This window comes from Gymnodraco acuticeps, unplaced genomic scaffold, assembly GCF_902827175.1.
Source record: "Gymnodraco acuticeps unplaced genomic scaffold, fGymAcu1.1, whole genome shotgun sequence".
In the NCBI taxonomy this organism is placed as follows: Eukaryota; Metazoa; Chordata; class Actinopteri; order Perciformes; family Bathydraconidae; genus Gymnodraco; species Gymnodraco acuticeps.
The window spans coordinates 1,200,889-1,344,050 of record NW_022989947.1 but is presented as its reverse complement, the minus strand read 5'-3'; the positions used below and the strand labels follow the sequence as shown (position 1 = coordinate 1,344,050).

At 42.2% G+C, this 143,162-nt stretch overlaps 8 protein-coding genes across 15 annotated transcripts; 6 read left to right on the top strand and 2 right to left on the bottom strand.

Moving 5' to 3' along the window:
- Positions 1 to 49,155: 49,155 nt before the first annotated feature.
- On the bottom strand, positions 49,156 to 52,552 carry cks1b (CDC28 protein kinase regulatory subunit 1B). The gene is made up of 4 exons (XM_034210495.1): positions 52,387 to 52,552; positions 52,093 to 52,160; positions 51,790 to 51,917; positions 49,156 to 50,801 (listed from the first exon to the last, which is right to left on the bottom strand). Exons 2-4 carry the CDS (start codon positions 52,149 to 52,151, stop codon positions 50,752 to 50,754), a joined length of 237 nt encoding a protein of 78 aa, XP_034066386.1. The 5' UTR covers positions 52,152 to 52,160; positions 52,387 to 52,552; the 3' UTR covers positions 49,156 to 50,751.
- Positions 52,553 to 54,087: 1,535 nt separating this feature from the next.
- pbxip1a (pre-B-cell leukemia homeobox interacting protein 1a) lies at positions 54,088 to 65,324 on the top strand. Of its 3 annotated transcripts, none has more exons than XM_034210400.1 (10): positions 54,088 to 54,239; positions 55,038 to 55,165; positions 55,880 to 55,964; positions 56,339 to 56,400; positions 58,548 to 59,244; positions 60,575 to 60,784; positions 61,582 to 61,625; positions 61,773 to 61,868; positions 62,005 to 62,185; positions 62,343 to 65,324. In XM_034210400.1, the coding sequence occupies exons 2-10, from the start codon at positions 55,094 to 55,096 to the stop codon at positions 63,377 to 63,379; spliced, it is 2,484 nt and encodes an 827-aa protein (XP_034066291.1). In that variant the 5' UTR covers positions 54,088 to 54,239; positions 55,038 to 55,093; the 3' UTR covers positions 63,380 to 65,324. The 3 variants fall into 3 exon arrangements, with proteins under 3 accessions (XP_034066291.1, XP_034066292.1, XP_034066290.1); XM_034210401.1 differs by having other exon boundaries at positions 58,548 to 59,239; positions 60,573 to 60,784; positions 62,343 to 63,379; XM_034210399.1 differs by having other exon boundaries at positions 54,187 to 54,473; positions 62,343 to 63,379.
- Positions 65,325 to 66,211: 887 nt separating this feature from the next.
- On the top strand, positions 66,212 to 67,964 carry s100a11 (S100 calcium binding protein A11). Its single transcript, XM_034210469.1, has 3 exons — positions 66,212 to 66,372; positions 66,452 to 66,598; positions 67,637 to 67,964. Exons 1-3 carry the CDS (start codon positions 66,262 to 66,264, stop codon positions 67,769 to 67,771), a joined length of 393 nt encoding a protein of 130 aa, XP_034066360.1. The 5' UTR covers positions 66,212 to 66,261; the 3' UTR covers positions 67,772 to 67,964.
- A 1,759-nt stretch (positions 67,965 to 69,723) lies between these two features.
- Positions 69,724 to 77,105, top strand: s100u (S100 calcium binding protein U). The gene is made up of 3 exons (XM_034210396.1): positions 69,724 to 69,933; positions 72,878 to 73,006; positions 73,344 to 77,105. Exons 2-3 carry the CDS (start codon positions 72,887 to 72,889, stop codon positions 73,863 to 73,865), a joined length of 642 nt encoding a protein of 213 aa, XP_034066287.1. The 5' UTR covers positions 69,724 to 69,933; positions 72,878 to 72,886; the 3' UTR covers positions 73,866 to 77,105.
- A 330-nt stretch (positions 77,106 to 77,435) lies between these two features.
- s100s (S100 calcium binding protein S) lies at positions 77,436 to 80,231 on the top strand. 3 transcript variants are annotated; one of them, XM_034210408.1, is made up of 4 exons: positions 77,436 to 77,521; positions 78,727 to 78,773; positions 79,110 to 79,263; positions 79,500 to 80,231. In XM_034210408.1, the coding sequence occupies exons 2-4, from the start codon at positions 78,760 to 78,762 to the stop codon at positions 79,689 to 79,691; spliced, it is 360 nt and encodes a 119-aa protein (XP_034066299.1). In that variant the 5' UTR covers positions 77,436 to 77,521; positions 78,727 to 78,759; the 3' UTR covers positions 79,692 to 80,231. The 3 variants fall into 3 exon arrangements, with proteins under 3 accessions (XP_034066299.1, XP_034066302.1, XP_034066300.1); XM_034210409.1 differs by having other exon boundaries at positions 77,472 to 77,521; positions 78,727 to 78,777; XM_034210411.1 differs by lacking the exon at positions 78,727 to 78,773 and having other exon boundaries at positions 77,457 to 77,521.
- A 3,993-nt stretch (positions 80,232 to 84,224) lies between these two features.
- LOC117542677 (SH2 domain-containing adapter protein E-like) lies at positions 84,225 to 92,799 on the bottom strand. Of its 2 annotated transcripts, XM_034210485.1 has the most exons (6): positions 91,549 to 92,772; positions 89,466 to 89,592; positions 87,866 to 88,102; positions 86,989 to 87,235; positions 86,619 to 86,738; positions 84,225 to 85,973 (listed from the first exon to the last, which is right to left on the bottom strand). In XM_034210485.1, exons 1-6 carry the CDS (start codon positions 92,056 to 92,058, stop codon positions 85,790 to 85,792), a joined length of 1,425 nt encoding a protein of 474 aa, XP_034066376.1. In that variant the 5' UTR covers positions 92,059 to 92,772; the 3' UTR covers positions 84,225 to 85,789. The 2 variants fall into 2 exon arrangements, with proteins under 2 accessions (XP_034066376.1, XP_034066377.1); XM_034210486.1 differs by lacking the exon at positions 86,619 to 86,738 and having other exon boundaries at positions 91,549 to 92,799.
- Positions 92,800 to 93,252: 453 nt separating this feature from the next.
- pygo2 (pygopus homolog 2 (Drosophila)) lies at positions 93,253 to 98,647 on the top strand. Of its 2 annotated transcripts, none has more exons than XM_034210446.1 (3): positions 93,253 to 93,458; positions 94,853 to 94,905; positions 95,332 to 98,647. In XM_034210446.1, the coding sequence occupies exons 2-3, from the start codon at positions 94,861 to 94,863 to the stop codon at positions 96,988 to 96,990; spliced, it is 1,704 nt and encodes a 567-aa protein (XP_034066337.1). In that variant the 5' UTR covers positions 93,253 to 93,458; positions 94,853 to 94,860; the 3' UTR covers positions 96,991 to 98,647. The 2 variants fall into 2 exon arrangements, with proteins under 2 accessions (XP_034066337.1, XP_034066336.1); XM_034210445.1 differs by having other exon boundaries at positions 93,253 to 94,270.
- Positions 98,648 to 99,928: 1,281 nt separating this feature from the next.
- On the top strand, positions 99,929 to 123,639 carry cgnb (cingulin b). Of its 2 annotated transcripts, XM_034210404.1 has the most exons (21): positions 99,929 to 100,082; positions 103,575 to 104,725; positions 104,802 to 104,890; positions 104,990 to 105,059; positions 108,765 to 108,826; positions 109,856 to 109,988; positions 110,063 to 110,275; positions 112,713 to 112,861; positions 113,303 to 113,329; positions 113,865 to 113,970; positions 114,921 to 115,121; positions 115,301 to 115,399; positions 116,076 to 116,333; positions 116,414 to 116,584; positions 117,232 to 117,393; positions 117,534 to 117,623; positions 117,723 to 117,806; positions 117,889 to 118,007; positions 118,171 to 118,279; positions 122,019 to 122,182; positions 122,379 to 123,639. In XM_034210404.1, the coding sequence occupies exons 2-21, from the start codon at positions 103,604 to 103,606 to the stop codon at positions 122,509 to 122,511; spliced, it is 3,561 nt and encodes a 1,186-aa protein (XP_034066295.1). In that variant the 5' UTR covers positions 99,929 to 100,082; positions 103,575 to 103,603; the 3' UTR covers positions 122,512 to 123,639. The 2 variants fall into 2 exon arrangements, with proteins under 2 accessions (XP_034066295.1, XP_034066296.1); XM_034210405.1 differs by lacking the exon at positions 113,303 to 113,329.
- The last annotated feature ends 19,523 nt before the right edge of the window (positions 123,640 to 143,162 follow it).

Sequence of the window (143,162 nt, the reverse complement as noted above, 5' to 3'; positions counted from 1 at the left end):
AGTGCTGGACATTTTTTTGGGAGGAGAGGGCCTTTTATCGGTTATTAAAGTTGAAAAGCAATGATTAAAATACATCCATTCCGGGCTTTGAACCAGCTGCGCGGAGGACATCGCCGCATTCGGGCCGCCGGCTCTACCCACTGGGCTATCTATTCCTTGAAATATTGAACTGTTTTTATATTACTGATAATTTTTGTTCAAAACTTCTCCACATTTCGAAGTGTTTCCCGAGCCAGAACGACCTATCTTTCTTCCTGGCTTGCTCAATAATGATATACTACAATTCAAATGCAATACCAACAACAACAACGCAAACTACGACAACAACCCACACATTGCGCATTGTTTAGAGCGGTCATAAAGTGTTGAAGCGCTCAAATTTGAAACTGTTTCAACCTGTCACCTGTCAGAATCGAGACGAGGCAGTGCATTGAATCGCGTGAATGGACCGCAAACCAGTCAAGTGATTAATTCAGGAAATGAAGCAGTTGCTGCTTCGGACGTCATATGTCACGTGATTTGAAGCAAGCTTCGAAGCACTGCTTCTATGGAATAGGAAGTCCAGGGTTGAAGCTCCGTTCGAAGCTTCAGTGTCAAACTGCCATCACTACAGATTGGTGTGTAGCGGCCTTTAAGGCCCTGACACACCTACCAGACTTTGGGAGTCAGAGGCCGTCAGAGGCAGTCGGGCATTCGTGACACCCTACTCAGGTTGGTGTTCCACACTGTCGTCTCTTTACGGCACATTTTCACACCTCCCGCGGCCAAAGAAATTCGGGACAAATAAATCACTGTGATTGGCTGTTCAGCTTAGCGAGTCAGTACATGAGAAGCGAAGCGGAAGTGAGGGACCAAAACAAACAATTAAGAAGGCACACACAGACAGTTAATCTTTTAAATTTTCATCTCACCCGGACGCAAGAGTTTATTTTGTATGTTTACTTGTTTTCGATCGACAAGAAAGAGTGAAAATGGAACCCAGACGCTATTTGTTGTTTGTTTATATCACGCAGCCTGTTATTCTTCTCTCATGTATAGTCTGTCTTCCGGTTGTTGCCTCTTTTGAATGATGAATACACACTACCGCTGACTGCTGGTAATGACAGTTATTGCCACTCGTCAACTGAAGTCTTTGCGGTGTGTTCGTAGGCGGGCGGCGTAGCGGACGCAGGCGATGTAGCGGACGTAAAAGTCGGGACGCCTTCGGTACACGTTCTTTGGTCTCAGGTTAGTGTGTAGCGGCCTTTAGCCTGCAACCTAACCTGCTCCGGAGCAGGGGCCTATACTACGAATCTAGTTCAACATATCCTGGATATGTTTTGAGTTATCCGGTTGACTTAATCCAAAACAAAGCCGCTCTCGCTAAACTGTCCTACAACGCTGGCTATCAACTCGTTCGCTAAGCCAGCCGTGTCCCAGAGCCATATAATAGAAGAGTTATGACATCTCCGTTCACTCCAATGGACCACTTTTTTACAGCAATGGCGGATCGTGGAGCCTCTCAATCGTTCCCCGGAAGTTAGCGCCAAGGCGAGCAGAGCTGTGGAGTTGCAGCATAATAGACCGTTCGTGACGGACTTTTAAAGGTAAGAAGAAGTTTAAAGATTTATATTGCGGATATTATCAGTACATCTGATTAAATTGAACATGTGTATTAAAGGATGTCAGTGGATTATCCCTAAATTAGTAGATTTAGGGAACGTTTACAGATAACAGATCAAGCTAGGATACCGAAGCAAGTTAGCAACACACGTTGAACAGCCTTTTAATTGTAAATTCCGTTCTCTTAATGTCTATTTGGTCCAACGTTGTTGAATTAGAGAAGAGGGGCTTCTAAACGGGATTGTATGCGGGGGTGGAGGGAGTTAAATATTAGATAAATATAACTTTGGTGCGTGTAAGAGTGAGTGTTTTTAGCAGAGCCATATTGTGTCCTTGTGATTATGTTGATTATTACCTGTGTGTATAATGTTGCAGCTCAGCTGATTTTGGATTGATGGCAAAGGGAGAGGAACTTAAGTGAGAGTGAACACACAAGGTAAGTTTAATACTACTGTTTTATATAAGTAAGCATACTAAACATGTATTATATCACTGTATTATATAAGTAATCTTGTTAGTAACCTACTGTATGGCAGGTGGAGGGGCAGTGATGTTACAGGTGGAGGAGCAAAACTGCAAGCTCACAAGACAGAGAAATCGAAGTTTGTTCTCCAGAGAAGAGGTTGATTTCACTTCAATTTTTTCATATTTTCTAAAGATGTGGAAATGGCACAAAAAAAAACTTGAGAGCTGTAACCAAGACAACTGTAACAACATGAGTAGACAGCCACCAAGGTTTTTCAAGTCCCTCTCTTACTCCATTTTGCCAACCCAAACTTCCAGGTACATGACGGGACACCTTGCTTCCTTTTGTTGTTTGCGCTCCTCTGGCAGGTGGAGGGCAGTGATCCCTTCCCTTCTTCCCTCAATCTTTGAGACTAATGTAAGTAGAAGACATGGCACTGTAAATGTTCGAACATTTAAAATATGATACCACTTAAAAATAAGAAATATTACTTTTGTTACTAAGAGTTCATACTTATTATACCTGTGTCACCTTTCACACTATCGCTGTGATCATGAGCTATGGGCTTTGTAGATACAGGTCCCGGGGTGAATCGTGGTGCAGGGGCCCTTCTCTTTTTGACCACAGGGCGATGCACGAAGATGGTGGGTATAGCCTCTGCTCTCAGCCTAGTCTTGCCCTTTTTTGTCTTGACAAACTGGTCTGCTTCAAAATGTGCCTGCGGAGTGACTTGAGGTTACTTCACACACAGAACAACTCAGTTTTGTCTGCCCACATACATATTCCATAGTGGTTGAATACACAGTATTAGGAAACACTTTATACTTACTGGACATGTTATACTCATTACGTACTGTATATACAATATGACCAAGAATGTGAGACAACTTTATAGAAATTCATATCACATATGTTACTGATGCCATTTGTCATACTTTGTTAAACTCACAAATAATAAAGTTCCATAACTTCAGTTGGGAACAAAGACCACACCTTATCTCCCCAAGGCAATTTCCCATCCAATAGGTGTGCTATATAGGTGTGTATAACCCTTTCTCCTGTCTGTTTATCCCTCTTTCAGCACAAGAACCAGAGGGGGATTCAATGGAGCCTGAATACCTGCACTGAGACCCTCACCCTGCACCCTGAGTCTCAACTCTCAGTGTTTTTCAAGCCTTTCCCTGTTTTTTGTATTAAACAAAACATTAAGCTTTCCCAATGGTGTGATTTTCGTTTTGTGAAAAAGTGCAAATGCAGTGTTTGTATATAAATCACATATTTTTTTGCTGTTGGTCGTGAAATTGCTCCTGCTTCCTCCGCTCTGTGTCAGTGGGGAAGCTGTACATTCGTACTCCTTTCTCTGAGCGATTGGAGCATCCCCAGGCAGCACAGCAAACCATGGTGGCGACTAGGAGGCAGCACAGCAAACCATGGTGGCGACTAGGAGGCAGCACAGCAAACCAGGACAACAAGGAGGAAAAGGCACAGACAAACTGCATGATATGCTATTCAATGTTTATTGAATTCCATGTATTTGCAATGGATGTTCCTAAAACAACACATTTAACATCATCATCATCATCATCATGCTGCTGCTGCTAGTCCTTTGATAGTCACCTGTCGGTCTCCTGTCCTTTCTGAAAGCCATAAAGATGACATTAGTCATTTAGATAACTTGTGTCCTCAATTACCATGGGATTACTGAAACTACCATGAATTTAAGAAAATGGTAGACATTAATCTAATCTGAATTTTAAAGCATTACTTTAGATCCCCTCCCTCTAAATATATCAATAAACATTAGAAAGTGATGCTCCTGACTACCATACAAGTTTAAGAAGATAATATTGGTTTTAAAGAATTCAAAGCTATAAATAAACAGCAACAGGCTCTTTAACCAAGGCACTGTTAGCCTAACATGTAAACTAGTTGTTCACACTAATCCTAATATTATCACTTAATATTAGCAAATTCTATTTTATTTTTTAAAACATATTGATGTAAATACATACACATATCGATTTGTTGTATAAATATTGCAAATCAAAACCTTTATTCACTAATAATTACCAAAAATCGTAGTTCTATCTCCTGTTATCAATGCATTCACATTGCCCGCCATGAACTTCCGGGGAACGATCCTCTTCTACATGAACCACGTGACGATAACCGTTTTTGGACTTCCGTTGTCGTAACTCTTCTATTATATGGCTCTGCCGTGTCCTATCTAGTTAGGTGCGCGTTCACATAAAAGGGGTGGTATCTGGAGCATTCGACCAATCACAAACATGGAGAAGCGTACTGACAGCGCAGCGTCATACTTCCTGAATAAAAAGTCAACTATAATATTAGACATATGAAGAAGTTAAACTTTAAACATCCATGACTCAAACACTTTATCCAGGATAAAAGCCATATAGCTGCACCTGCAAGGTGAATACAGCTGGCAAAAGAAAAAGTGTTTGAATGCGTACATTAACAGGTTTATGATATCACTGCCCGTCCAAGACACGAGTGGATCTGACTTTAATTACATTTGACTCGAGTGTTTCGTCAACTTAGTGTTGCTTAAAATAATACTTCTGCATACAGTATTTGACACTGTAAGCCAGGCCTATTCAAATGGCGGCCCGCGGGCCAGATGCGGCCCAGAACCAACTCCCGAGTGGCCCAGCCTCCCGTGGCCAAATGTCTACACTAGTACAGACCATGAACGCAACACCCGAGTGGCCCAGCCTCCCGTGGCCAAATTCCTACACTAGTACAGACCATGAACGCAACACTCCGCGTTGCCTAGAAACAACCAAACAACAACGACGCAGCGCATTTTTTGAAAGTAGCCTACATCTAGTGGTCCTATGATAGCAACTCTAAAATATGTCTCTCTCAACTCTGAAGCGTAAACTTGACGATGAAAACCGTCAGTGTAACCCTGCCCGGACCGACAAATACTTGTTTATTCAGCCGTCAAATCCAAACGCCAAGCCGATGTGTTTAATTAGCAATCAGTGCGTTGCGGTACTTAAAGATTACAATGTCCGGAGGCTCCACAATGACAAACACCCGACTTTCCGAACAAACTTCCTCGAAGGATCTCAGGAGAGGGCGGTAAAAGTGCAGAGTTTGATTTCATGTTACAACCGGAGCTCTACCACGATGGTGCGAACATTCACAGCCCAAGAAAGAGCTACAGCTGCTTCTCTCCGTGTTGCATGGATCTTGGCAAAAAATAAAAGGCCATTCACAGACTCTGAAACCATGAAAGAGTGTATGCTGGCCGTCGTGGATGAAGTGATACATGACGACAAAATTAAAACGTGTGTGACATCTGCTATTAAAAATGTCCCTTTGTCAGACACGTCAAACATCCGTAGGGTTGAAACTCTTGCTACAGATGTGTTTGAAACGCTGTTGGAAGAACTGAAGAAAGCCGATGTCATGTCCATTGCAGTAGATGAGTCCACAGACAAAAGTGATACCGCACAATTGTGCATATATGTCCGTTTTTTCGACGGCAAATGCTTCCGAGAGGAATTGCTTGGCTTACTGTCGTTAGAAGGACACACAACTGGCGACATAGTCTTTGAGAGAATTTCAGCCTTTTTCAAAGACAATGGTCTGGATATGGAGCGTGTGTGCATGCTTGTGACAGATGGGGCTCCATCCATGGCAGGGAAACTAAGTGGTTTAGCAGCACGTTGGTCCGCTGTAGCACCCCGGTTAACATCCTTACACTGCATTGTGCATCAGACGGTGTTGTGCGCAAAACTCGGTGGGGAGCTCAAAACTAGAATGAACAATGTGATGGCTACTATTAATTTTATACGCTGCACATCAAGCCTCCAACACCGCTTATTCCGCAAGCTGCTGTCAGAGATGTCAGCTGAGCACCACGACCTGCTTTTGCACAATGATGTCAGGTGGCTGTCCAAAGGCAAAGCACTGGAGCGTTTCTGTGATATCAGAGAAGAGATTATAACTTTTCTCCGCAGCAGCAAACAAAAGAAGGCAGAAGCAAACTTGCAACGCATACTGGACGACAGCTACATGGCAGATGTCTGCTTTCTGAGCGACATATTCAAACATCTGAATGACCTAAATGTGGGACTGCAAGGCAGAGACAAAACGGTCATTGATCTGGTGGAGCAGATGCGCGCATTCCAAGTCAAGCTGGACCTTTTCGCAACCGACTTGAGCACGGGTCGGATGCTGCATTTTCCGACGCTCCACATACACATCACATCCCCGGCACAAATCACGGATGTGATGACTGAGTTCATTGCGAGGTTGAAAGAGAACTTTGCCGGTCGATTGGATGGACTTGCTCTGCCCACAGAGGTGATGGGCTTTGTCAGAGACCCCTTCACTGTTGCAATAGAGGGGGACGTATCCACCAGAGCAAAGGAAGTGGTCCCCTCCATCGACGAGGGGACATTTATACTGGAACTTATTGACATGCAGTCATCCGTAACCATGGCGCATCAACGGGCCAGCGAAGTTTTGGAGTGACGTCAAAAAACAGCAGTTCCCTAACGTTCAGAAAGTAGCGATCTGTGTGCTCAGTATGTTTGGATCAACATACACATGTGAATCAAGCTTTTCACACATGAACTCAATAAAAAGTAGCACTGGCTGCTCCCTGACTGACAGCACTCTTCACCAATGTCTTAGGATTGCATTGACATCCTATGAGCCAAAAATCACTGCTCTTGTTCAAAACAAAAAATGTCACTTCTCCCATTGAGAAAGTCAGCGAGTAGACGTGTAGTATTCATTCATATGTTAGTTACCCTTATCCCTTGTTATGGGTTTGTGCACTGAAGGGTTTGACAGTTATTTTTGTATTCATTTAAATGCACTTTGTAATGTGTCTGGGTCAAATGTGACCAACACGTATGATTTTTTGTTAATACTTGAAAAGTGAAAAAATAGTATTGCTACAGTACTACCTCTTTGTGTTACATTGGAGCTCTTTAACTGTTTGTTAATGCACTGTTTGATGTGCATGTGTCATATGTATCCAATTTTATTTTGTATGTATGAAGACATTTATTAAGACTGCTATTATTGTATTCGGTTAAATGCACGTTGGATGTGCCTGGTTCAAAAAAATTAACCTGACTATTTTACTTCTAAAGCGAACAAATGTAATGCTACAACTGTGCACTTTTCGTTTTGTATGCACTTTGAGAATCCTCAGATTCTGTTAAATTAATGCTAATTTGTTGTGTTTTATGCACTTGTTGACGTGCCTTTGTTAGATGAAGGATGAATAAAAATTGCATGTTTTTCATCGCAGTAATATGTGTTGGTTTAAAATGTGTCATTACCCGCTTTTTACAGGCCGCTGAATGTCTGGCCCAGCTGAATTTAGTAGTTATAAAATCTGGCCCAACTGAATTTGTAATTGAATAGCCCTGGTCTAGGTGTTGCTAAGCTTCCTGTACTGAATATCATAGTCTATTGCCTTAATCAATATCTAGTCAACTCTAAAATACCACATATATGCAATGGCATGATAATATTATTGTGACAAGTGGGGTATTCACCTGGTGTTTCCAGAAATTAGACGTAGATGCAACCAAAATCGACGAAGGCCACTGTCGTTTTTCCATACATCTGCAGGCAGTCTGTAACAACCCACACAACTCTAGTTTACGCTGGTAACGATCCTAAAGCACACCCCTCAAGTCCAGAGATGTAATCCGAAGACATGCAGCGATTTCTTCGGTCGTTAATTCAGAAAAAAAACCTACTGCGCTCTGCCTGGCTAGTTAGCTAGCTGTTTATATTTGCACTTCCAGGATATTAGCACCTCCAGGAAAATGGCGCATTTATATATATTTATATGGCGCGTGTTGCATTGTGGGTAGCTCGTGACGTCACTGTGTGTGAAAGAATCCTGCTCTGGCGCAGGCTAGGCGTTATAAATGATCGCGCCCGCTAAAAAGTGAACCAGCTTCGTAGGACCGGAAATCCCTGAAGTTAGCTTGCCAAACGAAAATCTTGATTCGTAGTATAGGCCCCAGGTTTGCCGCTCAGCATAAGTTACCATGGAGATCTAGCCCGCTAAAAAGAGAACCAGCGTCGTAGGACCGGAAACCCCGAGTTTTCCCTGAAGTTAGCCCGCTAAACGAAAATCCGGTTTCGTAGTACAGGCCTCAGGATTAGACAACAAAAGCTCTTTGGCTAGGGTTTGGAATAGGATGTTGTTGAGTGGAATCTTGATAAGGTATACATGTCTCCTTATCAAGTCTATGTCTCTGTTGCTAGGAGAACATGTTCTATTCCAATTGTCGGTATTGTGGAAGGAAAATTGAAGGACCACAATGAACATTTTACTATACACAGTATAGATTGTGTGTGTATCAACATTTAGCAATTTGTCAAAAAGGACAGTTAACCTAATTATGTCGTAGAACAAAGCAGGATTATGCAGGTACAAAAACATTTATGCTACTGGAATTTAGTAGTAAATAAACATATTTTCTGGGAGGCCAGGTTATGGAAAGGACAATTGCCTTGATAGAAAACACATTATCAGAAATCCAGGCAGAGGCTGAAACCTGATGAGACATTTCCTCATCAGATCCAGGACAAATAAAACCGAAATTGCCTGCATACTACGAGGGGTAAGTGAGAAAATATGTTTTTGTAATTTGGGTGAACTGACCCTTTTTACGAAGATCTCATTAATACAGCTGTGCCACACTATGAATAATGATCTACATTATATGAAAGCTAGTGTGTATGTTTACTCCACCTGTAGCCTATACATTGCATGGTATTTGCATGTGTGTTACTCACATATTTCTCCTGCATGCATTGTTATCTCCTAACACACATTAATGAGCTGTTTTTTTCAGCAGTGGACCAATTAGTCTCAGTAATCTGGTCAATTTAGCTATTTCTCCTCAGGGTTTTCAACTGCCGGAAATCTCGCTGACGCTCTTCCATTGGATGCCTCAAAATTCGATGGTAAGGAAGCAGGGGGGGGGGGGGGGTTGCGTGGGAGTTGTCGGGGGTGGTGGTAGGAGAAGGGGGAGAGCTATCGGCCGTTCGATATCATAATGGTGCATTACAGCTCCGAAAGCTCCCCATGCGCTGCGGCTAGCTACTCCGTCCCGAGGTTAGAGAGAGTATTATTTAGCTTTGATAGAAGCATCTGTGTCTACCTCTCTCCCAGAGGCATTATAGTTTAATTGCAGGTGCAGCAGGTACTCAGGGTCAGCAGGGGTTATGCGTAATGCAAGGCAGCGTGGTTATAACCATTTATCACCGTCACTCGTTCCTCCATTAGCCTGAACCGAGCGTTGTTACATCGATCTTCGAGCCTCATTTACATCCAATAGGCTGCACAATTATCAGGGCTTTAATGAAGATTTTGAATCTGGATCTGGTGTGACATCGGCACAAAGATGTGTGGTCCATTGCCTTTCGCATCTCAGTCGTGACCCTTGCTCTGCTGCCCCGTCTCATTGTGACATTGGTGTGGCAAGCATTACTACAATCTAGGCTAATTAGCTGCTAGCTATAATTAAGGCACCTCTTGTGGCTCTTCACTATCTGATTGTTTTGCTGTGGTGTGCTGTGTTATTAACTTTGCAGGAGGAAGAAAAAAAACTCCCCGGCTCCTGTTTCTCTGATGATTGTCTCTTAAGTAAGACGCTCACTTAAATGCCTCTGGTGCATGCATGGGCAAACTAAGGCCCGCGGGCCATATACGGCCCGTTGGGCTTTTGAATCCGGCCCGCCGAATATTGGTACAAAATTGTCCAAATTATAGTAAAGACCGCATTAATTTTGCCTTTTTTCCTGCAATACCCGGCATTTCAGTTGATCCCACTAGATGGCGCACTCAATTTACCTTTGCTGGAGTCTGGTCTATTCTCTCAGCTGGCCCCACTCGGCAACCCGGCAAGGTCGGCGAATACAAGTTGTAACAAGCAGTAGCGCTGAGCAAAGTGACTAGAACGCGACCACACACTTATAAAAAACACTTATATAAAGTCAGGCAACACTAACCAGGCTTAGTGTGATTCTGTTTATTTTACCTTACTTTAATAACCATCCGTTCACTGTTATTGACCATTGTGAAGAGGCAGACGTTTTCCTTTTGTTTTGTATTATTGCAACTATCGGATGGAATAAATACATGGGCTACATGTGGCCATCACAAGTAAAATCATAACAAAAACTACGCCGGTAAAATATGCGTGTAGAAAACGGCTTATGCCACAATATGATAGCAACAAGTAGTCAATTTGATTAGCTTCGGTTGCTATGCTAACATCACCTGTAGAAGGCCAGAGAAACTTTCATAACAGCGTTGTGATGCCAAACAGCTTTCAGACTAAAACACATTCACTTATGGGGATGGGGGATATTTATCAGCTGCTTATGTGACAGTCAGACAATGAAAACTTTACAGCGGCCGCTGCCGCGAGTTAACGGGAGAATAAGCTCCGGTAGACGAGCAGCACCAGGCAGTAATCAATCAATCAATCAATGTGTATTTATATAGCCCAATATCACAAATGTTACATTTGTCCCAGTGGTCTTCACAGTGTGTAGAATATCAGTATGACAATACGACACCCTCTGTCCTTAGACCCTCACATCGTACAAGGAAAAACTTCTGGAGAAAACCCACAGTTTAAAGGGAAAAATGGGAGAAACCTCAGGGAGAGCAACAGAGGAGGGATCCCTCTCCCAGGACAGACAGACGTGCAATAGATGCCGTGTGTAAATTGAAAAGATAATACATTTGCAACATAGGTAGTCCAAATGTTTGGAAATGCATGTGTGTATAATAGGAAGATGAATCCACGAGGATATCCATCCAGGACCACAGCCACGACTCAAGATCCAGGGCTCGTGATCCAGGACACAGGACCGCAGGATCATCCATGTGTCTGGATCCCGGCGTATATAGACACCAAAAAGAAAGAAATTTGGGGAAGCTGGGTTAATTGGAACATGAGAGTACACAGGTATAGACAGAGAGAAGGAAGAAGTAAGATGTCCCCCGACAAACTAAGCCTATATCAGCAAAACTAGGGGCTGAATCTAATCAGCCCTAACTATAAGCTTTATCAAAAAGGAAGGTCTTAAGCGCACTCTTAAAAACGGATAGGGTGTCTGCCGCCCGAACACAAACTGGAAGCTGATTCCACAAATGTGGAGCTTGATAAGAAAAGGCTCTGGCTCCCATTGTACTTTTAGAGACTCTAGGAACAACCAACAACCCTGCATTCTTGGAACGCAATGCCCTAATAGGACAGTAGGGTATAATGAGTTATTTAAGGTAAGATGGCGCCTGCCCATTAAGGGCTTTGTAGGCGAGAAGAAGAATTTTAAATTCTATCCTGTGTTCTATAGGGAGCCAGTGTAAGGCAGCCAGAACAGGAGTAATGTGGTCCCTTTTCCTAACTCTGGTTAGTACACGAGCTGCAGCATTTTGAATCAGCTGAAGCGACTTGACTGACTTCTTGGTACACCCTGATAATAAGGAGTTACAATAATCCAGCCTTGAAGTAACAAATGCATGGACTAGTTTCTCTGCATCGTTTTGAGGCAAGATATACCTGATTTTTGAAATGTTACGTAGATGGAAGTGGGCTGTCCTTGAAATTGATTTTATGTGGGCGTTAAAGGATAAATCCTGATCAAATATAACACCAAGATTCCTTACAGTCTCACTGGAGGCCAAATTAATGCCATCCATAGTTAGTATATCTTTAGATCATTTGTTTCGTAGATTCTTCGGGCCAAGTACAATAACTTCAGTTTTGGTCGTGTTTAACATCAAAGAATTTAAGGTCATCCACGTTTTTAAGTCCTTAAGGCAGTCTTGAATTTTATTTAGATGATTAATTTCATCAGGCTTGATTGATAAATATAGTTGAGTATCATCCGCATAACAATGAAAGTTTACAGAATGATTCCTTATAATATTGCCTAACGGAAGCATATATAATGTGAACAAAATAGGTCCGAGCACTGAACCCTGTGGCACTCCATGGCTAACTTTGGTTTGCGTGGAAGATTCATCGTTAACACGTACAAACTGAGAGCGTTCAGATAGATAGGACCTAAACCAGCCTAAAGCAGTTCCCTGTATGCCAACTAAGTGCTCTAGTCTTTGCAATAGGATATCATGGTCGATAGTATCAAATGCAGCACTGAGATCGAGCAAAACAAGAATAGAGACAAGTCCCTTGTCTGAGGCTATTAGAATGTCATTTGTGACTTTAACCAGAGCTGTCTCTGTGCTATGATGTGTTCTAAAGCCAGACTGAAAATCTTCAAATAAATCATTGTTTTTTAAGTAATCACACAGCTGTTTTTGTAATGCAGCTGAACCACATTAATAAACAATACACCACGGCACTCTGGAGAAAGGTACAAGGTTGAAGAAGTAGTTATTTAATTTAATCTGGCATCGTATAATTAAAAACTACCCAACGCAGTCCTCTATTGATGTTGTTGTGAGCGGTGTTGCGGAGAAAATCAGCGGCGTAAAACGCTGTGTGGGTCATAAGAAGGCACGTAAACGGTTACGTCTTGACGCAAACGATGACGCAATGACGCAATAATTCACCTTTGAACCTGCATCTGTAACAATGAGTGGACCAAAGAAAAGAAAAGTCAACATTGAGTGCCGAGTGTATAATGAGGAGTGGACAGCTAAATATTATTTTACCGATCTGCTACTGGCCCGGCCCGTCTGTCAAATTTAAAACTCATAGTGGCCCCCGAGCCAAAAAGTTTGCCCACCCCTGCTCTGGTGTCTATGTTTTGTAACTCTTTATTATACTTGTTTCCTTGAGTTTTTTTTCCCCTGTGCACATATCAAGAAAATCGTTTAAAAGTGATAGCTTAATGTGGATTTTTTCCTTGTCTGAATAAAAAGGCACTAAGATATACATAATTTAATGATGTTAAGAATACTACCATTGATTGCTTTGACACATCATCTTTCACTCTGCTGCTATTTAGGTGAGCATAAATTACTCTTTTTATGAAAGTACATAGTGGCAAAATGAGAACTGAATTGAGATACACAGTGTTTGTCTTGGACTGAATACACTTATATCATATCGATCCTAAGGCCTTGTTTATGTCACATCTGACTGAGCATGGCCAATTCGGACCTGGCACTTTGATTGATCACCAATATGCTGTCACAAGTATGGATTAGGGCTATGGTTAGAATAATGCCTCCATGTTAAATGGGGTGGATGAAGAAGAAAGTGCTGAGCTAGTCTGATTTGTTTCTTGGACGGTCCCTTCTCCCACTGGAGTTGGTTTATTTTTCCTTTTCTGTCACAAACATTTCTTAAATCTCCTCATGTTCGCTCTCTCTTTCGATCTCTCTGGGCACATCTCTTCCTTTCCAAATTCTCTTCAATTAACGTTCCTTTTTCCTCTCCACGTCTCTCTCCTGGCCTCTGTCCCTCCCTTCCCACACAAACACATTCCTTCCTCTCCGTCTTTGCTCATTATCCCTTCTTCCCCAACTTCTTGACTTGTCATTTTTCCAAAGCCTCTCCCAGATCTCCTCTGTGCATCTGTGAATTGTCTCTCTCCGTAGCGGTGCCCCTGTACATCCACTCTCTTCACTCCATCCATCTCTGTCTCTCTCCTGCCTCACCCCACTCCCCTCATCCATCTCTCCTGCTCCCTTATTCATATCCTCTGAGCTTTCACTGCTCTCCTCTTTGTTGTGTGACACGGCAGCCAAGTTTCTCCTTGACCCTGTGCAGCAAAAGCACACTTTATTGTGAAATACGTCAAAATGTTAAGTGATGTACTTTTCCTATATACTCGTCAATGTTGCTCATTGCATTCTGCTATAAATATTTAGAGTCCAATTCATAATTTGCAACCCTAAATTTTTGATTGGTAGCGTCAACGCCAATGAGGTATGTCAGTGACACCCAACTTCACTCTGTCTCAGTTCACATATGATTCTCACTTGTAGCCAACTTGGCAACTTTCCTGGTAGATTGTGCGACTTTTGATACCGTACGCAACTTTATTTCTTAAAGACTGCAGTCATATTTAATGTCTTATACACGAGACTAGGAAAAAGAAAGAAGTATGCTCAAATATATTATGTTGGTATTCATACCCAATCTGCTTAATCTTAGTCAATGGCTGTGCCAAAAGCACACAGTCTCTTCCTCTACTATTGCACTGTGTGCAGGCAAGCAACAAAGGGTTTTTAGACTTTCCGTGCTGATGTAAGCTACTGTTGGCATTAATGTTTTACAACTATTACAGGTAGGAACTAAAATAACTCAATCATTATTACTTGAATTATTCCAATACATAATTTACCAAATACAATTGTACTAAAGAAAGATGTAATGAGTACAGTAACTTAGGTTTCAAATCTCTTTGGACAAACACACAACAGCCTGCTCATGTACATGTGCAGCCAAACAGACAAAAGTCCAGTCATTCCTCCTCCTCTCCTCCTTCTTGTGTATGTCTTCCCTCTCCCTCCCTCCCTCTCCACAGAGCAGGGCCAATTAGAGAACATCCCATGTTCCTTCTTGGCTCAACCAAGACTCTCTAGGGCCGCTAATTAAACACAAACCTTCCCCCTTTCTGTCTCTTTCTTCCCCTCTCTCTCCCTGCACTGTCACCTCTCTCCATTTGCCTCACTTCCTCTTGCTCTCACTCTCTCACCCTCCCTTCCTCCCAGCAACCTCTTTCCATCATTCTCCTCCTTTCTCACAACTCTCGCCAGGCTCTTCATCCCTCGCCCTCTTTGCCTATTTGTCATGGCGGAGGTTTGATATTCACATTGGGACAGTCTTCAGAGTCAATCTGTACAAAGCACCGGACTTGTTATTCTCTTCTGCGAGTGTTAACCATGCGCCCTGTGACCTCAGCCATGTACACTTTAGGAGGATGTCCAGATCTGACAGTGCTGCTCCTTTTTAACAACGTTCCTCCGCAGCTACTGTTGCCCACTGTCCGCAGCTGAGCCTCCCGACACTGACAACCAGTCCTGTTAATAGGCCAGTCATCGTTACTGCTGTACCGCTTTCTCTCTTTGTCTTTTCTCCCCTATCGCTTCCTGTCAGGGCACAGCATGAAGAAAATATACAGTGTGCAGCTTCATAGAAACGCTCACCTGGCTTGGCAACAGCTTAGTCAGTTCTCACGTACGTTTGGGCATAGAAAAACAGGAGACATCTGTTATTTTCATATAATGGGGTTTATCAAAGAACCTTGATTAGTCAAAGATGAGATCCAGCCGCAGTGTTTATTTCCAGCATGGCTATTTGTTCTTTTAATGGCTGCTATGCAAAGTCTCTAAAACCAGGGAGGTAGTTAACAATCTTTCTTGTGATCTCAGTTTTCCCCTCTTGTATCCATTCAACTTTGAAGAAAACTTCAGACGCCACAAATGGGTTGTTATTGCATCATTTTCATACCCTCTATCACAGGAAAGAACACCCTGTTGAGCACTATTTCTGTGTTGAATGCTCCCTCGATGGACTCAATAAAAGGAAAACATATCTCGCAAGCAAATCTTTCATTTCTAAAGCAAAATAGGAGCAACAAGAGATTCCTGCCAGCAGAAAGGGGAACAGCTGCAGATGCTCATGCTGATTCATGTGAGGCAAACTAGTTTCTTGTTTTGGACTGATGGAGGTAATTAATCGTGATTTTCAGGGATGGACTACCTCCAGAAAACATGAGATATTTGATTACGCTGATGAGGTGACGTGTTCCATTTCTGGTCATTCACACCGTTTAGCAGAAACTAAATTATTGTACACCAGCGGTGAAAGAAATTGGGATTTATCTGCTGAATAAAAAGTGGGGATGTTAAAAGAGATGTTTTGCTATTTTTTTATGAAATACTGGATAGTTTGGCAAGTCCACTTATGTAAAATAACAATCTGAAAATACATTTTTTTTCTCATAGCTCTTACAAATAGGTGCCATTTGAGAAATTGTTGCAAGTTACAGTTGCTTTGTTTTTAAGTTTTACAAGCCACCAAAACCTAGGCTTTGGTTGAAAGTATCTTTTTGCTAAGGAAGGTAAGTGAAATGAACCCAAAGTATTTAAATGGCAATCATGATAAGAGCAGTTAGAATTCAATAAATGGAAAGGTGTTTGATTGCTTTATTTCTTATCTCCTCTAGCAAAGGGTACACTGGACCATCCTTTACCAAAGGACAGAAGATAAATGCCTTACTAAGCAATGCATCATTTGGCCATCAATAATCTGCTGTTGCCGTTTCATTTTTTATATGGATTAATTGAGGACTTTCTTTCTGAGGAGATGTGATACATTTTGGACGGGAAAACATGAATTGTAAAGTATTGAGTTTAAGATATGTTATATAACTGGGTTATGAAGTCAAAAAAATGCAAACCAATAGGATCTGCCATTTTATAGTGTAATCAGATTATTTTAGCATGGCGGTTATATTTTCCTAAGAGTTTATAAATTATCCTCTACAACTTTTTTACTCATTATGTTTTGAAAACGAGGTCAAGAAAAAAATTGGTTAGGTAAAAAAAGATATTGTAGTGATCACTAATTAACTGGGTTACATAATTCACTCATGGAACTACGGGTTGGGGGTATTGTTTCCACACGGACACATATGATGTTGACTACTTATTGTGTGCCCCCCTTTCTTCTTCCTCTTGGCTTCCCGGTCTTCAAGCGACCACATGTGCTTTTCTCCTGCTTAATAAAGCCAACTTTGCACCTTCAATGCACCGCCTCCGACTCCCTTCTCTCGGCACTACACTGGTGACCCCGACATAAGTCTCGCAGAAGTTTCCGAGACTGGACCGAACATGGCTAGAAACGCCATTTTTCGCAAACTGCCGGAGATTTTTGGAGACGTCCATGGCTGCCTCGTGCACATGGATTGAGGCTCGGTGCGCCCTCCGCGGAATGGCCGAGGACGTCGCTCGCCATTCCCGCATCGTTTCGGCACTGGGAGACAGCAAGACTCCCGACCACATGGAGACGATACACGACTTGCTAGGTACGGAAGAGCCCGACTTCTTTTTCATGGAGCTGTTTCTTCGGGACATGCGGCTGCATGTCCAGGCTGCGCTCGCTAACACGGCTAGTGTTGAGCCCCGCGCTTTAGCCGAAGGAGCAGACCGGTTCTTCCTGGCACCTTCCCTGGTAGAAACACGCCGCCTAGCAGAGACTCCGGGGCCGACGACATCGAATAATGGCTACTGGCTTGCAGCTAACGGCCGTCGTCAATGGCTAACAGCTAACGGCTAACAGCTAACAACGACAGCTACCGGCTAACAACGGCTAACAGCTAACCATGACAGCTAACGGCTAGCAGCTACCGACGACTAACAGCTAACGGCTAGCAGCTACCGACGGCAACAGCTAACGACGTCAGCTAACGGCTAGCAGCTAACGACGACTGACAACTAACGGTTAGCAGCTAACGGCTCGCTGCTTCCATATGTTAACATCTGACTGTTAACCCTTTTTGGCGGTGCCGGAGAGGAGGTTCGACCAAGCCTGGTTGACCTTGTGTGGATCCTCTCACAATTTCGCCCACCTGTTTTTGATCGTGGACAGGACGACTCTTTTGAGCTTTTTCCGGTGCCTGAGAGGAGGTTCGATCAGACGGTCGACCTCGTGTGGACACTCGCTTTTTTGCACCACCTCGACGGCGGTTTCGGACGTCGCCCACGTTTTCATCGGCGCCTGGGTGGCGCACGTCTGGACCCCGTCTCGCCTCTCGGACGTCGCCCATGCTTTCATCTGCGCCTGGGTGGCACACTACTGGACCCTGCCTGGTCTCTCCTCTAACCGCGGCTCACGGTTCGCCTCGACGGCGGCTTCGGACATCGCCCACGCTGTCATTGGTGCCTGGGTGGCGCACTTCTGGACCCCGTCTCGCCTCTCCCCTGTCCACGGCTCCTTCCTCCCGGGGAGACTGCTCCTGCCTCCCGGGGATACCGCTCATTCTTCCCGAGGACTTCTTGCCCGCCGCTGCTGCACGCTCGCCTGCGCCCAGGCTGCGCTCCATCCTGCTGGGGACCACCGGGATATTCACGCCCGTCCCCACGTCGCAGCACAGCGACCCAGCTTTCTACGACTGGCGGATGTTGTCTTCATCCGCCACGACGCCTACCACGGCCCTCTGCGGCCCCCTTTCGACGGCCCGTTCCATGGCCCGCCCCCCTCCCCCCGGTGGGGATGCCTTCGCCCTCGTTGGGGCCCCTACCCTCTTCTGCGGCCTCCTTCTGACGGCCCGTTCCGTGGCCTGGCCCTGGCCTGCGGCCCCACCCTCCTCGGCCCCTGTGGTGCTTGCTTCCTTCCAGACGCAAGGATTGTGTCCATGGTTGAATTCTGGGGGGGCTTGTGTCGTGATCACTAATTAACTGGGTTACATAATCCATTCATGGAACTACGGGTTGGGGGTATTGTTTCCACACAGACACATATGATGTTGACTACTTATTGTGTGCCCCCCTTTCTTCTTCCTCTTGGCTTCCCGGTCTTCAAGCCGACCAAATGTGCTTTTCTCCTGCTTAATAAAGCCAACTTTGCACCTTCGATGCACCGCCTCCGACTCCCTTCTCTCGGCACTACAATATAATCTTTGTTTGGTCTACAGCCATGCCAGCAGCTCTGTGTGACTGTACTCAGGAAGGTAGGTCTTTAAAGTAGATGCTAATGTCAGTATAATACTTGCATGGCTAAAATGTTAGGTACTATTGATATAGGACACATTAAAACATAATATTTAAGAAACCGCAAGTACTATTTCTTAGAGATATGATCTTATATGGTGGCTGACTGCAGTTCAACACTATTCTTTAACACTGCATCATTAGTTATAAAAGTGTGCTGCCAGTGACGTCCAGTAAATAAACTCATCCCAGAGGGCTGGGGGTGCAGGGTGAGAGGCAGAGAGAGAGATTGTTCGTGGGCTCAATTTGTCAACAATTGATTGATAAGAGGTTTTGTTTTCCTGACGCCACCCAGATCACCCGACTTCCTCTCCCTCATTCAATCCCCAGTCCCTGAAGCCAAACTAATCCTAACTAAACTCCCAGGATTCCTCCCATCTCCCATCCCACCCCCCATTCTCTCACTCCCCCATGTTCTGTCATTCCTGAAGTGGCACTAATCCTCCCCCCTTCTCTCTTTTTCTTCTCCTCTTTCCTCCCCTCCGTGTTTTTATGATCTGTCGTTACCAGAGCAAAACTAATCTTCCCCTCTCCCTCTCTTCCCCGCGGTGGCTCTAGCCCTCCTTGCCCCCCTCCTCGTCGCCACTTTTCCTCCCTCCCTTCATACCGCTCTGGCTCCCACTTCTTCATCTGACACCCTCCTGTTATTCACCTCAGACCATAACTGTATTTACCTCTCTCCCCCCGCTCCCTCCCCACCTCGGTACATCTCTCCTACTCTCTACGGACAGAGTTATATTGACAGCAAAGCCTGCGGAAGAAAAGGCTCCGATGAAAGCAGCCGCCATGTATGTGATGTTCCTCCCGAAAACATCTTACACAAATAGACTTCATCTGACACTTTGTATCCAAGTGCTGTACTAGAAGGAAGAAGATGTACCGTGTAATAATGTTCTTCCACCTTTCAAAAAGAAGACAGTGGCAGTGGGGCGGGAATAAAAGCAGAGGCAAAGATTTCATACCTGCAGCCTCGCCTGATTCTGACGTCTCATTCGTGTACCGAGATACAGTCATGAGTCCTGACTCGTGTGTCTAACACTCAGACACACGGTCAGGCTGCCACACACACACTTAAGTATTGTGTCGAGGCCCTGCAATTTTCGCAATATCTCAAAGTCCATGGAGGGAGAGTGGACGCAGAGAGAACATAAGGCTGTCAGCTCATTCTTCACAGCTCAAATGCGTGTATCTGCCGTAGCTGCATAATTACAGAGTTATCAGAGCCTTTCTCAGGTCCTCAGCTACCGACAGCATATGAAAAGACCCAATTAAGCAATTATCTTTAAAAGGTAGAGTCTAATTCAGTCCTTTGAGTTCCAAAGACGCATTGAGAAGGCGACCATAGTGGCTGACAGTTAATTCAGAAAGTCGCGCTAAAAGCATTAAGGCTTAGATAAAAATAATTGAGAGGGCTTGTCATCATGTACCACTCGGAAAAATTGCAATAGCACCACCAAAATCCCAGACTCTTGTCATAAAAGATTATAGTTTTATATGCGTGCAGTGGAAATGGATGCCGCTTCATCATACATGTCCATTCTTCCTTTTGGATGTAATGACACCACAGCTCTTACTCCTGGAGTTCAATTCGCTTAACTCCAAGATATGCCTCTAATAGTACAGCATTGGACAAAGGATGAACTTTCTTTGCTCCACAATGGCTAACAACTCAATAAAGCACCCTTTCTGCTGCATGACACCTTTTAGTTTGGCTGTTAAACAGTGGCTAAATGCTGCTGTCATTTTTACAATTAGTTTCTCACACCTTCGCTCCTTTCACTCTCTGTCTTTGTCACTATCGCTGATGTGAGAAGACCTCCTCCTAAAACACTGTCCTTTCGCACTAATGATCCTCACAAATCACAATGGCGCTTTCACGATTATACGCTGTATAAATCAAAAAAGGAGAAATTATTGAAAATGTGCAAATTCTTTAATACCCATCTGCCATTACTGCTGTGTCCAATGATCATCATAATCATTTGCACATCCAGATCCACTTTTCCAGCCTGCATATTCTGGTGTTTGCACTGCTTATTGATCACTTGAGCCCAGTTGTCCATAAAGATGGTGTGTGAGGTCTTGTGAGGAGACAGTGTTGCTGCGGTGGTCTGCTTTATTTTGTCCAGATATTTCAGTGTGTCTCTACCGTTGTATCAATCTCAATTGTCTGCTTTATACTGTTTGTCAATGTGTCTACACTACTGGTTCAAAGTGAAGTGATGGATGACTAGCCAACGTCTCTTGAGGAAACAATATATGGTAAAGGAACTGACAATTGCAGTTTTGGCTTAGAATAACCTTCTGGTATTGTGCTGCAGTATACTCTGACATAAAAATAATATAATAACCATGTTTATATGGTTATACATCATATGGTGCTGAATGAAGAGATAGAGCTGGGCTGAATATCTTTTCATTTTGAAAACAGTCCTCTGGCTCGTTCAGACAATAATCAACACAATGATAGCCAGACATATTGCGATGCATTATTCATTTTTGTCTGTGTCTGATTACCCGCTACCATTTGACAACCATCACACTCAAATGTGTTTGGATTATAAGCAGTAAGGAGTGAAAGGGGGGAAATGGCTCATATATTGCCTATCTATCATGGGAAAAGGAGCACAAAGAGAAGGGAAGTAAACATTCACTGACTCACTGGGAGTATAGTTCATAAACACAAAGCTCCAGTTTGACACAGTGCCTATCCTGAGGGAGGATAAGTAGCCTCACGAGTGGTCAATATGCAAGACAGTGCTCCATAATCCACAAAGATAAATCCATGTTGCCCAGGATATTCATAATGTTTGAGTTGTGTGGGGTCATTTAACCATTTCCATTCATTACTGTCATTTTGAAAGGGTGTTGCCGTCAAAGGGGCCTGAATGGAAGGCTACTTAAGACTCGACATGCTGATCAATAGTTCAGTTTCCAGGTCCAGACGGCATCTCACACATCAAGGCGATGTGGAAGTCCTCTTCTCTGGCTGGATCAATACGCCATGCATACGCACAATCACACACAATCCATTTGCTCACAAGCAACATCCAATCAACAGGTGCAGTTTAATATGCCTAGTTTATGGTGAGTGGTTGAATCGGCCCAGATTGAGTTGTTGTTTTACATAAAGAAAGCAGTCAGACGTTGGACCGCCAGTGCCAGTGCAAGAAATATACTAATGTTTAAAAGACCCCTAAAGCATGTGCCAAGGTTGAAAATCAAGATAAAGCGCTAGGTCGATCCTAAAATTGATTTATAACCTGCTTCCCACAAAGAGCTCTGGAAAATACATGAGCGGCTGCCACAGCATTTAAGGTTGATTTAATTTTGAGCCTCACTCCATTTGAATAGAGTTTCAGGATGTAATCCAAAACTATGGTTGGATAATATTTCTGTCAGGTGCAAAGCTAACTACAGGGGAATGATGGAGAGGGATCTAAGAGACCCTGAAATGCTGTGCCGTGTGTTTATAGTGCAGCATAATACTGTAAGGAGAGGCAGCTTGACCCCTGCTGCTCATATCGACATACATTACCGATTTTTCTGCTGTATGACTCGGTGGGCTGCAGAAATCCTAAGGCCAGCTCATGAAAGAACTCTCACTGCCAATCTTAATATCCTTTTCAATAGAGCCAACTCATATAACAGCTCTTACACAAACACGCCGAAAAGTCCAATGACTCTACAAGGTTAGCTCAATACAGCTAACCGGCAACATGCCCCGGACTAAACATCTTAAAAATCGGTATCACCAGAGGTGCCAGAGTTGCTACTCAGAACAGATCAATGCCTGACCGGGCGACTCCATTAGAGGACCTTTTTATCAACAGGAGTGATTGGTGGAGGTGGGTGAGTTAGAGCTGGTGCAGGCGCTGACTCAGACTTTAACCTCTCGCAGAAGGTTCCAATAGAACTTAAGTGGATGAATTCAGTTTGAGATCTTGGTGAAACTCCTGCGTGTTGACTGACAACCAAGCGGCAAACTGTGGGGTAGAGCCGGGAAGCCAATACGGAAGTGCCACACACTGCAGTTCATATATTGGCCGATAGGCGATGGCTGCAGAAAGGAGTAATTTCCATAGACCCCCATGTTAAAATGCCCGATTTTACAGCAGAAAAAAACATGTTTCTACCCCTGGCTCCATACATTTTATTATCGATATAGTTAGATTCCACCTTCATGATTATGGATCTGTGAGTGAATTGTTTTCTAACGCGACCCTTTATATTTATATTAGGTCTTAAAGTTTGTGCATACATTAGGGCGTGGTCACTTTGATTGACAGATACGTGCCTCACTGTCAGCTAACAGCAACTTGTCCAATCTGCTAGGCTACAACCATAGAGGCTACAACGTTAGTTAGTTGTAGTTACTGTACTTGATCCTTTAGCTGTGTTCGTGGTGATCGTGCCTGTTAGGGAATATTGTTACAAATACCAGATCATTAAAATGTCGTGCTGTGCGCTTGAATGTACTAACAGATCTTCCAAGAAGTCTACTTTCAGCTTTTTTCGGTGAGTAAAATGATAATATTATACATGTTAACCCCGTTAGCAGGTGTTTGTGTGCTTGTTAGCTTAGCCTGTTATGTAGCTTATTAGTCAGCTAAGGACGTAACCCTTTATACATATATACAGTTTAGTTTATGATTCAGCCTTAGGTAAGACTTTTATACTATATGGCTATGACGCCCATAATGCTAAACGGGAGCAAATGTTAAAAGGGGTGCGCTGCCGGAGTCCACGCCGCCGAAGCTAACAGGGCTGCAGGGTGCTAGCTCGCTAGTGCGTCCCGGCGGCCGTAGCTAGCACCCTGGGGTTAGCTTCGGCCAGCGGCGGAGTCCGGCGTTATAACTGGAGATCAAGGAATGCATCGTAACGCGGACTTGGTTCGCCTGCAGCCCGCTGTAGTATTAGCTAAATAAATGATGTTGAGCAAGGCTTATTAAGCTGAACACCGCCACAATTATTCTGCTATGTATCGGTACTTATTTTATTTTATTAACGTGTGAATGACAAGCATTAAGAATAATACCAAATAGCTAATTATCTTGCAGATTGTCTCGTTTGATTATGAATGTAACGTTTATATAGTGGAACTACACTGTTTTATCAAAACCAAAGTGCCACGCAGTGACTTGGTATGCATGTATTTCAGCAGGAAATGTGCAACCTAGATGACATTTACCAACACAGACTATATAGAAATATTTGTAAAAGTTGTTCATGCGTTACTAAGTGAATATGGCATTAACCCTCCTGTTGTCTTCGGGTCAAATCTGACCGATTTACTACTTTCATCAATCATGTTTTACATTCGATTGATACTGAGAGCATGTTAGCTTAGCTTCTTAGCCTGAGCTAGGACTCGAACGTCACGCTCGTTGGCAGCAGGTCCCGCCCTGTCCCGCCTCGGCTCCGCCTCTTTGCCCTTATTTGGAGAAGGCGGAAGAAGGCGGGAGTTAGACTCTGACGACACCGTCGAGCCGTTAGTGGCCGACTCCGCCTACTAAGGGCTTCACCGCAACTCTGCAGAATCCTATGGGTGACGTCACGGACCCTACGTCCATTTATATATACAGTCTATGCTGACAACAAAGCCATCTTACGTTAGGTTAAAGGGATAGTGGAAATGGAACCTCAAATAGTTTCGTTTTAACTTATATACAAGCATAATTACGTACCAAAACAATCACACCTGATTAAAAAAATATAATAATTGCCTTACGCATGTTAGAAGCACTTTATTGCAGCTTCCCCGAAGTTTTTTAGAAACTAAATGTTCGACTCAGCCAAACCGGAAGTGACGAAAACTTAGGAAGACGATACGATAACAAACCATGGTGTCTATGCAGAATGAACGTGGAAGGGCAAATATACCAGACAAAGAAGAAGGATTGTATGAGGTATCCAGTGATGATAGCGAGTCAGAAACATCCTCTCGGCTTTCCTACGAAAATGTCGTTTTAGGAACTGAATCTGAATCCGGTTCAGTAAGCGACGATGGTGACAATATTGAGCCAGACGATGGACCATTACGTCCTTATTTGTTCGAGCCCGAGCCCGAGCCCGAGCCCGAGGTGATGGTTCACGGCATGGGCAATGGCGAGGATGACCAGGACCAGGCGCCAGATGATGCACCCCTACGCACAAATAATCTTGACTGGTAGGTCCCTAAGCATAGCTCACGCATCTTAAGATCACCTGTAGCCTTTACAAATATTAATCATTGTTAACCAGTTAAGCCCGAAGGTCCCCACAGTTTTTTTTCTCTCACATGTCTCAGGGCTTCTTAACATTTATGAAACTATTAATGTTTCATACCCTTTTAAAGGTAAGAAACTCCGCTAACTGACAATAAGAACAATTGTTAGCTAGAAAAAACACAAGAGTAATACCAAGCCTTTGAATTAGCATTGAGCGAAACAATGCTAACTAATGCTAACGCTTTTTTACACACAACACACGGTAGAAATGCCCTTATTACTATCTTAACTGCACAAACAAGATATACGATTTAAAGCTGAGACTCCACAGATGTAATGTCATCACTGTAAGACCTCGAATTCCTGGAGCTATCAGCCAGAAAAGAGAAAGTAAACAACATCCGGTTCCAAAAATATTACAATAATTACGTCTTACCTTTTTTGATTTGTGATCAAAAGTTGTGTTCAACGGAATAAAAACGCATCTCAAGGTTAATCCAATGTCGTTGTGTCACGTAGAATTTTTTACTGATAATCAATCATCATATTCTCGAAACAATCGTCAGTAAAATGATGGGAGCACACGACTGCCGAATTACTCGTCAGCTTCGGCTCCGTGAAGTTTGCCCGTGTTATCTGAACAAATTTCACCCACTGACGACGAATGGCTGGGTTTCTTGGAAACGCATGCGTCGATACGCCATTCTCTGCATTTGCTGTCGCACTACAGCCATACAAAACACATCTATTCACCATAATAAAGGTCGGCTATTCACATGCAAATGCTATTGAATGTCCGCCATTGTTTGTGCCCGTCTTCCTATGCTCTCGTCATCACCCGAAGATTCCCGACGATTCCCGAAGTATTTCGTTTCATTGAGAGGGCGCAGTAAAATTGAAAATAAAATGAAACTAGGAGCATGAAATTAAAATTGTTTATTATGCTTATTTTTAATAAAAATACATAAGTTAAACCCAAAATTCGCGGATTTCCACTATCCCTTTAAGCTACATTAAACCAACCGGAAACTGTTGTTGAAGAGCAATTGGGGGAAGTCACTTTGCTCGATTGTGTGAAAAACCAAACGATCTGGCTCTCCACATTTTTGACAATTATAGTAACCTTCTTTTCTCTCAATTTCTCTCTTACATTTTTTTTCCTGCAAACTATGAAGTAAATGCTGCGATAGTAGGAGTCAATATACAGTAGCTTCAGATAAAAGTAGAACTAATTAAGAATTCAGTACTAAATGCCATTGAGTTGGCTCAAAGGGTATTTTTGTCCCTTATTATTTTCACTCTTCTTTTTTTTATATTGCCACGGTTCAACAACATTATGGTGGTATTAATAACTGCTCTTTGACAGTTTAATTTAATGTATGTCCTCATTTAGTTTTAAAGCACTAATTATCTGTCAAATTGGAACGTTAAGACTGTATTTTAGGGTGATAGTTATTTATTTATCTTAAATGGCTTTTTAGCCAATGAGTAAGGTTGACATTTTAGCAATATTTAGTTGAATTACATTCAATAGATTCCAAGACTTACATTGATTTATAGCGTTCATGTTAGATAGTAAGAAACAATACTTTGTCATTAGATTTATTGAAACTCGTTTTATCATGTGACATTTGGACAGGAGTTTTCTAATACAGTGCAAGGACATTATAATCAGTTTGTTCCTTACAACATTAATGTATCAAAGATAGATAGTCTTTTCTTTTTTTTTCACATGCCATGTAAGAAAATCCCAGCAGGCATTTTCCCTATAACATAGTATTAAGACTTGGAGTTACTTTCCATTTATGTTTTGTCTTCTATAATGTACTCAGCAGGGTGGCTTTGCCTCTGGACAGATCCCACCAGGAGCTTAAGTGTAATATATGACATTTTCACCAGAATTGCCCTTCTGGCCTCAAGGTCTCATGCCTTTTGTGTTAGGCTGTGGAGATAATTTCATATTTTCCATTTTGCCTGACACTATCAGTCTGAGGCAAATCTGTAAATTACATTAACTAAATTATACATTTGTGAAATGTATTATTCAAAGATTAATTTATCATAGACAGTTTGTTGTTTCACAGAATATTAACCTTAGAATGGATTTCCATTTTTTTGTATACTTTGATAGATTAGTCTTATGAATAATTTCATGCCGTTCCAAAATTCATTTTTAGAATCCGATTCTCTGGACAGTCTAATGGAGCAATTTTGGGCTCTTTGTTCCATCAGCCGTCTTTCAAACAGCAGCTTTCTCTGCTCTCACACTTTGTATTAAACTTGGCTTCCTTTTAGAAGGTGTCCCGCTGTGCCGACTACACCCAGACATAAATACCCCTTCTCGCCAGAGCACTTTCCATCTCCTCGTCTGACCTTCTTTCTCTCCTCTCTCTCTCCCCCAATCTTACCCTCTCAGACTCCCCGTTTTTGTATTTCCTTTCTATTCACATCCCTCTCCTGCTCCTGTTAAGTGTTACCTTTTGCCTGGTTTGTCTCCGTCTCGTTATGTCTCACATCCTTTTTTCAGTGTGAAATGTCCCTCAGTCGTTTCTATCTGCTCCTTAACTGTGCCCTTCTTCACACCCCGTTATCCTCAATCACACTTTCCTATCAACGCTTTTCATTTGACATTAAATTATTCATATACCTGGCTCAACTAGATAACACTTCAGAGGTCTTTCAGGGTTTTATTTTTTGAATTGCGGTACAATGATAATTCCCAATACTAAAAGTTAACAGCGACACAGAACTAAACCAAGAATCTTTGTCAGTAAAAATTTCCAAAAAGTAACTCCTGGGATCTGGGACTGAACCCAGAACTATACTTAAAGGAGGATTTACAAGCCTATACTAAAACAAGTTTAAGTGAATATAAATCTAAAAAGTGAACAACTGTTAACTTCACTTTCATTGAATAGTACATTTCACCTCTAGCCATTCCCAGCAACATTGTTGGGTACGGTCAGAGGTTTGCTTGGTTGGAACCACCAATTATGTCAAAGAGCCATGCCGTACATTTCTATTTCACTGCAGCATGGTGAAAAGCTGGAGGTCAGCACACACACAAATGAAATGACTGTTTTGTAGCACCTACACACTATTACGTGTACTTTACCCACATATTGTTTAACCTGTTATAGTTGTATGTTCTTATAAATGTACTCAAATCAAATTCAAATCAAAGTAGGCAAGCTTAAATAAATGTCCATTTAATGTTAACTCCAGTAATGGCCCAACATCAGGCCACTGAGCCCTATGTTCATTCCAAGGATAAATTAAATCTCCTCAGAGGGCACTTTGAGACCTCTGCATACAACTGAATCATCCCTCTGAATGAATTATAAATGTACAATCAACTTCATCAAACATCGCACAAATTAAACAAGAAAAGAGGACAAAACGAAGACAAGTGCACAAAAAGGGCCAACTAGAAATGAAAAGTCTATGGACACCAATGAGGGTGCAACATGCATTATGAAGCCAAATAAACAAAATAGCAGCTTTAGTGTCAACAACAGAATGAAACATCACAAAGGCAGACCACACGAGGTAAACAAACAATAACTCCACAGGTGTAGCCACAAACACACATGTAAAGCAAAAAGGACTTGAACAGTTACACAATGTAGCGGCCTACAACACATGCTATGTTATCAGACAATCTATATTAATAAGTGTGCTATTGTTGCCAACTCACCTGTCTGAACCTTTAGTGCACGCAACGTCCTCCAATGTACTCCAGGTTCAACTTCTCTGCAAGAACACTCCATGGCCATTCCCAAACCAATTAATTAGCCTTTCATGTCCAAATAACACACCACAGAAGAGCAGTGCAATAATTGTGTTACTTTCTTCAGGACAAAAGTTGCCACTAAGTTGCGCTGTGTCTGTCCCTACTGTTAACCCACAGCATGGGATTTTCCAACCGCTCTGCTGCTTCACGGAGATCTCTCAGCAAGAGGTTGAGGACATCACCTGCAAGATGAAACCCTCCACCTGCACACTAGACCCTCTACACACAGCCCTTGTCAAATCGAACATCTCGGTTATAAGTCCCATGATCACCTACGTCATCAACAGCTCCCTCAAGGCTGGTCATGTTCCATTGGCTCTTAAAATTGCCGTCATCAGACCCTTTCTCAAAAAACCCACCCTAGACCCAGTTATCCTTGCCAACTACTGGCCCATCTCCAACCTCCCATTTCTAGCCAAGGTGCTGGAAAAAGTAGTTGCCGCCCAGCTTCAGGACCATCTACAATTAAACGGCCTCTTTGAAAAATTCCAGTCCGGTTTCCGTTCCGCCCACAGCACTGAAACAGCTCTGATCAGGGTCACAAACGACTTGTTGATGGCGGCTGATACTGGATCCCCATAGTCCTCATCCTCCTGGATCTGACAGCAGCATTCGACACTGTCGACCATAACATTCTCCTTCAGCGCCTCGAACACACCATCGGACTCCGCCCTAAGCTGGTTCCAGTCCTACCTGTCTGGAAGAACAGAGTACGTCTCCTTGGGAGGTGCGAGGTCCCAGACACACCCTGTCACCTGTGGTGTCCCTCAAGGGTCGGTCCTTGGGCCCACTCTGTTCACCCTGTACACTCTGCCCCTTGGCCGTGTCATCAGCAAGCATGGAATATCATTCCATTGCTACTCTGATGACACGCAGCTATATATAAAGACTGACTCTATCCCACATGCTTCCTCACTGTCACCATCATCGTCACCGCTCCCATCAACATCCCTTCACACCTGCATTGAGGAGATAAAGGCCTGGATGCGAGAAAACCAAACCAGGTCCAGTCATCCCCCATAACCCACATTACCTTTTCTGAACAAAACATACCCCTCTCCACAGCAGTTACCAACCTGGATGTAAGATTTGACAGACATCTAACTTTTGACATCCACATCAAACACCTGTGCGAAACCTCCTTCTACCACCTCAGGAACATTGCAAAACTCCATCCCACACTCTCCCTGTCAGATGCTGAACAACTGGTCCATGCCTTCGTCTCCTCAAGTCTCGATTACTGCAACGCTCTCCTCATCGGGACTCCTAGCGGGAGCCTTCAGAAGCTCCAATATATACAGAACAGTGCCGCTAGGATCCTGATGAGGGTGAGAAAATACAACCACATCACACCCGTTCTTCATTCCCTCCACTGGCTTCCTGTCTCATTCAGGATCGAATACAAGATCGCACTACTGACCCATCAATGCATCCACGGGAACGCTCCTCCATACTTGAAGGAACTTCTCACATCTCAAACCTCCACATGCAACTTCCGCTCCACAACTAACCATCGGCTTTGTCCCCCGAGGACCAAACTCTGCACAATGGGGGATCGGGTTTTCTGTGCAGCTGCTCCTCGTCTGTGGAATTCCCTCCCAGACCACCTGAGGACTCCACAGACCACTGACGCCTTCAAGAAAGGCTTAAAAACCTTTCTTTTAAAAAAAGCTTTTGATTAAACTTTTGTTTATTTTGTTTTTTTTTATTATGCCTCCTGTAGCACCTTGGGATTGCTGTGAGCAATGAAAGGTGCTTTATAAATCGAATGTATTATTATTATTATAACAGGTATAACTGAGCCAAACAGCCAAAAATCTCTCCCACATGTTACTGCTGGTAAAAGCTTCCAAACTAATCAAGAAGTCATGCTGCTGGAAGGCCCACATTTAGCATGTTAGCATGACTGGCCTTCAGTGGCATTTCTATATGTACAAAAGTGGTGGGGCACAAAAAACGTAGATGTCTATATATAAGCTTCTGCAGAGAGGTTCATGGCTGGCGAGGCACTGGCACTGACTCTCGTTTACAAATATTATATTTTTCAAAAGCTTTTTTTGTCTGATGCTTCAATTAATTTTAAACAGACAGTTCAACAGAAGGATACCCAAAAAATTTAATTTTATCATTTAAAGGAATGGTATGCTCATGACACTCATTTTTAAATAATTATCATCCGATAAAACAGACCAGTCTCTGCCAGTCTTTTTATTTTTTATTTTATCCGATGACATTATCAGTGATTTTAAACTGATTAATTACCGAAATAACATCAACACTGTGGGCGGCGCCATTTTACCGGACGTGACGTAAACCATGCGTTTGGTTTCGAGGACACGTTGATGTTCATGTTATTTACTGTAGTTATTCTCTTCAAATATGCCTCATTGTATCGCGAAACATTGCCACAATTCTGATAGGAACAATCCACGGAATGCTCGGTTCCATCTGTTGCCAAAAGGTAAGCGTAGGAAGTACGTTCGGAGGCAGTGGCTAGCGAAATGTGGCCGGCCCGAACCGAAAGATCCACAGGCGCATGTATGCAGCGAACATTTCAAGTTTCCGCACGACTACTCTGAGAGTATGATAAAACATAACATGGGATTTATTGAACAACCATTACTTAATGGAGATGCAGTACCATCGGTCTTTCTGGTGTCATCACCGACCAGGACACCAGTTCGGCCAGTTGAGAAATCGCCCTCTGCAAGTGTGAAGCGATGGAGGACCAGAAGTAGTGCTCGGAGTAAGAATAAGGTATGTTATAGCGCATTTCCATTGCAGCGGGTAGCCCCGTTTAAACGTCCTTTATCGTCCAGGCCAGGCCAGTTTTTGGTGGCCTTTCCATATAGCGTAGTACCGGCTAGTGGGTATTTTCCCCCAGTTTTTCCGGCCCCATAAAATCGTGGTTCTAGGGCCAGGGACAACGAGGCTGATTATGCTAAACTAGAGAGGGAATCGCTAGCAAGGGTGGTACTACATGCATACATATCTAGTAATCAAAATCATTGTATCTACTAAGTAGTACTAAGTAGGCTCGAACCTGTATGGCTGAATTCCCCCATCCAATCTCTTCATATTGCTCAAAACTTCTTCCTCGGCTGACGAGTCCGAACTCAAATACTATGCCATGTTTTCGTGTGTTTACAAAGTGAACGCATGGATGACGTCACGACCATCACGTGACTACTGAAAATGGGCAAAATGGCAGCGGCCTGACGGAATATACAGGTTTTGATAAAAAAGAGCTATAAAATCATTATTTACCGGGGAATATCGCTGATTTCTTCAGGGTATGGTTTAAACATAATGTTTCACTAAATACTGAAGTTTTTATTAATTATCTAATGAGTGGAGCATTCCTTTAAATATGTAATTGTTCTCTCTTAGTAAGATCCTATTTTCAATCAAATTGTGGTCTTACCTTGACTTGAAGATGAAGTCCTATCCTTCTGGACAAAAATCTCTATTACTTTTTTGTAAAAGTCCTCCTTATCTTCTTGTAGTTTCAAAAGTCTATCATAAATCTAAATGATGGATTTATGATTCGAAAATTATAAAAGTAGGGTAGACATGTGGCTATTATCCGGCTGAACAAAACGTACATTTATCTAACAGCTACGTTTCCCACAGATCTTATTTTGAGCTATTTTCTAAAATCCTATGGAGAAATCTCATTGCTTTCTTGTGGAGGGAAGCCATGCGCAGCTTACTTCCTGGTTTTAGGACGCGTCTCTCTCCTCCTCTTCACCTGCTCTTCACACACCACACTTTTCGCGGCACACGTACTTACAGCCAATCAGCTCTTAATTATGTGAGATGACGTATGGTGGGGATGGCAGCTCTAAGCCCCTATGGTCATTATTTTTTGCCACACACATTAAATAGGAAAATACTCTGAGCATGCGCAGTGTAGTTTTTACAGTCACCGTTCACTTAGACAGTGAGAGGGAGAGGCAGGATCGGGTTTTGTCCCACATGGCTCTAAACAGCTCAATAGGCACACACTGTAGACACTAATTAGAACAACACATACTAAAACAGCAATGTACAGACGAATCAGATGATTAAACATGATCTTAAAATATATTTAATATATATTTTAATTTATTTTTTGCATTTTGTTGTAATCATTATTTTAATACTTTCTGCTGACACTAGGTGGGGCTGTGCCCCTAATGACCAGTCGCCACTGCTGGCCTTACACCTGTTGTCACAAAATATCGCAGGTGTGTTGGATTTGAGTTCCATAACGTGCCGGCTAGGTAGTGCATATTCGAATCGTCGATTACACTAATTAAGGTAGATACAAACTTTGTTCTTATAATGCAACCACGCCCACCCACACAATTGGCGAATGAACCTACGCCCACATCTTCAACATGTATTGACATGGAGCTCCGTCCCTCTGCGGCCCCTGACAAACCAACATGATCGGACGATGTTGGTAGTTTTCTAATGAAAATAATCAGATTCATGAGCATAACGAGGGGTTACATATTGTACGTTATACGTATTGTGGAAAATAGTGAGGAAGGCTCTCCCAGCATTTTTTTTCACCCAGGGCTGGCCCACCATCATCTGTGTCACCTCTGCAAACCACAGCGCCCTGCGGCGATCTGGGGCCACTAGGATGACTGACAGACGTTCTCGTCTCACCCTCCCCAGGAGGGGGAGAATGAGGCGCAGCGGTGGAAAGGCGTAGAGCAGCTTTCTTGGCCATGGCTCGTGTGCAAACGCGTCCACCCCCAAGGGTGGATTGTCCTGCCAAGCCATGGAAAACAGGTCTGCCTCCGCTCTCCCGAACTGGGCCCAGATCTGCTTCACAACCTCCAGGTGAAGCACCCACTCGCCTGGCAGGGGCCCGCCTCTTGACATGAGGTTGGCCCCCCTGTTCTCCAGTCCCGGGATGTGGAGGGCTCTCAGAGACAACACAATCTCTGAAGCCCATAACCACAGTTTCTCCACTGTGGTCAACAAGGCGGCGGAGCGGACTCCGCCCTGCCTGTTGATGTATTGAAATGCTGGAGGACCAACACTACTGCCCGTAGCTCTAGAAGGTTGCTGTGCCGCGTCTCTGTCAGAGACCAGCGACCACCTATAGCTCTCTCTAGGCAGGTCCCCCCCATCCTGTCACGGATGCGTCTGTGAACACCGTGATGTAGGAGGTCACTCGCCCCAGTGGAGTTCGCCTCTGGAGATGCTCTGGGGACCCCCAGTATCGGAGGTTGCCCCCCACTGAGGGGGGAATGGTCACCAGACATTGTTTGTGCCTCTTGGGATCTAAACGAAGGCCGGCAAACCAGCTGCAGGCGGCGCATATGCAGCGACCCCAGCGGTACCACGAAGTGAGCAGCCGCCATGAGACCCTGAGTCTGCATGATGGTCAAAGCTGTCACGTTGCCCCCTGTCGCAGTCTGCAAACTGCCCGAAGCAGCCTGTCTGCTCTCTGACAGGGCGGCGCGTAGCCTGCCTGCATCGAGCAACATTCCAAATACTGCACCTGTTGGACCTCTTCAACTTTCTGTGCTCTGGAGCAATTTCAACATGAAAGTAAGCGTCCTTCAGCTCGATGGTTGTGAACCACTCGCCTGGCTGCACTAGTTCCCATAACTGTTTCATAGTCAACATATGGATTTTTTTTGCAGGCAATATGCTGATTCAGGCTGCGGAGATCTAGAATGGGTCTGAATTCCCCTGTCCTCTTGGGAACCAGGAGGTACATATAATAAAGCCCCAGCTCCCTGTGCTGAGGGTGTACAACAGTCACCGCCTGTTTTTGCAACAGGGTCTGAATCTCTGTTGAAAGGAAAACCTATCTCCTCCTGGGATGATAGATTTGCCTCTCTTAAGCCCCTGAATGGAGGAGGGACCCTGCAAAACTGGAGTGAGTACCCCAGTCTCAGTGTCCCGTCCAGCGCTTTGACAGCACTTCCTGCGGTTAACCACACTCACATGCGCGCCCACTGGCTGCCTCCTTTCCTGGAGTGGAGTTACAACTGGGGCGGCGAGTGGGGGATTATGTCTCATAATGGGTGCCCAATTAACGTCGTATGAAACGGATCTTGCCGATTTCAACGAGACATGGGGAAATGTGGAATTGTGGAGAGAGATGACTCTTACTCTGGGATAAATGCAATCGTTTTTACCGATTGCATTTTTCACACACACATCACTCTAGAACTAGGGTTACAATACGTAACCCACCGTTCTTGCAACAGGGCCTGAATTTCTGTTGAAAGGAGACCTATCTCCTCCCAGGATGATAGATTTGCCTCTCTCCTGCCCCTGAATGGAGGAGGGACGCTGCAAAGATGGAGTGAGTAACCCAGTCTCAGTGTCCTGCCCCTCTACTCTGTCAGTACACAGCTGGGCTTCCATTCCCCACAAAACTGTGTTCAGGGGACATGCAAGCAGCTGTAGAGCCACAGCTAAGAAGCTAAGAGAGATGACTCTTACTCTGGGATACATGCAATCATTTTTTTTACTGAATGCATTTTCCACACACACATAACTCTAGAACATAGTGCTACAATACGTAACCCACCGTTCTTCTGCGGAGGTCCCTGAACGCACCGCGGCCACTCTCCCGGGGGCCGCGCGCCTTCGTATTAAGGCTGTGTTTCACATTCAATGGTGAAAACGCATTAATCGGAGCTATTATACCAGGCAAGGTGTGTCTTCTGACAACAGCCCGCCGGCAATAGCGTCTCTTGAACCCGCACAGTGTTTTGACCGCACTTTCTGCGGTGTATTCCTCTCACGTGCTCGCGCCCACCTGCTGGCTCCTTTACTGGAGTTTACAGCGGGGGCGGGGAGTGTGGGACAGTGTTCTTTCCTCTGAGGATGAGCAAGAAGCAGCATACGCCAAGCTGCGACCACTCCTAACCCACGTGACCAAGGAAATCGATCCAAAGAGCCCTTCCGTAACACGGGGGCTCCCAGGAGATCAACACGGTCTTTTTGGAAAGTGCCATGCGACGTGATCCCCCAGGGACATCACACGGCAAGCAGCCACACCGTAGACCAGGGATCACCAACTACATTTGTCCAAGTGCCAACATTGATCCAATAGACACTTTCGCGGGCCAGCGATTTTTATATAGCCCAGGGGGAGGGGGGGTGTAGGCAGGGGCGCCGCCAGGGATTTTGGGCCCCATAAAAATATATCACATTGGGCCCCACCACCAGGCAAGGCAAGGCAAGGCAAGGCAAGTTTATTTATATAGCACTTTCCAACACAAGGCAATTCAAAGTGCTTTACAAAAAATGAAAGAGATTAAGAAAATGGCATTTAAAATCAGTCATTAAAAAGAAAAGCTAATAAAATAAACATTAAAAGAAAAAATACATGGATAAAAGTTACAGTGCAATTAAACATTAAAAGAAAAAGTACATGGATAAAAGTTACAGTGCAGTCTAAGATATGAATAGTTCAATTAAAAGCAGCGACAAAAAGAAAAGTCTTCAGCCTGGATTTAAAAGTAGTAAGAGTTGCAGCGGACCTGCAGGTTTCTGGGAGTTTGTTCCAGATATTTGGAGCATAATAACTGAACGCTGCTTTACCATGTTTAGTTCTGACTCTGGGGACAGAAAGCTGACCAGGCACAGGCCACTTTGTTTATAAATTACCTTGAGTGCCGTACCAAATGGTCTAGCGGTCTGAATACGGCCCGGGGGCCGGAGGTTCCCCACCCCTGCTTAAATATAATAACATTAGTATTAATATCATAACCAAAATGTCTGTGATTAACATTTTGTTTACAGACTGATCACTCAATGCTTCAAACTGTCCATCATCCTAAATAGACTAAAAGCAGTTTTTTTTTTATATAGATCATTAGCTATGTGGGAAAATACTGTGTTTGAAATGTATAATTTAAATTAGATGTTAGCTTTTTGTTATATATATATATCAGAGGTTGCGCTAGACTTTTTCACTGCCCGTCATTTTGACGGACAGGATCGTAAAACTTCTGTCAAAATCCAGAATTACCCGTCGGCCTTTACACAACTCTGACAAGGGGGGGAAGCATGCTCGTGAACTGTCAACGGGGGGGGGGGGGGGAGACAGTTCACATGCGCCGTGTTATGCATGGCTGCTGTACCTCGGGGGAGCGTGCACAGCGTCAAGCCAAAACTCACAGACATTTCAATGATTTGTACGGCACAGTTAGGTTTGGAAACGGTATGATTTCCTTTTTGGAGGGCATGCATAACACGGCATAACACCGGAGCCTCGCTGCGGGGAAACTTTGGCGCTGTTCTGAGTTTGTTCTAATCTGTCAAAATGACGGACTGCTTTCAGTTTTGTCCGTCATTGTTAAAAAAAAATCGTCATAGACGGAAAATATTCGGTTAACGCGACCTCTGATATATATATATATATATATATATATATATATATATATATATATATATATTCCAGTCTCCCTTCAGATATGTTAAGTGGCATGTCATTCAACACAATGCTGCTCACCTCCTTCAGTTGGGAGAAAAGCTGGTTCAGGTTCAGCCTTGGGGGGACAGGGCTGCTGAGCCTAAAGATGGATCTGTTGGACCTGGCACCAGGGGGAGGGACAACTGATTTAGTATGAATAGGCGCTAAAAATGTGCCTGCATTTATTAAAGGTAGGTAGGTACGAATGGAGAAACCAGCTCGAGTGCGCTAGAATTTGAAAGTACACAACCGAAAAAAATCTGCCCCTTCCTTCAGAGTTCCTGACAGAGCCCCTCCTCCAACACACACGAACGCGCACATGACCAATGAGGGCACGAGATAAATTTGTGCACAGATGGAAGGCTGACAGGCAGGTAGGCCATCCAGTTATTTTAGCCGGCTCAGATGATTGGTTGTGCTTTTTACAGCGTCACGGCTTCCACAGATGACATTTTTGTATGGATTTTTTGTCAAAGCATTTAATATATTGCCATCGGGATGTTAAGAGCATTCCATGGAATATAACAAAAAGTGTTTCTGAAGTGAATTACCTACCATACCTTTTAAATATCAGCTAAAAGAGCAGTGAAATTAAAGACCTCTGAATTTTATGTAAAGATATTAACAGTAGCCTACTTAATGTCAGCCCAGTAAACAAAAAAACATTAGCTAACAGACTAATTTCCACCACACCCACCTTTTCTTGTGAAAAACTGGGCGACCTTTAGTCCCTCTCTCTTGTCTTTCTCTCCTTTCTCTTCTTTTCTTAGAGCCTGACTTTGTTGGTCGTTGAAACAACACAACACACGTATGTAGGCTAAGTACTAGCATCCCTCCTCACATGCTTTCACTCTCTGCAAGTGCCGGTGCCGCACCGCGTTTGGAGGCAGGACCAAACCATTACATGTAAATAGAAGGGGGTGTACAGAGGCTTTGGGTAATTAACTTTTGGAAAAAAATAAGTTAAATGAATCGTAAGTTTAGTGAGTAATTTATCAATATAACGTTCTATTAATGTTAATTATTGAGGATTGATGAAAGGTTACTTACATTTTTTTTCTTAATGTTCTGAACATTTTGGGGCCCCCGTCAGTCATGGGCCCTTAGAATCATCCTAACTTTTCACCCCCTTACGGCGCCCCTGGGTGTAGGGTACTCGGGTACTGCGGAGAGAGGAGGTGTCGGGTACTCGAGGTACTGCTGAGCGGGGAGGTGTCGGGTACTCGAGGTACTGCGGAGCGATTACAGTTTAGCAGACTCATCACGCTAACGAAGGATCACTTCTAGCCTACTGTCCCGCAGCTCCTGCCTCCTGTGTCTCTGTTAAGCCCTCTGCTCTGGCTCCCCTGAGCTTAGACAAAAATAAGAAGGAAATAAAATAAAAGTATTTCTAGGACTATTTATATTTTGTTGCACGGTTGAAAATGTTTCGTATCTTGTATTTTGAGGTGATTTTGTTATATTCCATGGAATGCTCTTAACATCCCGATAGCAATGAATATATTAAATGCTTTGACAATAAATACATAAAAATCTGTGGAAGCCGTAGCGCTGTAAAAAGCACGACCAATAATTTTAGCCGGCCCGGCCCGGCTTCCATCTGTGCACAAACTTATCTCGTACTGATCGGCGTCCGCTATTTAAGCCAGGGCACAAAGGACAGGCCCGGGTCTCTAGAAGTGGCGACCATGATCTTCTTTCAAACGTTTCACTAGAGACTTCTCAATTCTTAAATGTCCCCTCCTCGACTCCTATCCTTGAGACTTAGTCCCGCCCACAGGAGATGCGAGCAGAGGACTGAGGAGGGGAACCGAGGAGCGGAAGCAGCAGGCGGTTAGAGAAATGAAAACTCCTCTCCTCTGAGCGGTCATTTTAAAGAGACCATTAATGATGACAGGAGGCACAGCAGTACTCTGTCTGATGGACAGATGTGTTCATGACGACTTATATATTTACTTTGAATTCATTGACAGTGCGGTATAATGAGACAATAACAGATGCGGACACACACACTAATGGAGAAAATGCTAAATCTGCTAGGGGGGGAAATGCTAAATCTGCTAGGGGGGGAAGATCCCCGGATTTTGTTCATGGAGACGTTCCTGTTCAACTGGCCTTCCCGGGTTCAGACAGCGCTAGCCAATACGTCCATTACGGAGCCCCGTGCCTTGGCTGAAGAGGCCGACCATTTTTTCCTGGCTACCCAGCAGTCCGGTGCAGAGGCGCTAGCTGTGACGCTTGGCGACCCCTCTACAGTTAAGAAGGCTTGGGATAGGCTGGACGTGACGGTACCAAGCCGGCGTGGGGACACAGGAGAGTGTCTTTACCACGCGCGGTTCGGGGCCAGGGCAAAGAAGTGTATTGCTCCCTGCAGTTACAAGCCTCGGGAAACGGAGGAGCCGGCGCTCAGTAGTGGCCCTGAGCGTTGGCGGCACGAGCAGGCTTCTCTTCGTCAGCGACAGAGTCTCAGGAAGCTTGTTTCTGTGTGACACAGGAGCTCAACGGAGTGTTGTTCCTGCGTCGAGGGAAGACGTCTCTCGTGGGGGACATGGACCGCGGCTGACGACGGCTAATGGCGGCCCCATTCGCACGTACGGCGTGAGGCCTATGTGTTTGTGCATTGGAGGACAGCGGTTCAACTGGGATTTTGTGACGGCAGACATTTATTTTCCCCTCCTCGGGACAGACTTTTTATGTGCTCACGGACTCCTGGTGGACGTTAAAAATAAATTCTTGGTTGATGCCTTGAAGTTTTCCTCCCTCGTGTGTACACTTGGCAAGGCGGCGGGCTGTCGGACTCGCTGTCGGGAGCGGACATTTTTCTCAGGTTGTTGGCTGAATTTCCAGACCTGACGCTACCCACCTTCTCCGCGCTCACCACCAAGCATGGGGTGGAACACCACGTCACCACCGAAGGTCCCCCAGTCTACGCCAGGGCCCGGCGGTTGAACCCTTCTAAGCTTGCAGTAGCGAGGGCGGAGTTTTCAACCATGGAACGCCTGGGTATCGTCCGCCGTTCTGATAGTCCTTGGGCCTCTCCTCTACACGTCGTTCCCAAGCCGAACGGCGGTTGGCGCCCGTGCGGGGATTACCGCCGCCTCAACGACGCCACGACACCTGACCGCTACCCGGTGCCGCACATTCAAGACTTTTCAGGACATCTGGCCGGTACGTTGGTGTTTTCTAAAGTGGACCTGGTGTGCGGATACCACCAAGTGCCCATGCATCCCCTGGACGTTCCTAAGACGGCAGTGATAACGCCGTTTGGACTTTTCGAGTTCCTGCGGATGCCTTTTGGGCTCAAGAACGCCGCTCAAACGTTCCAGCGCCTGATGGATTCGGTGCTGCGGGACCTGCCGTTTGTGTTCGTCTACCTGGACGAGATACTCGTCGCCAGCGCTTCGGTGGAAGAGCACCTGTCACACCTCCGAGCCCTTTTCACGAGGCTCAGCCAACACGGGTTGATAATCAATCCTGAAAAGTGCCAGTTCGGGGTGTTTGACATTGACTTCCTCGGACACCGCGTCACCAAAGGCGGTGCAGCACCCCTGCCGGCGAAGGTTGAGGCTGTTCCGCTCACAGCCTGGTCGCTCCGTGAGTTCTTGGGGATGGTGACTTTCTACCACCTTTTCATCGCCCGGGCTGCCCACATTATGCAGCCGCTGTATGAGGCTTTGAAGGGTACGACCCCCATCTAGGCGATCGACTGGACGGCGGAAGCTGAGGTTGCTTTTACGGAGGTCAAGACCGCGTTGGCTCAGGCGGCCCTCTTGGCGCACCCATCATCCACGGCTCCCATCTCCATTAGCACAGACGCATCGGACTACGGCGTTGGTGCTGTGCACGAGCAGTGGGTGGAAGGCGCTTGGCAGCCACTCGCCTTTTTCAGCCGTCAGCTGACGCCCAGGGAACGCAGATACAGCACCTTTGACCGAGAGCTCCTTGGACTCTGGCTGGCCGTGCGGCACTTCCGTTCTTTGCTGGAGGGCCGTGAATTGACCACAAGCCGCTCACGTTCGCCATGTCAAAAGTGGCAGAGCCTTGGTCTGCACGTCAGCAGCGGCAGCTGTCTTACATCTCGGAGTTCACCACAGACATTAAGCATGTGGCCGGCAAATCGAACCTGGTCACAGATTGCCTCTCCAGGGTCGTCATCGGGGCCGTCCAGGTGGGCCTGGCATATACCCGCATGGCGACAGACCAGGTCACGGACCCCGGCGTACAGGCCCTGAAGGAGGACAAATTGGGGCTGCGCTTGGAAGACGTGGTTTTCGGTGACGCAGGCGTTACTCTCCTGTGTGACGTCTCCACAGGCCTGCCGCGGCCTGTCGTTCCCCGCCAGTTGGAGGCGCTCCGTTTTTGAGGCGGTGCATGACCTGTCTCACCCCGGCAGTAAACCTTTGGTGCGCTTGGTGGCTGCAAAGTTCGTCTGGCGGGGACTAAAAAAGGACATGAGGACTTGGGCTGGTGAGTGCGTGGCTTGTCAGCACGCTAAGGTGCATCGCCACACGAAAGCCCCTTTGGAACGTTTCATGGTGCCGGAGAGGAGGTTTGACCACGTCAACATCGACCTAGTCGGTCCATTGCCCTCCGGGTTTTTCCTACCTCCTCACCATGGTGGACAGGACGACCCGTTGGCTGGAGGCGGTTCCTCTCGTGTCGACGTCGGCGGCTGACATAGCCCGGGCTTTCATTGCAACGTGGGTGTGTCGTTTTGGCACCCCGTCGGACATTTCCTCTAACCGGGGTTCGCAGTTCACGTCTGAGCTCTGGAACGCCGTGACGTGTGGTCTGGGGGTTAAGCTTCACAGGACAACGGCTACACAACAGCCTCTGTGAACGTTTCCACCGCTCCATGAAGGCAGCACTCAGAGCCGGCCTGAAGGACGGCAATTGGGTCAACAAGCTGCCTTGGGTAATGCTGGGCCCGTGGACCGCGCCCAAGGAAGATCTGCAGTGTTCCACGGCTGAGATGGTCTACGGTCAGCCGCTGAGGGTTCCAGGGGATTTCCTCCCTGACACATCGGTTCCCTGGTCGGCGTCGGCGCAGCGGGTTTGCCTGCAGGACGCCGCCGAGGCTTTTGCTCCGATTCCCACTGCTCAACATGGTAATCAGGTGTCCCGGGTTCCCGCGGATCTCCGCTCGGCAGAGCATGTCTTCATACGGCACGATGCGCACAGGGGTCCTCTACGGCCTCCTTACGATGGACCTTTCCGAGTTTTGGAGCACGGGGACAAACACCGTGTGGTCGACCTAGGTGGTAAGGCCGAGCACGTCTCTGTGGAGCGGGTGAAAGCGGCCCATTTGGGTCAGCCGGTGGTGCTGGCACAACCTCCGCGACGGGGGCGCCCTCCGGCCTCGATCCCTGTCACTGAGTTGAGACCCGTTGTTCCGGTCTCGCCTCTTCCGGAGCCTGCACAGGCAGAAGAAAAAAAAAGAGGCCGTTTTTCCGACTCCCGTGCTCAGGAGTCGTGGGGGTCTTCCTGTCGTTCCGCCCCACCACGCTGACTTTGTTTATGGGTGAATTCTGGGGGGGCTTGTGTGGTGACACATTATTAGTACATAATTCACTGTGTGATTAGTGTGTGTTGCAACCCGGACCCGTTAGTGAGGGTACCGGGGTTTGTTGTCATTCATGCTAGCTTATCATACAGAGCAGCATGTACTTTCCTCTTGTCGATTAATGGATAATAAAGTGTGGAAGTCCATTCTGAATACACCGCCACCGCCTCTGTTCATCGGCTCTACAACTCTTTGTTTGTAGTTATCTACTAAACTACAGCATACAAATACAGAGAGTAATGTAGGCCTGTTATACTGAGTGATATATATTTTACACACTGCTCTGCTTTCTGCACGGACCTCACAGCTGTTCTCACTGTAAACATTGCGTCGCAATGAAAGCAGTTAATAAAATAATATCCAGGGGATGCATGCAGAGCTGTCATTGGCTGAGATAAGTCCGGCCGTGCGTCAGGCCTCCACCGTTCCCGGAAATGCATCCGCGGAGGAGCCGGGAGGATGCATCAGTGTATCCTCGGTTATAGCTCCTCCAGAGAGCCTCCTCGATGCTCGATCCTCGGTCCTCGAAGTGCATTTAGAGAAATGAGATGTCCTTCAACATGGCGCGCTGAAATTCATTTCCGGGTCACTACCGGAGGACCGAGGAGTCGAGGAGGGGAAATTTAAGAATTGAGAAGCCTCTACTTTCTCTGCTTCAGTTGTTGCTTGCTCGCTGAAGAAAAAAGGATGACAGTCAGGAGGCGAGGCCGCCTTTTATACGGTGTGCTTGCGTGCACATTCAGGTAGGCCCGCCCCAGGGGCTGGCTACATTTATAGATATCTCAGTAGGTGAATGCTTGCATAGTATGGTTGAGAGGTAGTACCCATAGAGTCCAGTAGAGGGCGGATACTGTGTGAGATATAACCAGACCACACATTCTCACTCCCAACTCGGCCTATGTTGACGTTATGTCAGGGTCCCTGTCGTCACTTCCATTCTCACAGCGTTTATCAACCTTTTTCTTATACGTGTTTTGGATATTCTGCCGTGGTTCCATCCCATTTCAAAGTGCTGTTCGACGCTCGGCGTAACCCTCGGCGCACACTCAAACATCCAATCACAGAGCTTGAGGACTAATCACGGGGTTTGTCAAGCGAAGCGGAGAGAATACTTACTTCCGGGTGTAAAATTCTCTAAAGCAACTACTAAGAGCTGCTCCGACCCTCGGTCCTGACGGACTCCAACTTGAGTTTATTAATCAAACAAATAAACACAGGGATAATTGTGTCTTATTGTTGAGTAAATAACAGTGTGTGGTTTAGAAAAGAATATAAAATTAGAAGGAAAAAACTATGAAACAATACAGATTTCAGTATTCTGAGCACTTACTCTCCCCATAACTGACGGCAACAAAAGTCCTACATTATTCAATTAAAATTATTGTAAAAACAATAAGTTTGTCTTGATATTGAGTAAGAAAAAGGTTGATAAACGCTGTGAGAATGGATCTGCGGAGCGCATTTCGCCGCGATCCCAACTCGTCTATTACCAACGTTCAGGGAGCTCTATGCAAGTAAATGGGACTCCCTGATAGTTGAAACTCGACGCTAAAGGGCCCCCCCTTGCGTTGGAAAGTGACGACAGGGACCCTGACATAACGTCAACATAGGCCGAGTTGGGAGTGAGAATGTGTTGAACCAGAGTGCTCCAATGCTTAATGGCGAAATTCCAGTTGTTTATTCAGAAAAGAGAACAACAAGTAGGCCAAGGTACATCGAGGACAGATTTCTGACAAAATGACACGTCATTTAGCAAATGTTGCAACAACCACCACAACCACCCACCAGACAGATATCCCTCTGAAAATGTGGGTTCTTTGTTTGGTAAAACATTAAACAAAATCTACTTTGCATTTCTCATTTGCACAGCGGAATCTGGTTAAGAAAGAAAACAATAGATGAGACATTTTACATGATTAGGATTGGCTTTTGAAATGCTGTGTGACCATTTTTATTTTGTTAATTCAATTATGTTTAATTCATTTAAGTCATTAATCAAACAAAAATGCCAAATATCCAATAGTTCCAGCTTCCTCAGAGGCAATCATTTGCTGGTTTGATTTGAGTGGACAAAACAAGAGGGAAATGGTCTCTAAAATGTCCGAAAATTGTGAACTTGCCAAACAATTAATTATTTGTTCAAAAAAACTAATCTGATGCTTAACCGATAAGGAAATAATAGTTAGTTAGCCCTAATATCAACCTGTGTTTTTCCCAAACAATTTGTAATCATAATAATAATGTAATAAGTGAATCGTATTATACTATAACTGATAGATTTTCATTAAAGGTCATCAACTTGATAAACTGGGTCATTATTACAGGCTATTCTGCAAATACAGTTACAGATGTAGGTTATCCTTTACCTTTAAGATTCCAGCAGGACACCATTTTCAGCATGATTCATGTTGCAGTTGCTAAATCTTTTTTCCACCCAAAGGTGTCAAACATCTTATTCTACCCACAACACATCTCTGGATCTCAGCAGGAGGCTCAGATTGCTGACCATCACAGTCCATTACCTTGGCAACATTCATCCAGAAATTGTCAGAAATCTGTGATTCACAAAACATTTTCCTTCCTCCATTACCCCTGACTTCCAAAGTTGTGTAGTTACTACCCACGGTGTGTGATTGTCGCCATGGGCACGGTTTACACCCACCGTTGGGCTGTGAGCATCTGGGACACAGACATAATTATTTGTTTTTGTTAGATCACAGCAGTTTCACATTATAGAAATGGTTTGGCAAATACAATGTAGACAAATAGAAAGTATTGATGTAACCCTGGATCATATACATATTTTTGTTTCATGCAGCACAGACAAAAAAGCCAATTAAATGAATGTAGATTGTCCTCTCCTTTTACACGGTTGTGTTATACTGCCCTCTAAAGCCTCAAATGTAAAACTTGAAAAGTGGAATCACACAGAAGAGGCATTTTCATGTGCTGTTTTGGATATCCTTCTGTATTTAAATGGGGAATTTTCAGTTTTCTTTGATCGTTATTATATTTGGTCTTGCTTTGATTAGTAGTCTCTAGAAGCATTCAGCCTAAGGCAATCGGACATACTGGATAACAAGTAATATGTTTTCTTTGATAACCACATCCTCTCTCCACAAACGCAAATCATTGAAAAAGACAGTAACCCTTAAGGTTTGGACTGCCTGATTTGAAACACTTTTAAATTGCTCTCCCCTCGTGTACCATGAAGTGTTCAGATGTATAACACTACTTGACTTTGATACTGTTTGGAAGATAAGGAGCATCATATTCTAACGGTTTTAATTCATGTTTACTTCCCAATACATTGTAGGATTACCTGTTTGTACCCCGATATATTCCAACTGGGTATTTTTCCTTTGAAATGACCACAATGACCAAGAGTATTACAGTGATGCATTTAATACATGACGATAATAATACTTTTTAAACATTCTCACCCAGATTCAGATTAGCTGTTGTGAGTGCATGTTAGAAGTGCATCTATTAGTCGTTTGAATTACAAATTGCAAACTATTTTGATAATTTATTATTAAGCAATATTTTCTGGCAAAAAATGCAATTTTCAGTCCTATTTTTCTCTGATTTGTATCATATTAAACTGATTCTCTTTGAGTTTTGGACTAACAAAACAAGATATTTAAAGACATCATCTTGGACTTTGAGAAACTGGGATGGACATTTTCAAAAGATGTGTCAATGAATCCATGGGTGCTTTCTAATTTTTTTTCTCAATTGTAAATCTTCGCTATGTTGTTTGTATTGCGCCTAGTAAACTGAAAATAGTGGGTTTTGTTTGAGAGATTGTTATCTCTATTTAGGGCCCTATTCTTATTGGGGTTTTCCTTTTCCTGTAGTGTGTTCTAGGTTTTTGTGCATGTACACACACTCCCCCCTTGTCTGAAACGCCTCCTTTGTTTACTTGCTTAACACAATGACATCACTATGTAACACTCACATACGTGATTTGCTAAGGGCTGGGCCATCTACCAGCGGTTGATCATTCACAACAGAGCCGTCCAGCTAACCAATCAAAGCAGACTGGGCTCTGGTTTCAGACAGAGGGGTTGCATTCCAATAGTCCATTTAGCTTAGGAACCTTCCTAACGGAGTGAAATGACCCGGAATTACGTCACTGGCAGCCATGATAAGTGCCGTTCCAATTCTCCAAATGAAAGGAAAGGAGGTTTCAAACTTCCTTTATAACCTCCTTTAGTTTAGGAACCACTGGACCTCCCTAACCGAAAGGAGAGGAGAAAATGCTGCCCCACAATGCATTGCAGCCGCAGCATTTGCCGTGACACAACAGTCGGCCGTTCACGGAAACAACCGATTATGACCGAGAAATGATATCATGAAAGTTACGGTGCTTATTAAGCTTTTTAAAACTTAGGTGGTAAGTTGCCAAAGTGCTTTTTTCTGAACGTTCATCAGTATTATAATCAAAAAGAGAAATATGAACGTTAGTTTTTACTGAAATGATCAAATAAAGTCAACATTTCACAGTCTTTACTGAGCTGTGTGGAGTTTGTTCAACTTTTAAAAGATGTTTGAATGGTGATATACACAGAGATAGATGTTAAGGACTAACGTTTATAATAAATACATTTGTATTGATTTTAAGATATTTCCATACAATCATACGTATTGGGATCATTTGTATTAATGCGGACCGGAGGGAGAGGGTGAAGACGAGCATAAGTTTCACTTTCCTTTTTTATTTCAATTCCAACTTTGGTCATGAAGAATATGTTTCTCTGTTGTCCACGTTCATAAAGCATAAAGCAACAGCATCAGAGCACGGTGCAGAGTCTCTAGATGAGTTTACAGTAGTCCCTCGTTCTTATTAAACATCCATGTTGTAGTCCGCTGTATAGAAAACTGTAGTTTCCATAGTTTCCCCACAGCAGCAGACGCACATTTATGACATCCGCTGGCGCATCATAAACACGTCGGATAGTGAAAGTGCATTCGGATTCTCTAAAGTACCGCAGTCTCTTCTCCTAAGTCCTTTTGAATTCTCCTATCCACTATCCCTTAACCCCGTGACGTTTCACTCAGAGGTCAAGGAATAGGAGATAGGGTTAGAATTTAGGAGCTGATTTTTGGATTATCGGAACGCAACCAGGGTGAAAAGAGGTGCTGCAGAACAGTATGAGAACAATAAAGACTTTTTTGAACATTAAAGCAATGTCACAGTAGAGGCACAACATACAATTATAAAACCTGAAAATGAGCAGAATAGGGCCCCTTTAACTTCATCCTTTTTATAGATCAATTGATTGATAGAGGAAATAAGCAGCACAATAAGTAATACTGGGAGGGAAATGCTGGTTGCAACTCTATCAGTTATATAACACCCAACACTTTAATTAAAAAGAGTTGAATTCTGTTTAAAATTGATAGTCTCACTGTGTTTTTGTTATTGCCTTTTCATTCAAACTTTTGTAGAGCAATAAACCCCCTGTCATTTAAACCAAGTATAACTTTGAAATGTGTGGCAGATGCGGCGACTGCCTCTCTTTTTACACGTACGCCTCCATAACGACTCTCCAATTCAGTAAAACATGTTGTCCATTAAGCTCACAGACACACATTTACCGGTAGATGAGACCCATATTTCACTCGTAATGGGTGACACAGTAATTGTTAGATTGGCAATATTACGGGCAACTAATAAGAAAAACATGAGTCTGGCCATAGCACCTGCCAGACAACAGATGCAGTATCACTGAGCCACTGTGTACCATCATTTCACACGTCCATGAAGAGTGCTGCCTGGCATACAGCCCTGCATATGATCAGATCACAGCTATATCCCAGAAGCCTCATTACGTTGTCCTATGGTAGGTAAGGTGATGAGCCGCAGCCCCTGATTATAGTACACATGGTAATTATTCAGCATCATTTGGGCACACAAATTGTAATAGAGCTGTGAATGCATTTCTAGTGGTGTCATATCTATTAAAAAAAAAGAACACCATAGATTTGGTTTTGTAAACAGGGTTAACTCTTCATATACAGAATTAAAAACAATTACTAAAGGTTACATAGAGCACTGTGTGAAAAGCAAATACTCTCAATTAGTACAAAGCAATGAGGAAATAAACAAACCGCCTGAGGAAGTTTTCTGTGCCGGTTGGTGATGCTCATTTAGCTTTTATATATTCTATTTACAGTAAAGATACAGCATTAAATGATTCTATATTAAGAGAGTTTGTCCAATGAAAGCCTCCTGTGATACAGCCAATGAAACGATTTTTTAAGTGTGATCCATTTGCCCAAATATAATTTAAAGAAATTGTGCTGAAAGATGTAGGACAGTTGCAACATGTAATTCACCATTTCTTTTTTTAAAGCAATTTGTTTTGATGCATTTTCCTTTTATTTTACAGTTGTGATAGGAAACATAGTGAGGAGCAAGGAGGTGTCCAAGAATGTCATGCTACTGTCGGTAGATTTATGTTTGCACCAACTACTACATGAGGGCATAAAAACTTTTGTCCGGCATAATGTTTTTATGTAAATGTGAAATTAGAGAGAAAAAAAGAAAGAGTGGGAAGAAATGGCACAGTTAAATATTTACATTGTGATACAGCCACATTTTGTTTTTTTCACAATCCATGTTCAGTAATCCAATATTCTTGTGTTAGTTTCAAGATTACCAAACATGGGTACATCATCATTCAACACTGATTTCAGTCGTTTCATCAAAGACTAAATGCATCATACCTTTGATTTGATTGCATTTATTCTTTTATTAATTCTGAAGAAGTAGAACAGCTCTTTACCAACACATGTATTTATAAAATGATATTTGTCAAAGAGTACTGGACAAAAGCAGACCTTACAAAAAGGCACTTGTTCAAAGAAGTTTTTTAAGGCAAAGTTTAGGCCTCAGTGACAGCAGAGCAGCTCAGTGTGTGGTAGTAAGAAGGGAGGAGGATTACAAACATGTCAAGAGTGGGTGCATCCATTCAACACAAGCATGACAGTAAAATCAAGTTCCTTCAATCCACAACTCAAAGTTCCACAATCCAAAATAACTAATAGACTTGCTTTTACATGTCATACAATGATCGGGATGTATTCTATAAGAGCATTTTTGGGAAGTTTCAGTCATCAAACACCATTTCTTTTTTCTATTCCCCTTTATGTACTTTCATGTATCAAGTGGTACTGTTTAGTTGTCCAGTTGTTAACTATAAATACTTCCAAAATCCACACTTATAAGATTTTAAAAAAGTTTAGATTAATTTCAGAACAGACAACACAAATACTGAGCAGCTCTATGGTACCAAAGATCTTCTTCTTTTTTTTGTTAAGTAGGCCAAACTAATAATATGCTCTCATGGAAAACGGGATCAAAACTAGTTTTTAGACGACTCGCATGGATGCGGCTTTACATGCATATGACATAAAATGGTTAAATGCACATTTTCAGTGTCATTTAAACCAAGCAGCAACATGTCACTTACAACCGCAGTTTGGTGTTTACCCGAGTCGAAACTTAATTTAAGATCACATTTTCCTGTCGGGCTTGTGTTCCGACCCAGTATACACTCTGTTGGTATCACTAACAGTTTTTAACAAGTTTCACATCCCACATCTTATAACAATTCATGTTCTAAAAGGCTGGAATATCCAAGCGGGTTCAGCAAGTTGGACAGATAAGGTAAAGTCAAAAAGACCATGTAAGCTGATTTGAAGGTTTCTGGAGTCCCGCTGTTAACACATGAAGAAGTCTTTTCCCTAATTGAATTCCTTCAATGTGTTCTCCATTCAACAACCACTGTTCATAAATGTGATAGTCCTTCTCCAGGTCCAACGGCATCAGCCCAAATCGCAAGTCACCTACCACAAAGGAGCTTGGTAATCTTGACAGCATGATTTTGTTTTGATGAGACGATCTGTGGCAAACGGGGCTGATCTTCCAAAGGACCCAGAGATTCTCTCCCTTATGACTTTTGGCAAGTCAGAGGGCGCCGGAACAGCAAGATGTGCGGCTCTGGAAGAGGGGAGAACAAGGCACACAATATATAAGCAGAGATAATCACACTTATTGTGATGCTTTGAAGAAACTTGACTCCTCTAACCGAGATTCTATTATTTTTTTATAAAGGGTGCGGCTGGGTTGGACACTCGCCGTCCATATGCTTGTGGTAACTAAACAAAACATTAGACGGTAGCCTTTACAAACCCCTCAAATAGGTGAAACTTAACCCGTTTTAAAATCAAACACTCAGCATCTGTCATTTTTGCCTCAAGGACTTTAGATGATTTGAACCCCTCATTGGCGATTAGACTTCAACTTTCAATCAACACTACAGTAGTAGACACGTTTAGTTTAGCTATTTAGTGACATATCAGTTATCAACATTGTGTTACGAGCCTTATTAAGTTCATCTTGTGATCACATTTGTGTAAATATAGATTTAGCACATGACAGCTGTGGAACAGAGCTCAATTGCCCTGCAGTCAACATCTGGCACAAAGGCTGTCTTATACATTTACACTCAAATGTACACTCTTCAATTTTTTTTTCACAATTGATGACTAAACCGTCGAAGCTGCTCAAGTTACGGCACTGTACTTTGGTAAAGCTATTTGAAAGCCCCATCAATCCAACATCTTCAATCATAACTTGTATAATGTGTCAACAGCTTATACATATGTCACTAAGTCCTGAAGTTGCTGCTCATAATTGTGTAGCCTTGTATGTGTACTAACCTACTTACCTATTATTCCAATATAACTAATGTGTGCTTTCTTCTATATATTAATGTTAGCTTATTGTATGCCTTTATTTTTACCTGCTATGCCACTTTTGCTGTAACACTGTACATTTTGATCTGATTTATATTATTGGCATGATAAGAGGACCAAAATAACTTATCAGAAAGTGATCAAGACGAGAGATCTATTACTGCTTTCTTCACTTCTGGTACATTATGCGATCAGCTGAAGACATTACCCCTAGAAAGAGGATAACATACCTGGCTGGTGGATCATGTAATGCACCCATCCTTGGCTCTGCTGGACCCCAAGGTTCCTCCACTCGGTCTCCGACATCAAATGGGTCTTTGGTACACGCTTTGCAATGTCTTTGGGTAGCATGACGTGTCTGTAGATCACCAGCGGGGAAATTAACAGAAAATTAATGTTCATTGTTATGACATATCATGGAAAATAACTGACGATGGCTTCTGTACAATGCCACCTTGTTAAACGGTTATAAAATAGCGCTGACATGATGATGAAGTCACATTGAATGTTGGATAAACATGAGTCATGCACACCTGTACTCGTATTTTTCATCGTCATATTTATCAGAGTAGTAGATCTGTTTGTGAGACATGACGGGGACCTGGTGGAGAGATGTTCATCATTAGTCAACAGTGAGAATCAGAAATAGGACACATTAGACAAATGTTGAACAACGTGACAGCAAGCTCGCGTAGCTTAGCGAGTGTGGCTAACGTTGAGCTAACTTCGCTAAAGTTAGCCGAGAACAAGCGTTTTCTTTCAGAACTTTTAAAGAACTAGATGTTGCTGCTGTTGGGTGAGCACTATCAACCGGGATTCAGAATTACCTTATATTATTGCCAAATAATTCCTGACCCTTAAAAAAGTAAATTATTCCTGTGTTTCGCGTCCAAGAGAAGTAAGATGTTGACTCCTCTTTGTTTCCCTCTCGAATGTTTGCTAACCCGCTTTTTGCCGTTCAAATAGACATCCTATCTTCCCATTGGTCAATGCATCCACATTACTCTCTTGCCATTGGTCTGTTAAGTCTGTCGCAGGAAATCATCATCATCACTACAGAGTCTCCTTATTGGTCAGTATTCTCACATGAACCTATGACACGAACGCTATAATTTACAAAACAACCCAAACATGACCCAGATATTTCCACTGTGTCATCCCGTGTTATTTTTTAGTTTATTCTTGACTATGGATATATTGTAAGCGCTTTGTTCCTCTTTCTTACTCTTTAATACATTAATGATTTTAACACTTTGTGTATTTTTTTCAACTTCTAATCATTATTAACATTATGGAATAATCTTTTGATTATTTTATTTATTAATCAAATAATTAGTCTGCGTTTATTTAAATCAGGTATTGAGTAAACTTTACTTGTTTTCCTACTTATGTTACTTGTTACTTCTTAAGTTCTGGTTGTACTACATTTCATAAAGAAATACTGTATATACATATTTACATACTTATTAACATACTATTTGTTAACTTGCAGATGGTTTACAGATGTGACAGACATCGTTTGATCCCCTTCTGCTTTACCAAAATGTAATAGTATTAATAAAAACATTGAGATATAATTTGTACTTTTTTATTTAGGGGTTGTTTTCCACTTTCCTTTCCCCTGCTTTCCCCAAGGTAAATTACATATAAAGTAATCAATGTATTACTTCAGTACTGTAGTTAATTCAATCTTGAGTTACTTTGCTTTTTCTACTTTAGACTTCTCCTCTTCTGCATTTTACGTTGTCCTTTATTATTGTTGTTAATTTACTAGTTTCTTTGAATATTTAGATTATGAATACATAATGTAAATGAATGAATACATTCTAAAAATGTATATACTACAGGTTAAGCTATATAGCAGCACTAGCAGTATAATGATGTTAAAATATACCCCACTTTCACCAGCTGCATTATTCAAGTAATGGAAAAGTTATTGCATCACTGCTTCTTAATACGCACTACTTGATTTTATTGCAACATGGGCTTAATAACAAACTTTTAATTGTTGGACTTCAGATTTTGGAGCTATTATCACTTTTACTAAGTAACATTTTAAAGGCAGGACTTTAACTTATAACATTATGTGTTTTACACTGTGGAATGGTATTGCTACTTCTAGTTCTTCCTCCAGTGAAAACACAACATTTGTACAGACTTTAATTTAAGGAACAAAGAGGGCCAGATGATGAAATATGTGTCCATACTGCAGCAACAGGAGTAGAGGGGTGATCCTCTGGTAAGTCCCACAGTTCAAATATAGCTCTGCAGACGTGTCAGTGTACAGCTGGTCCTGGTAGCCCCCTCCTTCTGTATATATAGGCTATATGTGTGTACACGCATGCATCCTGAGGGTTAAGTTCACATGAAGTTGTATTATTAAGAAGGATCAGCTAGGTCTATCACCTGCCACTTTCACCTGCTATCGTCAATCATGCTGGGCTGTGCGTCGTTCTCCTGACACAACACTTCTATCTGATTGGGCCAGCCTTGGTTCAGGGGCGGGAGCTTTGCAGCCATTGCTGAAATCCTATTGGACGAATTGCGTCTTGGTTGACGTGACGCAGCTTGGAATTCCCAAAGTTCCCAAGTTCATGGGAAGAGAGGATCGTTGTTCGTACTAAAAAACAAAACGTTTTGAAGAGAAAAAGAGCAAGCGACTGAGGTGTAAACACATTGGGTAAACTTCTTCTTTGTGTTGAATTTGATAGAGTCGAGCAGGTGCTTGAAGCGCTAGCGAACAGCTGGGCCTGCCTGAGAGAGAACCAACGCGGAAGAGTGGGAATATTCAGCCTACCATCCTTTGTTTACCACATGAGTGATCCCTGAATTTGGTTGCAACAACACCTATAGCCCTTTAATGCTTATTTTTCACATGTGCTTAACAGAAGCGTAAGCACACACTGTGCTTTCGGTACGTGAGTATTAACCGTTTTTTGCTCGTGTCTGGATCCATGAAGTGCTCGTGTCTAGGGTTTGACCATTTTTGGTTATTTAACTGCCTCACCGATTGACCGGATGGATGTGAATGAATGGTGGGCTGAAAATAGCAGCGGTGGTTAAAAAGATCAGGAGATTGCTGTTATTTCTGACAGAACAATCTTTAAAAAAAACTGCGCAGCATTATATTATGGATGCCAACACACCATTACATAACTTGTATTAACGACAATCTGTTCTTCTTATCCCGTGGGTGCGGTAAATCAGATCTCAAACTGCAGCGTCGTTACTTCAGTGTGTCCTCGTACACTATTAGTTACATATTCACCATCAAAATATTGCAAACAAAATAGACATAGTATAGTCATTTTGTGTGCTTTTTTCGTGCATCATTGATTGTATCTATTGGCCTATCTATATTAAAGCTGTTTACCATGATGCATTCACATAATTACATCTAGCCTTAACTTATACATACATGTAGTGTATGCATCAGGCTTGTTCATTGAAGACTGGTTGTTTCTGTCGTCGTCTGCAGAAAGCCATACAGCTGAGTGTGCACGGTGCTGTGCCACGTTGAGCCTGCAGAGGGCGATGTCTGACCACAGCAACAGCACAGGCAGCAGCGGGTCCTCCACCAACAGCTGGACCCTCCTCTCCCCTGAGGTATGACGGAAGCAGCTCAGGAAACTGAAACTTGAAGCTGTTTGCCTGGATACAATTTGAAGGATAGCTATTTTCCTTGCTTGTGAATACACGTTCATTTAACACATGACATGTCTGCACTTGTATGCATCCTTCAGCTCTAAATGCAGTTATTTGTGCATGACCGTTATCAATATGTACACAATTGCCTGTTAAGTCAAAGCAACTTGAAAATAATTGTAATTCAACACCACTGCAATACATCCTACCTTTTTTTTAAAGGTTTTAGCATATATGAGCCTGCAGTATGAGGTGCTGTTGCATAATTTAGGTGATATTATCTTCACCACATTCATATCAATGAGATTAGACTTAATAGGAGAGCTAAGCATATAACACGATAGAAGTGTATCTCATTTAAAGTAAATGGATGTAAAATGTAAGTTAGACTATAATTTATGGCTGCTTTTGTCAAGCATTTCATTAAGGGAGAAAGGCGATTCAGCATCTACTTTATTGTTGCAAGTTAAACACATTGAACGATGCAATCTTATTGACAGACGAAAGAAAATAAACATTGATGTGTTTTCCAGACCAGGCGTATATGCATGCTCATACATGCCTGTGTAGGGAATGCCGTAAATGTCAAGGGGAGTGAAACCAAGGAGAGTACTATAGGTGTTAATGTAAATGCTTGAGGGAAGCCTGATCTCCCTGGATCCTCTGACTCCACAGGAAGCTGCTGTGGAGAATGTCGGGCCATTAGACGACGGCACTGAGAGCCTGGGTGATGCCCCGAGTCTCTCTGAGGATATGACAGGTACTGACGAGTCAAAATATGTGGCTATTGGCTAGGTACAATCATCAACATTTATGGCCAAAAATACCTATTCCATGGTTTGAATTGGACACAACAGTAGCATCAGTTGTATTATACATTCATGCCTAAGAACCACATACACTGTGGTCATTCTTTGTAGCAAATGCTAATCTACAACAATGTTCTGTGGAGGATTTTAAAAAGTGAAAATAGAATAAAAGATACATTATATCCACGAGATACAGTGTATTAAGAGAGGAAACAATATTTTTTTCTCTTTTAGCCATGATATAATATCACTGTTAAAAACATTAGAATTGTGTTTTATTGTCAACATTTCACATTTTCGATTTGTCATTGTGTGATTGTTGCAGGTGCTGCTGCAGCTTCTAGTGAAATCCCAATAGAAACAGTCCTGTCTGAAGAAGGCCATCAGGTTGGTACACAGTAAACTGCAATAATCCAGTCAAGACATACGATAGACAACCATCCTGGTTGGCTGCTGAAGCCTCATTCTGTAAACAATCTTCACTACCTGCTCTCTTGACATGCCCCACAACTGTGGATCTCTCTGCATATAAAAATAACCCAACACTGGGACATTCCCTTAGGATCTGAGTACAATTTAGGAAAAAATGTGGACTTGTATTAATGCCCCTTTCAGCACCTATTGATCAAAATTATTATTTTCCCCCATCACTGCAGGACCTTGCTTTTAAAATTTGGGAGACAAAAGGTATTAAATCTTTTGGAGATTTATATATTGATGGTACTTTTGCCTCATTCACCCAGCTGAAACAGAAATATAACCTTAATAACAACCAATTTTTTAGATATTTGCAGATTAGAAACTTTGCTCGAACTAATCTAGTTAATTTCCCTTATCTGCCGGATAAAACAATATTAGACCATATTTTGGATGTTAACCCACTCGGGAGGGGTGTGGTTGCTCAAATATATAAGATCATTTCTCAACGTGACTGCCCCTCCTTATCTATAATTAAAGGCCTATGGAAAGAGGACTTACAATTACAATTGGATGAGGACACATGGGATTCAATTCTAAACAAAGTTCACTCCTCCTCTATCTGCGCACGGCATGGACTCCTACAGTTTAAAATTCTTCATCGTCTACACTATACTAAAGCGAAATTAGCCAAGTTTTATCCTAATGTGAGCCCCATGTGTGCTAGGTGCAAGAATCAAGTAGGGAATCTTATTCACACTTTTTGGACTTGTCCCCGGCTTTGCAAGTAGCCTACTGGGAAGATGTTTTTAAAACTCTCTCAGAAGTGTTTGAAATTCCTCTCAATCTGTCTCCACTGGCAGCATTGTTTGGAGTTGTTGCTAGAGAAGCTCAACTTCCAAAATATAAATTAAATGCCATTGCTTTTGCATCGTTGATAGCTCGACGACTAATTCTTCTTAAATGGAAGGATGAATCACCACCCACCCATACTCACTGGATTAGAGACCTGTTGCAGTTTTTGCGTCTGGAGAAAATCCGGTCCACTCTGAAGGGATCTACTGATAGATTTTATAAGGCCTGGCAGCCATTGATCCCACACGTAGAGAAGTGCAGGCTGGACTTAACTCTTTATAGAAGATTGTGTATAGATTTGAGTGTTGCTGAATCTGGGCTACTACCATTTCTAAAGCAATATTGTACGTTTTGCATATATTTAGTCTTTTTGTTTGTCGTTTGCTTTGTATGTTTTTTTAATTTATTTAATTTTTGTATCATTTGTGAGAACGTGTACACTTATCTCATTTACTCTGTTTTTTGTTTTGTTTTTTCTTTCATGCTGGGGTAGGGGTATATTTGATCTGCTTTTTGGCAGTCTGGTTTAAATGTGCACTGTTGCATCTACAGTATGTATTTGACTGCTCAATGACATTCTGTATGATTTTTCTTTGTAAAAAAAAAAACTTTCAAAAATAAAGTGTTAAAAAAAAAAAAGACATACGATAGACAACTAACATCATCACTATCCCCCTACACCATATTTTGTTATTACCAGGTGTTGCTAATGCATTGTTGTGTGAAATGTCTTGTTTGATGTTGTGTTTTTCTCTCGTATGTATGGCCTTGCTTAAGGCCCACACATTAACAGTGTGACAATATTCGTTTCCAGCATAGGTGTAGTCGAGTTTGAAAGAAGCCTTTTCAGATCTATAACATCAACATTGTGGGCATTTCACAGTCAAGCCTCTATTTCTACAATTAACATTTGTAAGCATCCTTACATCGTGAAATGTATAGAGTAAGATGCTTTGAGCCACATCAGATGTTGTATTTCCAGAAAGGTGACTGGATAACTCCCTCAGTCTTACTATGCCCATTCCTACACCCAAAACAAATGCCCAGAGTGACATTCTCTTAAGAAAAACGTCACTCTGGGCACCATAGGCTGTTATTAAATGATAGAGAAGTACTGTAATCAATACACACTGTGTGTAAAATGTAGGCACTAAAACAAAATCATATCACTTTATCTTAAATAACACATAGATTTCTCAAAAATGATAAAGAAGTATTCAATGACAACTTTTCTCTTTTCTCCATACTTTTCTTATTTCTAGGTGTGTCAAGAGACCTCTCCAGAGCCCAGTGAAATCTTCATCCCTTCTAGCCCACCCCGGATGAGTCCTGTCCCCCCCAACCTTCTTGATACTCCAGACCTCGACCTGGAGAGTCAGCCTCCGGTTATCCATGATATTGTAACCAGCTCCCCCAGTGACAATGAGCACCTGGGAGCCACACCCTTTGTCACCAACATTGATATGGGGGCTCCACGTGATGTCTCTGCTTCTGAACTCCTGGCATCTGAGCCTGAGGATTACTGCGATGCGCCTCCAGTGACTGAGATTCCCGCCTTTACAGAAGAAGACCTTGACACACCTGCTGATATCGGGATGATTCCTGCCAGCCCTGCTGTTGAGGGTCCTGACTTCACTACTGAACCTGAGGTCAGCTTCCGCACTGAGACCCTCACAGCCACAGATCCTCCCTCTCATGTTGAAGATGATATGAGCTTTGTTCCTGATAGTCCAGAGCCACCAAGCTACGTCCCAGACACTGAGAGCCTGGTGACAGAAAGCCCCATCAGTGAAAGTCCTGCACCTGAGACCGTTGGTTCATTAGAGGCAGAGGAGAAGGAAGAAGAGAAGAAGAAGGTGGAGGAGGAGAAGGAGGCAGCTGTGGAAAAGGAAGATTTGGACACCACTGAGACAGTGACCCAGTATGAGAGAGAAGAAGAGGAAGAAGAAGAAGAAGAAGGTATGTTGTCAAAATATAGGGATATTTATGATGCTACAAAGGCAATAAAACTACAGGGCTATTTATTTAGCCTTTTAGTATTATCTAATACAGTCATAACAATTAACACACTCTTCATGCATTCAAAATCCTTTAAATGAAAGAATAAGGGACTGCAAATTAGATAACTATACACTTACAGTGATTCCTCTTAAATGTATATAAACGTTCCTCTACCTAGACTAAACGTCTGTGCCTTCCGGGGGCCACCCCTAGAGAGAGCCATGCTCATTAGGCTGTACTCCCACGGTCGACCTACCTGTCGAAATATCTTCATCAAAGTGTTTGCCAATCTGACATCACCGCGTCCACACCCTTTGCTGCTAGCTGGAAGTAAGCCAAATGCAATAGAGCACAACAAGTGAGACAAATTGTCCTTTATTTCTGAACACCTGATCTTTAAGTTAGCTTTTGTTAATGAACAGCTGAGTTCATCCGGAAGTTACATAAATATATCTGCTGATGTAATACATGAATATGCTTTGTGGTTATATGATTAAACAAACACAAACTAATTTATGCACAATGTTGACTCAAATAGTAAAGCATTAAAACAAGATTTGGACACGGGTCTCTTCACGATAGCGCCTCGATTTTAGGTGATGAAGAAGAACCTGTTTACGTTTTTTTTAATGTCTATCTATAAACAAAGTTCCAATTGATCATGTTACCATAAAACAACTGCCACACCATGAACATGAGGCTTTTACGGGCCCCTGGAGTGTTTGAGACCCCGCCCACAGCCTTGGGAAAAGTAAGTGGGTTACTTCTGTTTGTAATTGGCACGAGTAGATTGAAGCAGAAGAACTGGTTTACATATTTTTCATCTGTGTCTCTCTGGGATCTGGAAAGTGATTTATCAGCTTGACAGGGACGCGTACACCCTGCTGAGAAAATGGAGACACTTTGATGCGTGAAATTACTGTTTTTAAATTAGTGAGAAAAATGTCATCCATTCAGGCAGCACTGACTTTTTTTCTGACTTCTGTTACATAATGTTTACACAATGTTGTGTTTTACGGTTCGTGTATTCACTTAGATGTTGGTATTTTGTGCGAGGCAGTCTGCCAGAAGTTAATTATGATTTTGGTTCCAACGCTTTTAGAGCCGCAGATGTCGAGATGATTTGTTGAACTGACTCAGGGCCACATTTAAAAACATGTGGTTTAAGTTAAGTCTCGCTGTCAGCATCTCTCTCTAGAATATATCATAAAATCAGATGACCCTCTGCCATTTATTTTTCATGTTTAGGATGTCTTTTTTGATCTTGTTGTATTAATTCCTCTCGTAGATCCATCTAGTAGCTTTGATGATGGACTCAGAAGGAGGAACGTCCCGTCCTACGGGGCGCAGAGACCAAGAACATCAGATGAAGACGATGAAGATGAGGAAATGGAGTTCATGCTGGCCGAGAAAAAGGAGGAAAAGCCGTGGTTGTCCTTGAACAAGTGCATTGTGGGTTCTCTGATCCTGCTCTTCTTAGCTTCCCTCTTTCTGTCTGGTGAGTTCCTCCAATATTTAACTACGCCTGCTAGTTTGCTTCTGCTTTTCATGGTCTGATGCATTAAAGGCACTACTAAAACAATGCTATATTATTTTTTTATCTGATAAATATTATAAATATTTTATGATTTGTTCTCATATTTTCCTTTTACATAAGTGGTTTTATTGTAAATATTGTCTAAATGACATTATTACACAATGGCTTCATTGACTAAACCAGTTTAAACAAATGACATAAGCACTTTGCGCTCAGCTGTCAACAGTACATGCCTGTTATCTTGGTCAACTGTTATTTTTGTTGACCAAGCTTTACTATGTCAACCAGTGTCCTCTGACCTGAATAATGGTAGGTCCAGTACTAAATATCTGACAGCAGTGTCAGCGTTTGCGCTAGCTGGCTAACGCTCAGTAGCTTGTCCAAGCACTTATCTGGCTTGACACTTCATGCAGTCGCAGCAGAAAATGGCAAATAACATGCATACTGAATTATACAATAGCACTCATCATCACAGTTTAGAAGTCACTGGATGTTTAGGGTGCCTTAGTAGAGGGGAAGAGTAACTATTGCTGGTACTTTGCTTGGTTAAGCCAAAATATTTCATTTTCTTAATTGGAATTAAACTAATTCTGCCTGAATACAAAATGTGTTTCGCAACACAAGTATTGCCTCAGCATAGAGAATGCATTTCACAACAAGAGCATCTAATGCAGCTGTAAGACGGATTGGCTGCTGTGAGTCAACAAAAAGTCCTGTTGTAATACTTGTGTAAACAATGTGTTGTTTTCTTATGACAGGTGACTTTGACGCCTCTGAACTGAGTGATGTAGAACAAAGCCAGGTCTGTTACTACCACTCACTCAGTCTCAATGTCATAATCATGTCCTGTATGTGAAAATATGTGTCTTAAAACTTGAAAGACACATGGTAGTGATAGGATTATTTAAAACTATGTGTTTTATTCATTTGCCAATGATTTTCACTTCAGGACTGGCTTAGCGGTGATCCACAGGATATGAAAGAGCTATTGGATAAACTGACACAGGAAAAGCAGCATATGGCTCAGCTAGAAGCTCAGCTACAGGTCAGAATACCATCTGAATTCAAGCTAATCATGCTGTGTTAATGCACAGCAATAAATAGGCAGCATGTCGTCTATACATTTCAATGTTTATTGTTTAGTCGTGCAGAACCTCATGCTATTTTTCTTTATTTCTTAGTCTCAGAAAGAAGAACTTGACCTGGCACTGAAGGCAGTAGCAGTGAGCGGCGATGAGAAGGGTAAAGCAGATCTGGAAAAAGAAAATGTGAAGCTGAAGGACGAGCTGTCATCTCTGCCTGAGTTGAAGAAAGAGCTGGAGAGTCTGAGGTCCAGGGTGACTGAACTCAGCCAGCTCTCAGGTACATGTAGCAAACAGGAAGTGAATCGGATCAATATTAAATCAAATCTGATCTATTATGATACAAATCTACTATGAAAGTAATAACATTTAATTCCTCAGAGTGCTAATCTTTTTTTTCTGATATAATAACATTTTATATCTTGAATCTTTCACAGCTGATGAGGAAATGCTTCCCGCTACCTCGAGCTCAGCCCCTCAGCCCGGGGACAAAGAGGGTCAGAGTAACCAGAAAGAAGCTGCACCCGAGAGGAAGAAGGACACATATGATGGAGGAAGACTGAAGGAAGAACTCCACAGGCAGAAGGTTCTTCTTGAGGAGAGCAAGAAGAGACTGCAAGGGATGAAGAAAAACGGAGGCGACAGGAAACGAGTGAGGGATAGTTTGGAGGAGATCCGGAAGAGGCTTTCTGAACAGGTGGAGCGGTGGGGGAAGAAGAAGCCACAGGAGCCCAAATGGAAAGGAAACAAGGTCAAAAATAATGAGCAGTGGAAGAAAGATGAAAAGAAAGAGTGGAGAGGAGAGAAAGATAGGAAGAAAGAGGGAGGCTGGAGAGAGAAAGAAGAGAAGAAGCAAAACTCTCACAAAGAGGCGTGGAGGAAAAACCAGGCCGAGTGGGAGAGGAAGAAGGACGAGCGCAGGATGGACAGAGAGGAGAGGAGGAAGGAGAAACCGTGGCACAGCCATCATGGCAAGAGCTTCCACAACCACAACATCCACAACCACCAGCAGCCCCATCACTTCCACCAGCAGCCCCATCACTCCCATCAGCCTCACCAGCCTCAGCAGCACAAGCATAGCGACTTCTGGAGGGACCAGGAGCAGAAGCTCAGACGCAGCGTGCGCTCCCAGCCGGGCTGCACCTCGGTGGAGGACTGCGCCGGCAAGGAGGGGCTCTACCCGGTGGAGCTGCCCGAGTTCGAGGAGCTGCTGGAGGGGTACCTGAGCAAGCTGGAGGGGTCCTCGTCCGAGAGCAAAGACAAGATCAGGAAGCTGACGGCGGAGTTCTTCGAGGACGGAGTGTTCATCCACGACAGGGTTCTCTTCAGTGACTTTGCCGAAGACGTGGCAGACATCCTGGAGGACATGGTGGACATTTTGGAGGGCAAGGGGCAGAAGGACAACGACTCCCTGGAGGAGGAGATGGAGGAGTTTGAACGGGAGGCCCTGTGGAAGTTTGCCGCCACTGCTTGAATAGACAAAGAGGGGGAAAGTAATACAAAATGGCGCTAAGATACAGCACAGCCGGTGGTTTTATAGGACATTTCTTGCCTACATTCTCCTCTTCAGAGCTGTAATTGTAGTAGCTTCTGGTACAGAGTGGTCGTGCCCCTCATTAATGTGTCCCCCTGAGTCTTTAATTATAAGCTAGACTTGTTGTCTTTTTTGACTTAGTTGTTGTTACCTACCTCTGTCAGGTCATGCCTCCTAATGCAAAGTCCTTCAGTAATGTGTTGTGTGGATTTTCCTCTGCTGTATAGTGTTTTCTCAATACCTAGTGCATGTTGCAGTTCATCATGTAAATTCAAACTGATATAGTCAAATCATACAGAACAATGGGGCTTCAGGGCGATGGTAATTACAAAAAATAATTCTTTGAAGCAACGTCGCAGTGCTTTGAAATATTCTCACACTTCAAATGAGTTCAGAAAGGCTTGTTGAATACTTCTCTGTCATTGAACTGTGTGAAAACAGCGTGCCACTGCAGGTTTAAACAAATGCTGAGATTATTTATTGTTTTGCCTTAAGTCGTCTGTAGCTGTCTAATCCCAGAGGATGAGATCCCGGTTCGTTCAGTGATGAGAATCAGATCAGGTCAGACCAGTTTTTTGAGTGGATTTGAGCAAACACACACAGTGCAGTTTCAGAGCCCTGAGCGTTTAGTTTATACATTTGTCAGACGTTTCATCCCGCAACTCCCAACTGTCAGTCGATAGCAGATGTGCTGAGCAAGGAACCGGTTTGAGAAACGTCAGTTGTAAAAGAAAAAGCAATAGGTTAAAGTGATTGCCATAGCTACATTTATGACTGCCAAACCACCCTAGCACTTTTCAAAAACATTCACATTTACAGCAAAGTTTATTTTCTCTATTGTGTTTTTTTAAAGAACTCTCTTTAATATGTTTGTAATGTAGCCATGGGGACCTCCAACACAAGATCTATATACATATATACTGGGTATCCCAGAGCATCAGAGTCAAAAGGACAGACTTAATGTCCTGTAAATGAGATTGGCAACCAAAGCAATATATTTGTCATTGTCCCTTTATTCTGTTAACAGGTTGATGTTAACTGACATGCACACACCTGATATAGTCAAAGTTATTGAGTTCAAGCAAATGCCAAAATGAGGAAGCTGCTGCATTTTGTGAGCCAGACGTACAGTAACACAGAAAACAAAGTCCATCAAGTATTGCAGCACTGCTTTACAGTGTTGGCCAGTTTAAAGTGTTCCCTCTTTAGGTGCATGTGAAGTTAAAGTCGACAGATAGTGATTGTTGGTTCTCATTTTTCAGGAGCTTTGGAGTGTTTCATGTTTATTTATTCTGTCAGTACGCTGAAACTCTTTCCCTTCTTTTTAATAAGACTTTGTCCCAGGCCACACGCATTGAATGTGAATATTGTGAACTATTTCAGTTACTTCAGAGATTTAGTTTGCCAGCTACTGCTTACGTGCCTTTATTATATATCTTCGAGTGGTCATGGATTTCATTTGCTTCTGCAAGATAAGGAAGAAAAGTTTACACTGCTCCTAATGGGGCTGTTTATAAGGCAGAGAATGAATGTCAAAGGGTTTACACATGAAGTGTTAAACGTTCTCTGCTGTTTGCACAGAGGAACTTTTTATTTAGAAAGTTTTAAGACCAAAGGGATCGGAAGAAAACTTAATTTCATTAGAAGAATCCTTAGTTTAATGAAACACATTTATGAACGTTTAGAGCATTTTTTTTTTTTGTCATTCTGGGACGACGGTAGGGCTCTGTGCTTACTGCTATTGTGGGATCTGGCTCAGACGTGCATGTGAATGATCCCTGGACAAATTTATTGAAACATTTGATTAATTTGAATTTCATTCGTCATCATTTATGTCCTCTTTTAGGAAGTCGGTGTTAAGTTCAATAAATCTTGCACCATTAAATGTGTTACGTTTGTCTTTACTAAAAATGCTTTCGCTTATTTTCTACATGAAGTAAATCATAAAATACATCCACTGCTTTAGATGGATTGTATTTAGTTAAATGTACAGTGATACCCAGCACATGTGTGACTCACTGTCTGACAGAAAGTGGATGTGTTGGTATGACAGGCATCTTTTATCACAGCCATGATGCCCAACTAAAATATGCACATCTAGATTAAATACTTTGAGCGGGAGGTAACACGTTCACAGGCACCAACTCTCAGCCTGTAATGATACACAAACCAACCTGTGTGGCACTCACTGACCTGATATGCGGATGAATGAGAATGGTCCAGAACAAATCACTACGACGCTTCAGAGAGAGCTTGTCATTCTTTGAATTCTGAAACAAGTCGCCATGCCATCATTTCTGCATGCTTATGTTCTAACTAGGATTCCTTTATCCAGTTGCAACCTGATTCCAGAATAAAAGGTGACAAAGGCACATTAAACTACACATGGAGTAAACTACAACATATCTAAAAGATAATCTTGAGAAAGTTAAATTCCCCAAAATATTAGTAATCTCTCATTCTACATAATCTTTATGCTCCTTTAACATGTAAAGTGACCATTTCTTCCTTCTCCATGCACATTAACTACTTGGAAAGAGTGTGTTGTCCCTAATGCCCTATTTGAGTCATGTTTTGTATAAACTGATTACTGCTTACACATGCACGATTCAGTCACTTGATTAGAACGGCCTGACAGAGATCCTTGCTCTGCAAACCGACTAGAAACGGCTTTTGTGCTTCCATCAGTACAAATTTGCCCTTTTGTAGGACAGTGTCAGTTTTTAGCTGTGTGTGTGTGTGCAGTTTTGAGTGGAAATCAGGCCGAGATAAGGTCAGGCGCTGAATGGGGGAGAAGAGGGCTAGTTGAGTGTTTTCCGCTGATGTGTGCGGAGATGAAGCGTATATATATTCAGAGAGGTGATGGTCAGAGTGGAGGCACAGGGTTCTTGATACCAGCTGAAACACACCACTCAGGATCTCAAACACTAAAGGTGAGGCCGTTGCCATTGTTTTTTACAACAGTCGGACTTTGAAAGATGTTCGTTGAGGTTTCATTTCTTTACTTCTCAGGTCCCTGCACAAACCATCATGGAAGCTGCCATCTGCACCTTTGTCTCCCAGTTCAAGGCGTACGCTGGGAAAGATGGAGCCTCCAGCACTCTGAGCAGAGAGGAGTTCCACAACCTGGTGACTGCTCAGCTGCCCAACTATGTCAAGGTAAATTATAGAAGTGTATAGACCCTGATTTCTACCTGACTTACATATCCAAGAAACTATCATTTATGATGCAACATAACTGCAGACCTTTGAGATTTGACTGCAGTGTTATTCAGAATACTGTTAGTAGGCTACTGCTTATTGCTTTTCACAAAACGTCACATTTGTAATTGTACAATTTAATCAATCTGTATATGAGAATGTAATACACGTTTATATTTCATATAGTTATTGTGATTATTATTTGTTATGTTCCATTTTGGTGGCCCGTGTTTATGCTCAGAGGTGGAAGTAACTAAGTGTATCTACTAAAGTACAATTTTTAGCTACTTTGTACTTCTACTCCACTACAATTCAGAGGTAAATGGTGTACTTTTACTCCACCATTCATTTAATACTTTAGTATACTTTGCAGATTCGGATTAATGATGTGAAATATAATCAACACTTAAATCAGATTTGTGTTACACCTGGATTAAATTCACAAGCTACCCATCAGTATACAAAGTCATTCAAACTAGCTGCACCTTTACCAGCTTTGACAACACTTTAATGATCAATAATTATGATCAAAACATTTAATATATATTATTCTAAAATGGACCAAACTGCAGAATGAGTACTTTTACTTTTGGTATTAATACTTTTGTACTTTTACTTGATTAACAATTTGAATGCAGGACTTTTACTTGTAACAAATTATTTCTACACTCAAGTACAAGATCTGAGTACTTCTCCCACCTCTGTTTATAATGTTTGTAATGTTGAATCTCTGAAAGTGGAATTTTCCATTTTTTCCCATTTGTTTTTTGTACCACTGTTATCATCCAAGACATAGGACATTTAATCAAACCCATGCACAGAATCAAAAGGTTTTTTTCTTCCTGAAGGATTTCATCATCAGGAAACTATTTTGTGGCTGTAATTGAATTAGTACTCCAGTTATATTCATTAACCATTAGGTGGCAGGACAGTCTTGCAGAGAGGTTGCAGCTCAGAGTGATCTCGTATTGATCTCCTCTCTGTGATCCTCAACAGAACGCCAGCGACCCCGGGGCCATCGATCAGCTCATGGGCTCGCTGGATGAGAACAACGACGGGGAGCTGACTTTCCTCGAGTTCTGGCAGCTGATTGGAACACTGGCAAACAAGCAAGGAGGCTTCACCGAGTAGAGCTCGCCGTCTTCTGTCAAGATTGTGCACCACCAATCAACTCGATTGAAGTCGTCCCACTGTAAACTTTTACAGTGGCATTTCTTTTATCACTCCACCAGTGCCACATGTGTAACTCTTTAGTTAACCATTTGTTGAATGCAGGGAACTTTGAATTAAAGGCTTCATTGTCCTGAGCCCTCAGCCACCAACACTCACTGTCCTGTCATTCATTCACCACATTATATGATGTACCATGCACCCACATTTGAGCGGGAGTGTATTACAGCCTTGATTTAGGGGCCTGTAATCCTATATGCGTTACTGCTGCCACAAATAAACCATCCGCCCCATATCTTGTTCCATAGAGCTTCATAATGCCTACACAAAGCGGCCTTTCCAAGCGTTAAGCATAACCCATTGCCGGACCTTTACTGTCTCTCACTAAGGCCTCAGTGGACTGTGTAATTGGGATATGTGAACCACATACATCCCATTAAGTTTGTGACATGTTGAGCTTTGTAGTAAATGCATTGTCCTTGTTTAGCTGTTAATTATCTGTGTTACACCATCACTTTGTGCTCATTCTGATGTCTAGACAGAGTTATGTGTGCTGGATTGCTACCCAGCTGTTTTATAGTCTATAGGCCGGTTTTAATTCTGTAAAGGATAAGGTGCTGCTAAGTGATGTTAAAAACACAGATACGTTGGCAGATTAGAAAATGTGCCCTTTGAATCCAAATTAGATATGATAAGCTGCCAGTGTGGGAGGAGTGAAGGTGAGACAAAAAAAGTAAGGGCACTACCTGTGTGATTGTGTGTGCACTTTGTGTATACGGGGAAGTCTCCTTAGTGAGAAACCTGGAGGTTTTTCACCAAATAACCTGTGTCTGAAGGCTTGTATCTCAAGACTTCCCAAAAGCCGTTTCAAGAATCTGGCAAGACTGCTTTACCTCTTGCAACAGTTTTGCCACCCTCACTGGCTTTAATATTTCCAATGAAGATTCCGGTACCACTTTACAATAAGACTACCCTTATAAAGGGTTTACGAATAGTTTGTAATTCATTTATTAATTAGGTTGTGAACACTTTATAAATCATTAATAAGCTTTTATAAGACATGAGATAAACAGGGCAACTGTGACCGGTTGCTTGCCAGATAGTGAGCCCACATTTATCTGTACTGCTAAGTCTTATATTGGCTACTTAGCTTACTTCGTCTTCTTCATCAGCCAGCATCCTTGGTATCTGTTGCTCACTGAGTTGATTCTCGCTAAGTAGCCAATATAAGGCTTAGTCATCTTGCCAAATAGTGAGCCTGTGTTGATGTATGACAACTATGTTAGGACTGGTTTATAAATGGTTCTTAATGATTAATAAAGTGTTTACAACCTAATTCATAACCTAATTATAAACCCTTTATGAATCCTTTATAAGGGTAGTCTAATTGTAAAGTGGTACCAAGATTCCTTTAAGCTCTCAAATTTCCAAAGTGTCAGTTGGGAAAAACTTGAAGCTCCAACACAAGTTTAGCTGTCTTTTACAGTTGGAAACTATGGTTTTGTTCATGTTTGTTCATTTTGTGAGTGCAAAACACATACAGATGTGTGAAAAAAAAGAAAAACAGATGTGTAAAAAGACATCCTCCCTGGAAAGGATTGTAAGAGAGTGGATGATAGCTTTGTTTTAAAGTGTTTTTTTGTCTACATTGAACAAGTGAATACTTTAATAAGCAGTCGAGGCTTGTGCAGATGAAGTAATCCCTCCCGCCCTGTCTCCTAGTCCCAGCAGATGAAGCTGCTCCAAGCCACAAACCTGGATAGTTGGCGTGAAACTGTGCAAATCACGCATGACGTGAAACAGCTGGCCCATGAGTGATAATTCCAATAAAAACCAAGTATAAGTGTTTTGATACACTTTCACACCCTTTTCCTGAGCGTTAGAGCTGAGCTCTTCCACATTCCCACTTCTCCCTCTCACTCTTCCAGGTACACGCCCTTTGACTTGTCAGGGGGAAAAGTTTTAAGGACACAAAAAAAAAACTAAATCACGGAAGAGATTCTGCTGTCCTACTAGTTTGGCAAGTTCCCTAGGCTCAAAGCAGCATAGAAAGGCGGAGAAGAGGGCAGAAACTTACATTTGCGCACATTTATAGACTTCGCTTGTCCCGCAGACGTTATACGGTGAGTTGAATGCGTTTTACTGGATTATTTTAAGTTTCTCGTGCGTATACGCGTTGTATTTGTTCATGGAGTTTGCCACGTTTCGATAGACTCTTGCTAGAGCCATCCCATGAAACTTGGCCGCGGACTGACTGCAGGTCGGTTTCAATGACTCCTGCACTCAGAAATATTTGGGCTCACGTTACACCTTTTTAAGTGTAAATTATAAAAGTTGGTGCATGGTTAATCTGCTTTTATTGACGTGTACTTTCGGGTTTAGTGACGTGTTTGATAGCCATATGCGCTCTCTCCCTCTCTTTTCCTCGGAATGATATGGTATTTATATGTGGATCAGTACTCATTTTGTAGATCATTTGCAAGGAGAATATATAATAAAGAAGCTAAAGGTGGCAGAGTATTGAGAGTGTAGGCCCTGGTTCGCGCGTAAAAGCGCAGTTTTACGCAAAATCAACAGTTTACCCACAATATGCTTCTTATAAAGAGGCCCACGGGAGTGACAGCTTGGCATTCTGAGTGGAACTTTGTAGAGCTGTGTAGGTTGTGACTTCTTTAACCGCTTTAATTCAACATTGAAAGCAGTGTATGGTGTTAATGACGATGAGTCCTGGCAGTGTTGCGCAACGTCCCGCGTCCAATTGTCGCTATTTTCAAACCTATCTAAACTATGGATGAGAGACAGCCGCTGGACGTCTGCTCACCGCAATTTACGGCCACAACCTAACTTGTTCCTCTGTTAATATTTGATGCCACACGAGCGGTAGTATTGTCATTACTCTGCGCACATACCGTATCACGTTCGCCCATTTGGAAACACAACACTCAATCTACTTATAGAGTGAAACGGGAAACCCTATGGTTGTAGGCCTGTATATTTAATGATTTGCGCCGTTGCTGTTTTGGCCTTTTAAGACAAATAACAAGGATTAGTTTGTCTCTTGAGTGGGACAGGATGAAGCTCGATATGGGACCGGTGATGCAATTAATTTGTCAAAATTAGGGCACGTGTTGGGACATAAAGAAAGGTCCCTATGGGTAAATAATGAATGTGATGAGGAAATGTCAATCCTAAAGTAGAAAAAACGCCTTTGCTGTTTTTGTGTGTAAAGGACACACCGAAATCCGTTAAGGATCTTTGTGTGCTCAGGCTGAGGGTGTGTCAAAATATGGACTGCTCTCCATAATCACAAAAACTGACAATATACATGATATCTAGAGTTTTTGGCTAATGTACTTCTTTTAAAATCCTGGTATTATCACTATTATTTAATGACAGCTGCATTAGCAACCAGATAGGATATGCTTCATTTACTATACAAAATGTTTCTGCATTGGGCTCACATGGTGGCCAAATGGTTCAGACCAAAATCATGCATCATTAGGGTTAAAGAGTCACATTTTCGAGGAGGAAATTTGACCTTTGTAATAGTGTCAGAGCTCTTTGTCTCTTAGGGTATAATGATTGTAACAGGCCCCTTCCTTAATTTGCCACATATGCATGTAGTGACTGCTGTGGAGAAATGTCTTAGTTTGAGTGGGACATGCACTTCAGTAATTGAGAAATGAAGGTGTCTACAAATGACTGCTAATCTGCCACGAGCGACATGGCATCCTGTGGAGAAAAGGAGTGTTGTCTCACCAGCAGAAACTGTTGTTTGCTCTGCAGTATTTGAATACTGAAGCTGACAGACAAGTACGTTTGCCTGGAACACCCCTCCACCGCTTTGGGGCAAAACTAGCTCGGAGTTGGCCTGTAAATTCCTGTCTAAGTGATCTCCACAGACAGCAATGACTGGAATTCCTGAAAGGCTGTGTCACCTACTGGCATGTTTTACATTTTGAGCTATGTCTATAGATTATACATCTGTCAATGTCTAACTGATGATTGTGTCTCTATATAAATCATGTGAAACTATGAGGGGTTTTCTCCTGGTTATCAAGTTATCAAGTCTTTTGTCAAATGCGTTAGTGTGCACCAGTGTGAAGACTCAAGAAAAAACAAGGGCAGCAAAGTGAAAACAAGTATGAGGCAGTGACAAGCAAAGGGTAAGAGAGGCAAATACAGCTGGTGAGAGAGAAAGAAAGACAGAAAGAAAGAAAGAAAGAAAGAAGGAGAGAGAGAGCGGAGCAGACCGGGACTAAGTAATCCCTTAGGTAATCTGAAGCCCAGTCCCCTTGGTAGCTTCAGTAGATCAGGTGACCTATCAAAGATCAGAACTTCCATTGTGCATCACAGCTTGTCTCTCAATCAGACTCCCTCTCACCCTCTTAACTTATCTCACGTCACCGTCCCTCGTGCGGCTCCAGATTCAACACCTGAAACTAAGGCCTCATGGGGACGCGCGAAGAAGATCATCTGTTTCATTTTCCACTGGTTTTGCATTATCGTTACAATATTTTTTTAATCAAACCATAGTGGAAACCTTTGCAATCATCATCTATCCATCTATCTATCTATTACATTACATTACATGTTACTTGTTAGACGCTTTTATCCAAAGCGACTTACATGCCCAATACTGTGGACAATCCCCACAGGAGCAATTTGGGGTGAAGTGTCTTGCCCAGGGACACAACGACATGCTGACTGCAGTGGGGTTTGAACCTGTGACCCCCTCATCCCAACACCAAGGCTCTATCCACTGCGCCACACGCCTCCTCTATCTATCTATCTGTATCTATCTATCTATCTATCTATCTATCTATCTATCTATCTATCTATCTATCTATCTATCTATCTATCTATCTATCTATCTATCTATCTATCTATCTATCTATCTATCTATCTATCTATCTATCTAACTATCTATCTATCTATCTATCTACCTATCTATCTATCTACCTATCTATCTATCTATCTATCTATTTATCTATCTAACTAACTATCCATCCATCCATCTATCTATCTATCTAACACCAATATATTGACCTCTTCCTTCTCCCACAGAGAGGAATCATGGAGAATGCTATTAAGGACCTCGTGAAGGTCTTCCTGAAGTCAACCAAGGGAAAGGAGAGTCTAGGAAAGAATCAGTTCCAGAACCTCGTCAAGAACCAGCTCTCCAACGTCCTTTCGGTAAGGAAATCCTCATTGAACCTCTCTGAAATATGACCGACACTTGCATTATGTAACCACCTCATAGAAAACACAAAGCTGTCTTGCATAAACAGAGGCTAGTTTCAATCTGTTCACAATTGTAAGCATTGTGACAAGTGGTTGTGTAATATGGGTGAATGGGGTAAAGTGATCTGATATGATAGAATGATATTCATTAGCATTATAATGTAGATAGGGCCACTCTTAGAGGGTAATTTACTACTTCTGTATGCTGATTTCTCCACTGGGAGTCCAGGTATATTAGATAATCATCGTGCTTGATTGTCTCATGATTGTGTGTGCCTATTCTCTCCAGGATACAGAAAGCAAGGAGGCGGTCAACAACATGGCCCAGGGATTGGATGCCAACCAAGACGGCAAGGTTGGTTTTGAGGAGTACATGAAGCTGGTCGGCTACCTGGCTGTCTCGCTCAGTGAACAACGTGCAGCTGCCAAAGAGGAGCCTGCTCAAAATAATGCTTCCGAACAAGTGGCACAAAGTACCCCCGCCAAAGTGGAGAAGCCAGAGGCAAACGCAGAGGTAACGGAGGAAGCCAAGCCAGAAGCGAATGAAGAGGCAAAGGTAGAAGAAAATCTAGTTGGAAATGCAGAAGCTAAGGTAGAAGTAAAGTCAGAGGAGGAGACGCATCCTGAGCCAGCAAAGGAGGAGGAGAAACCAGCCGCAGCAGTTGTGGCAGCAGCATTAGAGGAGGCAACACCAACGGTGAATGTGGTTGTGAAAGAAGTGGTTGTGAAAGAAGAGGAGATCAAGGTGGAAACAGAAAAGGTGGAGGAAGCCGTCGAGAAGCTGGCTGAAGCTGTGGAGGAAGAAGATTGAGGAGGCGACCTCATAGGGGACAATCCATTCCTTCACAAAAATAAATCACACTACATTCTTACAATCAACACTACACTAATCACAGCATGATTTCCAAAATATGCCACTAAAGAGTTTTGTTGTTCAAATACAGACAACTTTGTAATACAAAATATTGGTAAAAGTTCGCAACCCTACCAACCTAGTTGAAGAAACCCCATTCCTCATTTATGATAAATATGTACATGACATTGCTTTGTACTATTTGTTACCACTATGTCTATATGTACAGCATGTGCATCCCACTAAAGCACATTTACCTCATTATGATCATATACTATGATAGCATGCAGAAGTACTCTATCATGCTATAGGCCTATCCCTGTGAAAAGTTTACTGCAAAATAAGATTTACCCTCAGCACCATACTGACACACAAAGTGCCACTGCAGTCAAGATGTCAAGTTTAAATACAGTCCTTTCCCCACTACTATCTTTAACTTGGACTTTTTCAAAACCTCTCTACACTGCTAACAAAGCCTTGGTCCTTGGTAAAACAAGCTACAGCCATTAGCCGGTTAGCTAATTTTAGCACAAAGACTGGAAATGCGGCAAGCACCTCTAAAGCTAACAAATTGACACGTTATCTCTGATCAGTTTAGAATGTGACTCTTGTACGGTAAAACATTTTATTAAGCGAGCTTCTGAAGTGCTGATAGATGGATTTTGTTACAAACGGAGCCAAGCTAAATGACTGTTTCCAGCCATAATGCTAGGCTAAACTGGCTGTAGCTTCAGCTTTACCATACAGATTAAAGTGAGGTGGTATCAATATTCTCAGCTAACTCTCAGCATGAACGCTAATAATTTCCCATAACATCAGATAATTATTTTAATTGTTGCATGGAAATCTGTCAATAACACCATTTTTACATTCTCATCTTTTAACTCGCAATGCTATGTAGCTGATTTGGCATGACAATAAACAAATTGTTTTGCTGAAGATTTGCATTAATTCAACCCATCTTTATTGTGTACTCAACCCTCATCTCCCTCTATCTCTATCTCACTCTAGTCTTCTTTATGGGCTATCTGTCGCTTCCTTTTGTTTTCTGTAACTCCCATAAAAGTTCACCCCAAGTGGATCCTACAGTATATTCCAATAACCCCAAGTCAGCTATGGATTACGGAATGTAAGATCAAGTTTGGTCCTAAATAATTGAGTCTCAAGAAAGAAATCCACACCAAAGGACCCTTACGGTCAAATGGGAGCCCCAAATGAGTCCCATGGGAGTGGGCTGTTGACTAGAGCAACCTAATCCACCTGGATTCGAACTGGTAGACAAGAACAAGATAACAAACACCTACAAGTAAGGAAACCCATAACAGGTGTCACTTTGTGTCAGTTTTTATCTCAAGTACTTGCCAACACAATTACAGCATTTTTATTTGTTATGTCAATGGTATTTGAATGGTAATTGACCCATAAATGTGCCGGTGCGTTATCTGGAGAGACCCTGGTATAGCACTCGATTGGAGTTACAGAAACCTGGCTCTCTTTGAATATGCTAATCGCTGCTTGCTGTTTTCTGCTTGTATTAGCTGCTAAATGTAACAGGCATGCCTGTTTGTCGGTCACACCCTCAAACAGATTAAGGACCCTGTTTGACCTGCAACTGGATCCTTGAGTCACAGGCATTGGGAAACCACTGGATTAGGCATTTGAAGGGTAGAACACCCTGGGACAGAAATAATGACATGAAAGTAATCCCGGGCTTCAGTGATCCTGCCTATCAGACGAGGTTGTGTCAGAGGGATACTTTTCTGAGGTGCTTTTTTAAAACCAAATAATAATACTGAGCCATCAATATAGATCTATGTGGTGTGCTCTTTTACAACAGCCTATACATAAGATGTTGCATGACATTGTATTGCAATTATTGTGGCCAAATATTTAAGTTTGACATGGCCTCTTTATATTTAACTTTTTAACCTTACTCTTTCTTGTTAGGACCACTATGGAGATCACTTGAAAACATACTTCTTTGTCACCTTATATGCAATTTATTAATTACAATTTAATGATTTGTAAATTGTCTAATCATAAATAATGCAGCCATGAGAAAAAGGTTTGTGTTGCAGGTCCATTATGATATATGTCTATCTGGCCTGCTGCGTAGTGCTCAAGGCACACACATTTTGGGCACACTACCAAATGTGCACCTTTTGCACAGTAACTGCACCTGGCACTTCAAACTGCTCAGCAGCTAAATGGGCAAGACAAATAAACCTAAGTCATGTGGTCACCCTGCCTCACTGCGACACTCCCATTGTAAATACTCTCTCATTCACACTCTGCTCAGCCTTTATGCTCGTAATATGCTGTGTTTCCTGCATGATCTTTTACTAACAAACTTATTGGAAATGTTTTGGCTATTGAGGCGTCATTATTCATTGTTTTATTACAATCTATATTTTTTTATATCAAAACATTTGTAATCATGGTACTTTCTGTGAAAAATAGAAACATATCACTCTCTTGCACCATCTACGGCTAGATTACAGCATACTGGCTAGCTTCAAACCTTTTTTGCTATTCCCCCATAGGCCAAGCTTGTTTTTGCATTTTTATGTTGCAATAGATACTTAGGTTTAGTGTAAACAGGCCTAATCATCTGGAACGTATTCTATTGTAGCTAATGCTTTCTTTTAACCATTTTGGAACAGCAGATTAGCGGAGTGCACTGTGAGTTTTCTTTCAAAGATTCTGAACTGTCTGAACTGGACGTTTTGTCTCCATCCCATAGTGTGAACCCCACCCAACTTTAACTCCATGTAGATTTAAAACTTGCTGAACCAAACACAGAAGATTTGCAGCAGGGAGTGTTTGCCGCCAGATTATTCATTGACACACAATAGCTCTCATTCATTCTTTGACACAGTAGATGGGCATACAAGCCTTAAGAATTCTCCCAGCAGATATAATAAGTGTACATACAAGTAAACGGATGTGATTTGGGTCAAATATGATTGTGATTATGGGACCATTCCCAGGATATTGTGCAGGGTTTCATCATTGTGTGTTGATGTACTCTTATTTCTTGCTAGAGGGTGTATGTGTTTAGCAGTTGGACTAATTTCAGTCCACTGACATGTCCAGTAAACTCCAATATGCTAGTATGCTATGCTGTATCATTTTTGCTAATTCTATGTAACATGTTTAATGGCTAATATTGAATAAAACTGTGACAATAATAATTAATTTGCGTGACCTTGTTTACTTGCATGAAAGCAGCAGTCATTGTGTGTGTGTGTGTGTGTGTGTGTGTGTGTGTGTGTGTGTGTGTGTGTGTGTGTGCGTGCGTGCGTGCGTGCGTGCGCGTGTGCGTGTGCGTGTGCGTGTGCGTGTGTGTGTGTGTGTGTGTGTGTGTGTGTGTGTGTGTGTGTGTGATGGAAAGCACCTGCAAAGGGAGAAAGGGAGAGAGATGGAGGGAGGATAGAGAAACAGAAGTAGAAAGTATGTAAGAGGTTGAAGGAGTTTGGAGGGGGAGGAGGGGGAGGAGGGAGAGATGCAGGTGATATTTAAGCCACTGGCAAACTCTCTCCACATCCATCTCTGCCTTGGCTCAGTCCCCTGCACCTCTTCAAAGACAAAGAAGGCCCACCATCAGCACTCAGGTAAGACAGACAGCTTGAATGGGTTTCTCCATCGTACTTTCTCCTATGTATCTAATGAAGGTTTACTCGTATAGTCAATGATACACATTTTATCAGCTTTGGAACAGTAAATATCTGTATAATCAGAAAACCTCTGAGCATAACGGCACTAGGCGCTAAAATAGGACTGCGGGAGTCATTTCACTTTTTTATCTTAAGTTATTGTTTGCTTTCTTTTGATGCTGTGCAAACTTTGAGAAGTGCACAACCGGGAATTCCTACACCAAAAAAGTTAAACCAATAGGGACTTCTTACCAAGCAGTGTGAAATTACTGTGCACTGGTATTTATACAAAATAATAGGTCAATGCCCTATTTTAACAATTTGCTTTTTTAGTGTCATTCGACATTGATTATGCCATACCATTAACCATGGCGTTACCATATGCATCTTCATTACATGCCTTACACAATATTGTGTTACTGATAGCATTTTGGTCTCCATGGTTTTCTTTTGTATTGTGTCAGTCAGTGAGACGGGTGACCCCTATACATTTTCCAGTAAGCCAGCTTTGGTGTCCACTCGCCTCCTCTTTTATCTCCGCCGCCTACAACTCTGAACTCGGCGGCACAATGTTCTGCAGAACGATAAGAGGCAATAACCGGAGACTGACAATAGCATCCCTGTCTACTTATGCAGTAGCTCATAATAAATCATGCTCAGGGATGGATTGACATATTGATTCTGTATTCTGTGTGGTAATATTAACCTTAAAATAACAGCCTATATCCTAATTTCTAGATTCCCCAGCTTTTTAACTTGACTAGCAAGTTGAATGTGACTGAGCGAGGGTGAAAGTAATTGAGTTCCATCAGCTGTAGCCACATATTAGATCACAGGCCTGCCCCTCAGGGTACTCGGTTTCTGAATGTGAGCACCAGACTAGTTTTGTGTTTCTCTCCTGGCTTCCATCTTGAATGATGAGGCTGTTACAGGATCAACAGATATGAAAACACTTTTCACGATACCACAGGTTTAATTGTTACATGCATTACCCATTCATTCACAAGAGCAATAATTCAAAAAGTAAACTTTCAAAACAGCTAAAATGTTCTTAAAACTATGTTTTAGGTTTCACAAATTGTTGTAAATACGTTGACATAGAAAAGTCTTAACCCTCTAACTCTGCATCATTGACAGTGACTAATCTGTGTCTGTCTGTGCAGTCTCTCCACAAATCCAGCTCAAGAAGCTCCAAGATGCCGGACACAATGTGTGTAAGATTGTTTCGAAAAGTTTTTCCAACGCTATCCTCCATCTTTCCATCCAAACCTCTGCAATGTAAAACCCAGTAAGGTCACGCAAACACAGTGACCACATTACTTAAATTAGGGTGAGTAATAGCCTCTGCTTACACACAGAGCGTTATTCGACCCATTGTGTAGAAATGGGAAAACCTCCTTCCTTCCATCCATCCATCTACCTGTCCAACTATCACTTTGACTCAGAGGTGGCTTCACCCTTGACTGCCATGTGACCGCACATGCAGTTTGGGCTGGAGCGGGCATTTTGTAGCAGATTCTGACCTTTGGCCCTGATATCTTTGCAGTATGTCCAAGGAGCCCAGTTCCAACCTGGAGAGTGCCATGCAGATGCTCATAAAGACCTTCCACAAGTACTCCGGGAAGGAGGGCGACAAGTTCACGCTGAGCAGGGGTGAACTGAAGGAGCTGCTACTAGAGGAGCTGGGGACTTACTTAGGGGTAAGGAAGTGTGTGAAGTAGAAAATACGTGCTTGTACACTACACATGAATGAAGTTTGCAAATGGGACACACGGGTGAAGGTATGCACTCACATACTGGGACATGCAAGCTCAGACAAGCTTGTTCATTGATGTATACCCACCCACACACACACACACACACACACACACACACACACACACACACACACACACACACACACACATTCTTAACTCTCTGGTCCTCCCTCTGACAGGGCTCCTCCAAAGATAATGAAGCAGTTGAGAAGGTGATGAACGACTTGGACTCCAACAACGACGGGGAGGTGGACTTCACCGAGTTCATCATCCTGATGGGCGCCCTCACTGTCGCCTGCAACGACTTCTTCCTAGATTGCAAAACAGATGAGACACCAAAGGAAGGCGAGTCGGCGGAGAAGAAAAATTGAATCAGTGCAAGAGAGGAGAGGGGGGAAAGTAGGAGGGAGAGGAAGGGGTAAAGAAGAAGGAAGAGGAGGAGGGGAAATAACTGTTGCAATGGATTTTTGTCTTATGCAATTTGTAAACACTACAACTACATATGAGGGAAGCGGTCCAGCAGATAGATTGTGGGTCCACAATATACAGGATATTCAGCAGGGGTAGTGTTTTCTCCTATTTTTCATACCACAACATATCCGGAGCTAGTTGAACCCAAAGTAGTGAGTGACTTTACATACAGAACAGGGTATATTTAAACTCAAATATAGCAGTTTTAACAGTTTGTTGTATGTTCTGAGCAAGGCACTGAAAGAAAGGAAGCTTGAACACTTATTGCACATGAATAATTTGTGAACATATATGAAGTAACAGATTGTCCTATTATTGTATGTACTCCGCGTTGAACAATAGAATATGATTTAGCCCATTTCTTGCACATATTTTGTAATCCTTTTTGGTAATAACCAGTGCATTCTTCAACAATATTAAACATGGAATTTAACCAACTATTCATTGTGTTCTTTTTGATTCCCACATACTTCCTCTCACACTATATCCCTCATGCTGTACAAGTATTCACTGACATGTCGGCCATGAATTGCCGCACCTGGAAATCACATTGAATGAGGAAGAGAGGAACAATGCCAGAATAGTGTGTGCGCGTGTGTGTGTGTGTGCGTGTGTGTGTGTGTGTGTGTGTGTGTGTGTGTGTGTGTGCGTGTGTGTGTGTGTGTGTGTGTGTGTGTGTGTGTGTGTGTGTGTGTGTGTGTGTGTGTATTGGGGATTCCCACCGAGTAAACTGCTCCAGCTCACACATCCTGCCAACAATATCCTGCAAGTCTTGTTCCACTAGATATAAGCTGACCCAGATGTTTGACTTGGATCCACATGGAAAACTTCTTCAAAAGAGAGACAGAGGGAGGAGAGGAAGAGGGGGAGAAAAAGAAAGAAAGAGGGTGTGAGGGAAGATAAAGAGTGTTTGTGTGCATGTGTGTATGTGTGTGTGTGTGTGTGTGTGTGTGTGTGTGTGTGTGTGTGTGTGTGTGTGTGTGTGTGTGTGTGTGTGTGTGTGTGTGTGTGTGTGTGTGTGTGTGTGTGTGTGTGTGTGTGTGTGTGTGTGTGTGTGTGTGTGTGTGTGTGTGTGTGTGTATTTTTGAATGAAGCAAGGACTGCATAAGCGGGGAGCGAATCCAATTTATGGAGTACATTAGTCAAGTATGTAACTTGGAAAGCCGTGGTATAATCACAGAGGAATGTTCAAGTTGCTGTGACTGTTAGCACACTTACTGTCCCACACACACATGTGCAGTGCACGCATGCATGCACGCACGCACACACACACACGCATGCACGCACGCACGCACACACACACGCATAGATCAGTAAATCACCACGTCCTCTTCCACCTCATTGGCTTATACAGCTGCTTGTTCGTTTTAAAGAATAAATGCTGAGCAGCTGAATCACAGATCCTCTCCTGGAGGGATACATTCACTTCTGGTTGTACTTGTGCTCAAACAATGATGAGTCTCTTACCTACAGCAAGAATAATAAACTGATTCCAGGTCAGCCATCGTCTATGGGCGTGGTTCACCCTATCTGCTTTCATTCCTCAACCCACTTTGTTTTCTAAAGGCGTCCTCTGATTGGTCGTTTTGAATAAGCGCTTGGCCTCCAGATAGGTAAACATTGTTTTCTAAAACAGGGTTAATCCTGTTGAAGGGAGAAAAACAACCTGTTACGACTGTTACAGTAACAGTCTAGGTTACCTGTTCTCTTACCTTAGGAGCAATAAAACAGCTGTTTTCATGTTGGACAAAAAGACAATATGATACAAATACAGAAAAGGAGAGAGAAGATTGAAACATTAAAAAGGGAAATGATATGTAAAGTGGAACAACTTCAAAGTCTGTCAAATAGAAATGGCGTCAAGTATACAGTAACATAAATTCAGTACACCTACACTGGTGGAAGAAATATTCAGATCCTCCACTTAAGTAAACACAACAATGGAAAAAAAAGTAAATAATTATTTGCAGCAAAATGCCCCCCCCCCCCCCTAAATATTATAATAGGATAATATTAGATGTTAACACAGGTGTATCCAAGCATAAGTTGCATTTGTTATTTGTTGCTGGTCGGTTCCCCTTCAAAGGGTCACGAGATAAAGCTGCTATGAGATGATTAATGTGATAGTAAAGATGGAAATAAATAGTATTCTACCCATTGCAAACTGATTTTTTAACTTTTTTAAGAGGGTTAGGGTTAGGTTTAAGAAGTTTTTCTACGTTGAAGCGCTGGTTCAGTCTTTAATGACGTATTGTGTTTTATAAGCTTATCAGGCATTTTAATGGTAAATCTGAAAAAGTAACAATTGACTAAAGTTCTCGAATGAATGTAGTACAAAGTACAACATTTCCCTCTGAAAATGGAATGTAAGCCGGTTGCATCAAATGTAAATACCCAGGTAAAGTACAAAACAGAAAAAGAGTACTTACATGTCATCGCATTGTATAGGTGGATTACAAGTTTTGATTATTTGGCCTCAAATTTAAAAGTCTATATCCTTCCACATGCAACAAGTGTTATTTTACACTGTGAATGTATTTTATATTATAATTTGTGCTTATTAAATGCAAGGAAATTCCAGTGGAATTTGGTTTGTAGTAGAGAAGGAGACTGAATTCTGGGTGTGTGACTGAGGTGTATCAGCTGTGAGAGACAGGCCTTCACCAGGAGTTGTGATGTGAGGCAGTTACATAATTCACACAAGACCTTTTCAACCACACTTTGAAAAACAATGGCTGGAGGACATCCTGCAAACAGTATCTAAAAACACGCCTGACCTTCCGACGCGAGCCGGTTTAACCTAAAACACACAGGTCTCTCCTAATGGATCACACATGGCAGTTGCTGCCTGTGTGATGAGCAACACAAAGCCAGGCCATGTCACCGAGCCCGAAGCATCTGATAAGGAAGGCAGGGACACTTCGGTTACAAACAAAGCAGGTCAAGCGACACCCAGATGTCAAGCCACCACGTCCATCAGACAGCCATCACATCAAGATGTCATGAAAGAGGGCTCAGCGGTTGCATGAGAGTAGGGTGGCATGCGTGTGAGAACAAAATGAAATTATTCATTCAAGTATACAGTAGCGGAGATGGCTCCAGGTCTATATCCTGTGATGATTCATTCATTTCCAGGTGTAGCTCTCTCTCCTGGGTATAATTTGAGAAGGCATGCTTTCCTCAGGTTCATGAAATCCATCTTGATAGAAGACCGCAGGGAGACCTTATGGCTGCAGCTCACTGCCAGAGAGCAGTCAGGAGACATATGAATTACAAGGAGCTGTCTCTCCTGATTCTTATAGAGCACGCTTTGATAACCCCGTTACATTTCAGAGAAAAATACTGTTATCACTACATAACACCACATTGTTAAAGAGTTGAAAAGTGCCTTGTCAATCTTTTCAAATGTTCCAATAATTTAGGGAAGGGAACGACAAAAATAAAAAGTAACCGAAACTTTAATTCCATCCACCCCATTATTCCTCTCAGAATATCATGACCCCGGGTTGGAACCACTCTACTAAAACATTGAAAAGTAAAGTAGGCCTGCTACAACAGCTGCTTAAACATAGGTGTATTGGTGTTTACAATCTAATAATATCACATAATAATCCATCAGTCACAGACAACTATTTATATGCAGAACAATTAGTTTTACTTGAATGGGTTCAGTATATTTTGCAGGTATACATTTACATGGTCGTATCATTATTTTTGGCTTAAGTGAACATATTCAACTACTTAAAACTGATTTATTGTTTTTCGCTAAGCAGATAAAGGTGACTGCTGAGTCAACTTCAACCAGTCTGAAAAGTTACCTCTGGTTTTAGAGTCATGACATCTATTTCTTGACTATGGGTCAAGAGGAATCAAACAGTCATCTGAGTGTCCTCGCTGAGAGTCAAGGTGATAGACGGATATCGTCCTCAAATGACACCAGTGGTGAGGTAAAGCCCAGGGGCGAACGATACGTGAGAAAATAAGAGAAGGACAGAGGGTTGGTGTCAATTGCTCTTTTTTTCCTTCACTTTAGGCGTCCTTTACACATGTGCAATGATACTACTCTTACTCTTTATCCGTTTGCTGCATTTACACGCCACAGGCTGCGATGCACCTTGCAGGTATACATAAGACGTTTGTCCTCAACATGATCCTCGGCTAAACCTAATCTCCCCTCTAGACCTTTGCTTCTAATCTCTTCAATCCAATCTGACATAATAATCTCTCCCCTTTTAGTGAAATGGAGCACTAAACTTCCAGACAAATTACCAAACCACTGAAACCACAATCAAGCTATTGCTTTTCAAAGATTCATTATGCTTACAAGTGTCCTCATTCAGTCATTCCAGTGCCTGTGAAGAGGCCGGATCCTGAGACAGTTTGATGCTTTGATCACTCCATGCAGAGCACACATCACTGACACAAACACCCTCACATTTTGCCATCCATGTTGTTGATTTATTAGGATCAGAGAGAGGCTCACAGGGGACCTCCAGCATCAAGAACCAGGACATTTTATTGTAATGGGTTTTACAATGTTTGAACAAGTCTCCATTCAACATGGAACAGTGACAAATATAAAGCAGGTGTGTCTCCCTGTAGAACTTCTACTTCAGTTCTGCCAAAAAAGACACACTGACCTCCCTTAAATCTTTAAGAGGACATAAACATGGAAGACATCCAATAGCACAACATGAGACAACACTGAACCTAAATGACATCAGTTATACCAATGATTTCCAGCATATCTCTAAATTAAGAGTACACATACCAAGTCAAATGTTTGAGTTACATTTAGAATACACACATTAACATAATATAATATAGAAACCACTTCTCAATTTGGTGTTCTTCCTCTTAGCACCAGGGAAACATTAAACCCAAGGAAGAACAATATTACTTTTTTTTTTAGAAACAATATAGTCTTAATGAAACATATTAAATAGGCTTTTTTGGATACTATAAGCTTTTTTTGCTTACCAAAATGCAATATGTGACATGTATTTATGCTATTACATCCATAACTGCTCTCCATTTGCAGCCATAAACACATCTGATTAAAGTAATTCGTTTTACAGCGTTTTCTTGCCAGAAATCACAATACATTGCAGATTTGTTTGACAGATAATCCCTAGAATGAACAGGCTTGTTTAGTTTCAAATTAAACACGACAAGCCGTCTCAGATCTCAGCATGAAAAGCCCCAACTATTGAGAAGCCATGGTCCTTTAGCACATTTCATCAGGGTGAATCACTCTTCACAGTGCAGATAACACAGTGGAAACAACTCCCTCATTCACAGTAAAACAAAGGAAATCGTCAAGGGGCAGTAGTTACTGACAGTATTAGAGCATCAATTAGAAATATGCTGCCAGCACAAATATTCAAATAGCTGGTGTTGTTCATATCTTAAGTGGAATGATTCGCTCTGTCTATGGATTTCACCAAAAATCAATTTTAAGAAAAGAAGATAAGTCTTTGTGTTGGCATGTTGGTGCAGTGTACCAGCACATCCACCAGAGGGAGAAAGAGAGCCACAAACAGCGACTATCACTCCATATAAACAGTCGATTGCATGGTAAAAAGAAATCCACTAAGCAACAATTACAAAAATATCACGTGTAGTGTCTAATAGAGTCACATTGGATAATTAAAACATAACATGTGTGGATGAGTTTTGTTCCCAATCCAACTCGAGGTCACATTTCATCATTAAAAGTGCCTTGTGTTCCCTTGTTAACATGCAAAACAGCAGCCAGGAAACTTTGCATCAGCAGCACATCAAAGTAAAAACAAACACAGAAGAAGGCACCAAGAGACGCACAAATTTTTTCAGATCATCAAATAATAATTCAAAATATAGTTGTAAATTGAGATGGAGCAGTAGAAGCACACATTGATCAAACGGATGAGGGCTCTGACTGGCTTTCTGAAACATTTTGTCCAAGCAGGCCTCGAGGTGGGATTGTTTTGTATACCTAAGCAGGGCCAGGGTGGAGTCAGTGGATGCGAGGCACGGGGTGCAGCAGGGTCATGTGCTCTGCACCGTTGAAAGGCAGGCGCTGAGAGCAGTAGTGGTGCACCACCTCTGGGATGCTGGGGAACACACAGCTGCTCTGGTCCAGGGTGTAGCCGCTTTCTTTGGTCTGAGCAACCATGATGTGGACGCAGCCTTGGCTTGTCCTGAGTCACACACAGGGGAGGAAAGGGGATACGTTAATTAACCAATTTTACACATAAATCCATCTGAGATAAAAGCATGATATAAAGAAATATATATGTAATCGGCCTAAAAGACGTGTCATGGAAACAGAACTTCAGAATAAACATAGAAACTGTTGTACAGGGATATCATTTTAAGTTTGATCAAATTCATATTATTTCCTTAAACAGCGGGGCACTGTAGCTTTTCAGCAAACATTACTCAAGTGGAAGTCAATTGTACCTTTGTTAGGGACTAGTTGTAGCTGCGGAATGATACACATTGTGCACTAATGAGCATTAATTAGTGGGCAGTGTATGTTGGATTTACTCTATATAAACTTCATATTTATTGTAATAAAAATATATGTTAGCCAATGCAACAGTGTAGCCTATTAATGGGTCAAATGTATTCTTGGCTATAGGCAGTTGTTGAGAATAAGAAGAATAAGGAACATAAACAACCTTATCTTGTTAAGGTAAAAAAGCTGATTATGACTAATTAAACCACTGTGCACATCTGGATTTACAACTGGTCCAAATACAGTGTATTCCTCTCATTCTTTACATTACGTGTACCATCTGAACTACTTCAGCTCTTCAGATGCACTTTCAGGCTGCACTCACTTGAGGGCGATGGAGTACTTGCTGTTGTCCGACTCGCTGTTCCTGACCAGGAAGCTGGCCTCTTTACAGGACTGCAGCTGAGACTCCGCCTCCTGACGAGTCACACAGCCATGGTACCAGCTGAGACAGGGGGGGGGGGGGGGTACATTTCATCTGCTAGTGATCAAGTCTAGAACCTCATATCATATAAACTCCTTGGAAATAACACTAGTGTAAGGAACTCTGAAAAGTTTTTTTTAAAGGTTGTTCATCGCCGGAAAATAAATATCAGCAGACACATTCAGACACGTATACCATTCAGATTCCTGAGTTTTACAGTATTGAATATACTGATTTTATGTGTGAAATACCAACATTCAGTTATCCTCACCTCTGTTTCTCCAGGGGCAGGGAGGGGTCAACGCAGCAGGCCTCAGTTTCAGGGTTGCTGTTGGCGATGGAGGAGCGTGGCAGGGTGGGAGGGGAGGACCGGAGGATCTTCTGCGTCCAGCTTTTCTGCCTCAGATGATGCTGCTGAAGCTGCGGTGGCGGCTGGGCGGGCGGATGTTGCGGCTGCCTGGTGAGGGTGGGGTGAGGCGTCTCATCTCTGTTTTGCCGTTCAGAGCTGTCAAACTGTGCTGGAGGAAGGAGAGAGACGATAGAAGATGTGACTTCATGTAAAAAAACGTCTTGGTTTGAACTGGGTGCTGGAGCCAGCAGTAAATATAGAATATGAATCCAGCAGTTTGATGATTCATGCAAGATGTTACTCAGTATGCTGCGGGTCTATGCAGAATATGCAATATTAATGTTAAAACAGGTCTGAGATGTTGTATTTTTAAACAAATAAGCTGCAAAGGGATCCGAGGCAGAGAGGAGGTGAAGTTGGAAATGTATTATATGCTACTGGTTACTAGTTCAGTTTGTGATTGCCTAAAGTCAGTGATATATACTTTTTAAAGATAGACTTTGTAGGTATCAATAGGTAGTGAAGTACTTAGATCCTTTACATAATAACTATAAGTGTTTGATAAATGAAGGGAACAAAATAGGACTTAAGTGTGATACTTGGATAAATGCACTTAGTTACATTCCACCACTGGATATGAAGATAAGAATAAGAAATGATTAAAACATTAAAGTGAACAGAAATGTTCTGATTTCAGATGACATTTTCTCTCTTTCACATTCCCTGAATTGGTGCCAATGCTCAGACATAATTGTATCTGCTATCAATTTGGATGTGGTGGAACCAACGTCTGACGTACCCGACAGAGTTTTCACAATCTGCTCCTTCTTCCTCTCCCAGGGCAGCTCGTACTCAGCGGAGGGTCGAGGGTCAATCTCGGGCCGTGTGAGGGTCATGTTGTCCCCGTCCCCTCCCCCCTCGTACGGGACGTTATATATCTGTGAGGGCACCGGCTGACCCTCCTCCACCGCTCCCTCGCTCGTCTCCATAATCACACACACCTTCAGCAGGTCCTTGGACCCCCGACGTCTAATCTCTATCAGGTCAAAAACAAGGGAGAGAAGATTGTAATCTGGTGAGGGGACACTGAAAAACACTAGACAGAATGGACTGGGAGGGTGTCGAAATATAATGAGGCGTCAATAAACATAACAGTATCACCTCTAATACCTCCTCTGTCCATTACAAATTCTCAATAGCTCAATGCCATTACTAAGGAAAATGTTTCCAGGTTATGACATCTGCTTGTGTGAATTATTTTTATATTGCTGTTATACATTATAAATAGATTTTGCTCCAAAAGATAAGTAGTTATCAGTCTAATTACTTAGAGGGATTTTTCATGTACTGGCTTAATGGCAGGAAATACTGATTTCAGCCTCTTTAACATTCAGATGTCCTGATTTTCTCTGTTTTAGATCATATTAAACTGAATATCTTCACATTTTGGACTGACAAGACATGACATGAAAATCACATCGCCTAAGACTTTGAGAAAGTGGGATGGAAATGTTTTCTTGACATCTTGTGAAAAAAGTCAAAAAGTTTCAATAACGCTGTGTAAACTATGTATGAACTATTAATAAAGCCATTAGTTAGGACTATTTAAAGTTTAAGTTATTTTAGTTTGTTCTATGTTTTGTTATAAGAAGAAAATAAAAAATGGTATTGATCTCTGAATCATGGTAAACTACAGTATGAACAAATGTAAGACTTTGATTTGTGTAACGGCTGTCATCTGCTACGAAAGAGTTAATAATAACGCTGCCCTCTCATAACCTCGCTTTTCAAGTCACAGTGACATCAGAGTCTTGCTTACTTCCTCAGTATGATTTAAGCCTCGTAGATTGACTCAGTCCCATCATCACATCCTCTGTAGACTACAGGAGGCCTGGAAGTAGCACAGGCTCTGATTGAAGTCAAATCTTCTAGAGCACAATGCAATAAAACATGTTCACGTTCACAGCTGGCTATTGTAAAATCCTTTTAGTTAAAACAATGGAGTGATGGAAGGAAAGGTCAGGAGAGCATGTGATTGGACGACGGAACATCAGTCTTCCTAGATGCTGGGAAGTTTTGATAAATGGACAGACAGGTCCATATAGGGGGTTACACAGAGAGGAGGCAGGGGGCACTCAGGGCCAACTTCCTTTTTAGAGAATAGAACCAGGAAACAGAGACAGGAAAAAGGAAGCAGGGGCAGGAAACTGCACCCATTGTCCGATCACATGCACAGTTACTATGGCAACCCCATGGGGTGCAAAGAGCACTATGGGAGCGAGTTCATGTTCTCAATGTTGGCCTGCAGAGACTGGAAATGGGATTCATTCACACAGGGGCTAATGCAGGGACTGAATGAAACAACACAGCTACAGTAACAGCTCTTATTGATGAATTACCTGTAATCATCTGCTGGGCATCGTAAGGCTCCATGTAACCATCGTTCTCCCCGACCCTCTCGGCTTCCCTCGACTCTATTTTCTTCTGAGCATCAAAGGGATCTGCGTAATCCTCAAGGATGATCACCTGATCAAAAAACACAGGAAATCACCTTTTCATGCATGACTTAAAAGAACAAGGTCCAAGGAGATAGAAAGAGTTTGCTATCAGCTGCAATGAGCTGAATGTGAAAGAAAATTGTTTTGCAACCTGCAGGAAAGTTGACGAGTGTTAAATGTCATCTGCAACCACTCTTCTTATTATCGGTTATCCTTGGTTCCTGACAATTTGCTTGATTAATGAATCAGTCTATAAAATGTAAGAACATTGGGAAAAATACCATGTAGGACTTTCCAATTGTCTTTTTTGGACAACAATCAATAACCTAAAGATCTTCAATTTACTATATGGCAACAAAGAACATTCCTATTTGAAAGCAGGAATCAGATCAATTAAGCACTTTTGGAGTTAAACAATAATCAAAATACTTTCAAAAATATATTTCAAGAGACTAAAAGATTCATATGAACTCTTAACACCAGGCCAAATTCTGACAGACTTCAGAAGAATACCCAACAACTTATCTTGTTAATTATTTTCACATCTTTCTGTTAACAACCTATATTCTGCTGCACCAGTGAAGCCTATAGCTGTCTTGTCATCTTATCAGTGCCATATATTTACTTGTCTGTTTTACAAGTCACAGTGGCCAAGACACAATGCCGCCGTAAAATAAAGTTGTCTCTCTAATCACTTCCAGTTGTGTTCCTCTGCCAAATAAGTGTCTGTTTGAGTAAAGTAGCAGATGCTGGACAGGCTGAGATTCAGAGTGAAGTAAAAGTGTTTGGTTTAGAGTGGTTTAGTTACACATTTTACTGTCATTTATTTTCCTCCTTTGAAAAAAACGTTTGTTCCTAGTGTTTATTGACTTGAGATCAAGAATTCACCCTCTTTCTGAAATGTGAAACTCCATTTTATTCTCCTCTCTTTTATATGTCCTTTTTTCTCAACATTTCTACAGTATCTCTGTCCCTGACTTCACTATCTCTCTTCTTTTTGTCCAAAGCCAAGCTGGAGGGGGGTTATTGGTTAGCACCTAGGTGTCAAATAACTCGATGCTTTTTACAACATGATAGCCTAATTCACCAGGGGGCCTGAATGAAAGAGAGGGATGAGGCGAAGGAAGGGGAATACTGAAAGACCAACCGGGAGAAGAGGACACAAAGCGGAGCGGAGACAAAGAAAGGGGGGAGAATCTGAAACAATAATATCAATTTTCAGAGCTTAGACCGAATTCTTGCTACTTCATTGTCAACAATATTGATGACAACATTTGTTATTTGTATTAATCCACAGCTAGAAAAGAAAAATGCTGCCTTGGCTTTAATTAAGTCAGTTTTAATAATCGACCTTGAGCAATAACAAACTGTAGAAATACTCATCATTTAAAAGTGAAAATGCATTTAGTCTTACCTAAACATTTTTGCTTCAATATATTCAATATATTTGAAAGTAAAAGCATTTATTTGGTGTAAAAAGTATTACTTATTGTGCAAATTAATAATGTAATGGATATTATGAGATTATGATTATCCCTGATGAAAGAAGACTTCAGATAAAAAAAAGAAGCTATTTCACAATCTAAGAATACTTTTTCACTTTAAGTTAAAGTTCTGGTTAAAAGTACTATAATCAAAATATATAAATTAAAAGTACTTATGTACAAGATCTAGTATTAGATTTGAATTATTGATGCTTTAAAAAGTGTAAATATCACAAATGCTGCAGATGGAAGATGAAGGTTATAGGGCTAATAAACCCAACACTTCCTGATTCATTAATTGATCATATTTTACCTATTAATACAAATGTAAATAGCATTTTAAACTTTGAAATAATATGGAGTGTGGTACGAAGTACAATATTTCAATTGTAGTATTAGTAAGAATATGGAATTACTTAAGAAAGCTATACCAAGTCTCTAAGTACAACGTCAAAATACTACAGGTTTAATAGATATTCTCAATCTGAGACATTACTCACTGCTTCTATCTTGCACTGGCCTAGTTTCTCTGCCTCAGGTACCACAGGGTTGGTGATGGTGCTGCTGTTGAAGTTGGGGCTTTTGTCCTGTTTGTCCACTCTGATCAGCCGGCTTATGTAGGAGTTTGCAGATGGAGAGGTTTTCAGAGGTTTGTGCTGCTCCTCAAACACAGGCTCTGCTTTTGAGTTCTTGCGACTTTTACCAGACAGGAGGTTGTCCCAAACGTTCCCTTCTTTCGGAGAGCTTGCACCATTTTTACCCAACTCTAAGGCCGAGTTCTTTCGGTTTCTCCCGGACAGGAGAGACCCGACTCCCCCACCTCCTCCGCCTGTGCTGTCGGAAGAGGAGTTCTTGCGCTGGCCCGTTTTGGAGGCTGTTGTTTTGGTACCAATGCTGGCCACCATCCCGGCTATATTGGCTCTGGGTTGCGAGCCTGACTCGGAGGCTGAGCGGATCCTGTCGGTCCCGTTCTTCAGATTGATAGGGAACTCCTTGAACCACTTCGCCATGTTAACTCAGATGGAAACCAATAAACCTCTATGCGTGCTCTGACACCTTTTAGCGCCAAACACCACAGGGCCCCAGAGACGCACCTTTAGAAATCACAGCCTTTTTAACAAAAGACTTCCGTTGCTTTATTCTAGGGAAGAACATAGACTACAGTACCTCAAAGCCTTGGTGTCATAAATGTTTCCCAAAAGACTATATTTGTTAAGATTTAACTTAAAACAAAGTTTGTGGGTGACTAACAGAGTGCTTTAAAAAAAAAAAAAAAAGACAAGTTTCCCTACTTCATCCCATTTGTGATTTTCTTTTGTGATTTGTTCCATCTTCTGATATAGAGGACACGTTTATTCCCTTTGGATGAAAATATGTCTTCGGAGTGGAATTACCCGATAGAAGGCGAAGTTCTTCTTGCTTGGAATTTGTGGTCCCATTCCCAGAGTGCAGTTTATCTGGTCTTTCACAACTTTCCACTCTTGCAATGAGGCTCCTGACTGCGCCTGGTGTATAGAGGGGAGGGGGTGTCTACATTTAAGAGGGGGGAAGCATGACCGGGTGGGCGGTGATAAGCTTTAATTCTAGAGACCATGGTAGAATAACCTTTTTAGGAGTTCTGTCGATCTTTACCAGGATAAGTGACAGCTTTATTCTTATTGAGCTGTAAAATTAACCTAGCATCGTTTTATACATATATTCATTTTATTATTTATATACGAATCAAAATGGCGATTTAGAAATGTACATACAATATTCTAGATGCTTGCATTTAATTAGATTAAAACATATGCTCATAATCAATCTCCCTTCATGCAATACTTTTTTTTTAGATAACGACTCAAATTGAATTCGACAGTTATGTTAATAGTTGGATGTTGCTGGGTGTTAATGCAAGATTAATCATGATGTCACTTGATAATGTGCTTAATTGGCTGTCCACCCCTTATTTAATTGTAAGGGGTATCGTTTGGAAATGGTCTGTTCTGAGCTGCGCCAAATATACCAGTGAAAGGTATGAAAGTAGTTCTGCAAATAGAATAACACATTGTGGACGGCAGTCGTATGGATATTTGTTTAATAAATACTTTTTTTATCTGATAGATGATACTACAACATGTTTTCTTATCTTAACATTTGAAAATGCTTTTTATATTCATGAAGTATACTTGTCGCCACCCCCATGTTTGCGCTGAGGTGTAACCTTCCACGGTGCGCGATACTCCTGCTTGTCCCTCTTTGTCCGGTGGCGATAGTAGGCCATGATAATTATGGCAACATTTGCGTTTTTGAATGAATTATAGCTGAATGGTGGATCAACAAGCATACACCGTGTGAGGACTGGTTTGCTGGCAATGACACACCAGAGAGTTTCAATTTAAAGGACAGCAGAGCAAGCAACGGAGAAAGGGTACAGTTTGCTTCCAAGACAGTCTGCAAGATGGCTAGCTATCTTCAGTGGCATGCTAACGTTAGCTAGCAAGCTAATGTTAGCATAGTAAACACCAGTTTTCAAAACATGATCGATTGCTTTATCTTTTAAATGCTGTGATACGTGGAATTGAATGCACCTTTTCCCAAATGAGTGTTACAAGGGAAATCACAGTTTTCGATAAATGTTGCAGTGTTGCCGCTACTGGGTGAAATCTCAACGCTGCTAGCAAGCCACATTGAATAGCGTGGCTAGCTGGTTAGCCAAGGTAGTAACTAGCTTGCGTTAGCTAGCTGGTCGTCTTCTTTGCTACACATCTGTAAGTGATCATTAAGAGAGGGGGGTGCTATGTAACTTGCTACTACTGGCAGTCAAGCCAGGTAGCAAGCAACAGATGCACTCAGTGAGAAGTGACTGGCTTGCAACGAGACCAACTTGTGCTCAAAACGTGAACTAGCTCAGTTTTACCTGTCGTTTATTTGGTGACCAAATCCCGGCGTGACAGACACCGTGGCGAAAGATTTTCAGCTGTAAAGGAGTGTGCAGACCTGGGCCGGCGTTTTAATATAATATTCGTGTTAGTTTCTGATGTTATATTACGCATTTTGACGTTATTGACATGACCTGAAGGCAGTATCCACCTACTCGGCTCGTAGCCTTCAAGACGTCGTCATTTTTAACTTTTTTTTTCTTGCATATGCACGGTGATATGCCACTTCACCGACAGTCATATTAGCTAATGGCTGCCGAATCGGGGAGACTACTGGCGGGACAAGGAAAACGAAGCAAAGGTAGGAATTAATTTCACCCATCTCCCAATCAGATCGGAATCATCCATTACTGCGCTGCAATGGGCTGCACTGGGGCTGTTCCCAAATCCCTTCTCGCCTCCTCCATATGTAAACTTCACGTCTCCGGTGGTGGCTGTTTCTCACAGTGGATCTCTGAACGGGGTTCATGTCTATCTTGCTATAAATGTACCTTCAACTCCGTTTCCTCGTTCTCATGTCTTCGTCTTATCCTGTCTCCCTCATTGACCTTACCTCTTCTGCCTCTGTTTGCGGCCTCTCTCCCTCTCGCCTGGGTCATTTGGTCTGCCTGGGTCATTTGCGATTCAAGGCTTCATAACCTTGGTGATGATAGCGCCTGGATGTTCAGCATCTTGTCCTCATGCCAGTCTATGTCCCATCATTGAATCCATCTCAACTGTTGGACTTGAAACAGATACCCTAGGTCTAAAGCTGCTCCACTCTGTCACTAAGGGGTATTGGCCAATCCAAATGTGATGGTGCGCTTGATTGGTGCTGGACCAAAAGTATGAGACCCCATGGCCTAGTTTTGTTGTGGCTAATGTTCATATTTCCCTATTTCAGCTTCTCAGATGAAGAGCCCGGAGAAGAAGAAGGCGAGGAAATCCACCAACCAGGTAAGGGTTGTTTTGTGATGAAATGTCATTACTTTGCTACTAGTGTTTCCCAATATACAAGCATTGACGATAACAGTGATATAACAAATATTTTATTTCCTTCCATTCTCACTTTGTCTCCTTCCCATAACTCCCCAGTAAGTGAGAGTGCAATTTAGTTGCCAAGAAAGAGACAAAATGCACAATTAACAAATAATTTATCTGATAGATTTATTTATTTTTCAAGTTTCACTAGATATTGTTAATTTAAAAAAAAATGTTGGCAACTATAATCTTGTGGTGAAATTACTATTTGCTCGATAAAATAAAAAAGTCCTCTCTGTATGCAACAAATGGATCTTGGAGACTACTTAAAGGAAACATTTAAATGTTCCTGTACAGCAAAATTAATTAAAAACATTTATTTTGTATTTCTTTCTCCTTTAGGCGGCAGGGTTCTCCCACCTAACGGAGTTTGCACCCCCTCCTACCCCCATGGTGGACCACCTGGTTGCATCCAACCCCTTCGACGATGACTTTGGGCCCCCATCTCGACCTAGCGTGGCAGGTGGAACAGGCAGTGCTCCATTTCTTCCCAGTCCAGGTGCAGGCGGAGGAGGTGGGTATGGTGGTGGAGGCCGAATGGGCGTAGGCATGGGCTTCATGGGAGGCCCAGGAGGACCAGGTGGAGGCCAACCTGGTCGAAGGCCACCATTTGGCCCTCCATCCAACGCTGGACCTCACCACCAGCTAGGCTTTGGAGGAATGCCGGGCTTTGGAGGTGGCGGGGGAGGAGGAGGTGGATTCCCCCCCGGTGGCCCTTCTCAGTTCAATATGCCACCAAACTTCAGTCCACCAATGCATCCTGGGCCAGGATTCAATCCCATGTTATCTCCGGGGGCTATGGGAGGTCCCGGAGGAGGTGGGCCTCCCCACCCTCGGTTTGGCATGCCTCCCCAGCAGCAGCAGCAGCACGGACAGGGTGGACACCCATTCAACAGCCCACCGTTACCTGGTGGTGGAGGCCCTAGAGGGCCCCCACATGGCCCCCTGCCTCCCATGGGAGGAATGGGTCCTGGAATGAACATGATGGGTAGCATGGGTGGTGGCCCCGGAGGAAACATGGTGGGGGGGTTACCTGGTATGCCCCCTCAAGGACAATTCCCCCCCTCACAGGATGGTCCATACCCTGGCCCCAGTCCGCCAGGGCCAGGTAACGAGGATGGAAAGAACTTTGGGGGAGGAGGGCCACCACCTGGGCCTCAGCAGCAACATCTTAACCTAAATCCCAATGGCCCCCCTCCTAATAACACCCCTCCTGGCCCTGCTCCTAACTCTGGCCCTCCACAGCAAGGGGGAGGCTTCCCTGGCCACCCTGACGCCCAGCAGCCCAACCCCAACACACCTGGTCAGCCCTCTTCAGCGCCGACACAACCGAACCCCAACTCCTCCCCTACTGGGCCTCTAAATGGGTCAGGCCAGCCCCAGCATCAACCCCCCGGTCAGCTACAACCCCCCAACAACAACAACACCCCCAACTCTAACAACTCTACCCAGCAGCAGCAGCAGCAGCAGCAACAACAACAACAACAACAATCCACCCCACCTCACTCCGGCCCTGGCTCCACCCCTTACAACCAGCAGAACAACACTCCCGGTGCCGGCGGACCCATGCCCAATGCGGCCTCCAATTCGGGTCAGAACAGCATGACCAACAACGGAGGCAACACTCCAGGCAGCAACCCCAATCCCCCGTCTAATTCCACCTCAACCCCAAACACCCAGAGTCCCCTGCCCCCCGGCCCTGCTGCCCCCTCGACCGGGCCTGGCTCCGGCCCTGGAAAACTGGGCGGCCCCGGGATGGTCTTTCCCTGTGGCCTCTGCATGGCGGAGGTGCATGACGACCAGGACGCCATCCTGTGTGAGGCGTCGTGCCAACGCTGGTTCCACCGTGACTGCACAGGCCTGACAGAGCCAGCATATGCGCTGCTGACTCGAGAGAGTGCCGCTGTTTGGGCCTGTGACTTCTGCATCAAGACCAAGGACATCCAGGCGGTATTTGTGCGGCAGGGACTAGGCCAGCTGGTTGCAGCTAACGAGAGTTGAGGAGAGGATGAAAAAGGAGCAGCATGGAGGTGCATCACATGACGACAAATGGAGACATTCTTTGCTTTGATCGAACTGAATGAGCTGTGTGTCATGTCACCTACTTGCCCAACTTTCTCTGGACTAGCCCTTTACTTGTTCACTACCCAGAGAAACACACTCGATGACTTTCATGCTTATCTGTACCACCTTGAGTGACTCTTGGTATATGATTTGTAGTTTTATTCCCCCCCTAAAGGAGTCAAATCACAATGAATGTTAAACTAAACAGTACTTCAGACATCTAGCCTGCCAACCAGCAAAGCACTGACACCAACACACTACCTCACACACTTTGTGACTGACTGGCACGGACGCTCCCGCACTGACTGACTGTGATTGACTCGCCACACTCATGCACACATGAGTAAGATGCTATTTCGAACACGTAAACCACCTTAGGCGGAGAAAGTAATGTTAAAAATATTCCCTTACTGTGTATTGACACAATGACTCAAAGCATCATACATTAAAAACGACTTGATGTATTGCATCTTTAAATTTGAGGAAAAAAAGAGTGCCTAAATAATCTTCAACAGACTTTGGTTTCATTCATGAATTGATTTTCCATCAAAATGCTTTATCTAGCACTGCCCTTCCACATTGTGAGCCTTTTTACTGCAAGCAAGTGAGAGAAAATGGAAGATAAAATCAGTATATTGCAGCGTAAAATCTTGTGTTAAGTAAACCGTATGTTATTGGTGAAAAAATGAAATGTTAAGTTCTTTTGTCTGTTCCTTCAGACATGCTTACAAACAGACCTGTACTTCTTGTTTCTATCATTTTGTACCCAGTGCTGATTAACCCAAAGGAGACCCTGGCCACGTTTTCATCCACACCTCACAAAGGATTTTACCATTTGAAATAGTTGTAAATATTGGGTAAAAAACATTTGTCTGGTACTCAGCTCATCAGTTGTGAACATGCCACAGAGTTGAGCAATGAACACAATTATTATTTGAAATGATGTGTCTTGGTTGTATACAGTTTAACATTTTGGATTTTAAACAGTACATTTGAGTCATCCATTACTTTTTATGTCTGCAGTACACATGAATCAGTGCTTTTCGATGGTGTTGGCTTTGCAAGTAGTGACAACATTTCATATCAGATGTGCATAGTCCTCTATAAAAAAAAAAGACAAAAAAAGAGTGGGGGGGTGCATGTGAACCAATGCAGTAACTGATCTGTTTATGTTTATATCTGGCCTCTGCGCTGCAAGAGGCCTTGAAGTAGACCAAATAACTTAAGAGCGAACAATACCCATTTTTCAAATTTCTGTCACGATATAAGGTGTTTATAACTATTCTTACTTCTCTCTTTCCCTATTTTTCTTTATTCAATGTCCAAGTTGCCTTTCTTTTTCTTGCTCTCAGCTGTTCCTTTTTATTTTGTACTGGTGTTTGTGCTGTGCTCTTGCTCTGCTCTGGCGCCTCCTGGTGGACCCCGGAGGAACAGTGGGTCCCACACCAGGTGGGGAAGGGAAAGGTACTGAACTTTGAAGTAAAGACAGATTTTTTTTGTACTTGTCCATGTCTGTTTTTATTCTCATTCTTTTTTATTTGTTTGCTAATTGTTGTATTAAAATGAGGGTTGACAAACCCAATGAAATTGATAATGTAATTTATTTTTAATAATTGCCAATGCAGCTCCTTTTTTTGACTGTTTACATTCAGATGTTTCCTAGGACATCAGGGATTTGCTTTAAGGTTTTCTTTACATTGTATTATTTCTAAAAGAAAAACAATTCACACTTTTACAAGAGTGATTTCATTAAGCTTGTTGGATATAAGTTAGCATCATAATGATTGTTCACACTTATTTTACATCCCCATATTAGTAAAAATGTGATTGTGTGGGCCTATTCATTATTAATTTCTTTATGTATCTTAAAGAAGTTTCATGAACAAAAAGTTAGATATCAAATGTAAAATGGGGACTATGTTCTTCACCACTCTTAAAATGAATTCAAATAATACGCTAAGAAGAAGCATGACTAAATTAATGTTTGCCATGATAGAGCAAGTCAGCTGAACCTGCAATTATAGACAATGTGTCTAAAGCAAAGCTAACAATTCAACAATTGTGGATAGTACATTCTCCCGAGATAAATAATTCTGATTAATTATTGTCATGGGTTTAAATGGAGCTGTTCTGTCAAACTCTTGGATGTTCTCCAGCGTGCCTCTTTCATTGTGCTGGGTACCAACTTATATAGTTATTTACAGTAGACCCTTACCACATTATCATGAGATCATTTGGATGTTTAATAAAGTTGTGTTAGGGTCTTTACAAAGACTGTGAGTTCAATGTGGCATTAAAGTTTCCCTGAATATTGATATAACACAGGAGTAGCTTCTTGATGTATAAGTGAAGATAATATAACTAAACGCTAATCAAAAAGTCTCAGAAGTATAACTAACAAAATGTAAGTTAAGGATGCAATGTAAAGGCCATATATGCTGTAGTGTAGCTATAAAGCAGAAAACCATGTGATCTAACTGGACTCGCCTTTGTCCTGTCAATAGTTAATTAGTTTTGCCTCAGCAGTGATCAGTATTTCTCCTGATCTGCATTGGGATTAGACATCATTATATGTTTACATTTTCAAATTGATTCAGAAATGATTTCCCTTAACAACTGCAGAAATGTGTCATACACGCTATTTATTTAATTAACCTGTGTGTGTGTGTGTGTGTGTGTGTGTGTGTGTGTGTGTGTGTGTGTGTGTGTGTGTGTGTGTGTGTGTGTGTGTGTGTATGCAGCTTTATATATACAGTCTATGGAATGCAGAGATGAAACTATGGTCACAGCAGGCCCCGCCCCCAAGGGAGCCGCCCACCAATCAGCTCGGTCCTGAGGCGGGACCACGGCTATCCGATGTTCTGGCAACAGGTTGCACTGGTAGGGGGGGGGGGGGGAGAGAGACATTTCCCGCTGTCCTCAGTTCATTGAGTAAGGTCTTCTCATCCCACCAAACAGTACAGAGCAGCGGCCGTGAACACTGAAGCAGGAGGGAGCAACATTTCGCGGTTATAGGATAATCTGTACAGGTGCAGTAAACAAGTATTTACACAGCTGCTGCTTATCAACTCTCCACTTGAGTGGGGAAAGTGCAATGCTGTAAGCTCCATTTTGCTGAGCGAGCGTTTAATAGCATTTGGATAAACCGATATGGACACCTGTGGCTTTGTTGTTTGATTTGGCAACCTTGTAATGACCTAGAATTGGGCGCAGAAAGCCTTTTGTTGTGCGCTTTCAGGCGTGTTGTCAAAGCTTTTGGTCTCGGCTCTGTGTGTACTCCGCTGCTGTCTAGAATTGGATCTATTTGCGCGGCGTAAAGAGGATAAAAGAGGTTATTAAGGCTGGGGAACGCTTCATGTAGGACTGGGGGTAGGTTTTATGGTTGTTTACCTGCCTACTGTGCTCGGGGTCCCAGTAAACAACCCGGAGGTTTCGACGCGCACCGATACTGACCGACCGGAGAGGTGGGTGTGACGCAACTCTCCTAGGAGCAGACAGGTGCACTGCCCTGATGCTCTCCCTGAATAAAGTAGTACTTTTATTTGATATTAATTTGAAAATGGTATTATTGAATTTGTCAGACCAGCTGTGTAAATAACGTGACGTCTGCTAATAAAACACTCCTATTTGATAGATGTATGTGGCTTAGTCCAGTTAAACAGTAAGATAAGAATCATATATGTGCAAACATTATGTTTTACAACGTCCCATCTGTTAAAACAGGGGGAATAATCTTCAGTTACCTTTTCATATGAATTGCTCCAGAAATAGTAATTGTGTCTGGGGGAACACCTCAAGCCCTCTTTTAAGGTGTTTGGGTAAACATACATCTTTTAAAGAAAGACAAGTGTTTCCATGTTGTTGCTATTTTACACAAGATGAAGCTGCTTCTATGTCTCCAACACAGCCAACAATACTGATAACAACAGGTCTAGCCTTTCTGTTTTTACTGCATTTAACCAAACACAAATACAATGGTGTTTGAACATGGATGTTGTGCTTCATTTAATTGTAGATGATAGTCCAGTATTCTCATTTAATTACGTTTTTATAGGAATTTCATCACTTATATGTTTATATAGTGTATTTTAAATCATTTATTTGTACTTAACAACAACGTTTGTTCATTAAGTCTTTGCATATGTGAAGAGATACATCTGAGATGATCAAAGTGTTACTCGGTTGCATTGAAGATACATGTAATTGTGTAAGACGATTTTGAATATATTTAATTTGACACAATTCTAACAAAAAGATTGATTACATAAATATATTTAGGTCGCAACTGATTATTACTTTCATTATTAGTTTATACATTCTGTTAAATATTTCTAAAGAAGTGACACATATCAATCATCCTTTTCCAGAGTTCCAGATGATCTCATCTAATTGTTTGTTATGTCCAAAATCCTAAAGATATTTAATTTGCACAGATATAACACAGAGAAAGCAGAACATCTTTATTAGAACTAGCACAAAAATGACTTTTTGATATGTGATTATACAAATTCTAGTAATTCTGTCCAATGATATCTCTTTTTATTGATTCATCATCTAATAATATACCATTCTCTAAGTCCTAGTGTCAAAGTAGCGCGTCTTCCTGCTCACATACCAAAGACAGGAGACAGTGTGGGAGAAAGTAGAAGATCAGACGAGTGGCAGCAGTCACAGGGTGGCAGAACATGGCCAGAGGAAAGTGAGCTCTGTGAGCGGAACGGGAAGAGAGATGGCAGAAAGTCCGGTTTCATGACATTCCTGTTTCTTTGTAGACACAGCCATTCCTTGTGACAAGAAAGAGCTGTAGAGGAGGTGAACCAGTTGTCACCAAACAGTGCTCAGCTACTGGCTATTACACAACTACCAAGTCTGGAAATCTGTATTTACCCAGGGAACATACTTACACCTGAGTTTCTGTGTGACCAGTGATTAGCAGCCTTGGGCTTAACAATAGACAATAACATTATCCTTAGATAAGGTTTTCCAACATAGCTGAGGGCTAGCTTTTTTTAACCTTCATATTATAGTTTTGATGTCCAGTGTGCAACACGGCCTGCAAACCTGCTTGTTTGATATGTTAGGCTGGGGGAATCAATTTGTTTTTGCGCTGTCTTTTTTTTTAGTCTTTTCACTTTTGTATTTACTGCCTATGTGGACAGTTTTCCGCATGTATAAGCTTTACAGTTAGTGCTGCCCTAGTTCTCAGTTTCCTCTTAATCTGTCCTTATTAATACAAATGCAAACCACGCGTAATGCCTGAGTAAAGGGAACGTCTGGAATCCTAAGAATGTTTTTAGGAAAGACAAAGGCTGACTTTGATTCACCAAAGGCTGACTTTGATTCACCAAAGTCGAGGTGCTTCGCGTTACACAATAACCAGCGGCCAGTCAGAGTTACATTTTAGTTTCTGTGAGAGTCGCATCTGTAGGTATATGGGCAAAGGAAACATACAGGGGGTTGAAGTGCGATGCTAAGCCCTGTTGAGCAGCTTTAGCAGTGCTTAAACACAAAGATGTATGTTCAAGAGAAACAGCACTTTCATGTGACAGCCAAAGTGTTTTTAACATGATTCCACAATACTTTCCTGCCACTGAAAAGCAGCGATGCTTATTAGATCAGATACCTGCTCCCAGAGGGTGCATGTGTCTGCGAAAACCCCTCTCAGATCTGTGTGTATGTGTGCTTGCGCAGCTTAAAGTAAACAGTGTACGCCTGAGTGAGTCTACTCTGAAGTCTGGTGACTGTGGAGACTTTGGCGAAGGCAGAGAAAGAGAGAGGGGAGGCCCATTCCTGACATAGCCCCCAGTGTTTAATGCTCCACAGAGCCGGGACAATAAGAGGAGTATTCCCCTCCTCACAGTGTTCATCACCAAGGTCCTCTTTCAGAGCGAATAAGATGGACATGCTTAGGTTATACTAACATTGTGGCTGACGGACTGGCTTAATATGACGGAATATATTTTTGGGTTAGATCACTGAACTCGTAGATATTAACATGTTACATTACTCTGGGAAATGTACTTCAGTAATTTTTTTGGCAAAATATACTTCTTAGGTTAGTTGTTCTGCAGAATATATATTTAGTCTGATCATACCCTCTGGAGAAAGTAAAACGAATAGTTTGTTAGATCCCGCGTGGCACATTTGTCATGACATTACTATAATTAAGCCTGGTTGAGAAGGAATTAAACTAGTAGAGCAGCAAGAGAATATGTCAGCATGATCACGGTGTATCAGCAGTCGGGTATTTTTGCAGAGTCAGGGTGACTTCCCCTGGAAATAAGTGATACATGCAGGTTAAAAGGAGGCATCTGAGTTAGGGAGTCATCCTTATTAAGACTATCTTTAAAAAGCAACAGCTAAAACAATAAGTATGTGTATTAAATCATCTGCAGTTCTGTGGTGCTGAAAAGAGAAATTCAGGGGTCTTTTCATCGAGACTTTCGTTCAGTCTCTTTGTGACTTGTTCCTCTAATTCACCTGATTTGCATTTCTGCTGTTTTCCCTCCCTGTCTCACCAGGCTGCTTGCAGAGAAACCAGGAAGTCAGCATGAGCTCTCCGTCCACTGACAGGAAGCCTCTGGTGGATTACGGCGTTCAGATCCGCTTCATCAAGGACCTCCATGACACAGGTGGTGGTTTCCCTGATAAATCCAAAGTGAACGGCAGCACTGCAACCCCTCCTTCCAGTAAATACGGGGTGGCAGTGCGTGTTCAGGGAATATCTGGACAGCCCTATGTGGTGCTGAAAGATGGCCAGAAAGGCGACTCTTACGGGGTTCAGCTCAACACTCCCACCTCCAGCTCAGGGCCACCTTCACCGTGCAACAGCCTCCCCAAAATAAATAAAGAACCGGCAGGATTAACAAACCCCTATAGCACTGCTGTAAGCACAGCACGCTCCCCTGTTGTTTCTCCAGTGCAGGATGAGGTTGGGGAGATCTTTGGGAGCCCACATAAAAGACCTCCAGGGGATGGGCAGGCAGGAACACAAGGGGAGGAGGAGGGTGGAGCCGGGAGGCAGGGAGAGAGGTCAAAACCTGAATTCCGACTCAAAGCAACAGCAAGTGACGCAAAAGAGAAAACCAGAGATAGGACTGACGAGGAGTATAACGAAGCAGGGCTGAAACGTGTCAAATTAAACGGTGTGACACCAAAAAGGGTTCCAAAACCTGTCTCTGGTTACACCGGCTCTTTGGGGAGATACAGTGGGAAGAAACAGAGCAACGAGTCCTCCTCAGAGTTGTTCCCTGAACCTCCAGCAGCAACTAATGAGGAACCCATCCCGGCGATCGACACAAACTCCCTGGCTCCCATCAACAAGCTCATCAGTAAGTTCAACAGCGGGTCCCCGAGCAGCGCCCCACAGACGAGGGGGCGCTCCGGGGCGAGGCAGAGGCTCAGGTTTGACGAGCGCAGGCGATCAAGAAGTCTTGATGCTCGACAAGATGTCCAGGCTGAGGTTCCCTCTCCTAGCTCTCCCACGTTCAATCCCTACGCTATTCCTCTGTCCACCTCCTCCTATTCGTTGGCGTCATCTGCCCCAGCGAGCAGTAGCCTGGGAAGCAGCACTGCCTCCAAGGGGAAGACGCTCGAGGCCCCGAAGACGAGCTTTAAGTCACCGGGGACGTTTGTTGCTAAGAACACCTATCCAGCTCTAGCGAAAAAGCCTGTAAGTAGCAGCGATTGTGAGGTATTAGATCGTCTCGTTGCATTGTTTTCTTACGCAGCTAACTCTGTGTTTAAAGGAGATATCGCCGAGGAGTCAAATCAAAGAGGTCACCAATGGGGAGGAAGCTCAAGTGAAGCAGGCGATTTACAACATCCTTAAAGAGGGGTAAACTATAAGCATGATATACTCTCTATAATAAGTGTTGCTTTATATGAATATCATCTGTATTTCAATCTTATTGACTGTCCGCTGTTTCCTCATCAGCACCAGTGAGAGTGAGGGATCCCTGAAAAGAAAGGTCAACCTCATCTATGACACAACGGGAAGTTTTAAGGTACAACAACACATTAAAACCCTTCTCTTTTTTGACCACAATGCATGGAATATGAGCTATTTGTACATGCATATCTATACATATGTCTAGTGTTTTACTAATGGATTATATAATATAGATACAGTAATAACTTGATGAACAAGTGTTTATTAGAGTCAAACATTTAGCCGTAGTCACTGTTTTAAAATGTTTAAGTTCCAGCTTTGTTTTTTTAAATGTTGCTTGTGCTTGCTTGCTTGTGCTTATAGTAGTTCAACATTTACATTACTGTTCTTCTTTCAGAGAGTCCTTACTACTCTCACGTCTGTAAGGTTAATATTCTGCTCAAACCAGCAGCTTGTTATCTTAGCTTAGCATAAATATTGTAAACAGGTAAACCCCTTACCCTGACTCTGTCTAAAGGTTGCTAAATCTGCCCCAGAAGCTAAGAAGATAAGCTGTTATTTATCTCAAACTACTAGTAGCAGTACTTGCTTTTAAACCGTCCTCATTGATTTTTCTTTTGCAGCTATCTTAGTTAAAATCTCCCCACTTACCAGCAATCACATAAAAGCTTTACAAACAAATGTAAACATATTTTATTTAAAACAAAAATGAATTGCACACATTTACCAAAGCACATAATCCAAGGAGCTTTTGTGGTGTGGGTCCTGGATGGTGGTGTCTGAGGGGCATCTTGTAATGAAGCTAACAGATGGTTAGCAGCTTGGCCTCTTTACTAAGGATATGAAGTTCCTGTTTCCTCTACTCTGTCTCCAAGGATCCTCTTTTGTCAGACCAAACAAATTCAAAATTAAGGAGCGTGCGGAGTAGTCCTCTCTCAATTTGTGCTACCACATCTATGCACCTCTGAGCTCCTGTGACACCTTATTAGATAGATTGCACCATGTTTTTTTATGAGCACAAGCACACTACTTGCTTTAATTTTGCACCACTTTGCATAAATCTACATACAATAGTTATTCATGTGAGTCCTTAGCTTCTTATATTACATGCACTTGATTATACATGACCCCTTGTTATGTGCTTCTCCGTGTGTTTGTGACCGCCGCTGCCTGGGAATTGTTTGCCACGTCTTGTCTCTTGGCAACGATGCACCTGCAGAGGAAAGCTGTTGAGGGCTCAGTGTGTGTGGAGCGTTCAGTCATTGAGAGCCATCAATAATTGAGTTGGACTGGAACCCTGCACCAGCTGGGGGTTGGCTTGCAGGATGGGACTGATCCTCCTATAGGCGAGGTCTTGTTGTACCAAAACCTCCATGTTTTTCATGACTGTCCACTTTTTAAGCGCCAGATTTCAAATCCAGCAGTCATCTCACGCCCTTTAGAGGCAACAACAGCTACTGAGACATCCACAGCCAGCATCAAAATGTAGGGTGAAGGGGTTTACAGTGTTGTTTTTTTATGCCTGAGGCTATTTTTTCTGCAGCTCTGCCTCTAAACCAAAACATTGCTTTTGTCTGTTTAAAGCCAAAGCATAAGATCAATGCAGTGTGTGTGTGTTATAAAGGGATAATCTAAAGCCTGTTTTGAAGCATTTGTGATACAACAAGTGGCAGATTGACAACTCTCGGAAATGCCTGATTTAAGAGTGCAATCTGCATAAGGCAGGCTTCAGATCCCTCCCTACCACTAGTGTCTGTGGCTCCTTCTAAGTGCTGGTGGTGTGTGTCTGGTCTGATGTAGTGTTGCCAGTCCATGTGTGTTAGTGGGAGAGAGATGGGGTTACACTGACAGCCTGTTTGTTCGCCTGGTTAATTGATGATCAGAGGCTACCTAGTATGTGGGAGATTTGCACCGAGTTAATGTTAATCCTCTTTTCTGTATTTTTTTAAAGAGTTACAAAGAGCATTCAAACTTATCCCTAAGTTGCTATCCCTAGTCAGGTAGTTCAAAGGTTGTGTCCAACCAAAGAGTGATTTTTCCTAATAAGGATGTTTTATTTATATCAAATTGACCTAAATAATGTGGGTTGTCGCCGAAATTCTTCTATTACTTGGATTAGCACAAAACCACCCTGGTTAAATTATCCAAAGGTCAACTTTTAAAATATCTCTGTCTTTTTATAAAAGTACAAGTCTGTGAACATAAAAATGGGGGATAAGGAAATAAGTTAACTACGAATCCCAGGGTGCATTTCTGCACAACAAATTCAATCACTGAGCTTACAAATATGTGGATGAATTTACCACCATTCTTATTGGTTTCTACTCGATGGAAATGGTGGCTGAGGCTCATAGGTATTTTGTAATTGAGATTGAGATTGAAATGGTAAATTACAATTAGAACAATGTTTATCAAAACATTTGAAATGCAATAAATAAAGAATACTGAGAAACACTCCCAGAACCAACCTAGGGAAATGAACTGGTAAATCATGAGAAAAACAAAAAAGAAACGTCTGAACAAGAATCCAACATTTTCACAGCACAAACATGTTTTTTCACTGATGACTGGCTAAATGTATCTAGCGAACCCTTGTGTGGGCTCTGGCCCCGTGTTGGGAACCTCAGCTGTGAATATATCAAAATTAACTCATCTACTGTTTTTGATCAGACTTGAATTGAATCTACTTTGTAATCACATCAAGTCATTCTGCTAAGACTGCAGGGCAGGAGAGTCTCTTTCATTGTGGATGATTAAAACACACAAGGATACAGCTGATGCAATTCACTCAAAGAACATATTCATATTCCCAATGATGTTATCTTTAGTTAATTATATCTTTTTACGAGGACAGAGAGGGACTGAAATGTCCCAGAACGGGATTATCTACAAACTGTCCTGAAGGGAAAGAAATGAAACAAATCTGTACAAAACTCATCTTCGTAATCTATTGCTGATGACTAAGGAATGTGCTGTGTGTGATCCCCGCTTTGTCTCACTGCTTCTGTGTGTGCGTCTGTAATGAGTGTGTAGGAGGATAAGAGAGGTTTCATGGGCAGGCTGCGCCTCTTACACCTCATTTTCAGCGAGAGAGCGAGAGCTACAGAGCGGTGTGGGCGCCGCTCCGGCTCTGCTCCCCTGCAGCCTGTCAGAAAGAGTTGTTAATGTGAGGAGACTGTCTTTTTTTTTTGACGATGTCTGAGCAAGCACACTGGCAGGGCCACTTCTCCCAAACATGTTCTGACTGTCAGAATCTAGGGCAAGGAATCCGAGACAGGGTTTCTTCTTTTAAAGTTTCACATAATACAGACCAAATAATGTATTTGCAAGGTCGATGTTGGCACTCTGTTGCAATGTTTCCAGTCCTCCTCTGTGTCCTCTTTAACTCTCTCACCTGTGTGTGTGTGTGTGTGTGTGTGTGTGTGTGTGTGTGTGTGTGTGTGTGTGTGTGTGTGTGTGTGTGTGTGTGTGTGTGTGTGTGTGTGTGTGTGTGTGTGTGTGTGTGTGTGTGTGTGTGTGTGTGTGTGTGTGTGTGTGTGTGTGTGTGTGGTGTGTGTGTGTGTGTGTGTGTGTGTGTGTGTGTGTGTGTGTGTGTGTGTGTGTGTGTGTGTGTGGTGTGTGTGTGTGTGTGTGTGTGTGTGTGTGTGTGTGTGTGTGTGTGTGTGTGTGTGTGTGTGTGTGTGTGTGTGTGTGTGTGTGTGGGTGTGTGTGTGTGTGTGTGTGTGTGTGTGTGTGTGTGTGTGTGTGTGTGTGTGTGTGTGTGTGTGTGTGTGTGTGTGTGTGTGTGTGTGTGTGTGTGTGTGTGTGTGTGTGTGTACAGGTACAGGAGGGAGGATCTGATGGGAGCTACAACAAGGAGCAACTCAAACAAGTCCACAATGAGTGAGGATTTATGTGTGTGGGGGGTGATTTGCCTTTAATAGAGTATTGTACTTAAGTATTAGGCATTAGAAACGTGTATTTTTGACTTCACTACAATTATGTATCACTCACAGTTACTAGCTACTCACTAAATAGCACATGATATGCCAAATGATTTGATGTAGTACTCTACTATGTAGCTACACAGTCATTTTAGCTCAACATGAAAAACTACAAGTTTAAAAGACTGTATTTATTATGGATAAAAACTGAATACTATATATATAATAATATAATACTGTGAGAAGAGATATTCTGCATAATACGTACTTTTAAAAGTACATGTTGCTTCTGAATGACTACTTGGGTAACATTTTCAGTTCAGGACCATGGTATTTCCTTTAACTAATTGTACGATCAATCAATCAATCAATGTTTATTTATATAGCCCAATATCACAAATGTTACATTTGTCTCAGTGGACTTTACAGTTTGTACAAAATATCAGTATGACAATACGATCTGATTACTTTTCCAATAGCTAGTTTGTTTATTTGTTTGTTGGTGTGTATGTGGGGGGGTTTGCATGTAGAGTGTTTGCACTTACAGCCAACAATAGTTTCCAGTTATCAGTCATGTGGCTGCTTTGTCAAAGGATAATTTCACTATTACACGATTGATGGGCTTGTTAATGTGTTTGGCGTTACAATACTGTGTGTGTGTGTGTGTGTGTGTGTGTGTGTGTGTGTGTGTGTGTGTGTGTGTGTGTGTGTGTGTGTGTGTGTGTGTGTGTGTGTGTGTGTGTGTGTGTGGTGTGTGTGTGTGTGTGTGTGTGTGTGTGTGTGTGTGTGTGGTGTGTGTGTGTGTGTGTGTGTGTGTGTGTGTGTGTGTGTGTGTGTGTGTGTGTGTGTGTGTGTGTGTGTGTGTGTGTTGTGTGTGTGTGTGTGTGTGTGTGTGTGTGTGTGTGTGTGTGTGTGTGTGTGTGTGTGTGTGTGTGTGTGTGTGTGTGTGTGTGTGTGTGTGTGTGTGTGTGTGTGTGTGTGTGTGTAGACTTGCCAAGGAGCGTATGGCCAGAGAGGGGGCGGAGTCTCGTGTGCGGCTACAGGAAGATCAGCTGGCCGAGCTTCAGGAGGATCTGAGGAGGGTTTCAGAAAACTCTCCTCACTCAGACTCTCTGCAGACGGTACTGACACTGCTGGACACGGAAAAACATGACCTCTCTTCTGTCTGTCTGACTGTCTCCATCTCTCTTTGCAGGATGTGATGAGTCTGCAGGCCGACCTGTCGGAGGCGAACATGTTACGAAGGCGCCAGGAGGAGATTCTACACCAGCGAGAGCGGGAGCTGACGGCCCTGAAAGGGGCGCTGAAGGAGGAGGTGGAGTGCCATGACAGAGAGATGGAGGCTCTGAGGGAGCAGTACAGCCAGGACATGGACAACCTGAGGACCACCATGGAGCAGGTCACACAGGTGGGGGGCACATGCCTTTGCATTTTGCTCATGTAGTCAAATACCCCAAAGTTGTAGCCCAAAATGTGTCATTGGGTTTGAACTGCAGTGCAGCAGTATTGAATCCCTGAGAGGCAGTCATTCATTTTCTAAGTCAGATCTGAATAGTTTATAACAGCTTCAGCCACAACCAAAAGAGGTTGAGAAGATAATATTTCTAGGTTACTCTAAAGAAAGTTCATCTGTGAAGTTTGTTTTTCATAAAAAGATGAATCTATTTCAAATGTGCAATGTTGTACTATATGTAGCACCGTTGAGAGATGGGAGGAAAGCTAGAGAAGAAAATGTCTGGCATCCAAAAAGATGATCCTGTCCAACCCTTTTTTTCCACCTGTATTTTAATTCATAAATATGCCAGAGAAAAGGATTTGGATCAGACAGGAAATAGATGACTAGGATATTATTTTTCATTTCCCTCTTATTACTTCCTCTTGGGTCTTTTCTACAGCAGTGCTTCTGTAGTGAGAGTCAGGCTAAACGTATTAGTGGAAAGATTAAAAATGCTGAAGACAGATAGAGTAAAATTGTGCAGCTGTGAAAAAAGACTCAAGAGACTTTGAATATTTCATCAGCAAACATATTATTATTTATCAAAAGTAAAATAAAGTCTGTCACTTAAACTCTTATCGGCAACCTTATAAATGCTTTCAAATGATGAAATATCTCTCAAGTATGTGCAGGTCTTTTGATAAGGGATGAGACTGGTTCAATCAAACCAGCAAAGTGTTGGTTTAGTAACTCTGATGTCACTGGACGAGTGGTTCAATAAAGTGAACAAAGAACAAGCAAGACACGCTAGAGAAATAGAACTAGCTCTTAAAAAGAACGGCTCAGCTGCCCCTCTGTTTTATGTGTTTGTTTAGGTCCATTTCAGCAGCTTTCTTACCCTCCAGAAAGTTTTAAAGACACTGACTGTGCCAATGCTAGGCACTTTAAAAATGAACAAGTGAAAGACAGTATGCTGAGTTTTGTGTCTTTTTCAGCATTCAGCGTTTTGGTTGGAAATAGGAGTTGACCTCAGTTTTATTGTGAGCTTTTGATATTTGTCTGTCAGAATTCATCATAAACTTGCACACTGATATTTTCACTTTCACTCATGTATTCATCCTCATTATTTTTGCTTCACTGTCAAAGAAAGAGCCTGCAGATTACCGAGCAAATAACCAGGGAGGATTATAACCTCTTTGATGGCAACGGCAAAACCTTCAGTGCAGCAATCACAATGAAGAATTCTCAGTATTTATTGTTTGTTGCACCATCGTCTTCTAATAGATAAAACATGCAGAGGGTCTCTTTGTACTGATGTAGTGGGAGAACAGTCAGCTTACTCCTGTCAGGCTATTTGTGCATCCTGCATCCGTTATTTAGCCGATATTAAATCGAGCTTTGATGTTGCATCCACCCCATTATACACGCCGTCTTTCACTTGTCATTCCGTTATATGTGTCAGCACAATGTCAGTGTTCAAATACCGAGTCAGGGCATCACAAGGTCAGGCTCAGCCCAGTGTGCAGAGGGAGAAAAGAGAATTTCTCTGCTTGTGATTGCAATGTGAAACTTTTCCAGTTGAGTTTCTATTGTGGAGTTTCTGCCAGTTGACTATTTGTGCAGTGATGTGGTGTAGAGGAAATATGAAGCATGTGTATGTACAGGAATAGATCATTAGGCAGATTTTGGAAACAGTATCAGCAGTGTCAGGAAAAAAGTGTCATTCCGCCCGAGAGCTTGAAATAAGCGGACCGGTTGGCAGCTGCTTTTGATGTGTGCCGATTTATTTGGTGAGAGGAGGATTAAAATAGTCGGATCGCTGTTTGTGACGCCTGCTCCATCTTGTGCGATATTTGATGTTGTTATTTCTTACTGTGAAATAACAACATGGGTTTTCCCTTCCCTGTAGTGTGTTTTATAGGTTTTTGAGCATGTCATTGGTCTGCGAAGGCTAAAATCCCAAAGTTCCCTCATGAGGGAGTTTTTCCTCTTTGTTTACTTTCTTGACATAGTGACATCATTATGTAACCCTCGCACTTCTATCGGCTAGCACAACAACACATTCGTCAAGGCTAAGGGCGTGACATTTCATAGCGGTTGACCAATCACAACAGAGCCGGCTAGCTAACCAATCAGAGCAGACTGGGCTCTGGTTTCAGACAGAGGGTGAAAAGAGGTGCTGCAGCACAGGCAGTACGAGAACAAATAAAGAGCTTTTTGAACATTAAAGCATGTAAACATGTACAAGATACAAATATGAACCTGAGGATTAGCATAAAAGGGCCCTTTTTAAAAGTTGAAGACAAAAAGGCATTAAACCAAAGATGTCTGTTCTTTGAGGAATACATTACCTTGTCTTATATGAGTCACATTATAATTGTTTGTGCGTTTGTCTGCCTCCGTGTTTCAGTCCCAGGAGCAGATAGAAGAGGAAAGGGAGAGGGTCAACACCTCCATGTTTACGCTGGAGCAAGAACTGGACAACTGCAGAGATCAGGAAGAGCAGTGTAAGAATCAGCTGGACGCCTCGACACGGGATCTGCAAACCACCAGAGAAGAGTTAGTGTTTAAAGGCTTTTCTAAACTGCATGAATCGATTGTGAGCTTGTTATATACATGACGTACATTCTTCTGTATCTTACTTCAAAGGATTAAGAAACAAAAACTCTGCAGAATAATAAAGTAATGTTCAAAGACCATGAGATGTGTGGATAAATCAAAGCATTTAAAGCCTGCAGATAGAAACTTATATTTCTAAGATCTCACGCTGAACAAAGCTGATTACGGAGGCATAACATTGCTTTCTATCCATAACAAGAGATACAAACAACTGCAGAAAGGCTACTGCAAGGATTATATGTCTAGCTGCTCTTTAGTCAAGCATCAAACACCCTTACAATATATGTGGACATATTGAATATACTGTTTTCTGTTGGTTCAGTCTTCTCTTGAGTTATTTTTTAATGCATGCACTCTTTCACTTGACTCTTCCTCGGGCAGGAGCGGGATGCACAGCAGCAGTCGAATGTGAGAGCGACAGTCAGTCTCACTGTGTTTGGTTTGAACACTTTAGCCTAGTTTTAAATAAGCAAATCTGAACTTGACATGTGTTCCCTGAAATTCACATATCTGAGTGGATTTTGTATCTGATGATTTTGATCATTAGATCAGTTAACCTTCTATTTACAGTAATCCAGTGATAATAAACCCGATGAACTAAATCACTCAACATACTCATATAACAAATCAACATGCAGAAATCCCCTTAATTGATTGTGTCTTAATGAAGTTAAATTGATCAATCATTGTTTTTCAATCTTTATACATTTTCTGATTGAAATGCTTATTAACATGCATATCAATATAAGTAATGCTACAATGTAAGTCAAACAAAAGTCAGATTGTGGATGTGGTGATGTTTATATTGTGGTAGTTTTATCCCCTTGTGCTTTCATTAGTAACTGCTATCTTTGGTGTGGGCACATGTGTGCTTATGGCCTTGCAGAGTGTGTGTGCTTCAGTTATCTCTGTGTGTTCTTTAACATCTGCTTTCTTTCTGCAGGCTGCTGAAATCTCAACTGGAGAAGGATGAATTTGAGGGGGAGCTGAAAGCTCATCGGGACTCACTGAAGAAACAAATGCCTGCCTCTGACGATAACTTAGCAGAGGTAATTCACACGTCCGTCACCGGGCAGATTACTCTCACTGTGTGGGTGAAAGACAGCGGCTCATCTCTTCTGTTTAACAGCATGATTAGTGTTTTTTTGTGGCTGAAGCTGTTATAATTTCATTCAGTATTGCTGCACACACAAATGATCACTTCCCACCGGGGTTGGAAGAAGTACTCGGGTCCTTTACTTAAGTAAAAGTACTATGGTCTTATAATACTTTACTGGAAGTAAAAGTCCTGATTTAATGGAATGAAAATGTTACTTAAGTAAAAGTACAAAATGATTAGCATCAAAACATACTTGGAGTACAAAAAGTAAAAATACTCAATCTGCACAATGGCCCAATACCAGTACAGAAGTATAAGCAGCTAAATGTACTTCAAGTATCAAAAGTCAAAGTATTCGTTATGCCGAATGGATATATCCACAGTATTATATTACAATGGCTATTATATTATCCTGTTTTTCTATATGCAGAAAAATATTGTAGTCAGATACTAGAAATACTGTAGAGATTAGTAGTACAGTACTGCATTATACCATGTCAGCAAATCATGTGTTTCTATATTTACAAGGTAACTGTGGGTGTTAAAGAAATGTAGTGGAGTTTCAAAGTGCACTTTTTGCCTGAAATGTAGCGGAGTATATGTATGAAGTGGCAGTAAATAGAAATACTAAAGTAAATTACAAACACATCAAAAAAATAATGAATTACAAGTACAGCAACAGTTAAGTCTTAATTACAATACATGAGTAAATATACTTGGTTACTTTCCACCACTGCTTGCCACATACTTTTATAAACACATTGTTATGCACCCTCGGCACATTCCTCTCTCACTCACACACACACACACACACACACACACACACACACACACACACACACACACACACACACACACACACACACTCACATTATTCATCTTTTGATTGCTTATCCGAAGGAGCTCCGGCGTTGCCATGATGATCTGAAGCGTGCTCGCACCGATCTGGACAAGCAAAAGAGCGAGTTAGACGCGAAGAGAGAGGCACTTGAAGCCCTGAAGAAGGCGAGTGGAGACAAAGAGGCCGAGCTCCTGTCTGAACTCAGAAAGTTGAAGGAGCAGTCGCAGAAAGACAAGGCCGAGCTGGAAAAGGCGAACGAGGTAAGGCAGTCTATAGAAAATAATGACTTTCATGATGTAACAGATTACATTGAAATGGATTCTATGTATGAGTAGCGCTTTCATATAGGTGATTATCACAATTGTAATGGAAAGTTTGGGTGTTGTATGCACATTATGTAAATTCTCCATCTTTCTCTCTCAATCCGCTCCATCTGCAGTCGTCTGCCGGGTCTTCAGGAAAGACCGTGGTGGACTACGGCACCAACCTCGAGCTCCAGGAAACAAACACTCGCCTCAGAGAGAGGCTGGCCCGCATGGTACTGCTCAAAACATATAAAAGCAGACACAGCTATACACCCACATGCATGCAAAATTATGTAAACTGAAATACTGTTCAAGAACAAAAGATATGGCCGCCCACGCAGACTCTATTTCCAACCGAGAAGAACATTAGATACAAAGACAAAACTCAACAACATGTAAGCCCTGAAAATAATCCCTTCGAGATAAATTTGCATAAGATGCGCTTTGTGCTCTTTCTGCGTTGGAACTGGTATTATAGCTGTTTTAAGCGCTATAATCTTGTTACCTTGGATGTGAAATGATCATGTGACCAGCATAGTCATACACAAATCTGTGTAGGGGCGAAACCATAAGAAATCTACATATGTTGAGGATATGGAGTATGTTTTTGTCTGGAGTTTGTTTGCAGTTATGAAAGGAAAAACTGTTTTTTAATATGAAAATATTTACTTTATTTGTTGCCATGATACCTATTTTAAATGTCAAACCGGTGTAACACTACAGCGCGATGGCAAATTATAAAATACTGGAAAAATATGGATTCGTTTGCTGGGCTAATATGGCTCAAGAAGACACATAAATACGCACACACAAAATGCCATTTACCTACAGTATGGTAGTGCTACAAACACAAATGAGTCCATATGCATTAGCTCCATGTTCACCTGTGTTTTTCGTCCAATTTGTCAGACGAGGCTTCACTCCAGCGCTCCCCGGAGCCCCGAGACCGAGGAGGCGGTGGACGCTCTGGAGGACGAGAACCGCTGCCTGAAGACTCAGCTGGAGGAGGCCAGGAGAGGAGTCACCCGTCTGGGCAAGGAGAGGGACGAGCTAACCCGGCAGGTGGAGGACAGAGACATGGAGAGGGAGGCGCTGAGGAGGGGCAAGACGGACCTGGAGGAGCAGAAGAGGCTGCTAGACCGAGCCCTGGAGAAGATCAGCAAAGAGGTGTTTATCAGAGTCAGAATGATGTCTTGTTTTAGTTTGTGCTTGAGATGTTGTGATTCACCGTTGTTCCTCCACTTCAGATGGAGATAATGATGGGAGATTCTCGTCAGTCGGTGGCCGCCCTGCAGTCACAGCTGGAAGACTACAGGGAGCGCACGAGGAAGGATCTGATGGAAGCCCAGAGAAACAGCAAGGACCGGCTGGCTGAGCTGCAGAGGGCTCAGAGCAGCCTCAAGGCCCAGCAGGAGGAGGTGAGGACACATGGAGGGAAGATCAAACCCAAAACTCCTGAAAGGAAAACAGTTTTTAGTTCATACATTTTCTGGAATACAAGTTAAAAAGGTATCTTTAAGCTTTCTTTTTCTTGTTAAAGCCTTTCATAAGCCTGTTTAGCCTTGCAAGCGGCAGGAAAGGCGGGTTGGTCCAGACTGTAATATCTCAAGAACCTTTGGATATCTTTGCACAGTTTTTACAGAATTGTAGATGTTACATTTTCCTGACCAACATCTTATCAAAGATTGACATTAAAGTTGATGGTTGTTCTTTATTGATTTCTTACCCAAGTAATGCAATGGGTAAACAAACACTTGCATTTATAGGCGTAATAAGTATGTAAATATGTATTCATCATACTCTCAGTGTGAGAGTGTATATAACTTTTTGGATTCAGCAGTTCTATCTTTGGACAGCTCTTAGGTGGCCACAGTTTTCACCCTAGGAGGCGGACATTTGGCATAGAGGTCAAGTGTTTTTGAGGTTGTTTTTTTACACATCATCACATCTATAGCAAATGAGTGTTTGTACAGTGTAACAGGGCAGTATGAAAAAAGAGAATGCATGCCCAGCAAACGATACCTTTAAAACCCATGCATAATGTTCCTCTGCACCTTGATTTCAGGTTTCCCGCCTAAAGAAGGATCTGCTGGTGTGCAGCGAGGAGAGAGACGGCGCCCAGTTGGAGAGAGATCTCCTAAACAACAGGCTCAAACATGTGGAGAGTGATATAGAATCAGAGAAGAGCACACACACTGACCGCACCAGGGAGATCAGGGGCCTAGAGGTGAGGCTTAGAGGTCATGAAAGTCGGGATTGAAGTAAATTAGGGACATGGTGATATGTCAACAAATGTAGTACAGATCCAGCTTTGAGTAGAGGCAGATTGAGATGTATTTATCTATTTATCCGTGCATGTGTTCACAGGATAAAATCAAGTCAATGGAGATTGAACTGGATGAGGAGAGGACGAGCGTGGAGCTTCTGAACGACCGCATCACACGTAGCAGAGATCAGGCACGAAGTATTTGAATACACATGCAAATCAGCGGGAGGCATTTCTGTGTAATCATTGAACAGGTTTGCTTACTCTGCCTCGACACTCTCTCCTCTCAGGTGGACCAGCTTCGCTCAGAGCTCATGCAGGAGCGCTCTGCACGACACGACCTGGAGATGGACAAGAGCGCACTCGAAAGACAGGTACTGTTTCTGTGATTCAGTGCCTACACATCTCATACTGTACACACAACGTATTCACCTCACTGTCCCGCTCCCCTCCCAGCTGAAAGAGTTGAAGTCCCGCGTGGCGGACATGGAGGGGCAGACCCGGCCCTCACCTGGACTCAGCCTGCTGGAAAACAAAATTCAAGAATTGGAAGAGAGACTACGCAGTGAAGAAAGGTAGAAAATCAGGGTGTAATGAGACAAAGTACACAAAGTCATAACTTATGGTACATTAACTGAAACGCTACTATTAAGCAACTGTGCCTAGAACGAGATGAGATATTGTGTCATTATACTATATTCTTGTTATATGATGTGCTCTCTGTGTGTCTTCACGCAGAGAGAAGGCCAGCATCCAGGCCTCTCAGAGACGGATGGAGAGAAAACTGAAAGAGCTAAACGCCATATTGGATCAGGAGAGAAGCCAGCATGTAGAGCAGAGAGATCAGGTAAACATCCGTATTAGATTGCAAATTATCTTTAGGGTTTGTTTTTGTGTTTGATGGTTTAACACTCAATTCTGATGCTTAAATCCTGATCCAACCGATCAAAGGAATAACCCGAGGTTTGGACGAGAATATGTGAGACGTTTTCAAGTTCAGAGTGGTAAAAGTACAATAAAATGTAGAAGAAGTAGTTAGTTAAATGAAAGTAAAACATGTAGACATAACCAGACACACACAGTAAAGCAAAAATCAGGTGGACACAAATAAGGGTATGTTTGGATTTTAGTTTAAAATTAGCTAAAGGTTGTTAGCACTTCTTCTTTTCATCTAACTCTGCAACCCAGTCTCACGGCATTTCGTGTTCACCAACACGATTTTTAATCTATTGATTCGTGTTCACCAACACGATTTGCCCCTTTTTTTCGTGTTGCACAGCACGATTTTAAAAGCAATGTATTTCTACTGCCTGCAGCACGTCTTTTTCTCCGGTCGGGTCGTGGGAGACCGGAAGCTGTGTGGTTCATAAAAACATGTTCTTACTCAATATCAAGCCACAATTATTGCTTTTATTTTAAATCGTATAATTTCGGACTTTTGTTGCCGTCTGTGACGAAAATAAATGGGGCTCAGAGCCTCAGAATACGGAAATCTGTATTTTTAAAAAAAAATGTCCTTCTAATTCGTTATTCTTTTCAAAATAACACACTGTTATTTACTCACCAATAACACACAATTATCCTTGCTTTTATTTATTGGTTTAATTCCATAATATCAGGCTTTTTTGACATCTGTCAGGAATTGAATTTCAAAATAAAAATAACCGGAAACAGACGTAGGCCTATAAGGGACATTTCGAGCATCATTGCGATTGTCAACATTTCTGAGTTTAGGATGGCCGAAGACACTACACTACCCATAATCCCCAGCTATCGTTTAGGACTACAGTCCCCATAAGGCAGAGCGTCAAACAGCTGTGTGAAATGGAACGAAACCACGCCAGACTATCCAAAACTGGAATCGAACGCCCCCCCAGAACTACACATGCTGGCTATTGTGTTTCGCAAAATGTTCTATGGGACGTCTCTACTGAACGTTTTCGTTTTTCCCACAATTAGAAGTTGCCAGTATTAAACACATTGGTGTTATCAAATGTAAAACATATAATTAATAAATGGGTGAAAATCGCTTGTGTCCATAATGCGTAGCATTAATACCCACATGACAGCTTGTTACTTTGTAATTCTACTCCACTACAATTCAGAGGTTAACCTGGTATTTTTACTCCACTGCATTTATTTGAGTTACTTTGCAGATTCTGATTAATTATGTGAAATATAAACAACCCTTAAATCAGACTTTAGTTACACCTGAGTAACATTCAGGTAAGGTGATTGTCAAGTGCCAACAATCAGGAGAGATATTTGATAGTTGGTGCTTGAGAAGACTAAACATTTATCTGCAATTGACATGAATGGAAACGAGTAATAAAGTATATTCATTACTCGTTATTCTCTACTAATAGTTCATTAAAGACTGTATATTATGGCTATTTTGCACATCCCTTTCAAGATTTTCAAAGGTTTATTGACATATCATATACACAACTACGGTGTAGTTATGCAATGAATGAAACACTTGGGTCACAGGTTCCTCAACAGTGCATTACAAGACATCTATCAATATGTGTGTACCTCCACCATTAAACTGTCATATTCTGCACATTTCTTATTCTATCTACATAAGAGTATAATTCATATGTATAATATCAGTTAAAATAAGTGCTTCAACATAGTTAACATTGCAGGAAAGTAATATATTAGACGTTAAGTACTTTGTCAGGCTTAATATTTATCTGTAGATAGATACCCCCAAAGTGTTTTTCTTATTTAAAAGAAGACCTTAATCTGTTATTTAATGTTTAAATAAAGGTTAATTTGTTTTTCTGTTTTGCACCTCCTCCTATTAATATCTTTGTACATTCTGCTCTAAACTGTTTTATTGTAGAGATCACTTATAGTATCTTCTTGGTTTTTTATATTCTATATTTATACTTTCCTCCTATGAAAGTATGTACTCTTAATATTTTTTTAATCAAATAAAACACAATAATTCAATAACGTGCTTTAACCACTAGGAGGTGCACACAAGGTACACACAGCCATAATAACGTTGTATTATTAGTGTAGGACACTTATGTTTTCGTACAACATCTGAAGATGTGTAGTTTTATGCATGCTTTCACATAATTTTACAGCATATTGCTATACTATTTCAGACTCAGTATTTACATTCTTACATTCAAAGAAAATCAGTAATATCTTTAAAAACTACAAGTCTGTGCACCGTTATGGTGTAAATATAACCTATCTGTGAATTATATCAAATGTAAAAGTCAGCCGAATTAGTGTTGATACTGCAAGGAGACGTATTGTGTGAAGAGAAATTGAAGATGTTGTTTAATTGTTGAATATATTTATGATCCACGTCAAGTATTCAGTTTCGGCGGCATTTTCTCAGTTTTTCCAAAGGTCTTCTCATCAGGGCTCTATAAATAAAGAACTACGGCAGATCTGTAATATACAATGCAGCCGAACCGTGTATTACAATGCCGTTATGTGATGAGAAAAGAGAAAAGCAAGAGCGCTCGGAATTAAGTATTATTTTATTCTTTTAAAATGTTTTCCGGATTTCATATCATATAAACACCAAATCCCAGCATGCATTGCGGCTAAAACATCCAATAAGCGAGCTTAAAACCATAGCTGAGGATCTTGGGTAATCGCTCGAAATGCCTACGTCTGTTTCCGGTTATTTTTATTTTGAAATTCAGTTCCTGACGGACGCCAAAAAAGCCCGAGATTATGGAATTAAACCAATAAATAAAAGCAAGGATAATTGTGTGTTATTGGTGAGTAAATAACAGTGTGTTATTTTGAAAAGAATAACAAATTGGAAGGAAAAAAAGATTTAAAAATTACAGATTTCAGTATCCTGAGGCTCTGAGCCCTATTTATTTTCGTCACAGACGGCAACAAAAGAAGAAATTATACGATTTCAAATAAAAGCAATAACTGTGGCTTGATATTGAGTAAGAACATGTTTTTATGAACCACACAGCTTCCGGTCTTCCTCGACCCGACCGGAGAAAAAGACGTGCTGCAGGCAGTAGAAATACATTGCTTTTAAAATCGTGCTGTGCAACACGAAAAAAAGGGGCAAATCGTGTTGGTGAACACGAATCAATAGATTAAAAATCGTGTTGGTGAACACGAAATGCCGTGAGACTGGGTTGAACTCTGAGGAACAAGGCAAATACATGTATTTTCCAAAGTATTTTCTGAATGTCAGACAGCTGAAAATAACTGTCTTGAAGATACTTTCCTGTGGATGTTTCCGGACTGTGTTTGTACTAATTAACCATCTCAAGTTCAATTATGAAGTGATTGACCTACACCACTTGTTTAATCATTAACATAGTTCAAACAGTGCTTGATTACATGTACCTATTTCACAAAACACTAATCTCATTCGTGCTCCTCCTCCTGACCCGCACACAACCTCACTCAGTCCCCACCACGCTCCCCCACCTCCCTCTCTCTATAATGTTCCTGCTGCCCCAGCTTCTTTATATATAACCATAACCCCTACAAACCCACACACCTGCCTACACCTCCCTCGCGTCTCCAGCTGTTGCCTCCTGTGTTCCCCTCTAACCCCCTTGCCTCTCCCTCTCCGTCTCCAGCTGTCTCTGCGTGTGAAGGCCTTGAAGCGGCAGGTGGACGAGAGCGAGGGAGAGGTAGAGCGATTGGAGGGAGTGCGGCGGAAGGTTCTCCGGGACCTAGAGGAGCAGCAGGAGCTTCAGGAGGCAATGCATGCCAAAGTCTCAGCCCTGGAGACTGAACTAAAGTAAGGATGTGATGAAATAATGTTGATTTTCCACATACAATATGAGAATTATTAACTGTCAGCTTTTGACTATATCAAAACCATGTGTCTTCTTTACACTAGGTGGCACTCTAGTAACTAGCTGCACACGTGTCTGTTTTCACTGAGCTGAAGTGTAAGAAAGTATAAGAACTGAGTCTCTTTCTGATGTTTGCAGGCGGAAGTCACAGAAAACACATCGCACCGCTCTGGGCTCCTCCACTTTAAGCTCTGAGGATGAGGACGGTTTCTATGACACCAACATCACCTCCCTCCTCAACGAGAGCCACCTACAGACCAGCAACTGCTAGAGGGAGATACATTAAAAAGACCTATAAAAAGACCTTTTTTTTTCTCTCCAGTGCAAACACTTGTGAGATTGTTATCAGAGAGAGGAACTCAGGTTATCAAGGGGTGTGAAGAACTCGGTTGCCATGCACTACAAACTTGCCTTGCAGTTCTTCTTGGGATTTATTTTTAGCAGTCCAACAGAGAGAAGTTGTCAGGATAATTAGATTGCATTTGATGAGCCTTCAGCTGTGACTATGATTGCTGTCATGTTACAGGTAGAGCCTGTACAAGGTTTTACTCCCAATTGAATCTCTTCAAAAAGACTCTCTGCTGTGTGTATGTACTGTAAACTACTGTTGTAGCATATTACTGTAGCATGGTTTATATTCACTAAACTAGCAAATTCAAACGATTTAAACCAAAAAAATTACTTTATAAGATATGTCTTTCCTGCTGCTCCAGTCAGATATCTGTGTTTGCTTGTGCATGATAAGTTACATCTGTCAGTGTTTCTTCGTGTATTGAAAGTGACTTTATGTTTTAGTTTTTTTACGTTGAATGTGACAAGGGGCCATCTAAACTGAGCCTATATTTTTACACTGTAAGAGCTTACCTGTTACTCAAGACAATCAAATATGCGTACAGTAGCACTGTGTATCCTCTGAGATGAATCTTTTCTCTATGAACCTTTGTACTTTAACCACTGTATTTCTGATGTGGGTTTATATATTGTTGAGCTTCATTCATGTGCATGTTTTCACTCAAATGCCTTAAAAAGTAGATTCATATCTATGTTGTCTCTGCATGTATTCTGTGTAAATGCTGCTGTAATGGTTTAAATAGTATTTCATATGCTTGCCTGCGCTTGCATCTTCTGTACATTCCTCTTGAAATAATAATTTGCTTAGATTTGAAAGCGTTTCACATTTGTCTTTGTTGCACCCGGCTTTTATGAATGTATATTTGAATATCCAAGTTACATTTTGATGGTGTTATTTGTAACATGCCACTTTTAAAATTCGTAATTGGGCAATTGTAGTAAGTTGCTAATAGGCTTTTAAATGTAGAAATATGGTTATTATGCTGCATTTTTAAAGATATTTTAAGTACATTTTGGATTGTGTGTACATTAAAAAAGGTATTATGTATTTATTCCTCATTTCCTTAACCTCTAATCTTTTTTATATTAATGTTAGGCACCATATTTATAAAAGTAGATCCCCTCCTAAATGAATCTGAAACGAATATGAGACTATATAAATGATATTGCATAATATGAGGCAATTTAAGTCTAGCCACACAATTGTTAAGTAATTTAACCCTCCTCTTTTATTACTTTTATCCCACTGCAGCTCAACATTAAACCATACTTAAAAGTAAAGAGTAACTCAGAAAAAATATCCACTTGACTTATAAACATGAGTCCTGATTATAGCAACAACAAGTTATCAATTGCTTATGATGGCACCTGATTTTTATTTTAAATACAGACTACTGACTTTATCCTTTACCCTTATGGATTGCGGGGTGCCCTATTATGTAAATGTATCCAGTTTTTATTTATCATAATAATACTTTTACATTGTATGATTTCTGCAGTGCTGTCTGAGCCTGAATATGAATGTAGTTCATCTCAAAGGTGGCTATCTTTATTTCCTTCTGATGATTCAGTGATTCAAAACAGAAATGTGTTCTTTCCTTCCTCGTTCAAACCCAGTCGCATTTTATTTTGTATTGCTTTGAATTCAAAGCCAATGAGGAAATAAGCCCCTCAAGCCATCACATCCCATTGCATCATTGATCCACGCCTGCTTTGTGGATGTGTCTCCGATGGAGCGTGAGCGGCAAGCCTGAACTCAATACCAACTAATTCACCACTCATCCTCACTTCCGTCCATTAAACCTGCACTACACCTTTTATACCTCTCAGTTTAAGACCAGATTCTACGTTAATGCGTATTCTTCCTCATATCTATATAGAAAGTCACAAGATATAAGAACAGACGTCTTTACATCTATGACTGTTTGACATTTCCCACAGTCCAATAAGAACGTTTATGGGCAGATTCATATGTAGTGCTAATCCTTGTTTATGTCTTGTAATAAAAGCGGTGAAGAAAACATGGTTTTCGCTCATAAACTAGGCTCTGTATTTGCAGGAGAAACCCGTTTAAAATACAAATGACCCTGGGGCCAGTTCACATGAGATACAGAGAATACAAGATCAAGGCGGTACCCTCTCCTGCTCTTCTGAAGGTTTCTCCCCACTGCTAACCAATACAGCAACCCTCCCTGATGCTTTACTAAGTCAAAGAGAACATACATAAAAACATACATACAGACAGAGAGACAGACAGACTGTTCGTACTAAAACTAAAAGTCATACCATGTATTTTCCCTGCAAACTGTAGTGCTATTTTCACGACAGTATAACCATCATCAACCTTTTTGATTGCTCATTACGGTTGCTAGTGTACTAAGCATTCGACTTCCCACATTTCTGCAAGTGCCGTCTTGAGCACTTAAAAACACTTGAGTGGGATGGTGAGTAATTAGTACTGGTCTGCTTGAAAAGTCTTAGGAACGAGTCTCAGCTAAAGTCAGACACGTGTTATTCTGACTGACTTCCCGCCTCAGAGACAGAGTCTGTAATCCTTGGTTGTTTTCCTGTAATTACAGAAGACATCAAGCTGTAATCATGACATCACCCCAGCCAACTGTCCCATTGATTACCTTGGCTAACCTTCCCTTATGTCTTTCCCAGGGTAAGAACTTTCCTTTCCTCTTTGTTTCTATATTTTCAATGTTATCTCCGTACATTTCCATCTGGGAATCCAAGTGGCTAATCAGATCCACATTTGTAGTTTAGTGCAGGCAATCAAAGATAGAGCTTTTCTGTAGCACATCATATAATTAGCGCCCCTATAAGTGGTGTGAAAATAAATCAAATCCATGATGCATGAGAAAGTGAGCTTCTACAACTTGGCTGGTTAGCATTGTTCATGCTGCTGGTTATGAATTACAGTGTCATGCAGCCCACCAGCCCAGATCTAACATGCATGTTAGATCTTTACGTAGCATACAGTATTTCATGACCTCTGTCAACATGTGGTAAAGGAAGAGATTTTGCATGATCAAGACATTCAACCCTTTAATGGGGAAATGAAGTTTAAAATAACATGCAGCCTTTATATTGTACAGTTTACAAAGGTGGCTACTGATCTAACAAAGGCAAAACCATTACTCTTTAAAAACCAGTCCATGTTTACTTTGGGCAGGGCTTTTCAAAATGAGCTACTGTTTGAGTTTGTCATTCTTACCAGTAGTCCATTTAGCCCAAATAGGTGCTTCACACAAAGCAGTCACGCTAGATTTACCACAAGTTATTGTAAAAGTAAATACTTCTGTTTGGTTGTCATGAAACAAACAGCTCTTCAAATAATGGAAGATATGTCTGAAGCATATATTTAAACATAATTATATGATGCCAAAGCAGAAGAACACTATAGTTAAATAATACACAATAGGCTAATGATGCATGATTAAGGGCTTAATTTCTAAGGTTATAGTCCTTTATTTCAATGTATGCCACAGCTGCCTGAAACTATAGTAAGTAACAACAGGAAACTGCAGTCAGTCATTTAGGTGAAGCCGACATGTTAGGACAGCTTTTTATATGAATCTACACTCACAACACATGGATTGATTACTGCTGATCTCATAACAACAAAAAAAGCAAGTATTATAATAGTATTACATTTATCCGACCTTACTAAATCTCTATCTAGTCGACAACAAAATAAAAAAATAAATAAGAAAAATGTAATCAATTCTTTTGTATTATTATTATTAATAATAACGTGTGCATAGACATTTTTCAGGGGCGGACTGGCCATCTGTATAATTTCCCCGCAACGAGGCTCCCCCCGTTGATAATCCACTAGCGCAGTGTTTCTCAAACTTTTTCATACCAAGGACCACTTAACCAATAAAAAAACACTCACAGACCACCTAATTCCACAAATATCCAAAAACAATAGGCCTGCTTACCACTCCAACAGTATATAACAAATTACAGCCTAATAATGACAGCTTAACCTTCTCTATATCACCTCTTTCACACATTAAATCAACAATACAAATACAACTACAGATTATATAAGCATTTAGTTCAAATGCGATTTAAAATGCTCAGGTTTTCATGGAAGCCTGTTTGCGCCACAGGAAATACAAATTAAAATCCTGTAAGTCATTATAATGACTTAGTTATCTCATTATAATGACTTAGTTATCTCATTATATTGACTTACTATCTCATTATATTGATTTACTATCTCATTATATTGACTTACTATCTCATTATATTGACTTAATATCTCATTATATTGACTTAGTTATCTCATTATATTGACTTATTATCTAAAATCAGGCCTCCCTCAGTAGACACACATTTAGGTGGCGCAGCGTATGTTTCGGAGAGATGTGGGATAGGCTTGACGTGTTATTGAGCTCAACCTTGTCTTCTAAGAAGGTAACAGTAAAAACGGTGCCTACGTCCAGTGGAGCCACGAGGGGTAGAGCGCTGGTTTGCCCTTGCTTCCTTTTTGTTTTGTTTTCTTTCATTTGAGCCACCTTGCCACATTAGACTTCCTCCATTCATGTAACGCAGTAAACAGAGTCGATATAATGAGATATTAAGTTCCATACCTGCATGGTCTGCCTACAAAACAAAAATTAAAAAAACGTTTATGCAGCCCCAACAACAGCCTCTGATCATCAACAGACTTCATGCAATGCTTCATTGGATGGCTGCATATATTAGATCATCTCTATCTCGCAGCATGGATAAATGTTCATAAAATACATCCATTGTTTGTTCTATATGCTTCTTGGAATCCTTAAAAACACATTGTTTTTCTAGAACAGATTACAAATCGCCAGAAAATTGTACAAACAAGTGGCAACATGTGTGACGAAGGTGTTGCGCTGGGCTATATCATGCAATCGAAACTTAAGGGGGTGTTAGCTTGGTTGGTTATTGGCAAAAGGCCACAACAAAAAGGAGACACAACATATCAACGGGTAGGTAAAGGTGTTTATTTGCACAACACTGTTCAAGTCAACTCATGGTTTATACTCATCAGAGCCGGGTGCCTGCAGGAAAAAGCAGAGAGAGACAAGACAGGAGCAGAAAGGCTTTAAAATAGCTGCAGAGCACCAGACCCAGGTGCCCTGAGTTACTGCAATCAGTGCGATCAATGCAGCCAAGACAGGACAGCCACACCCTCTCCACTGATGAACCCACAGGGGCATCACAGCCCCCCCCCCCTTAAGACGGAGGCCCCAAAGGGATCCCCGAAACAACACCAAATATCCAGAGCCAGAGAGACTTCCTACCCCACCGGGGCACGAGAGAGAGCATCCGCCACAACGTTGTCCTTGCCCTTAATGTGCCGAATGTCCAAACTATAGGACTGCAGGAACAGGGCCCACCTCATCAGCCGCCGGTTCGGACAGTTAAGTGAACAGAGACAGGTAAGGGGATTATGGTCGGTATAAACTACAACTGGGCTACTCCCAAAACCCAAATACACCTCAAAGTGCTGGAGGGCCCATATTAAGGCCAATGCCTCCTTTTCGATTGTTGAGTAATTGAGTTGGTACGAATTAAACTTCTTTGAGAAGTAACAAACTGACCTATCAATACCCTCAACCTCTTGCAGCAAAACCGCACCTGCCCCAACATGACTAGCATCAACCTCCAGTTTGAACGGCTCATCGAGGCGCGGCGCAGCGAGAACCGGAGCACAGCACAACAGGGTCCTCACATTCTCAAACGCTACCTGACACTGGTCAGACCAAATGAACTTGACTGTACCTTTCAGCAAATCAGTCAGGCGCGCAACCACTGTGGAGAAGTTCTTACAAAAGGCGCGATAGTACCCGACCAGACCTAGGAACCGCATGAGTTCCTTCTTAGTAGTGGGCACAGGAAACTGCAAAACGGCCCGCACCTTCGCGTCTACCGGACGAACTTGTCCCTGGCCGACCACCCGGCCAAGGTACGTCACTGTCGCCCTAGCGAAGTCACACTTGGCCAGGTTAACAGTGAGATGCGCCTCAGCCAGGCGACAGAACACCAATGCGTTTGATGTGGTCATCCCATATGTCACTAAACACCACTACGTCGTCAAGATAAACAGCAACCCCCTCAAGACCTGCTACCACCATGTTCTTGAGGCGCTGAAATGTCGCTGGCGCATTACAAAGCCCAAAACTCATCACTGTATACTCATACAGACCGAAAGGTGTAACAAACGCTGAAATATTTTGCGCACGCGCTGTCAAAGGAACTTGCCAGTACCCCTTTAACAAGTCGAATTTACTGACGAATCTAGCAGAGCCCACCAAGTCAATACAGTCCTCCATCTGTGGCAACGGGTAAGAATCTGTTTTTGTCACCTTATTAACCTTACGATAGTCGTTACAAAACCGCGGAGACCCATCTGATTTGCCAACCAGCAGACTAGGCGATGCCCAACTGGAGAACGACTGTACTGCAATCTGATTGTCCAACATGTACTGGACCTCAGCCTCCAGCACCCTACGCTTATCTGCAGGACAACGATAAAATCGCTGCTTAATTGGAGGACTGTCCCCCACGCAGTGCTTGAATTGGAATGAAAAAGGTGCCAGTACTCTAAAATCAGCAACTTTTTCAAGTCAATTTTATATATACAGCCCACAAACAAGAATTTGGCTACTATAATGCTGGTGGGTTTGTCTCTTTACTACTGTATATTTTAGAAAGGTTCACTGTACTTAACATTTTTTATGATAGGCAGCGGATATGGCTAAAGCTCAGTAAGGTCAATATTAACTGAAAATATAGCAATCAAAGTCTAGATCTTCTGCTGAAGACACATGAAGCAGAGACCTTTCAGGTGAGAGCCCCTCTGGTGGTGTTCAACATTAATGACAAGGAAACAAAGCTCTGGTCAGAAGCATTTTTTATAAAAAGCTTTAACAAAATTAAGTATTTCTGTACATTTTGAATGCAATCTAACTTTCCAACTCAGAAAACGAAAAACGAAAAAGTGCCAAAAGTCTTCTCACATGGCTGAGCTGCTTTGCAATATACTTCACCACTGAAGAATACAAATATGTATAAAGTAAACTATGATGCAATCTAACTTTCCAACTCAGAAAAATGATAAAGAGCATGAACAAAGAACATGTAAAAACAAATGCAAAATTTGCACAATCTAAAATGAGAAACTGTAACTGCAAGTAACAAAGTCTGAGCCATGGTAAAGAGTTACATTGAACACCAAGCTGATCAGATAACTCCCTGGTTGGTCTGAAGTCCTTCTATCTCCAGGATCTGTACAAATCGGCACATTATGCCAAAAGTCTTCTCACTGGGTGAGCTGCTTTGCAATATACTTCACATTGTTAGAAAAGGCTCCAGAAGGCCTTGGGGACATCAGTATCAGGGGCTGGAGCTGGACAGGCTCTTTCATCAGCACTTCTCCTTCCCTTTGCCAGCCAGGACCTCACATACTGTTCCGGATTGAACTGTCCTAGTGATGGTCCATTACATTTAATGAAAACCAGGCTGGACAGTCGGCTGACAGAGAGAGCATTCCTTTTTGCAGTAAGGATATCGTTCATGCAGCTGAATGCCCGCTCACACTCACTAGTGGAGACAGCGATGGTTCGGATTGCTTTCAGTAGAGGCTCCATGGCAGCAGGTGTACGGGATGCCCTGGTTTCCTTGTATTCACGAAAGCCCTGAACAGTCTCTCTTCTGTCCACTTTCAGCACTTCGCACAAACGTAGCACCTCTACGTCCCCATTAGGGCTGTGCGATTATGGCAAAAATCATAATCACGATTATTTGGGTCAATAATTGATATCACGATTATTTTGACGATTATTCATTTACCATTTATTGAACTTTAAAACAAATAATATTTTACCAATAAACAAGAACAAATATGTTGGAGCGCACTTCCAAAACCATACTAAACATATATTATTAATATGATAAATACAAATAAATTGGACCAAAATAAATTAAATCAAATATGATGCAGTGCACTGTCACAACCTACTGAAAACTCCTTAACATATAGCCAACATTTTGGTAAAACATATTCAACATATTCCACTCAGGCTGGCCAACCGTCATGGTCCAGAAGTAACAGGAAATAAATGTTGAACTACAATTTAAGACCAAATAAAAAAATGTAGGCCACCATGGCAAATGCTGGTAGGGCTGCTCATGTCATCTCTTAAAGATTTTTTGCAAGAAACAACAGCCTGTTTACATGGTCTGGTTTCAGAGATGAGCGCAGGCAGGTGACAATATTGCCACCTGTACTGAAGACCCTCAGCCACGCTCCGACACATGTGACGCCGGCCAATCACAAAGCTTTGATGCGTTCAAGTGCATTATTTTGGCACAGGAAGATTATGTTACAGGACATTAACGATAAAACAGAATATTGTTGTTCTATTTGTAGACACATCTTGCGATCGACTGGTTGGGCACCCCTGGGCTAGACCATAGGTCTGTTGTGGTAGCAAAGTAGTCAGCTGAAGCCACATCTCTCTCAACTTCCCCACGGCATTTGTCATATAGTGCAGGCAGCGCAGACCTGCTGAAATAATACCGAGACGGCATCGCGTAACGCTTGTCCAACGTGTTGACAAGTTGCTTAAAGCCCTGGTTGCTAACAGTGCTAACTGGGCACATATCTTTAGCGATGTGGAATGTAATGGCAAAGTACTTCCAAATAGTGGAAATAGTTGTACCCTTCTTTTTAACGAGTTGCTGCTCTTGTTCTGACATCTTCGCTCGCGCTGAACACTCACAACACATGTCACTCCCACGTGGCCGAGTGGGCTTTTAGGGAGGGGCGAAAGCGCACCCAGCAAAATAATCGTATTTTGTCAATTATGCTGTTTTCATAATCGTCGCAAGCCATAATCGTAATCACGATTAAAATACGATTAATTGCATAGCCCTAGTCCCCATACTGTACGTCTAACTCCTCTTCAGGCCAACTTCCAGGATGGATAACTTTCATGTCCTGGATTAGCTGATTGTCCCGGGCCTCCCGGCCATGTAATGGGATTTCTCTTGTGCTGACATGAGAGGAGGTTGTGGAAGTCATTCTGTGTCTCAGATTCTCTACCATACTGCGGAAAAACTGACCTGCATGAATCTGTACAAGCCTGCCATTCTCACGCAGGGCAACACCCTTGAAGGACTTCTCAGCTAGAGCTGTATGAACTGTAGTCATGTGTGGGCCAGGCATGGTGACCATGGATTCAAAAACTCGTATTTCTCGAGTTAAGAGCCTATCTGCTGTAGGCAGTGTCATCTCTCTTTTTTGGAGTTGCCGAGAGAGGTCGCTGAGCTCTGTGAGCGCATCGTACATCAGTCCCAGATTGCTGACAAACGTTGCAGATGTGAGCACATCATCCAGGCCCTTGTACTTTGCTCTGTCTCTGGAATCCCTGCTCGTGTCGTTTGCAGCATTTGTGAAGTGATCATGAAGCACTCGGTAGTTTTCCCAGACTGCTCTGACGCTCCTTTCACTTGAAGCCACCCAGCGGATGGACAAAACACGCCCTATCACCAGGAGACGCTGTCCGACTGCTTGCGCACACTGCGCTAACTGCCTCTGATTTTTGGGGGAGGCATGGAACAAGGAATAGAGTTTGTCAAAAAAGATCTGGAAATGATTGAGCCCTGAGACCTCCTTGACCACATCCCCAACTGCCAGCTCTTGACGATGATTGGAGCAGTGCCACACAAACAGACTTGGGAATTTACTACACAACTGGGTAGCAACGCCTGTTCTCTTCCCTAGCATGACTGAAGCCCCATCACATGCAAAAGAAACGAAACACTGACCTAAAAAGTCCTCGTTAAAATCTCTTCCAAGACACTCCATTAACGCCTTTGTGATGTCATCAGCCGTTGTTCCATCCAACTCGATCAGCTCCCAAAAAAACGTTTCGGGCTCAGCATCAGCTAATGCTGAGCGTAGACACACAACAAGCACCGTTTTACCACTAATAGTGGTAGATTCATCGACCAAAACACAGAGTTTTCTTTGGTTTTCTGTAATGTCTTTTGACATTTTTTTCTTCAGCTCATGAGCTATGTGGTCGATGATTTCGCCACAGGTTTTATTGGAGTGCAAAACCCTGCCCACGTTCAGCCCATTCAGTTTCTGTACATTCAAATCAATTGGCATGTCTGTGAATGGCTATGTGGCATGTCTATGTTTGCCAATTTTATATGCCGTTCGAAAAACTCTGATAGTGGTGTCTAATTCAGATTTATGCATAGACTGCACTTGATGTTGAATAGTTTCACATGAAGCAGATGTAAGGATGTCAGCAGCTTTTACATGGGCTTGTGATTCTTTATGTTCTTTGATTTTTTTTCTCAGGCTAGCTTGTTGTTTGCCCTTGTCAACACCGAAATGAGACACTGCACACTCACCCCATTCAGTTGACAGTTTCAGTCCTTGTCCAGTGTGTATTCCCAAAGATTTGACATCTCTGCATATCCGACATCCTAGCTTCTTATCTTTAAGAAGGAGCCATGCATTGGTCTTGCAAAAATATTGCACCTGGTCCGTTGTCCAGCAGTCAGGTGCATCGCTTTGCCCGGTGTTGGTGGTGGCAGTTGCGCCAGCAGCAGCTAACGTTAGAGGCTCTGGAGGAGGCGGCGGAGCTAGTGCTAATGCTAATGCACTAGAACTTGGAGCAGGAGGATCAACCAAAGAAAGCTCCCCATCAGACACAATTTCCAACACAGGCACAGCATTCTCTGTATTTGAAGTTTCTTCCGGCGACAACCGCTGTCTTTTTGCACTTTTATTAATCCACGCTAACATTTTAGAAATGCTAATTTGTGACGTGACTTGCTTTCCTTCTCTCGGGGGCGTGCCTGCTCTGTTCTATCACTCTACATAGCCACCCACTGGGTGGGAGTTGCACTGCATAAACACAACACACGTGCATCTAGGTATGTAAATTGTAAAGCATTAAAACATGGTTTTACTAACAGTTTTCAGTAGCCTATGTTGTTACTTCGGCATTATTATTATTATTATTATTATTTTGAAACGTGTATTACTATTAAATCACGGTCAAATAGGTTAATTTTGACATAGTCGTTTCCACCACAGTATTTACATGGAGAAGATAAGCCCCGCCCCCTCTCCAGCACGTTCTGTTTGAATGACAGGAGTAAACAGCTGACAGCCGCTGTGAAACTCCAGCGGTTAGAGCGATGAGAATGTCCGTTCGGCACCTCATGACGCATGACCGGGCGGCTGTATATATATATATATTAGGGCCGGGACTTTAACGCGTTAATTAAGATTAATTAATTACACAAAAATTAACGCGTTAAAAAAATTAACGCATTTTAATCGCACTTATTTTTGCACCGCGGAACGTTTCTCACTGGATGAGTTTCAGGCGTACCGATTATACTGGAGCACCAACTAACGTTCATGACTTCAGACAACAACAAACCACAGTGAACAACAGTGGGAAATGTTGTTTTAAAAAACGGACGGATGGAAGCGTTGATAAGAGCACGGTTGTGTGCAAATTATGCAAAAAGGAATTCGCATATCACCGCAGCACATCAAGCCTCAAGTATCACCTCAATGCAAAACATATAGCAGCTAGCGTGGAAGCTAGCGTGGACGTTAGCCTCTTTTATCGCGTTCACACCATACAGTCTATGGTTCACACCAAAAAGAGCCGGTACTAAAATTAGTTCATGAGAACCTTTTTACCCCCACGAAAGTCCCTGCTAGAGAGCAGAGAGCTGCTAGAGAGCAGGGACTTTCGTACGGCTCTCTTGTGAGAAAAGAACTATATTTCTGATTGGCTGGGTGGATTGCAAACCACGCCCCGTGAAACTCCCAAAAAGTTTGGTGAAGCCGCCATTTTATTATCCTCGCATTAGCATTATTAGCATTAGCCCAGCGCAGAAACGCAGAGAGACTAACTTATGGCAACACAAAATAAAACATGGGAGCGGTGGAGATGAGGAGGTGTCGGCGTTCTGGCAATTTACTCGGAAGGCTTCAGTAGAAGCTGCTGGGACTCCCAGCAGCTTCTACTGAAGCCAGTCCCCAACTCCGGGGACTTCCGGCCGGGGACTTTGGGCGGCAGTATACGCCGTGAAGTGGTTTGCGGCCTGCCAGTAAACCCAAAGCAGAAGAAGAAGAAGTGACGTCAGCGGCTTCATTTGTTCTCATGAACTAAGTTCTCATGAACCTTTGTGGGAAAAGTACTGCGGTGTGAATGCGCCTAATGGTATACTAAAATCCATGTGAAAAAAATTGCTTCTCACTGTTCTCAGGTCAAATATTTATATGCGATTAAAAATGCGATTAATTTCGATTAATTAATTACAAAGCCTCTAATTAATTAGATTAATTTTTTTAATCGAGTCCCGGCCCTAATATATATATATGGATGTATAAAAAGAACGGCGGGAGAGTGTTGAGTACTGGCACGGTGCATGAGTACCGGAGTACCGCCAGCATGCCGGTACTGAGCAAGAAGTGCCGGTACTCCATGGGTCAGAACCAGAAGTGCCGGTACTGCGTACCGGTGAGTACCGGCCCAATTCCAGCACTGCCCCCACGTCGATATCATGCTCCACGAGAGTTGTGCGCGATGGCGTATCGCCGAACAGTACCACAAACTTCCCGATTAAAGCCGCCAATTCATCTCTCTGTGCTGCCGGTAAGTGACTCAACAAGCGATCCAATTGGCATAACGACTCCGAATTCCTCAGCCTACCAGACATAACAGGTTCATCTGGTGCCTTAACATCACACTCCTCAGCCAACCCTCGATCTGAAAGCACATAATCAATCATTATGGGGCCCACACCCAACTTTTTAGCCATGAAGCTATCCCCAACGGTATCACGAACATAGTACGGTTTCAGGAGTGTATGGGCCGACGAACTTGGCTTTGAATGGGCCGACGAACTTGGCTTTGAATGGTGAGACCTGCAGTGGCATTAACGCCAACACCTGATCCCCTGGGCTGAATTCACGATACTCTGCTTTACGGTCATAGAGTCTCTTCATATTAGCCTGAGCACCAGCTACATTTTTCCTTGCCATTTCCACCGCTACATACAGGTGATGACGAAAGCCCTGTACATAGTCCACTACATTTTTAGGTGGCTCACCCTCAACCAAACCATCCTGGAGAACAGATAACACCCCACGCACCTTATGCCCAAAGACCAAATCATTAGGGCTGAACCCTGTACTTTCCTGAACGACTTCCCTGGACGCCAACATGAGCCATGGAAGTCCCTCCTCCCAGTCCTTCCCCATTTCCATACAATAAGCACGCAGCATGGACTTCAATGTTTGATGAAACCGCTCTAGCGCCCCCTGGCTTTGGGCATGGTAAGCCGACGCACGGTTATGCCTGACCCCCAGCTGCTGTAGGATCTGTTTGAACATATGGGAAGTAAAGTTGGTACCCTGGTCGCTTTGAATCACACGTGGGAGAACATAGTGCTCTGCTATTTCGACCAACTGCGCCTTCTGGCAGCCATCTAAGAAAGACACTGAGGGCGCATCCACAAACGCTGACAAAGAAGTCATAATAGCCAATCAGAAAGCAAAGTATTAAACTGCCAACACGCATGGGCATAAGATTAACCCAACAGAGAATTTCCCCCTAACTGCCTAAACAAAATCTTCCTAAGCTCACCTATAGTCTTCATGTGGCTTGCGGTGGGTAATTACGCACTGGAACCCGGCGGAGTTATGGAGCGACCTGCACGCAGGTAACACCAAGAACTCACCCGGACGTGCCCCCGAGACAGCTGTCCGAAAACAGCTGACACTAACCACGTCGCCACAACACTATGAAAACACAACAAAAAAAACAGACGCAACCCAAGGGGAAACGCCACTTAAGCCTAGCGGGGAAAATCTCTTTTTCAAAAGCGTAACAAACAGCAACATCTTACCTTCTGATTGGCACACAAAACCTGACGACATGTCAAACACTACAGCTTCCTGAAACCCAAAAGACATGATATGTCCCCCAAATAGCAGCGACAAGCCAGCACACAGCTGGACCACAACAATGAATCAGCTGCTCAATGACACCATGTGCTCTGAGCACTACACAAACTTTTTTAAACAAATAACCCGTTGGACGAGCCCCCATACACATGTTTGTGTATAAAATACATGAAAAAGTGGATTTTGCTAATAGGTGACCTTTAAACAAAGATCACAATGTTCTGAAAGCAACATTATCAGATGCTGAGAGTAGGGCTTTCTCTGAGGTGGCAGACTCTATGTCACAAAAACTTTCAAGCCATACGGCCAAAGGTAAATGAGTTTAGCCAACGACCTAAACGTAGACTTAGTAAGTGTAAGTGCCACCTGACATGTGACAGGATTGTTATTAAACAGCACTTCATCCTATTTGCAGGTCTGACACAGAAGTAGCTGCAGAGCAAGAGAGGCAGATCACAGTTACCGTAGGTGCTGTACTGGCACAGATATTGCTGACAAATTGGGAAGAGGTTGAACAAAATAAGTTGAAAGAAGACAGATGAGGAGAGGCCGCACATGGGATCCATCTGGAAGAAGCTGAGGCAGGTGACTGAGGACAAAATGTTTTTCCACAGCACTCACACCAAATGTCTGCCGAATGGAGGTGTCATTAACTTCTCTGAGGTCAGTTTATGTCTCGAGTAAATTATTCAATATCATCCCTATTTATCCCTGTTATAAATAAGATTAGGTTAATTATGGTTATTATAGATTACCAGTCAGTTTCAATTATGTAAAATTTGATTTAGAAAAAAAAGTTGGTTCATATGAACTGAGGTGTCAAATTAAGTAATACAATAACAGCATAAAGAGAGATCAGTTTAAATAAGATAAGAAAATATAACATCATATTTGATTCTTCATAGGGGAAATTAGTAATTAGATACACAGACGAAGAAGAAAATATGAGCAACAAAAAAAGCATGATTAAATTCAAATGTAAATTGAAAGTTACAGCCTTAAGATGCAGTATAGTCTAAGTGTGCCTGTTGTGTGTAATGGCATGTATACAAACCAAATACTATCCCTATAAAAACAACACAATTTAGCATGACAACAAATATAAAAAATACAATACTTTTGTAAATTACAAAACATGAAAATGACTTATGCTTCCTACATCCTGATTTATGATTCAGAACATTCCTGTTGCACGGGGTGCAGGCATGTTGAACACCTGCAGGGCTCAGATGTACTGCCTGGAAAGAGTTGCAGTGAACGCAGCAGGAGCTGCTCCGGGTGTCTCCTCACTCTTTGATCAAGTATATCATAGCTTTGTCTGCGAGGAGCACAACATGTAACATTTTTAGCGCTGTAAAGAAAAGAAACGTTCAGCTGCCATCATTTCTTATTCAATTTAATGCGTTGTTTTCACTTTGCAACGAAAAGATGAGCGGCGTGACGAGGACTGAGGACAATGGAGACAACAAAGATAACGTGAGTGAATAATACAACTAAATGTTTAGATAAAGAGACACATAGTAAAACACATTTAATACAACTATAACGTGAACATAGTTCTTAATAATACATTTACAGTGACTTTATCCCAGTTTTTATTTCCTGCGGTCCTACTGGACTAAAGTTAACTTTATTATGAACAGCTGTGATAGATGAGGTTAGGTAACTGTTAAGGAGGTATTTGGACTGACTTGTTTTACTTAAAGCTCATGTTCAGTTTCCATATTAAAGTAAAAATGCTCATTTAAAAATGAAAAAGGTGCTTTCTGAGATGTTTGAAATGTGATTACATGACATGAAAAGTAAGCAAATATGAATGCAGAGCTTCATATACAGTCTGTAATGCAGTGTTGGGATGTAGCCTGCCTATCCAAGTATAATGTTGGGGTATTTCCATTTTTCTACTACCTTGTATTTCCAAACCACCTCTTCTCAGAGGGAAATATTGTACATTTACTGCATTACATTTATTCGTAGCTTTTTACTTGATTGACATTTTCTGTTTACTTGAAATATAATTACTACACATTTTCTCAGTCTAAAGTCAATCTAAGATATGCCCCATATTGATGAATAACAACATTCAAATGACATACACGATTTTTTAATGATAAAAACAGAATAATATTCTAACATGTAATAATACAACACTTTTAAAAGAGCCATCCTGCACAATGAGTACTTTTACTTTTGATATTTGAGTACATTTGGATGCTTCTGTACTAAGAAAATTAACATTCTAACATTAAGAACTCAGGACTTGTATGTTTACACTGTTGTATTTGTACTTTTAATTAAGTACGGTATCTGAGTACTTTAGTTTCCGCCATTGCTAGAATGCAGATATGATACACTCATGTGATATATGTCATGTTATTAAGCATTTACACAAATGTGTTTTGCCCATGGATTTAGCCCCAAAGGGAATTTGTCAGTTTTGTCAAACAGCCACCATCGTCTTTACTCTATTGTAAGATAGAAGCCTAGAGCCGGATGCATGTCACTCTGCTGTTATATTCTACACTGTTATTTAGTCTTATAATGACTGAATGTGACTGAATTTAAGCCTTAAGGCAACAATTTAGTAGTCATATGAATTACTTTTTATATATATCCACCAAAAGAGATCAAAGTAATGTCAAATGGTTTCTGAACTCTATAGCTTTTAATTAAATGTACGAAAACAAATACCTCTTGCATTTCTTTACATGTAATACAATACTCATTTATGTCAAATAGCATATGATATGGGACTGCTGATTTACACTTGTTTTATTGGTTGAACTTTACTAACCATTAACCTTTCCAACTGAGTGACTGTATGAGTCATTGTGTACATGGTACTTTCTCTGGAACTGTCACATGCTTTTTGCCTTTGAACAACTAGTGTGGAGCTCTTTTTAGGCTGTTTATCTACATCGTGCTTGCACAGCATAGTCTATTGAAACTTGATCTAAGAATGAAATGATACGTCGAAACAAGTTGAGTCTTTACGCCCTTACCCACTGCTTCTATGAAACAAATCAAATGTCCACAGGATTCCACGCCATGAGCTCCAAAGAACTCAACGTGCCAAGATTTTTGATTTGGTAGCTAAATGAAAATCTCTTTCATTCTTTGGTTGTCCATTTTTCTTTTTTTCTGTGACCAATATTACTTCAGTTACATATCTGACTTTGACATGTTGCACAAAACATACTTTTTTGTTTATTTAAAACGGGTTTTCTTAAGACCCTTGTATTGTAAGTGACAACTTTTTTTTATCATAGTTTAAGTTGCTCATGGGCCTAAAGTTTAACATTGAACAGATAAATACTATGTCCTATCCTCACACTCTATGTGTGCCTGGATGGTGGCATGAATCAACACATCCGTTGTGTATGCAATAATCTGGCAGAAAGAAGAAAACAACTTGGTCATGCCTATAAACAATTTTCAAATTGTTTTATGGTAGCTTTCAGCTTTGACATGCTCTAACAATGCTGAAATAAACGGAAAAAATGATTAAAATGATGGCTTGACGGTTTGGAGGGGATTCTCTTTCATCAGTCATTGACTGTAAGAGTGACTAAGGACTCTGTACATATGAACTTGATCAGGTTGATACTATGAATTCACAGGTTATTTTACAAAGCATTGACACTCTCCTGGAGTTACCTTTTTTTAAATGAACCTCATAATCTCACTGTAAACATAACCTTTGCATACAGTTCTGCAATCCAGTTTCCACAGGGCAACGTTTATTGTCCCACTTTAACACATTTTGATATATCTTGAAAATGCCATTGAGGTTAGTGTGTGTTGTGTCATGGCCAGGGCCGCCCCTCCCTACAGGCCAATCACGCAGGCTGCATGGGGCCCCACATGCGCAGGGGGCCCCGCCCAGAGGGCCTCAGCTTGACTATATTACAACTATATTATAATACAAATAATATAGTATTTATATTATTGAATTGATCATGATTATGATTATGATTATTAGTAGAAGTAGTTTATTTGCATTCATTATATTTTAATCTTTTTGAGGCTAGTATTTGGCAGGAAATGCAGACGTATTCACCTGTAAACGCATACTGAACGACATACATGCACATTTACCATTTACCTCACTGTATACAAAAGTAACTGTGTTGATAATAATAATAAACAGGAATTATATTTGCAAAGTACTTTGTTTCCAAAAAAAAAATGCACTCCTGTCGGTTGGGGTGGGGCCTCATCTCACAATGTGGCTTGGGGCCCCAAGTTGGCCAGGGGTGGCCCTGGTCATGGCGTGAGAACATGCTAGGAAGAGCAACCTGTTCTAGGCAAGGATGTTATTAAAATAGCTCAGCTGGATTGCTGTGAGCTTTCTGGTTTACTTGTAAAGCTACAATAGAGATCCATCCACTCTAAGCCACTCTTTTGTGTGTGATACGTACGTTGTTAAATGGCATGTTTGCACTGCTCACATATCAACAAAAGAATAAGCAACTATAAATAATGTCAAATAGTGTGATAAATGACATGATGTTTAGTACACACATGCAAGTCTGCTCTTTGTGTAAATAAACAAACAAAACTCACATTTAGGATATAATTCAACGATGAAACGTTTTGTTAACTAACAGAACCTTATCAACAACATTTTTTTCAATTTAAAGTTTAAGTATTTTTTCAGTAAAATTGCCAACCATATAATAGTTCCAAACTCTTTCATGACTAATTGTAATTATGTAACAAATATAATTGTTAATAAATGTTTTGTTTTTGTTGCCCTGACAAAAGAAACCATTTGTAGGCAGTGGCGTTTTCTCCCGGAGGCCAAGGGAAGCCAGGCTTCCCCTGTTTTTTCGGATTGTAGTTATAATTTAAATAAATAAATACAAACACTTTGTTTTGTTTCGATAATTCTCCTTTGCTGTGTGTTGCTGCCGGCCCGGCTCTCCCCCATTCTCATTGAGTATTTTACAAAGAGTGAAACAAACAGCGCCCCTCTAGATGTTATGGTGAAACAGTAGATTGCACTCCCTGTTGCGAGAGGAGGCCAGCCGAATCTAGCTTCCCTTGGTGAAAAAAAATGGAGGGATTGACCAATCAGATGAGGCCCACGTGATGCCCCTGCCAACCTGTGATTGGTCAGGGCCATGCCAAGGGAAGCTAGCCGCCTCTTGCTTCCCTTCAGAGGCGGCTGGCGGCTGGCGATTTGATTGGACACTGCCATCCAATCAAATCACATCAACATCAGTTTTAATACTGTAACTGTCATCACCGCCGTTAGAAATTATCAAGCAAATGAAGCATTATGGAGGGTGGAGATTTGGCGTACTTAATCAAACATAACTTTACTAAACTTCCGCTACAGCAGCAACTACAAATTAAATCAGATGACAGGCCAATGCCCGCACTCGAGCTGTGTGTACGCAGAGGAAAAAGGGAGAGAATCGGACGTTCAATGAGGACAATTATGTCCGCACGGAGTGGCTAACTGGAAGCGCTAAACTTCAGCGTCTATTTTGCTGGCCATGTCTTCTTTTTGACAAGGATTCGTGCTCCCTGAACAATCCTTGGGCAACTTCAGGATTCATCGACCTTGCCAACCTGTCACGGGCAATTGAGAGGCACGGTAAATCCAAAAATCACATAGATTGTGTGATTGTCTGCATACATTAATAAGTAAAATGCTTAAATTAATAAGGAGAGAGTTTCAGCTGGAGAGTGCGTGCGGACCTGTCGGTTAGATAACAGGCGTGTGCAAGTCCTGCATCTGTGTGATACAAATGTGTGTAAAATGATACCGGGCGCTGTAATCACTCATCTGGTTACGTTATTGACCACCCCCCCCCGACCCAAAAAATGGGCTTCCCCTACATTTTTCCCCACGCCACGCTACTGTTTGTAGGCACCTTATGGAGCTCTGTGAAATCGTTTTATTGTGTCAATATTTGTATCAATGACAAGTCAATGGTTTTGTCTTTAAAACATTTTAGAAAAAATATCCATAACTTCCACCAATTTCCTTACATGACATCTAGTTTTGTTCGATCAAGACAAGGCGAATTTATTTATATAGCACCTTTAAAATCAAATCAAGTTTTATTTATATAGCACATTTATAAACGATTTTTGGTCGAGCCAAAGTGCTGTACATATAATAAAAATAGCCTACAGTAGAGACACTTTACAGCAAATACAACAGCACAGATTGTTCAGAATATCAGTATGAGAAAAACGACACCCTCTATCCTTAGACCCTCACATCGTACAAGGAAAAACTTCCAGAGAAAACCCACAGTTTAAAGGGAAAAATGGGAGAAACCTCAGGGAGAGCAACAGAGGAGGGATCCCTCTCCCAGGACGGACAGACGTGCAATAGATGCCGTGTGTAAATTGAAGAGATAATACATTTTACAGCATATAGACCGAATGTTAGGAAATGTATGTGTCTGTAATAAGAAGATGAATCCACGAGGATGTCAGCTACAATCCTGTGGAAGCCATCAGGGAAGCAGCATGACGAGACCCAAGGCAGGACCGCAGAGACAGGTTCAGCCACGACCCGAAGTCCACGACTTAATCCA

What these genes read in the sequence shown, in the direction of transcription:
- LOC117542677 (XM_034210485.1), bottom strand. Translation starts at nt 92,058, where the DNA reads ATGGCGAAGTGGTTCAAGGAGTTCCCTATCAATCTGAAGAACGGGACC. An exon ending in CTGCCCCTGGAGAAACAGAG is followed by an intron (nt 86,739 to 86,988) that starts GTGAGGATAACT and finishes CCCCTGTCTCAG; the next exon opens with CTGGTACCATGGCTGTGTGA. An exon ending in AAGTACTCCATCGCCCTCAA is followed by an intron (nt 85,974 to 86,618) that starts GTGAGTGCAGCC and finishes TGTGTGACTCAG; the next exon opens with GACAAGCCAAGGCTGCGTCC.
- s100s (XM_034210408.1), top strand. An exon ending in AGCTGGGGACTTACTTAGGG is followed by an intron (nt 79,264 to 79,499) that starts GTAAGGAAGTGT and finishes TCCCTCTGACAG; the next exon opens with GGCTCCTCCAAAGATAATGA.
- cks1b (XM_034210495.1), bottom strand. Translation starts at nt 52,151, where the DNA reads ATGTCTCACAAACAGATCTACTACTCTGATAAATATGACGATGAAAAA. An exon ending in GATGAAAAATACGAGTACAG is followed by an intron (nt 51,918 to 52,092) that starts GTGTGCATGACT and finishes GGTGATCTACAG; the next exon opens with ACACGTCATGCTACCCAAAG. An exon ending in TTACATGATCCACCAGCCAG is followed by an intron (nt 50,802 to 51,789) that starts GTATGTTATCCT and finishes CCCCTCTTCCAG; the next exon opens with AGCCGCACATCTTGCTGTTC.
- cgnb (XM_034210404.1), top strand. Translation starts at nt 103,604, where the DNA reads ATGAGCTCTCCGTCCACTGACAGGAAGCCTCTGGTGGATTACGGCGTT. An exon ending in CTCAAACAAGTCCACAATGA is followed by an intron (nt 108,827 to 109,855) that starts GTGAGGATTTAT and finishes GTGTGTGTGTAG; the next exon opens with ACTTGCCAAGGAGCGTATGG. An exon ending in AGAGCGCACTCGAAAGACAG is followed by an intron (nt 117,807 to 117,888) that starts GTACTGTTTCTG and finishes CTCCCCTCCCAG; the next exon opens with CTGAAAGAGTTGAAGTCCCG.
- pbxip1a (XM_034210400.1), top strand. Translation starts at nt 55,094, where the DNA reads ATGTCTGACCACAGCAACAGCACAGGCAGCAGCGGGTCCTCCACCAAC. An exon ending in TGTCTGAAGAAGGCCATCAG is followed by an intron (nt 56,401 to 58,547) that starts GTTGGTACACAG and finishes TCTTATTTCTAG; the next exon opens with GTGTGTCAAGAGACCTCTCC. An exon ending in GGAAGAAGAAGAAGAAGAAG is followed by an intron (nt 59,245 to 60,574) that starts GTATGTTGTCAA and finishes TTCCTCTCGTAG; the next exon opens with ATCCATCTAGTAGCTTTGAT.
- pygo2 (XM_034210445.1), top strand. Translation starts at nt 94,219, where the DNA reads ATGGCTGCCGAATCGGGGAGACTACTGGCGGGACAAGGAAAACGAAGC. An exon ending in ACAAGGAAAACGAAGCAAAG is followed by an intron (nt 94,271 to 94,852) that starts GTAGGAATTAAT and finishes TCCCTATTTCAG; the next exon opens with CTTCTCAGATGAAGAGCCCG. An exon ending in CGAGGAAATCCACCAACCAG is followed by an intron (nt 94,906 to 95,331) that starts GTAAGGGTTGTT and finishes TTTCTCCTTTAG; the next exon opens with GCGGCAGGGTTCTCCCACCT.
- s100a11 (XM_034210469.1), top strand. Translation starts at nt 66,262, where the DNA reads ATGTGTGCGGAGATGAAGCGTATATATATTCAGAGAGGTGATGGTCAG. An exon ending in CAGGATCTCAAACACTAAAG is followed by an intron (nt 66,373 to 66,451) that starts GTGAGGCCGTTG and finishes TTTACTTCTCAG; the next exon opens with GTCCCTGCACAAACCATCAT. An exon ending in AGCTGCCCAACTATGTCAAG is followed by an intron (nt 66,599 to 67,636) that starts GTAAATTATAGA and finishes GATCCTCAACAG; the next exon opens with AACGCCAGCGACCCCGGGGC.
- s100u (XM_034210396.1), top strand. Translation starts at nt 72,887, where the DNA reads ATGGAGAATGCTATTAAGGACCTCGTGAAGGTCTTCCTGAAGTCAACC. An exon ending in AGCTCTCCAACGTCCTTTCG is followed by an intron (nt 73,007 to 73,343) that starts GTAAGGAAATCC and finishes TATTCTCTCCAG; the next exon opens with GATACAGAAAGCAAGGAGGC.